The sequence below is a fragment of the Neolamprologus brichardi genome, chromosome 6 (genome assembly GCF_056152115.1).
Source record: "Neolamprologus brichardi isolate AB-2024 chromosome 6, ASM5615211v1, whole genome shotgun sequence".
NCBI classification, from domain to species: domain Eukaryota; kingdom Metazoa; phylum Chordata; class Actinopteri; order Cichliformes; family Cichlidae; genus Neolamprologus; species Neolamprologus brichardi.
In genome coordinates, this window is record NC_142109.1 from 10,461,118 (window position 1) to 10,605,296 (window position 144,179).

The 144,179-nt window shown below is 40.6% G+C and overlaps 4 protein-coding genes across 8 annotated transcripts; 2 read left to right on the top strand and 2 right to left on the bottom strand.

Annotated features, from left to right (window-relative positions):
* Positions 1 to 1,576: 1,576 nt before the first annotated feature.
* On the bottom strand, positions 1,577 to 13,250 carry LOC102784168 (PDZ and LIM domain protein 3-like). The gene is made up of 7 exons (XM_006796125.2): positions 12,922 to 13,250; positions 6,928 to 7,079; positions 6,413 to 6,497; positions 6,133 to 6,320; positions 4,312 to 4,439; positions 3,493 to 3,604; positions 1,577 to 2,013 (listed from the first exon to the last, which is right to left on the bottom strand). Exons 1-7 carry the CDS (start codon positions 13,012 to 13,014, stop codon positions 1,824 to 1,826), a joined length of 948 nt encoding a protein of 315 aa, XP_006796188.1. The 5' UTR covers positions 13,015 to 13,250; the 3' UTR covers positions 1,577 to 1,823.
* Positions 13,251 to 16,356: 3,106 nt separating this feature from the next.
* On the bottom strand, positions 16,357 to 63,818 carry sorbs2a (sorbin and SH3 domain containing 2a). 2 transcript variants are annotated; one of them, XM_087841664.1, is made up of 29 exons: positions 63,149 to 63,818; positions 57,374 to 57,525; positions 47,000 to 47,055; positions 46,199 to 46,288; positions 44,966 to 44,992; positions 44,711 to 44,835; positions 42,672 to 43,088; positions 39,511 to 39,637; positions 38,965 to 39,140; positions 36,688 to 36,754; positions 35,907 to 35,957; positions 35,562 to 35,778; positions 35,308 to 35,422; positions 33,609 to 33,680; positions 30,940 to 30,996; positions 30,072 to 30,121; positions 29,123 to 29,298; positions 26,853 to 28,685; positions 25,369 to 25,445; positions 25,038 to 25,135; positions 24,550 to 24,664; positions 24,311 to 24,439; positions 23,453 to 23,647; positions 21,761 to 22,801; positions 20,506 to 20,967; positions 19,959 to 20,042; positions 19,604 to 19,641; positions 19,318 to 19,424; positions 16,357 to 17,951 (listed from the first exon to the last, which is right to left on the bottom strand). In XM_087841664.1, the coding sequence occupies exons 3-29, from the start codon at positions 47,007 to 47,009 to the stop codon at positions 17,890 to 17,892; spliced, it is 6,018 nt and encodes a 2,005-aa protein (XP_087697790.1). In that variant the 5' UTR covers positions 47,010 to 47,055; positions 57,374 to 57,525; positions 63,149 to 63,818; the 3' UTR covers positions 16,357 to 17,889. The 2 variants fall into 2 exon arrangements, with proteins under 2 accessions (XP_087697790.1, XP_035765932.2); XM_035910039.2 differs by lacking the exons at positions 19,959 to 20,042; positions 20,506 to 20,967; positions 21,761 to 22,801.
* A 1,369-nt stretch (positions 63,819 to 65,187) lies between these two features.
* On the top strand, positions 65,188 to 85,853 carry tlr3 (toll-like receptor 3). 4 transcript variants are annotated; one of them, XM_006796122.3, is made up of 5 exons: positions 65,188 to 65,252; positions 80,355 to 80,822; positions 82,349 to 82,543; positions 82,702 to 84,554; positions 84,926 to 85,853. In XM_006796122.3, exons 1-5 carry the CDS (start codon positions 65,229 to 65,231, stop codon positions 85,155 to 85,157), a joined length of 2,772 nt encoding a protein of 923 aa, XP_006796185.2. In that variant the 5' UTR covers positions 65,188 to 65,228; the 3' UTR covers positions 85,158 to 85,853. The 4 variants fall into 4 exon arrangements, with proteins under 4 accessions (XP_006796185.2, XP_006796186.2, XP_006796187.2 ...); XM_006796123.3 differs by lacking the exon at positions 65,188 to 65,252 and adding an exon at positions 79,103 to 79,454; XM_006796124.3 differs by lacking the exon at positions 65,188 to 65,252 and adding an exon at positions 79,103 to 79,431.
* A 4,158-nt stretch (positions 85,854 to 90,011) lies between these two features.
* On the top strand, positions 90,012 to 97,702 carry cyp4v2a (cytochrome P450, family 4, subfamily V, member 2a). Its single transcript, XM_006796115.2, has 11 exons — positions 90,012 to 90,309; positions 90,412 to 90,524; positions 91,112 to 91,197; positions 91,380 to 91,570; positions 92,104 to 92,173; positions 92,256 to 92,382; positions 92,485 to 92,658; positions 92,864 to 92,966; positions 95,304 to 95,438; positions 95,652 to 95,831; positions 95,932 to 97,702. Exons 1-11 carry the CDS (start codon positions 90,117 to 90,119, stop codon positions 96,108 to 96,110), a joined length of 1,551 nt encoding a protein of 516 aa, XP_006796178.2. The 5' UTR covers positions 90,012 to 90,116; the 3' UTR covers positions 96,111 to 97,702.
* The last annotated feature ends 46,477 nt before the right edge of the window (positions 97,703 to 144,179 follow it).

The following is a 144,179-nucleotide window of genomic DNA, read 5'->3' on the forward strand; positions in this document are numbered from 1 at the left end:
TGTCATAACAGAACAAACAATAATGCTATGGCTCCCCCTGCTGTCTCAACAGGTTCATGTCATATAAACTAAAGTTACTCTCCAATATTTTAAGACAGTTAATCATAGTATTGGTAATATTGAGTATTATTGTTTATTTAACATTGGACTAGATCCAGCACTGCAATAGTTGAGATCATGGAGACTTGTATCATTTCAAGGATTTTATAACACTTAACCGCATGCTGTATTTTTATTTTATGACTCCAATTGTGTGCTACCACAGTTTCAATCTGACATCCTGGAAATTAGAATCGGATGTTGACTGAGGATAAAAATAAAGTTATGTGGTTTTGTGCGTCTGCAATGACAGATTCATCTGCCTGTTTTGCTCTTTTGCAGACTCAGTTGTGTAACTCTCCATTGTTCTTTGAAATGGTGCATAACAAGGTTAGCTACTCATTCACTCAAGAGGAATTGTGCAATATGGTGCACAACAAACAATACAAAGAGGCCAACGAACTAAGGAGTGGCTGTCGTATTGCATATAGGTGATCTCACAGGGTGGTTGCTGCCAGTGTTGATGAGGTTTTCCTCAAAAATTGTAGATTAGAGAGATGAGGCTGCGGTTTTTAATCAAGGCAACCACACACATTCCCAAAAGAACCACAGTAAGTGAAATCACTTTGATGACTTTACAATCTTCGTGACTATATACATGGTACATACTACATAGTATTTGGTAATCCACTTGATTTGGTCATCTCGCCTAATTTTAGCTTTGCTTTTACTTCAAAATACATCCTTGACAAACATAAAAATTTGTTAGCTAGTCTGTAAGGGATGTTGAAATGACACATATAGACTGAGCCACTGAATTCCCCTTTTGTGGTAGCATCCGTGCCAATCCACTGCTTTACAAAACACTCCATGGACTTAGCATGTGAACTTCTAACAGCTAATGTTGTTGTGGCTAACAAATGCTTATAGCCACAAAGCTTATAAACGGCCAACATTTAAAATGTGAAGCAGGTGGATATTTCACACTAATGACGGGCATACAACCATGCCAGAGATTTAATGAGTTTGTACATGTTGAATTTTAACAAATACATTCATCGTTTTAATTTGCTAACATCTGTTAGCTTAAACCACAGGTGTCGAACTCCAGGCCTCGAGGGCTGATGTCCTGCAGGTTTTAGATGTGTCCTCGATCCAACACAGCTGATTCAAATGGTTAAATTATGTCCTCAACATGTCTTGAAGTTCTCCAGAGGCCTGGTAATGAACTAATCATTTGATTCAGGTGTGTTGACCCAGGGTGATATCTAAAACCTGCAGGACACCGGCCCTCGAGGCCTGGAGTCTGACACTCCTTGCTTAAACTATACATAAACAGAGCTGGATCTGTTAGAGCAGGGGTGGGGAACTCCAGGCCTCGACGGCCGGTGTCCTGCAGGTTTTAGATGTCACCCTGGGCCAACACACCTGAATCAAATGTTTATTTCATTACCAGGCCTCTGGAGAACTTCAAGACATGTTGAGGACGTAATTTAGCCACGTTGTTGTTGTTAATAAGGCTACACATGCAGAGACCTTTAACATTATGAGCAGAGGCCTTTATTGGAAAGACAGATTGTGGTTTCGCTGGACTCTCTAAGCAACCAGGTGTTTACATTATTGCCTAGAAAATACATCATATCAGTAAGAGTGAAGAGTGTATTCTTTCTGAAATATTATTACACACAGCACCAAAGTGCAGACGAACACACGAACACGTATGTAAGGAATAGAAGGGCTTCCTAGATTTTATGTGTCTGTGCTCATATAAGGGAGGCAGGGTTCTATACAGAGGGAAATGTTGTGACGAGGTCGTGTCCCTCCGCTGGTCTCATTCTGGCACGAGCGTGGATCTCACAGTACAGCTGTCCCTCCACAAAGAAATAGCCCTTCTGTTTCAGGTTGACATCACAGTCAGAGCACACAAAGCAACCAGGGTGACGATATTTGTCCCGAGCTTTCACCACTGTCCCACTGAAGCATCAAAAACAAACTGATGTCAGGAGCAAAGAATTTACGGCACTTAAAAAGTGGTACAGCTTCACGATAAAGCATAGAACCCAGTTACTGCTGTGCTAACTGTTTATAGGTTAAAAACACTGGTAGATGTACTCTAAACAGGCTCCTAGTGTAAAGACAATAGATGGACACAAATCCAAATAACTGGAACACTTGTTTTCCTGCAGTGCAACCTCAATGCGACTTGTGTTTTTGCAACCAGAAAAGTCGCCCTCTGCTGCCCATTTAAAAACACACAGGTTTAACAGACTTCTCTTTCCTCCAGTCCCAGAAGCTATATCTATCTTTTGATAATGTATTGAGTTTCAAAATGTAAGACATTTGTGTTTCTAGTTGACATTCAGTGGCCACTTTATTAGGTACACCTTGCTCGTACAGGATTGGATCCCTTTTTCCCTTCAGAACTGTCTGAATTCTCTATGGTACAGATTCAACAAGGTTTTAGAAGCATTTCTCAGAGGTTTTGGTCCATCAGACAGGTGCTGCACACCTATATTAGCAATCTCTGATGATGGTGGAGGCCATATGAGTGCAGTGAACTTACTGACACATTCAAGAATCCAGTTTTTGATGGTTTGGCTGTGCGATTTAAATGACGCTGAGCCAGTACTGGTGGGCTGAAAGTGTGCCAAGAACACATCCCCCATACCAGGAGCCTGAATTAGTTATTAATTGCATGTTTATAACAAATTCTGATCCTGCCATCCAAATGTTGAAGCAGAAATTGAGACTCGGGCCAGGCATCATTTCTCCAATCTCCTGTGGTCCAGTTTTGCTGAGCCCATGTAAACTGCAGCTTTAGTTTCCTGTTCTTAGCTAATAGAAGTGGCACCCGGTGTGGTCCTCTGTTGCTCCAATCCATCTGCTTCAAGGTTCGACGTTGCACGGTGACGTATGCTATTCTGCATAACTTGGTTGCATTGAGTTACTGTTGCCTTCGTATTAGCTTAAAGCAGTCTGGCCATTCTTCTCTGACCTTTGACGTCAACGAGGAATTTTCACAGAGAGAACTGGCGCTTGCTCAATATTTTCTCTTTTTTAGACCATTCTCTGTAATCCCTAGAGGTGGTTGTGAGGGGAAAATCCCAGTATGTCAGCAGTTTCTGAACTACTGAGACCAGCCTGTTTGGCACCAACAACCATGCCTCATTCAGAGTCACTTAACTTTCCTTTCATCCCCATTCTGATGCTCAGTTTTCACTTCAGCACTGTGTTACTGCCACTCAGTGCATTATTAGGCTGATTAGATTTTTGCATTAACAATGAGGTGAACAGGTGTACCTAATGAGGTAGCAGGTGAGCGCATATAATTTATGCAGTTTCTGCGATCTTCAAACGATGCTAGAGCCTCTGGGTGTACTGCGCTGGACTGTGCTGTTTCTGCATAGATGGTCTTAATGTAAATCGCAGATGAGTCGTTCTATTTTTACTCACACAATCCCATTCCCACACTTGTCACAGACAGGCAGTTTCTGCAGGTTTCCTGTGGGCGTAGTTGGTTTGGTTGTGGGCGCTTTTACTGTCCTGGTCACAATGGGCCGAGTGCCTGATCACATTAGAAAGAAACCACTCAACACAAAAACCCTGCGTGATCATAACACATACATGAAAAGAAAAACCACCGAGACGGGGACAAAGCGGCATGAATGATCATTCATTTTGGGTTTTTGTTTTTTTGTTTTTTAGCATATTATACATATTCTGCTAACAAAGGAAACACGTGGAAAAGTGCTTTTGTATTAATAATACTCCAAAAATAAGGAGAATGACATGTCTCGGGAACACACTGTGCAGCTTTAATAGGGTGTGATATGAGACATTGTCACAGTATTGCATAAATGATCTACTTACTTTCAGTCCTTTTTGTCCAAGTAAATCACAGTGTAATTTATTGAAAATGTATTAATGCCACAGGTAAGTCATCAACATGTCATTTCAGCTATGACTTTAAGCCAAAGGGTTTTTAGATCAATCCCTGAGCCCTTCTTCCAACCAGGGTTGAAAAAGATGTGAAACCTTCAAATTTGTTCTTTATTTTTCTTACAGGGGGAAAGCTGGAGAAAAAAAAAGGTTTAAAAACTGCAACTTTATGTGAAAAAACAGCATCTCGTGAACTGAAAAGTGTTTGATGACAAAACTACTGCCTGTCAGCGTTACTACGACCAGGTGAAGACTGAAAAATTGGGAAGAATTATGAATGATTTATGAATTGATTTTTTGAGGAAGAGATGCATAATTTAGGAGAGAGCTCACCATCACTGTCAATAAATTCCTGAAGGGCTTTGAAGGAGCCAGACTGCCGAGGCTCCTGGGGATCCTCCTGGTCTTTCTGTAACATCCGGTAAACGTCAGAATCCTCAATGCTGGCTAGAGCTCTGGGACTGAGCAGTGCATCGAGACACACACAGAAAACCCCCATCAAATTCTTCTAACTGCAATACAGGAGTTTTCTTATAATTCTGACAAAAAAAACCCCAATGAAAGTTTCACCCATCACGCTTTAAAGTTGGTGTCTAGTGTGTGCAACAAATGTGCGTAACCAGGTGACGATCACGCAGCATGATGGGTCAGCCTTACAAGGAGAAAATGGATGCGAGACGAAAATAATCACACGGATTTGATTAACGTACAATTTGAGCTGTAATTTAACCATAATTATGGTTTAATAAACAATGATCCCTTCCAGTGTACTGATAATGTGCTGCAGTGCTTGTGTAAATCAGTGCAGAAGTAATGCATGAGTGAGTGGCTTTGGTCGGATGTGATCAGTGTCCTATTCAGAAGTTGTGGTTGAGCCACAAAGAGATTCTTTCCTATATTCCCTAAGACACCGTACATCAAACAAGCTAATGAAATCCATATGACTGCATGGGAAGGCTGAAGGCTAACATGCTGTAGCACATCTGTGTGACTCACTGGACGGGTGATTCTGGAGGTGAGTTATGTAAAACGGGCAAAAACAATTGGTGCAATAGTAGCTCTGTAGGATCTACAGTGGTTATTATTAATTCCTGTTGTTGTATTGCTGGATCCTTATCACTCAAATAAAGAGTTGCCATAAGAGAGGCTCCAGAGGAAAGTAATTAGTTAATCAGTTATTTGGTTAAATATTCTTAGGTTATTTTCAACCATAAACGCCGTGCACACTCTTAAAAGCTTCCCACATACTTAATAGAAGAGTAAACAGCTATTTGCTGTGTATAATTACAGCAATGCAATGATGTCCTTCGCAGACGCAGAAGGCCTTAGTAAAGTGAGACTAAATGCCACAAGGCAAAAACTACTCCAGAGAATCAGCATGTGTACTCATTTCATTTAAGCTCATGTAAGAATTTCCACTTATGTTTGCTGTGGCAAAGTAGACACACAGGGCAAGTGACGCAGAACAGCTTTACATTAGTTGGTTAAGTGGAGTGCACAATGTGTACAAAAGTATTGTGAAACACCTGTTAGGCTTTGGATTCAGGTGCTTTCAGCCACAGGTGTATAAAATAAAGCACCTAGCCATGCCGCCTGCCTTCAAAAACATTTGTGAAAGAATCAGTCGCTCTAAAGAGCTCGCTGAATTCAAGCATAGTAGTGTAATAAGATGCCAGCTGTGCACTTGCAACAAATTAGTACATGGAATTTCTTCCAAAATTAACTGTAAGTGATGTTATTGCAAAGTGGGAGCATTTAGTAACCCGAACTGCAAAGTGGCAAACCCCAAAGTTACAGAGCAGGGTTGCCAAGTGCTGAGGTAGTGCAAAAGTCACCAATGCTCTGCTCACTCAATAGCTGCAAACCTCCAAATCTCCTTGTACATTAACATCAAGCACTGAAACTGTGCGCTGGGAGCTTCATTGCATAAGTTTCCTGTTGGTGTAATGTGTTGGTGGCACAGTGTGGCATGCTGTTGTGCTAACATTTTTCTGTGTGTGTGAACCATTAGGCTTTACACTTACACACCTTTATATTTCTAAACATACCAACACAGTGACTGATAGAAAAGTATTTCTAAGCAACAGGTTTTTAGCACTTAGTTTGTGTAATGTGGTGCTTTTAGAGAAACTAATGATTATTTGCACTGATCACCTCTCAGGCTTGTGCTGGACCAAGCCTCGGATCTGGCCCTCCATAGCATCCTGGATGTTGCCACTGGAGTAGAGGCCTATAGGCGTGTTGTAGGATGTGCTGACTACCTGGCGCTTGTCATCAATGTTCGCTGCTGCCACAAATGGCTGAGCTCTTCTATTGTGAGCTGTGCCAATTGGTTTATATTCCTGGTAGGAGAAGAAGGAAGCAAGGACACTACTGAAGAACAAGATACAAAGATTTAAGGCATCATAGCTACTAAACATACAGTCTCACAGACCTGCTGCTCTGCTTCCAGGTTTATTTTAAATGGGTGAGCTCTCCCGTCCTCCATGACACGTGGAGTCCACAGTCTTGATTCGTTTCTGGAATTTAAAGGCAGATCCTGGTCAGAAGTTCACCACGATGAACTGACTATTAAATGCCCGTTTTTGAAGCTTGTGCGCACATGTGAGTCTAATGCTGGCACATAAAACATCTAAACTGACCTTAGATTTATGTCTTTCCTTAAGTACCACAGGCTACATATTTCTTCCACATTTTTTCCCACAGTTTTTCTTTTTTTGTAGTAGCAGTGGATATTATTATTATAATTAAGGGGTCAACACACAAAATAATTGCAGTAACAATCTGTATTACAGAATGTGGATACATTAGTCATGGATTTATACCTTTATAGTAAAGCGAACACTTGTGAAATAGCTAACACCAAAAAATCCAACTTCAAATTTAACTTGAATCAAAAGCTGAATGATCCAAAAAAAGGTTTGTGAGCATGTGTATACTCCCGCTAACCTTTCAATGGTGAGACAGAGCTGATGAGTGGATTCCTTTATCTTGTTCTGAGCTTCACAATGCAGCATGTTTGTTGCTGGGACTCCCTCAATAGCCAGGATGACATCACCAGGGCACAGGTTGGCAGCAGATGCCTTACTGCCAGGAGTGATCTGGATGGGAGTCAACAAACAAGGCGAGCATCATAGACAAGTGGATAACAAAAAAAAAGGAAAAACAAATATCCATCCATTCTCTTCAGCTTGTCCTTATCAGGGTCGTGGGGTTGCTGGAGCCTATTCCAGCTGGCATAGGGTGAGAGGCAGGGTACTCCATGGACAGGTCGCCAATTTGCCACAGGGTTCACACAGTGACAGATCACCAATTAACCTAACCCCACTGACTGCATGTCTCTGGACTGTGGCAAGAAGTCAGAGTACACGGAGAGAACCCATTCAGTTCACTGAAGGTTAGCCCAAATCCTCACCCTTCCACCACCGTGCTTGACTGTTGGTACAAAGTGTTTGTGCTGCTATGCTGTGTTTGGTTTTTACTGAAAGTAGCGCTTAGCCTTTGTAGAAATAAGAGGCTTTCTCCTAGTAACTCTTCCAAATAAGCCATACAGGACTTTTCTATATATACTGCCATGAACTTCAATATTTGCTGTCCCAACTAAGGCCTGTAGAGTCTAGGATGTAGTTGTTGGTAATTTTAGTGTTTCTCTGAAGATGCATGGCCCAACCTTGGGGTAAGATTACTCCTGTGAGGATTAGCAGCTGCCTTAAATGTTTTTGACTTGTGAATAACGTTTCCCTGTAGAATGATGGACTTTAGAAATTGCCTTATAACCCTCTCCGGATTGATTGGCACCTGAATGCTCCAGCCAAGCAAACTCCCAAAATTTGCTGATGATCAGTTAATCTGGTGAATTTGATCAGTAGCTCATGGCTGCTACTTATCCTCTTAAGCAATATGGGTGTACTTCACAGACACAGTTCATCTGAGGGTGTATTTATACAATTGTAAGTCCAGATAAATTTTCTCAATTTCCCGATATATAAAACCACAGAATTTAAACTGGGTGTGCTTTCATTTTACTGTGGCGGTCAGTAATAATGCAAACAGCTCCATGTAGGACAAAGGATACTTTAACAAGCATATTCTATGGCCTGTTTCAGTTCCTAGACAGTGTTCCCTGGGAACACTAAATGGGGGAAAATCTTTGAGAAACACAACAACAAGTTTTTCAACTTTTCGTCCTACGATTTAACGAAATTTTTATATCAGTTTATTCCTCTCAGTTTCAGTGACAAACCAAAACATGCCCTCGATGAATTCAGGGATGTACGGCTGTAGCTGGTGGGGTCATGGGAAAAGTTTGGGACCAGAAGACCAAGTTATGCAGCGGAAAAGGTTGAAACAGCCTGAATTAGTATCATTATCAATAGAGGGAGTGGAAAATAAGCACGATATTTACGTCTGTATTAAAACTATTTCTTGTTTGTTGTATCATAGTTTGCTAACAATCATAACAAAGTTTTCTTTTCTCAAAAACATAGAAAACTTGGCATGTTTGAGCATTTAAATCCAGCTTCAATAGAGTCCAAATGTAGTTCTTTTCAACAAAACCTTTCATGAACGAGCAAATACATATAATATGCTTAAACTTATACATGCTTACACACAAAGACTTGAGTAAAAAAACAAAACAAAATCCCAACATATTCTGGTGATTTCCACGGTATGGTCAAGATTCATACATGGATTGAAGCTCTAGCTTTATTAAACAGAAACTCTGCCCTTGACTTGGATTCCCTCTGTACATTGCGTTTATACAGTCCAGTACGTCCAGATGTTGCAGTGCTGTGAAAAGTCTGTTCTCCATCACTGGCACGTCATCTTTTAATACAGTACTCAGGGGCTGGGCCCCTTGTTTCTGTTCCCCTGCTTGGATCAAAGCTTTATAACCCCCCCCCCCCCCCCCCCCCCCCCCCCCCCCCACACACACACACACACACACACAAATTCAAAACACAATTCAGACCATTGATGAGCTAAATCTATAAATTCAGCAGCTCGTACACTCTCCACAGTAGCTGCTAACAGAAAGACGTTGCTCTGGTTGGTATGCATGTGTGTAAACTCTCCTGTCATGGAGCCAAAGTAAACACCGAGTGACAGCGTCCAGATGGTAATATGTATTCTGATGGTCAGGAAGTGACTGGAAAAAAAGAGAAAGAACTGCCAGAAAGCCACCAGGGTCACAGAGAGCCTCTCCCGAGGCAACATCAAACAGTACCCAAAATGTCCACTTGCGCCACACAGGGCACGACCTGTGCTCAGTCATATTGCATTACTGGACATTGCAGACTGAGCTACACCGAGATGTTACAGTGAAACTTAAATTAGGTCATCTGCCTATAAATAACAGCGGATAAAAGTGGTGAGGGGATGTCTCATGCTTCCAAAAGAGGGAGCGGTAATTTACAGTGGAGCATTTGTTTGAGAGCGCTGTCAGACTTTGTCTCGCTGCTCTCATGTCTGGATCGAGTAGGTACACAGCCATGCTTTTATTTTTTTTCTTTAATTACATTCTTTTGCTTCCTCGGAGTTCAGCTGTCATGTCAAACGTTTGTCTTTGTTTAAATTACAACCACCTGCCAGCCTTTTCTTTCTGCTTTTCTCCCGTCCTCCCTCTCTCTTCTCTTTTTACCTCCCTTGCTTGCTCTAAAACTATTTTCTTAAGAGTCCAGGATAAAATAGGGGATGCAAGTAGCAAGACTGGGAATGTGGCAGGTTGAAGCTCGTTGTGAAGGAGTACCTCAGCCTCCTTGTCAGCTCCAATCTTCTTCTTTTTTTTTCCAGCCTGTTTGGACCGCTGGACTCTGATAAGCATATACAGTTTTAGTCTTAAAAATTAAGCCAAAGTAATGACATCATGGGAGTAGTTCTCTCACAGAGATCCTGCAGAGACACGTAATGCATGTTAGGCAATTGTTTCCATGTGCTTTACACCCCTCATGGAGACATCGCACAGAGATGCAGATCTTCATGGGTAAATCTAGAGCGGCGCCCACTTTACGGCCCCTGTGCGCTGAAGAAAAAGATGATTATCACTTGTGTTTACTTTCACCAGCTGGGAACACCAACGGCTCATGAAGGGGAGGATGTTCCTAACCAAAAATGGCATTGAACGGAGCGAGTCGAATCACTTGTGCTCTCAAATAAATCTTGTGGGTTCACTGAAGTAGCAGCTTTTTAATCTGCCCTGTAGCCATTTTTTTAATCATATTTTTTGTTTTTGGGTTGTCTCTGTTACAAATGCATTTGAGGATACAGCTTCTCATATTACTGATCTCATATCGTTTCCGCTTCCCCTCTCTCTTCAATCTCAGCCTTCTTTCATCACTGTGCTTATACAGGCCTTTGAGTGTCCACTAACACAACAGGTGTGAGTTTACTGGAAAGAGCTGGTGGTTTGTGAGCTAAAATTGCTTTTGGTCAGTATTTCCTGAGGTCCCTCTCTAAATATAGATCCACATAACCCCATCATACATAACAGGATTACTGATCTTCATCTCTGGCTGACTCTGGGGATTCAGCCCAAGGCAAGTTGTAACACAGATGGAGAAAGCAGTGCTCAATATAAATGCCTGTTAACTGTGTGCATCCTTTGAAATTCTTATGTGTTTTGTTTATTAGGCTTGTGGAGTCTGAATTATTAAAAAGCTAAAAAAAAAAGTTTTGATTTTGACCAATATGGAACAAAAATGCTAAAACCTCCAACTACAAGGGACCATGTAATCCCATTTAGAAATAACCCTCATCAAAGTAACAGAGACTGGTTTTCTTACTCACAGGCTATGCTCAAAAAATATTGGATCACCTACACGTTACACCCACATGAACGTCTGCAGTTGTGCAGTTAGCAGAGCATCTCCTAAGCACCATGTTCAGCCCCGCTCAGCAACTTACGTGGCTGGCATTGCTGTGTTTCCTAAATGCTTCCACTTTGGAATAATGCTTAAAGTTGAAGACATTAAAGTAGTCACCGTATTATGATCAAATTCACTGAGCTGAGCATGGCTGGGCACTTTATTTTATACGCCTGTGAGAATGGAACTGAAAACATCTGAAGTTACACTAAAAGTTGACAGGAAGTCACCATTTTAAAGAGACTACAGCAAAAATGACAGATTTTTCACCCATAAGGAATAAGTTCACATCCCGTTTAGGACATCTGTTTTGAGACTTTGCTTTTGACTGTATGATTAGGTTAGGTTTTGGCAGCAAAAGTTAGCTAGGTCTAAAAAAAAAAGTTAATATAATCCTTTTTAAAATATAAATTACATACTGGAAAGCAACTTCTACCATCTACATCTAATGGCTTCTGTTTTAGATGTTGGAGGGTTTTATTGAAGTTTATTGAACTACTCGGTACTGTTAAAATTTTTGCTAGTGTGTGAAAGAGTGGCAGCGAGGTTTCCTGCCCAAGTATTAGTAAGCTAGGTGCTACACCACTTTTCTGAAGTTGTAGATAGGATTCCATAAATTAATGAAAAAACATTTTATGATAGCTTTGACTGGCGCTTCAGAATAACAGTCTAAGCTTGCTGGTGGCAAAAACAAGCTTTTACATTCACACAGATCATTGCTAAGTGGGATTAGCGTGCTTGATGCTTGTTGGTTTCTTGCTCTATATTAGAAAGTACAAACATTTTGGTCAAAAATTATTTAGTTAAAAAAAAATTTAGGTTCCCCAAATTAGAAGATATAAATAGGTTTGAAAAATACCTGAATTTTCCTTTAAAAATGAGACAATAGGAGCCACTGGTTAGCATAGCCTAGCTTAGCGTTCTAAAGAGAAACAGATAGTTGGACTCTCTAAGTTTACCTGCACTTCCAAAACTTATTTATTAGAATGCTATTTGCACTCTCACACACGCAAACCACAAAAACAATAATATAAAATTTATACAATTAGACTAGAGCCTGGTGACTTCAGGGCAGCAATATAAAGAGTCAGTGCGGTTTGAGATATGAAAGACTATCTGTTATCATATTTGTACTAAACTAACAACAACACCCAGTCACTTATTTACAGTATTTATCTTCTTATCCAGCTTTGGCCTACAAAATACATGAACATATTTAACATATTTTCAGAAACAGAGAATGTGAACTGTCCCATTTAATTTGTTCTAAATTTACAACATCATTATTGGTATCTGTGAGGATTCCCTTGTTAGTACTTTGTGTCAACAGGAAATACCTAATTTCTTCCAGGAAATTATCGTTTTCATCACCGATGACCCCATACAGATAAGAGTTTTTCCATTTTCTTATCTTCCAAGTCCACCTACAGTCAGTCATTCACATGTCCAAATGACTAATCTAGTTGGAATTTTTTTTTTGTATTTGCGAGTTATTTTTGTTTCTTCTCTCATCTTTTATCTCTCTCTGTGCTGTTGAGGATGACGAGCTGCCTGATGCTGTAAGCTGATCCAAAGTTGGTGTACTTTCTTCTCAACAGCTGCACTGTTCTAACAGACATTTCATAATGCTGCGCTCATCACTCCAGCGAGGAGGTTCACACAGGTTTGTCCAAACATTTGTTTAGATCATTGGCTTTAAGTTGGTGATTATTCACACAGGCAGTGGGATTAGAGTATGATTTTGGACATATTTTCCATGCTTCAAAATTTACTCAATGAGACATCCGTGTTTGTGTGTGTGTGTATTCGTGTGTGTGTGCACATATGTTGGATAAGAATTCAAGCTGCTATTTGTATCTAAGCCTCTTGCATTTACTGCGGCACAGGTGCAAGCTTCATACCACACCAGAATGTTTCTAGAATGAATCGTCTGGAAGCACAATCTTTACCCTCAAGCTATTTGAAAAATGCACTGGGAAAAGAAAAAAAATGATTTAAAGAACTACTTAAAAAACTGGCAAACTGATATCACTTTGCTTCTGTTCTTATAATGCAGACATTATGCCACTCACTCACTCACCCTGGAGATGGTCAGGGGCTGGTTGAAGTCCTTTCCTCCTGTCAGACGAAAGCCCCAGGGGGCCGGCCCATCCAGCACCACGTTAAGTGGCATGACCCTTTAAAGTCTCCGTGCTGTTTTGACAGCAGCACAGACAGTAAACTGCACACTGTGGCGATCACAGTTAAAGAGCAGTGGAATATCAAAGTGATGGAGATTTTGAAGTGAGGGGGTCAGGGGGAGGAGGATGGACAGCTCCCGCCCCGTGAGTGAGGTAATTGGTCAGATTTTGGGAACTGACTCTCAAGTCTGTCTGTACTAATTCTGTTTGAGCGTGCCTCGTTGCTTCTTTTACTATTCCTCCTCTCCGAATAGAAGCCAGTGTTTCTCACGAGGATGAGGTAAAACCAAAGCATTGCTTGTTTTACTCATAACCACTTCTGGCTCAGTCACTGCTTACCTAAATGAACTCGTGTCCACACACAGACTGAAGATGTAAACCAGCTTCTGTCAGAAGCCAGCCCCCACTAATGCTTCTCATCCCCGGGCAGCTCGAGGTCTGGCTGGCCTCCTCTTGCTCTGGTTGATGGGTCTTGCTGCTCCTGTCCTTATTTGGTCTGAAGGCAAAGCTTCTCTCTGAGGCCTTGGAGGTCTCACAGGCACATTCCAGTCACTATTGATTTGGAAGGGACCCAGGACTCTCACTCCTAGCCGAGCTTGATAACAATCCAGCTCTGACTTGAAGTTTTTTTTTATTGTGTTTACAGCAGAAACCGGGCTTTGTCTACTCTATTAAACCGAGCCATTTTTCATGTCTTTAAAGACGTCTTCTAGGCCAAAATCTGAATTCGCTCTTTGTGATCTCAGGAATTTATTTTTCAGCCAATACAGAATTTTCTTTGCTCCCCTTTCATATTTGCATAGTACTATTAATAAGTTAAAATAAATAAATAAAAACATCAAATGGTGCATGCCTGTGAGTAAGGCATGCTAATCTGTGTCAACAGTGATAGCCATTTAGCCTGAGCAGGGAGCGGCTTCATCATGTAAATGTGCCATTATGAATCCACACCACAAACTCCGCCATCGGCCTTGAAAACCCTTTCCCGCTTACAGTATTTCAGCGTGGATCAGATTCATGGTTTGTTTCTGTGGTTGCCATGACATGGAAGCACTCGTGTTTCCACATTTCTTTCTCTCTGGACAGAATTAACAGGCCGTAACAGTAAGAGTACAGATCTAGGCATCCATTCTCTGTAACACCAAAACCATATTTAGCACACGTGCAGCGTTCAAGTACATAAGCATATAGGCATTATATGAACTTTATGTTTACCTTGCTTTACCTGAGGAATGGAACAGTTATATACATCATGCAAGTTTAATGCAACATAGATCAGGACTGCTCTACTGGTTCAATGTGTGCTGAAGCTTCAAAATCCACCAATAGCACTGTTGAACGTGACTGAAGCCAGGACTCTGCTTGTTTGCAGTCCCACTGAAAGAGTTCTCCTTATTTATCCTTTATTTATTCTTGTTTTCAAGTCTGCCTAGAGGATCCGTGCATATGGTGGATTGAAGCCAGAGTGTCGTGACAAACTGCAGGGCACACGTTCCCCTCCTGATGGTGAAATTTACGTCGCTTGGACTGAAGCGGACCTTCCACACTCGCAGACACCAACTGCTGTTTCTTTGCTTCTTCGCAAAGAATTTGTGACCTTTTGCAAAAGTTTTGTTTGTAAGAAGAAAGAAATGTCCTTGTAGCTGAGAGCCAAAATACTGAGATGGTTTACTTGAACATGCAGCTGCCTTCTTATTGGCACACGACCGCCTTTTACTGCAGATTGACTCTCTTTTGGAGCCAGTAGAGGAAACCAATCTCTGTCGACTCCTGTATTAAAAGATTGCCTCTGGGGTTGGGGATTCAGTTCAGTGATTTTACGTCACCTGAAGTCAACTGAACTGAAATGGATGTTTGAATTCTTTTTGTGGCACTGACACCACAAAAACCTGCCTGGGTGCAGGTAATGGAATTACGTGCCCTGCTTTGAGTTCCAGTCTACAAAATTTGTGTTTTTAGTCAGCTAGCACTAATTAGCAGGTACTCGTGTCCATCTAAATTGTATATCCTACCTTTAAAGCTAGGGCAGGCAACAATAAAACAATTCAAGTCTGAGAGGGAGCGACGTGCCTCCAGCTACTCTGGGCTCTGTTTTCTGGTTTAAAAAACAAAAGAAAAAGCGTCCGACACAAGATTTCTCCAACCACAGGGCTTTTCACCGGTTATACATTGGTAGTTTCCAGTAGTCGTGTATACGTTGTAGCAGTTTACTGTCACTAGGGGGCAGTGTCCATAACAATCGGTCTGTTGGTCCTTTAGCTTGGTGTCTACTGAGAATAGGGCTGAAGTAATAATAGACAAAGACCTTCTTAGTAGTGAAGTGAAACCAAGTGTTAAAAACGGTTTAAACGGTTGTTCTCTGCAGGTGCTTCCTTTGCTTTTCGTGCTGCTCTTTTGATGTTTTATGTTTTAATGAATGGGGAAAAACCCTTCATGCTGAATTCTGACGTCACTCGCTTTCGTATTCCAGCCCACATTTCTATCAATCAGCTTTCAACCTATGCTTAATGTGAGCACCTAAGAACATCTGTGTAGCTTGTATACCCAGAACTTTTCACTCTGTTCAGTCAAATACCGATGCAAACCGTTTTGCAGTTTTTAAATTCTGCCTGACGTCAAAAGTGAACATTAATTCATTGTTTTAGACTCGCGTGTGTCCTGTGACCTTCTGGTAGGAGAGGATTTATGCTGGCAATTTCTAGATTCCTGCCTATGGCACCTGAGATTTTCATTTCAGGTGGATGACATAATCTTTTTCTGTTGAGCAGAAAGAAAAAAAAATGTTGGAATATTTGATCTACCAGCTGGATTTTATTAGCAATACAGCCCCTTAAAATCATCCAACAAGTCCTACAAGAAATACTCAGGTCCAAGAGTGTGCATTGAGTTCAATAATAACATGAATAACATAAGATTTACACTTTCATACACGTATAAACATATCAGCAATCAAATTCATCTCCTTGCTTCGAATTTGTTCTTACGCTCGTATCAAAGGCAGACAGAGGGCCTAACGTTTAAACACTGAACACTTTGTATGTTCTCTGCACACTTTCATACACTTTCTAAACTACATATGCATAAATTATTCTTTTTGTTTTTGCATCACAGGTTTACATATACATGGCTATTAAATTAGTGAGAGCTGGATTTAAGGCAGCGATCACCAACTCTACTCTGTCTACCTACAGTAAATTCACTTTAAATACCCCACCAACGTAAAAACGACAAACTGGAGCAAAGAAAATCCTACGAGCCCGGCTACACGAGACGTTCTCAGAAGAATGCGGGTTAGCACCACTGATGATGCGAAATGGAAAGAAAGAGGAAACCAATGGATGAGAAAAAGCCGACTTTATAAAGCAAGTGGATGTTGGCCATTTTACAGCTCACATACAAAAACAAAAAAGGCTTACAAAACCACGACACGCTCACACTCGCACACAGTGAACTCACGCCGGCTGAAATGGTGAATGACAGAGAGTGACGTGAAGGACAGTGAATGATAAAATATTTTAAGGTGCTTTTACATCGTTTTGTTGTCAGTGTCCATTCTTTGTGAAGAAAACAAAACAGAGATCAGTTACTGAGAACGACACGCTAAGATGGAAATTGCCAATCCTTTCACAACAGTACACACATGAGTAATGACACACTACCCACTCACTCTGACAACAGCTATAAAAGATCCAACAGCAGTTCCGTGATTTCCAAAGGTTTTCAAAATTCCCGTCCTGTATCTGACTTAAATAAATTCATCATAAAACAACAGTGAGTTCTTTTTAGCCCATTAACCATTGTGTTTTTGTTTTTCTGTAATCACTCAGAACCTGGACTTTGATTAATGATGACCATAAAATAACAATCATTCAAATGTAAGTTAGGTACTGTTAAAATATGCTTTAAAAAAAAACAAAAAAACAATGTGGTGCTCCGTTCTTTCTAAAAATCATCGTATAACACAGTGAGACCAGCCTTCGTCTTCTAATAAATATAATACCTAAAAAAGGTCAGTAACCTTTCTGCATACACTTTCAACACACTCCTCTCCCCCGAAGCCAGGTGCAGTCAAAATGACCTCTGCTGTGTAAAATCTGAAGTGAGGTTAAAAAAATAAACCAAAGAGATCGTTTGTGATCAAGTTCAGTAAAAGTGCTTCAATTCTAACATGAAAATAACTGAACAGCAACAACGTGTTTACTAATCTCGAGCTAAGTCTGTGATAGTGTTTTTCTTCACGTCTGCAGTATTTAAACTTATTGTTCATTTTATTAAATAATATCCCCCAAAGTAAAACAAAAAAACATTGGCTGAACCATCCTTTTACCTGGCATGATGATGCAACACGTTGGCTCCTAATTTGCCAAAACACATCTGGCCTCCTGACACAATACTGCTTTCCTTTAACACTCTCTGCACTAAATCTTTGTGGAGACATCTGTAAATAAACACTGAAGTTAACTAGAAGTGATTTAAATTTTGAGTTACTGGAGAAAAAACGTATTCTTGGTGATCTTAATGTCCTTAAACAACTGAAAAAGAAAGGAAAGCATCACTGCAGATATACTTCCGTTATTGTCAAAAGTCAAAGGTCACTGGGTGCAGCACAAATCTTCGGTTCTCCATAATAGAAAAATAAGGGTAAAAAGATAAGTTTAAAAAATGCGTTATTACTTTATAGAAGTCTTCCATTAAAGATGGCTAGTTAGAGCTAAGTATTTTGTCTGTGTGAAGCTGACAAGCCACACACATACACGCAAACACAAACGTGTGCTGCAGGTCTTTGTTGATGTCCTGCGGGTGCTGTGCTGAGGAGGGGCGATGAATGGGTCATAGAAAGGGGCGGGGTCAGCGGGAGTTTGGAATCATTATAGCTGCTTCACGTAGTTTCCTGGGAAGGTTCCAAACAACTTGCTCCTTCGAGAGGTCCCTTCACAAACACAGAACAATGAAAGGAAACTGTCAGGGCTGAAACACGACTATGGCACAAATGTCAGCTGTAGTCTAGAAATCCACCAACTGTGGAGATTCAGAGCTACACCAACATTTAAGCAGGTTTCATTTTTGAAAAATTGACAAAAACAAAGAAATGACACTTAAACTGTGCTCAGCTGTGAGGGATATGGTTGTTTTGTCTTCTCCCACAGTCAGTGCTGAAGCCACACTGACATCTAGTGGTGTGTCTAGTTTTTCTACATTTTTATGCTTTAGTTTTCCTCTATTTTTTAGAAGGTTTTAGGTTGAGTTTGTCTTTACACCCTGACTTTTTATTAAATTAAGGAGGGGGTAAAAGTTGGTGTTCTCAAATCACATTAATTTCATGGTGTGACACAACAGCACAGAGTGAGACTAAATGAGATTTTCTCTACAATTTCACCATTCGGTCCATTAAAACTGACTAAACCTTTAACTCATACATTAGTATGATTTTTGTGAGTATCTAGAAAATTATATCGAATTATTTGATACTATATCGAATTATTATATATTATATCGATTATTATTATTTGATATTATATCAAATTCCTAATTTAACTGAAAGTAGTTCAGCACTTTATTGGAGTCATTATCAAGTTAAACATTGACTGTATTTATTTTCTGCATTCTTCCTGCTTATTCAGCCAGTGCGCTCATTTGTGCTTCATTTATTATGACAATTATCTACGTCTTGCTGGTAATTCCTTAATTCTTTGTGGCACAGATTGAACAAAGTGCTGTGGAAACATTCCTCAGAGATTTCAATCCACATTGGCACAATGACATCAACAATCTGCATGCTGCAGCAGAAATTGAGACTCCAACCATCATTTTTTTCAATCTTCTGATGTCCAATTTTTCTGAGCCCATGTAAATGGTAGCATCGGTTTCCTGTTTTTAGTTCATAGGAGTGGGTCCCTGTATGGTCTTCTGCCGCTCTTTGTATTCAGAGATGCTCTTCTGCATAACTTGATTGTAATGAGTGGTTATTTTAGTTACTGCTGCCCTCCTGTTAGTTGGAAACAGTCTGGCCATTTTCTATATTTCAGGCTGTTCTGCAGAGATGGTTATAAATCCTGTAAATTTTCATCAGGTCCTCCTGATCATTACTACATGCCTAAATTCATTGAGATGCTGCCACGTGACTGGCTGATTAGATTTTATACATTTATAGAAGAGGCAGGCAAGTGTAACAACATAATTATATCACTTTATACACTTCAGTGATAAACTCACTTTTAGTTCATCATGTGTTTGGCTCAATGCATTTTGTATTTCTATCTCTATTACTTTTGTTAGCTGATGTCTGTTCATCTTACCAACAAACCAGCCATCATCGCACTTCTCCATCACATCAACGACGTCTCCCTCCCGCAGCTCCAGCTCATCCTCATTGCGAGGCATGTAGTTGTACAGCGCCTGGTACCTGGGTTGGAAAAGATTCGATTTTTATTATTTGGCAAGTATTTCTTCACTGTCAAGTACGGCTAATTTAAACTGGATGGGTGCAGTTGTTTCGATTACAGTTAATGCTACACACACACACCCCTTTTAAAGCACAGAGAAAGATGTTAATAGCAGTTCAAAGAAAATCATACTACTTACGGGTCTCCTCCACCGTGGAGTGCATCCTGTACTGACCGCTGAGTTTTAGGGACAAAGAGAGAAACACAAATGATTAACACAAATTTGTGTTCTGCCATTTGTGGAGCTTTTGTTTAGTGTTTGAGGAGAAAAGATTTTAGCAAGTTTTTTGCTCTAAGATACTTTTGATTTTTATCTTCTCACAAAGTGAAATTATAAATCATCATATGACAAAAGAACAAAAAGAAATGAACCAAAAAAAGCATACTGTAGCACGTTATCAGTCATGAATGATATGGTTATTCCCAACATCTCCCTCCTGCACAGAGACAGGAGTGCACTATGAGCATGGTTGAATGAAGACATGCCCCCCTACCCTTCGACCTCTAACGGGTGACAGATAGGACCTCCGGGACAAGATGGGGCTACGAGGGGGTTTACCACCAACAATTGGATCCTGCTTAACAGGCAGAAAGACCAGAAGCAACACACCTATAATCTTTAACAGTAACCAACAGCAACCTTGACTCTGAGCTCCACACACAGACAGAGAGTCTAAAGACATGCTGTGACACATCATCAACATGCTGATGCCAATAAAAAGCCTCCTAATCACAACACAGTACAGTGTTCACAACTCTATTAACAGTTATTCAAGCATGTATTCTGCTGCCCCTAAAATCATCAGCTGGGTACTTACATGTTAACATATAATGAGAATTAGTGCCTGAAACTAACAGTACTGCTTGTATTGCATCTATAAATCTGATTATAAATTGTTATTAATCTCTGATATATATAACTAATCAGTTACTTCTCAATTCACTTCACGTCTTAGTAGTTAGAGAAATACACTATTATGAGAGTTCTTATCATCCTCATCACCAAAAATCAACGGCATACTCGTTACATGCCAGCTTTACCTTCACCTTAGGCGACCTACGTCCTTGATGTGGTACAGTTGGGGCAGTGGGGGGACAGCGCTGAATGGAGGGTGGAGGGGCAATGTTAGCGGGAGGAAGGGAAAAATTTGGCTCTGAGATGGGACATGTCGTGACTGGACTAGAAAGAAAAGGAGAGCTTGAGGGGTGAGAGACAGACCGCTGAGAGGGATCGTCTGGAGGGAAGTGGAGGGGAGGTGGTGAGACAGATGGAGAAACTGGAGGCAGCAGTGACGTTGTGAGCTGAGGAAGGGACGGAGGACGAGGGGAGGCATGGTCACAGGGAGGGACGATACTACGATTGTGCTGCTGTTGTGTGTGGGAGAAAGAGAATGAAGGGCAAGCAGAGGAAAAAGAAGTGGGAAGCAGGGAGGTCACAGGGGGTGGTATGGAGGGGGAGGAGGGACCAGTGTGGGGAAACTGAGTAGGTGGAGACACTTCAGCCTACGGGGTAAAGACACACATGTGAATACTCAAGTGTAATCACGGGATGAGCTGTTCTGTTTGTGATTTACTAAACCCCAGACGGGACATGGAGGAAAGTAAAATATATTAAAAAACAAACAAAAAACCCCCCCCAATCTTGTGATAAGCATCCTGATTAACAAAAATATATCCACTAGTTTCCACTGAGTATGAGATGTTTCCAAAAAATCTTGTGATCAGTGTTGAATGGAAATACGAACAGAAGTCTATAATGCGCCCTAGACTAAGTGATAATAATAATAATAAAAATAATGTATTATTTTTTAAATCAGATCCCAAAAATAATACAGTTTAAAAGAAAAACTGGAAAGAGAACTCAAGTGCCTCTTGAACACTAAATACCCCCCCCCCCCCCCCCCCCCCCCCAAAAAAAAAACAAACAACAACAACAACAAAACAACCCTGGGTGTACTGCACCTACAGGAGTTGCTCGGCCATGGAAACCAATGCCAAGAAGCTCCTGGTGAACAGTTTTTATGCTGATGTTAATGCCAGAAGAGGTTTGGAGCTCTGCAGTTAATGAGTTAATAGTGCTAGCGACTTATACGCACTATGCGCCTCAGCATTTTGCAGCCGCGCAGCAGGAGATGGGAGAAAACAAAACAAAACATAAAAAAAGGACGATGGGACACACTTGCTAATTTTGGCGGGGAATGACATCATACAGTATATCAACTTAATTCCTCAATGTCCCTTCTAAGGCCCTATAGCATTTCCAAACTCAACAGATGTAGTGCACACCATGCTGTACCTGTGGGCTGTGCATCTGATTTAAAACTCTAACATCCTGCTCTTTCTCACTTCTAGCTTCATCGTCTTCTTCAATGAACAACTCAGTGTATTCCTTTGCTTGTACTGACGGTGGTCTATGTGAGTCAAAACGTTGCCCATTCACATTTTTTGACTGCTCTTCCCACGAAACACAAAGGGGCTCCATTGTTACAGGCTTGTGAAGCAGCACTGCTAACTGAAAGCTGCCTGTCGAGTTGCTTGCAGGAGTGACCGCTGGGGGCTTTACGTCCGACTGATGGGATTCTTCCGCTTTTAATGGGAAGAGCCTGCTTTGGGACTTTTTGGTCAGCTTAGCTGCTGAAGAATCTACTGGAGATGATCTCAAAACATCACCATCATCTGTGCTGCTGGAACCATCCAGAAACATGCACAACAGCTCATCATAAGGGTCTTTGACTTGCAGTTTAGTGTCCGGGGTTTCCCTGCTTTTGTTTACTCGTACTGTGGATTTGTGCTCTTGTGCAGGAGGTGTGGCTGATTTTATCGGCTCTGACAAAACCTCAGGCGTAGTAATTCCTAAGTTTGAGTCTTCCTCAGTGATATGTAGTCCTCTGCCACAGTTATATTGAAATGAAGAGTCAGGCAGTGGAGAGGTTAATGAGAAATGGGGGTCTGGAGGAGGAGGAGTAGGGGGTGAGATGGGTGAGACAGCTGTGGTGTGACCTAAACTGAGGTTTGCCTCTTTAAAAGTGGGCGTTCTGGAAAATTCTTTGCAGGTTGCGGTTGCTAGGGATGACAAGGTGAAACTTTTTTGTGGCGGTGCAGATGAGAGTGCTTTGGGCTCTTGAGCCTTTAGGAGAGATGCAAGGTCAGAGGGGAGAGGAGGCGGTGAGGGCGGCAGAGGGGTGTTCGTGAGGGAGCGAGCTTGAGTGGATGCTGACGGCTCCACTGTGAGGGACAGCCACTCGGTGGTGATGGCTTGCAGGTCAAGGCTTCTCAAAGAGGGGTGAGGGGAGGGGGGTTTGTGGGTGGTGGGTGGTGGAGGTGGATGATAGAAAGGCTCCATGAAAATAAAGCAAAAAAAGAAGGAACAGTGGGTGATTTATGAAACTAGAACAGAGACATGCTGTGTGTTTTTATGTATGTTTTGACTCATCAAGGTAGAACAGAAGACTTACTTATTATAATTAAAGTATTCACTAATTACTAGACTACCGTTACACCAGAGGGAAGTTTTGGATCTTTATTTTCTTTTTATTTGGGGTACAAGTTGATAACCAACAGCTTTTTTTAAGATGAAGAAATACCCCCCAAAATCACATCTTAATGAATTTATGAAGCCCCTGAAAGAGATGCATTATTTGCATTATTGCACTGTCGTACAGTCAAGTAAAGCTTATTTATAGAGCGCATTTGAAAATAAACAGTGTCCTCTGTAATCAACTTTGACTGTACATACATCCCATACAACTGTGAGGAAAACTGCATAAAACAGGAAAGAGACTAGCTTCACACAAACACGTGATTTTAAACAGTAACAATGTAAAATAAACAATAATTAGGCTCTGATTACTTATAATTTTGATAAAATAAATAATAAAAGCCAAGTCCAAGTATAACTTAATCAATATCTTCAAGGCACAAATCTGATCTGAAGCTGCTCTATTGTTTTTTGTGGCTTGACGAGTAAGCAGGCTCTAGACTCTCTTACCTTGACGGGTGTGGAGCTTGGTGTCCTGTTGCTGGGGTAACCATGTGGATCTATGTGATGGGCGGAGCTTTTGGATGGAGATCGCTTGATAAGGTCAACGTAGGACACAGGAAAGATCCCCTGTTTGGTTGTGTCTGGGATCTTCCCCTCATACCAATTCTGATCCACCTGCCTTATCACAATCACTCTCTCACCCTGCACACATCAGACACACCAACAACACAAAAACAAGGCACTTAACTGCAAATCAGGAACGGTGGAATGAACGGGACCCCCACAGCAGGTCCTCTCACACTTTTTTCCCCATGTAATTTTACATCATTTTGTCCCACTCTTCTTAACAGCGTTGCTTCAGTTCTTTGTCATCAATTTATGCGCATATCATTATGCACTTTCTTGCTTTTGACTCGATCATTGTAACACATCAATTCTTTTCTTTTTCAGCCTTTATGTTATAAATTTGCTGCTGTGCTTGAGATCATTGTCCTGTTGCATGGCTCAGTTTTGGCCTAGCGTTAGTTGGTGGACAGATGGCCTCAAATCTGATATGAATAGAGGAATTTATACGATATGTCTGCTTTATGTACCACACAGCCAAAACGTCTGATTCAATAGAGGTGTTCACACTTGCTGATGATCAATTAATCAACTGCATTTGATTAGAAGTCCCTGGCTGCTACTTACAGTCATAATTCCTATGGAACAGAGAATACTGGGAATTTAGTTCTTCAGAGGACTGCATTTTTTTTTACTACAATTTAGTAACATCTTTACCTTTAGATATAACTGTGAAACTCAGCACTTCAAATATTTAAATCAATGACAAAAACATTATAAACATGCTTTAAGTTGAAATACCTTTCTCAGTGACAGCTCCACGTTAGTATCAGCGTTAAAGTTGTAGCGGGCCACTGCCTCTCCAATCTCTCTGACATGTGCTGGAGGAGGAGGACGGATTGGCTGCTGCTTCTCTGAAGACGGCATCTTCTGTAAATGTGTGAAAAATGGTGTAAACCTGTATGCGTGTCATGTTGGAGGAGATGCATATTCAAATACAACCAAGCCATATTCAGACCAGAAATCAGCAGCCGACTTACCTCTACATATGCTATAGGGAATATTCCCACTCGCCCACGGTGCTCTCCTTCATACCAGTTGTTATCTATCTGCCTGATGATGTTCACTGCATCACCCTTTTTAAATGTCAGCTCCCTGTAACACAGTTTTATGAGTGAAGGGCCTCTGCATGCATCTTTCATCCACTGCATAGCAGCTGAACAAGACACGGCGACTTCTGCAGCACGAGCATCGGTGACAGAATGTCAGCCAGGAAAGCAAAATAATATAAATAATAAGAGCAAAATAATAAGAGACAGCAATGCAGAAAGCGGCTTTATTCATGCATACATCTAAAAGAAAACCCCCATCAGAGTATGGTGGTAAGGCGTTATACTGGTATACATAAAAGCAATATTACAACTACAAAATGTAAATAAAGGACATTGAGTTTGCGGACGTGCAGTTAGATGTCTGCGTTCTTACACTCGGCTCTCTCACGCGTGCACTCTAAGCTTGTTGTACTCACTTGCTCGTTTGTGCCTTAAAATCATAAATGGCTCTTGCAGGTTGTTTCTGATGGAGGAGAGAGAACAGAATAAGTTGTGTCATCTGTTTATGGGAGACCTAAAAGAGTGGAGTGAGAGAAAGAAAGCCCACAAGCATTACCAGGTATATAAAACACGTATGTAACATAATTATTTTGAATTTTTAAGAATAAATATAAATATCAATGTGCTACAGAACTGGGAAATTAAAGACAAAGACGTTACCCATTTGAGCACATTGATTACATGTTATTTGAGAGAAATGCACTGTGTATAAATGTGTTAAGTGCACCACCAGTTCCAATGTTGTACCTCTCTGTCAGGAGTGGGTCTTCTGTTCTGGGGTGTGTGGCGTCCATCCAGGGTGGAACTCCTGGAGATGTCATGGTCTGTGATTAGCAGAGACACATGAAAAGGTTCACTGAGTTACAAAGGGAACATGCCACATCACCTACAATACAAAGTGTGATCTGGGAAACAGTGATGATGCCACTCAAACAGGTAAATGAGGGAATGAAAGCTTGGGTCATAAACAGGTGTGTTTTATTTGTTTTTCATAGGAGAAAACAAGGTGATTGGACAACAGCACAAATAGACACATGCGATGCTACAAAATACCCGGAAAACAAAATGAAACACGGGGAATACAGAGCAAAAAAATATGACAGACAACAAAAACGTAGGATCAAAAGGATTACGGGAAAGAAAATGACCTGGTAATAATGCGATAACTATAAATAAATGTTCAAAACAGACAAATGATACAAGTAAAAAAAAAATGCATTAAAAAAAAGGAACATTCACAACAATTTACCCCAAACATCAACCTTGTCTCTTAGAAGTTATATTTCTTTACAAATAAACTGAAATAACAAATACAGTTTGTAGGAAACTGTAACCAGATTATTATTTCTTACTCTAAACATGAAAGTAGATTTTTTGAACACATTCACTGACAACACATTTAAAACAAAAGTGTTTGATCAATATCCACCTGAAGTAACTACACATCCTGTTCTGTTTTGTGATTTGAGACACAAAACAAGCTTTATCACTGCCTAAACCCAACTATAAATTCAAGTCTACACGGAAACCCCGGCTTCTGGTGAGAGAATTCAATTATTTGTATAGCCAAACTCCAAAATCCAGTTAATGACTTGTTCATTAGGAGCCTAAAAGTAAGGTGTAAAGAAATATTACATCTTTGAGACAGGATTACAGAGCAATATACTGTAAATTCTCAAATATCTGTCTGTCACTCCTGTTTCAAACCCTTTTCATCAGTGCTAAAACAGACTTATTATACTTGGACCATGTCATTTGTATCCCTCACTGTACTTTTGTACTATTTCACTGTAATAGTTCAGCTTCTCCACTGTTTTCTTCATCTGTTCATTGAGGATCTGCCAATAAAACTCGACATTCTGTGCAGTGTTTCAAATTAAAGCAGAAGCACTGTCCTCTTATTTTACTAAAAAAAAAATAGCAGGAAGCTTCACTCACATTAACTTAACAAAATAAACAAATATCCAGATTTGTCTTGAGAATTTACAGTAAATGGGTCTTAATCAATGCCATACAATTAAACAGAAAAGCATGGTAATGGAAGTGTCGGCAGATCAATGAGGAGAACTGGGCAAACTGAAAGAGACACTGAGATAAATGTAAGTGGATGCATATGTGCCTTCGTGTATTTATGCTTGTATGCATGCATGTATTTGTTGTGAAACACACTCATGTTAAGTGACTGCCAAGTGTAGTGTGTATCTGAGGTGTTACATGTGTGTTATTTCCACCTGAGTAACAGAGACCATTTCCATTGCCCTGCTCCACTCCATAATCATTGTTGTTTGAGGTCTCCAACTGTCGTCCATAACAGGCACTGATTGGTGACTGTATCCGTGGTGACTGTAACCGTGGTGTTGAGGGCTCTCCTCTATATGAGGCATACCCAGTGGGGCTACTGTCTGGGTACAACGATGCAGAGGAGTGACCGCCGTGCCAACACCCCCTCCTTCCCCGCAACGAGGAGCTGCGTTCTGGCACATTTGGCAGCAGTTCTGCCAAGATTCTTCTCAGGATGCTATCATCAGGTGCCCGAGGGTTTCTGTGGCCTCTCTCTGCTTGAATGTGCTCATATATGTCTCTCAAAGCTGCATCTAGCGCTTCGTAAATTGCCTGTTTAGACTTGGGTCTGCTACCTCGACCTCCGCCCCCACTGCATCTTCTAGAGGTAGGTGGTGAGCCCTTTTTCCTGCGGAAAGGCACTGGACTGACCAGGAAGGCCAGCTTGGACATCGATTGCTGGGATTGTGAGCTCTGGTTTTGGGAATGGCTGCTGCGGGTCTGCTGTGAAGGTCTCTGGTGCTCCTGTCGCGCGCGTTCCCGCTCATGACGTATCATGGTTGTGAAACGGGTATATGAAGCCGGGCAGCGGCCTTTGCAGGTGCTGATGAGATGGCGGTGTTGGTAGCCTTGGCTCTGGCTAAGACTCTGGTGACCAGGATGATGGTGGTGATGGTGGTGGTGGTGACGGAGGTGGTGGTGATGGTGGTGGAGGGTGGAAGAGCCGTATAGGCTCTCAGAGGAGGTTAGTGAGCAATGGTCAAAGTCACTCTCACTGCAAAATGACGAGCCTTCAACCTGAATGAAGTCACTGAGGTCAGAGGCAACAGCGTCTTGTTCACTGTCAGAATAGTCTGGGTTGGCTTGGGGGCCTTGGAGAACAGGAGGAGCGGGGAAGGACCGTCCACGCCCAAGGTCTGGTCCAACACGAGGCTGTCCCTCAGGGGGGCTACGAGGTCGGTGTAAGTGATCCATGGTTTGAGGTACTGTTCCACTGTTTCCATTGTTGTCTTCTTCCAGTAAAGACTCTATTGAAAAACGGCGTTTTGGATAACTGGGTGTGACACCACCACCACTGCTAGCTCGAGATGATGAGCCACCTGGTGTGGTGGTGCCTGAAGGCACCTCGCCATCACCCAAGTTAGGCATGGATTTGGATTTCTGAATAAGACGCTCATATTCAGAAATGCGGTTTGGCACCATATCACGTGGCACTTCCACACCCCAGGAGGGTGTCCAAGGAGAGAGGCGATGCCGAAGCAGATGAGGCTGACGCTCTAGATCCAGGATGCGAGCACGGACCGACCGGATAACTTCAGATGGAATTAGCTGAGCTCTGTCGATCTGGTGCATCTTTCGATAGAGCTGGAGAAAGCCCGGCGAGTCGTGTGCTCGTCGTCGATGGAGACGGGGTAATGAACGAGTAGATGATGATACTGTGGAGATATTTCCATCGCATACCAGTGACCCAGCACTCTCTGAGCGGGTAGCATTTCGTCCACCCGAGCTAGAACGCCCATCGTTGAGTAGGTCATCACAACTGCGTGACTTTAGCTTGGCAGGAGAAGATGGCGCTTCCTCTGCACTGCTCCACGTCTCAGCATTCTGGTGTTTTGTCTGCCAGCTGTTCTTACAACAGACAGACTGTTTGGAGGAAGAGCTGCCATCTTGGCTGCCATCCTCATTTGAATTGAGAGGCTCAGATGGGACTGGGGGAACAAAGGGCTGCTGATAAGGACCTGGAGAGGTCAAACTGTTTGAATACATGCTGCATGCGTCCCCACCTTTTAGATGTCCAATAGAGAGCAGCGTGGTGAGAGAGAAGAAGGAGGAAAGCAAGTTAAGAAATAATACCCAGCAAAATAGTAGAAGAGCTGGGGAGAGGGAGAATAAACAGGAGAGAAGAATGGATGGAAAAAACAGATGACTTGATGTTCTTTTTTTTTTCCTTCAGACTTCCACCAATCAGTGAACTTTAAGGTTTATACCAGAAAGGCATCATATTGCAAAAATCCCAACAAAATCATATAAACACAGTTCACATGCATGTGTTGGGAAAAGAAGGGAAAACAAACACAACCTGACCTAGGGTGAACCTTTGGTGGCTAAACAGTAATGGTAACTTTCTTCTGGCTTTGCCAAACAGCAAAATACAATTTTTTTTCTCTTTTCATGAAAAACCCAGAAGTGAAAGAAGCTGCATCTGTGAAAGCGTGGCTACCTTTGGCTCTGGAGGGTGAGGATGGTGAGGAACGAATGACGGGTTTCTTTAGGCTGCTGCTGGGTCTGTAGGCATCCACTGGTTTAGGGGAAGTTGCAGCTCGGCTCTGAGATGGAGCATTCACTTGGGAGCTTGACGGCTCAGACTTCCTTCTCTTCCTGTAGTCACTGGCAGCACTACAGTAAAGAATGGGCCAAATAGTCAGTGAATCCAGTTTGCAGAAGGCGAATACAGACACTATAAATCTCCTGTGGGAGCACTGTTTATTTACCAAAGTCATGAGTGGTTGAATTGACAACAGGCAAAAATAAAATAAATTAAAAGTAACCCAGTAGTTTTAAGAAATAACCTCTTTTGTAAGAAATGATGCTACTGACAAAAGGAGATGTTGAATTTACATAGAATACTTGAAAACCTTGAATACATTTCCAGTATATCTAAGATCATCATACAAAGTACCAGATTATACTTAAATCCAAAAACAAAACAAAGGGAATAAAGTTTTAAATGTTAAAATCCAAGGGGGCTTTCTATTCAGGACAGTTAAATAAATGACCCGGCCTATTCATCACATCCCCGCTCTGCCCTCTCTCTTCACAGAGTATAATGCATCCGAATAAGCAGGCCATTGATGAAAGGGAGTGGGATGAGGGGAGGAACGGGGGTTGAGCATCAATAGGTTTGCTGGGTTCATTTATTCTGGCTCAGCTCGTGGAAAAAAAAAAAAGAGGCAAAGCGCCCTACCATCAGTGACAAAAGCAAAATTAAGACTTCACAAGTCATCATTGACTGGACACGCACGGGATGTTTGTGCGAGCGACAATGTGAGAAAGACCTTAGTTTTTCTACTGAGCTGAATCACAACAAGGACAGCTGCTGGTGAAAGGATGGGGGAGGGGGAAGAGGGGATGAGGGTGATGCAGAGGAAAATAAAAGAAGCAGCAGTTACCTTGCAGGTCTCTCTGGAGCCTTGTCAGCAGGAGTGATGTGGAGGGATGTCTGGAATAGGGCAGACAACAAAAGAGAAAAGTGAGCCCTGCAGGAACAAAGACTTGAGGCAGAGCAGCTTACAATACACAGCCTGCATGCGGTTGTTGCTGTGCCACACTCAAAACACTCCCCCAGCGTAAGGCGCAATGGATGCTGGTTCCACGTGGCACACCTGACCGAGAAGAGGCCCTGCTGGTGCACACATACCGAAGACAAATTTCTGGTCTCTGTCGTGCTGCTCTGAAGGATGATGGAAAAGGTGATGCACTGAAGGGTGTTATGGAGGTTCAGCTCAGGGGGGCAAATGTTACCCTGCAAAAACTGGCATGGATCAGCTGGAATGGGTCTTAGTGGTATAGAGTGTTCAACGCTGATGACAAAAGTAGGGAAATCAACAGCATCGATTGCAATCACATTTATACTGGGATAAATGTGTGATTACCCTATGATGACTTGGGTAGGTGCTAGTCCTCGACCCCCATGATCATGAAGTAGACTGAATTGGATTGAGAAAAATGATGGATGGACACTTATGTCTGAAGCATCTATTGGTTTTCTAAAGTTTTGAGCTCATACTGTAATGTTACCAAAGGTAATAAAAAAGAATGACATGAACCAGCACTTCAAAGCTTCAAATGTTCAACAGCCTTCACAAAACAACCCACTCAAATTTTAGTAAATGGCTAGCATTTTAATTTAAACTCACAGTACATTCATTTTTAGCAGTCGTATCTTAAATATGTCTTAGCAATCGAGATCCTGATTGCTGTGACGGGTTAGAAATGGTACAATTAACACTACTGGAACACTTGTGAATGTGAGATTACCTCAATGCGCTGGCGAGCGGAGATGTCTGGATTATAATCCAGCCGTTTTTTAGGAGGCTTGAGCCCCAAGCAGCAGCAGTGAGCAGGAAGGGGAGGAGAAGAGGAGGAGGAATAAGAAGGTGAAGATGGAGGAGGTGAAGGAGGAGAAGCGGTGGTGACATCATGGGGGGGAAACAAAAAAAAACAACATGTGGAGAGAGTGACACCTGTTAGAGAACCTGAGTAACCACAGACAACCACAGCACATGTGATTTGCTTGTATCAGACACGTGTGCACTTACTCCAACACACTGACACACACCTACATATATCTATTCATCACACACGTTTTTTGATGTGCACTTTCTAATGTATTCCATTTATTCGTTTTTTCCCTTAAACTGCAGCTTGTCGATGCTAAAACAACGCAGGCCTACTACACCAGCCTATAAACCACACCAACACACGCAACTGTGCCTATTTACCACACACACATGCAGAGTGTAAGAACAAGCTGTAAGCAAAAAGCAAAGTGAAGCACAAGCTGCGACATTGTGTTTATTTGAGAGTGCAAGGACTTGCACAATCAAATGCTGTGACTTATCGCCTCAATCGAAAACTGAACACAGTGTGTGGTTCTGACCGTGGCTGTATCAGTCAGATAAAATGTCTACACTCTAAGGGCTTATTGAGTGATGTGAAACAGTGAAAACATTGCAGGTAGAAATCTCACAAAACAGCTAAACATGACTGTGAGAAGACAGAAAGTCATGCCAGATCTGAATGTGAAATTTTCACCTGAACATTTCGAATAAGCCCAGCAAGTCAACACCTGATGTCATGCGCTGGCATGGACAGAGGCATGTCCATGTGACACTTTGTAAATCAGACAGGTTGTGGTTAATTTGATCCCACATTTATGACTAGAGGCTATCTCTGCCTCAAGTCACTATGACATTATTACCACTTACATCCATCAGAGGGCACTAAAGCATTTAGCTTCAAAGTATGCAGAGAATTCCCTCATAGTACTGCAAGGGTCGAATGAATAAACAGGGTATGTAAAGGCAGATTGACAAATAAATACTGGCATGTACAGTACTACGCAAAAGTCTTGAGCCATTCTTATTCTTTATGTGTTCTTCACCACAGTCTGAACTCTCTCAGGCAGCTTTCTTGGCATTTCTTTAAGTAGACTTCAGCAATAGTTTGCCAGGCTCCAGTTCTTTTTTCAGTGTTTCTTCCTTTTGTTTTGTACTCTGTCAAGATGATACCACAAGGCTTCATTAATATTAATGTCCCGGCTCTGGGAAGGCCAATACATAACTGATAGTGTTTTACTTCCTAGGTATGCTTTTGCAGCACTGGCATTGTTTTTGAGGTCATTATCATGCTGAAAAATGAAGCCACCAGACGCTTTCTCCCAATACCACTGGCTGAAATGCCCCAAACCATGACAGTGCCTCCACTGTGTTTTATAGATGGCTGCAGACACTGTTGTACCTCTCTCTAGACCTCCTCTGTACATACTGATTACAATTTGTGAACAAAAAGTTTCAAATTCAGATTCATGACTATAAAGCCTGCTGCCAATCAGCTGAAGGATTAGCTGCATCTCTCAGATCTTGTCAGGTCTTTACTGATTTTTTCCTACTTCTCGAGGACATGACTTTTAGCTGTAACCATTTTTTATGCCTTCTTAGGTCATTTCTTGTTTTGTCCCCAACTTGTCCAGTTTCCTAGAAATTTTTAAAACTCACACTGCACACCAAGTTTTACAACAATAGTATGTTATGTTATGCCTGTCAATTATTTTCATGGATTTAGCTAAAGAAATGGGAACAAATGATGTGTTTTTCGTGACAGGCTGCTAGTAACAAAGTGCCTAAAGGTAATATTTAAAACTGCTTCTTTGCCAAGTTGTCATATGTGTAGAGACAACACTGATTCATTCCTTGACTTAAGAGCCCGTTTCATGCTTGAATGATTCATAGGTCTGCGTTGTGAGGCTTAGCTAACAAAAACACATTCTTCTGAAAATGGTGATGCAGAATGACTGGAATGAAAAAGCAGATTGAAAAAGCAGCCAATGTCCAAAGAAAAACTTCAGAAAGCCCAGAGAACTAAAGAAATTACAAGAAAGTCTGGCTTCTTAGATGCTAAATATGAAGAATTGAGAAGTGGCTAAAGACTTTCGCAAAGTACTGTATGATAGATACTGAACAAAATTACAAAAATTATTTAAGAAAGAGTTTAGAGCAAAAAGTAAATATCAGTAGTAATATCAGTAATCTTTTTTATTAATGTTTTGACTGTTCACGACCTCAAGTTATCTCAAACGTTTGGAGGCCACTGCCTTTAAACCATTTCCTGCTTATTTTTGAACAAGATGCAGAAATGAACCAACTGAAATAAAAGTGTCCAGGTTCACATGGGAGCATTTTAGTGCCTGCTAGTCAAAGAACCAAAAACCCCAGCAGCATAGAGATATACCGCAGTTTGTCACAAAGGTGTTTTGGGGGTAAGGAAGGGGGCACCAAACAAGCACCAAACAAGTATCACATGCCCAAACAACTAGCCCCACCCAGTCTAATAGCACAGACATAAAAAAAGTCCTGGGTGGAGTGGAGATAGTGGGTGTATGCCTATGAGAGAGTTGTGTTTAAAGGAGTAGCTAGGCCCTGACTTACCGGCCGCTCAAACTCCAGCTCGGAAAAGAACTTATACCAAGGCTCGTTCTCTAAATCTATGTCATCATAGGTCTGGGAAAGCATGACAGTGACAGAGAGAGGAAGTAGAAGAAAGACAGGAGAAAGGAAGTGTGGAAAGAAGTCACACACAAAGAGAGACATGGTCCTCGTGGTTAGGAATGGGCACAGGTGGCAAAGGGAGATGGGCACAGGATGAACCAGGATGAAGGCTTGCCCATGGAAACAAAAGTGTTGCAGCAGAGCCCATTTACAGCTCAAGTGGTCAGTCAGTCTAGAGCAACAAACTGCCACAATCCAAAAAGGGCTCAGGCTAAACATGTAAATAATAACTGTAGCTGACTACGCTTTTGTGCTGCTGTATGCATTTATACAGTCTATAAACATCAAGCACAAACAGCACCATGAACCACTCAGAAGTGAATGTTTTTGAATGAAAAAAGACAACATTTAGATGTTTTTCATGTTTTAAAATGATGTCCATATTAATGTTTTAGTTGCCTTAGTTTTGTTGTATGTCTCGATGCCTTTTAAGACACATTTAAATAAAAGGTCAGCTTGTTTGATTTGTTTCCATTTACTGTTACTTGAACTGTAGAGATGGCATTGTGTGTTTTACCACGCTGTCTGCTCTTTCTAACCCCAATCCCACATAAAATGGAGTTTTCATGCCAAATGACAAACTGCCAGGAGATGTTTTGTAGGTGTTGTAGTGCTACATCTCTGGCTTAAAAGAAAATTCAGCTTTCAGATGGATGAGTCACCCTGGAAAAAAAACAAAAAAACCCCAGAAGCCTGGAGCAGAGACTGCCAATCACACAAATGCATTAGAGACACTTGCACACACACATCTAAAGAACAAGAGTAACAAAAAAACATTTTTTGCCTCTTAAAGGCCATAATTACCCAAACGGGTGCGTCATCAACATACAGGTTGTTTTAGGGGGGACACTTTTTTACTTTGGTTAATGGAGAAAAAAAATTATACCGAGCAGCACATTAGACAGCGTGGGTCCTTCTACAGCTTTCTCCTTTATTACCTCTACCTATCAGGAACTGACTCATGCATTATTGCCCTGGGAGCACTCTCAGCAGTCATCACATTAAACATCTGCGAAACATCCACAAAACCTTTATTCCTTTTTTTTTTTTTTTGCAAAGACAACTCATCTGTAACACATTATCCATTATTCCTAATCTCAAATACAATTTTTTTTTCAGTTCCGCCTGTCAACACAGTCAGTTTTTGCATTTTTTTCCTGCTATGTGCTTTGTCCTTCACCCCACACAAACATTAACACTGAGTACTGTCGCTAGCGGATGTAAGCACTGGAAGCTTTTAACGCCCACATTGTCTCTGACAGAAGGAGAGCCATGTGAAAGCCAACAATATAATGACATACTAATGTCTGTCTACCAGACTAGCAAGTTTCAACAAAAAAAAAAAAAAAAAAGGCGCTCTTGCTTGTGACTATTTTTTCACTCTAAAAACAGCCTGAGCAGTGACTGAATTATTTAATCTTCTATCAAACGATACCAAGAAATACTGTGAGGAAATCACTTGATGTGTCGCCGTTCTCACACGATGCCAGGGTGAAGATAAACAGGGAGGCATGTTTCTGCATATTTTAAGAGGGGTGAGAATTTCAGTATTTTAAAAAAAAAAAAGAAAATTACTCACTGGTCTTTCATGCTCCAAGATAGAGGACTTCCCAGGCTCGTACTCAAAAATACTCTTGGGTTCTGCGCGGTACTTTCGCGTGTCCACTTTTCGGTCTGGAGGACCCCATTCATTGCTGGTGTGAGAGAAACAAACACATGCTTTTTCAGAAAAAACGCTCGAGATAACTGACATTAAAATAAAGATTATTAAAAATATTATAGCATATCAATATATCATCAATATTAGTTAATATTGAGAAAGTTTGCACTTACGCGTCTGTCAAGTCCCTCTCGCGATCACTGTCTCTCGCCCTCAGTTGGAGAAGGGATGGCATGGGTGGAGGTGGTGGGGGTACAGGGGATGGTGAAAGCTCCCGAGGTCCAAGATGCCCTTCATTGTTATCCGAGGGGCTCTTGGACAGAGGCCTGTAGGTATGTGTCCGAGGGGCAGGGTGGGCCATGGTGGTGCTGGATGACAGGCTGTAGTTATCTGGCAAGGACAGGAGGAGGAGAGAGTGGAGGCAGAAGCAATGAGGCCAGTAAGCCAGAAAGGAAGGTTGGGAAGAAATTATTGATTTTTAGGAAATACAACTTGTGTTACACAGGAGCAGGTCTCACCATTGTTTACGAGAGCATATGAAGCATTGTATGTGTCGGAATAGTCGTCATCTGTAGAGGAAATGTACAAAACAGTTGATTGGGAACACGTGTAAGCACACTTTGTTGTACACAGGGTACAAGTTTGTCCTCAAAGATAGCACTTTTAACCAGCCTGGAAATGAACAGTTACACAAGTAATTTTCTTTTCAGCTACAAGTATATTAAAAGCACCAAAGCAACATGATCCACTTTCCCAGAACTCTTTCTGAACTTTAAAGATGAAAGATGACTGAAATTCTGACTAAAACGAATCAAGGTTGCAGGATGGGGAAAGCATACTACTGTTTGTGCTTCCAGTAAAATCACAAAAATAAAATGCATCAAGACCATAATGAGCCTTTGGATGAGTTCTCAGCGCACACACCCATGAAATAGTCTGTGTATTTGAGAGTGCATGAGTTTTTTGTGTGTGCTCTTGTAGCAGAAGGCTGAGCAGTTTAGAACAAACAAGCCTTGTACTGATTCTGTGATTCTGTCAAGCCCACAAAATTAGAGCAGATTTCCCAGGATGGCTCTGTGTCTATTAGAGGTTTCTCTCCATTCCTCCTCGCAATCTAACGAGCTCTGGGATCATCTGGGTCTTTTGGTTTAATGAGAACTGGCATGCAAACACACACACACACACAAAATATGCACACGCATACAAACAGCATGCATACATGACCAATTCTGCATGAAATGTCTAATAATCTTCACATGAGTTGCACATCATTTCAGCACGCTACAGCAGAGGCCTTACCTGCTTTGTGAACTTTGTGAATCTGTTTGAACATAGTTTTGTACCAGTCTTTGGGCCTATCCACTGTCTGCAGACAAAGAAATAACCATAAAGAGTTATGTGCCGTTAAATGTAACACAAATGTGAAGGCTGAATTTAGAAACTATAAACGGACTCACAACATGTTATTGGACATTCTAGAGCTGAAAAAACACAGTAAGCCTTTTGAAGCATTTATACTTCACACAGGGATAATATAAATAATTGAACTAATATAAACAGACTAATACTAATATAAATATAACTAATATAAAGAATAAAACCAAGACTGCGTCTTATACAAGAGAAATATTTATGTTTGCCAATAAGGTTATTCTGTCATGGCCGCTTGTGTGTTGTTGTTTTCTGTTGATTAAACAAACAAACCCGTTAAATTAAGTAAGCACTAATTATGAAACCCTGGCCAACGTTTAGTTGGTGCATCCTTACATCTAATATCAGGCTAGTGTCTGACCACTGGCTAAAGTTGCTTTATTCACACAACTCCTGCTCTGTATGGCTGCTTTTCACATATAGTGTGTTTGTAACTTGTATAACTGTTTTCATTTGACATTTGTTAATGTTTTAAAAGGTTAAGATAGTCTTTTGTTTAGACAGCTTCAGAATATCAGTTTGCCAGAAATTTTGATAATAAGTCTCACCAAGAACTTACACTGAATATTCATATGAAAAGAAACACAAGAGCTGTGAAAAAACAGATTTTTAGAATATTTGGTGATGATAGTGTTTAAATATGTGGATAATATGTGGAACCTCTGTTTGTGTCTGTGTATTCCTCAGAGACCTTTAGGACATTTTTTGGTTATATCAGCTATTATATCGTCATTTTTGCAAGCAAACAAAATGGCTGAAATTACTAATTTTTAGCATTTTGTGCCAATAACACCTTATAAAAGCATCTTATAGGTTTAATTTCATGAGAATAACATTCAACATGTATACACAAAACTCAAATTATGCATGGTACATTATTATTACATGACATCATTACTTAGCAATGGGCTAAAATGATCCGTTATTAGCATATGGCCTGTATCTACCACTCCTTTTTTACGCTTTTCTCAGTGTGATTAAGTGTCAACAGGACAAACGATACTGTAGCATGGGCAACTACTTTTGTAATATTCTAAAATCAGACACTTGCTGCAGCCCTTAGTAGGGCTGTGGGGTCCTTCTTTATAACTATGACTTTGAGATCTTAAAATGAGCAATTGAAAAAACAAAAAACATGATGTTTATGTAAGGTCAAAATATTTAAATGCAGTAGTTTAAATAGCCACAAATGATACACTATCACTTACCTGAATGACTACTATGTCAGTTTGTTTTGGTATGACTATCGGTGTGTATGTTCAAGTCAAGCTGCCTCAGCAGGTTCAGTTTTGAACCACAAAGGTGTCAAATCCTTGTTGGTACAAAACCAAAGTGGGGGCTCTGCTTGCTGTGGCTGGAGAATCAGGGAGAGACCCTGGTATGTGTGCCTTTGTGTAAACAGTATAGATCTAACAGACACTTAAAAAAAGACCCATCAAATGGCAGAGAGACTTAATCCTCTCTTTATTCAGTAGCACTAAACAATGTGCCTGGATTCCGGTCAGAGAGGAGGCAGTTTGGCTCCACAGAGAAAGAGTGTGTGACTGTGCACGCAGCACTGGCACAGCCAAGAGACGCGCCAATTACCACTTCACTCTCCACGGTTACCAAACAGAGTGGCCACAAAAATGTTTGCCCGCTTAAAACAAGGAGCATCTGTTTTTCTTCTCTCCTGCTTTCGTCTCTTTTCAACTCTTTTCGTTTATTGCTCGTCTCTTATTCTCCCCATTTCTCTTTCTCTCATTTTGTAGCTCAGCGTGCATTCCTTTAAATGCTGCTCTTCAACCAACCGATAACTGAGTGAAGTGTTAATACACGGAAAGCCTTAACAGAGATAATATACAGGGACACGCTCCTTGACAAGTAATCAGCAAGGACCTTGTAGTACCAAAGCAAAGACCTTGTTTGAGCTCATCTTCATGACTAGCACACAGAAGGAAGCGAAACTGAGATAGTGAGAGTGGGAGAGAATCTTTGAACATGGGGTCAAAAGCTGCTGACAGCTTCAAGTAATTCCTTGCTTAAAAAAACCTGTTCACACAAGAAGGCAGGAGAAAATGGCTTCAAAGAAACTTTACTACAGCATCTACAAGAGGAGGTCTACTGGAAAGCAATATGTTGAGCTCCCTGTACGAGTTCTCTCACCGTGCGGATGGCGATAGGAATGCCTGACTCATCAACTGGGCCGATGCCTTCGTAGTGGGGGGCTTTAATGACCGACACCTTCTTTTCTTCTTCTGAGAAACGGGCAATGGGCACAGTGCTGCTGATGCTGGTGTGCCCTGACACCACAGACTCTCTGGTGACTGTTTCACTGCCCTCTGGATCCGAGAAAGAAGCAGAGAAAGAGGAGACAGATGTGTTAGTAATACAGGTCCTCCACAAGCTCCAGTTAAATGTTTGTAATGGATAGACTGCAACAGATATAGATTATATATGAATCCTGAGACATAGATACATACACCTTACTTAGCATCTTAATGTTTACAGTTACACTGTAAAGATCCTTTTACATTTACAATGATGTAAGAAATGATGTAACGTTTGCTCCTCTGTGAGATGTTTCAGTTCAATTATCTGACTGATTTTAGGGTCTATTTTCTGCATGTGCTTGTGTAGTCTTAAGTCTTAAGTCTAATGTCTTTCAATCTTTTTAGGCATGTCATATATCATCACAGATCAGTGACTCACCTGAACTCCTGCTCTGTCTCTGAAGCCCCGTGTGGAGTGAGACAGGAGGTGGAGGATATGATGGGGGAGACAGCGGCCTATGTGGATGGCTAGTACTTCCATTCATTGCGTGAGAAAGAACCTGGCCCTAGGAGTGACCCAAAACCCAGAAACAGGGAGTGTAAGAAAATCACCAACAGCAGACAAAACCTACACTACTTACGGTTGTAAAGCTCTATAACATTGGCTTAACATAATATATATATTTTTAAAAAATTGTGGAAACAAAAGGATTAGCCGCCAGGTAACACTTCATGATAACCATTGCTAAGGATGGATACTAGTGGACTAAAAATCATAAGAGTTGGGAACCTGGACAGTGACGTCTGTGTCGGTGTGTAGTTTTATTGTCACTTGCTGTTTACATTTGTTGTAGGCCCTCAAAATACTGCATATGTTTATGAAAAGATTGTGGTTTGGGTAAATATTCAAGGAACCAATATACGACCAAGGCTAAAGGACACCTTGTGCATACATGTGAGACACCTGCACAGTTGAATAAACAGCAGTATTTAATCCCCCAGGAGTGAGAACAGGCAGGTTAATCATTACCGAAATGCTAATGCGGTTTTGCAATAAACACATAACAGAAGTTTATAAAATGTTGCTTGTGTTGGTGACATCATAATGTAACAGCTACTAAATCTAAGTTATAACTTCATTAACACTAAAACAAATCATCGTTTGTTTATAGTAAATTAACCACTTAGTAAAGATTAATTAACAATCAATTTGTGGTTTATTAGCAATGGCTATTACAAAGTCTTACCATCCAACATTAGTATTCACATTGTTCCAATCAGAGCGGGTAAAAGAACCAGTTCTGATTAAGAGTGGATGGACATGTGAACATACAGTGAACGTGATTCACAGTAAGTTGTGAATCTGAAGTGACTAAAACATAAAGACAGTTAGTGGGGGGAAGGGTCACTCACTGAAACATGTCACAGTGTACATAAAATACATGAAAAAAGAAAAAAAACAAAAAACAAAAGACTAAAACAGAGACAGTAAGCCCATTCACATTCACACATCTCATTAATTAGTTAACAAACATCTGACATAAACAAGATAGTGGACATGATATCTTTACAATGGGATGCTCTTCCCATTCAATATGCCACAGGAAGAAGTTACATTAACTGAAAAAGAATAAAAAGACTGTACAGTGCTGTGAAAACCATTTACCCCCTTCCTGATTTCATAGTTTTGTTTTTTCCCCCAAATTTCTCCCTCTTAAATGATTCAGCTCATAAAACAATTTTTGACATTAGAAAAAGATAACCCACGTAAAAGCAATGCAGTTTTTAAATGATGATTTAATTTACTAAGAGGAAAAAAATGGCATCCATGGGAGAGTTCCAACGAGCAAATCACTGCTGACCGAAAAGAACAGAGCGACTGTCTCACATTTACCAGAAAACATCTTGATGATCCCCAAGACTTGGATACAAAAGACAACCAACAAACCAAACCAAACCAAACCAAAAGGCAAAGTCTGGACTTTAATCTCATTGAGACTTTCTGGCATGACATTATACAGGTTGTTCATGCTGGAAACCCCGCAAAGCTGAAATAATTCTTCAAAGAGTGGGACAACATTCCTTCATAGCGATCTGACACAGATCATTGACAGTTATACTTGCTGCTGTGGGTGGCATAGTTATATTTTCTGAAACGTGTGAGAACTAAGCAAAGATCTATGAACTCATGAAGGGCGAATACTTTTTCACAGCACTGCATTTCAGTTTTAAAGTTTGCCTGTTCACACCAAAGATTCATGGTGAAACAAGAGGGATGTACTACAGAGCCAGAGCACCATCATCTTCGACTCAGCTAACCCAAAGAAAGAGTGACTAAAAAACAAATTGCTTTTTTAAGTGTGCTTGGCTTACAATGCTATTATGTTGTCATATGAGTAGTATAAAATTATGTAAAAAACAAAAACACACACACACACACACACACACACACTTATTATTATTTTTATACATAGGTTCAAGTGAGATTGCTTGCCTGTAGTACCCTAAGCTACTTACACAGAGAATACTAATTAAAGCTACTTATTAGAATATGATTTTTTAATATCCTGAATAAAGAAAGGCCAATATGATATTTTAGTCATAGTGGTCATATAGCAGAAAGATAAAGTATTATTTATATAGCGCCAATGTGCCTCAATGTGTTTCATACTGTAAGGTAGGGACCCTACAATAATAGAGAAAACCCCAATATCAGACAACCCCCCTATGACCAAAAACTTTGTAACAGTGGGAAGGAAAAACTCCCTTTTAACAGGAAGAAACAACAAAAATGACTAATTAACTTCTCATGGTAACATTGTATATCTCATTGAAAAAAAGGTTTGAAGGATTCTGTATTTAGAATACTTTTGCAAACACTTGTTATCCACATAGCGATTAGCAGTGTAGTTACATACATTTGCAAAGCACTGCATGCTTTCCCCAAAGGCAAAAATTAGATTAAAATACTAAGAAACAAGTTTACCAAAGTGAAATCTACTGCTTTCAATATCATACTTGCATAACTGCAAACACAGCATACACATGTATGTTCTCCTAGCATAACATAGAGAAACAATAAAGCAGAATATGTCTATTCGCAGTGTAATATAATGAGCTGAATGGTCACATAATTACAGTCCAAACACATGCTGCAGTGCTAACAAAAGAAAAATAAAAACAGCAGGAGTTCAGTCTTTTTAGACGCTAATAACCCATAGCTAATGGCTTCCAGCAGAGTACTTCACCTTCACCTTAGAAAAATCACTTCATTGCATCATGAATTTTTGATATGAACTGGCCTTAAGAAACAGTGTAATAGCACACAATGGCAAAAACGACAAAAGAAGGAGAAATATAGACACGCATAGACATGTTTGAATGAGTACAGACAGTAACATAATAAGGGAACGAAGAGGGCTGGATTTAATTTCAGTATCTGACAGGCAGGGTGTAGCTAACAGTTAGTGAAAGTTAAAAATTGGTAGTGATCACACACTTTGTAGAGTTCTGATTCAGCCATCAAAATGAGTGCAGGGAGCGTGGGAACCAACTGTTCTTGGTAATGATGTATGTTATAGAGGTGACTTGGATAATTACATTAGTGAAAGTGGCTGCTGCAGCAGTGGAGGCCACAGAGGTTGTTAGCACATCATCACGGCCAGCAGTGGGCGTGTAGGTAGAGACATGGCTCAGAGTGGGCGATGGCGTGGGTGAGGCGACAGGCGAGTCCAGGCTACAGATCTGCAGCTCGTCGAGCAGACCGACCGTGGATGTCGAGTAGTGGCTGAGAGCTGACACGGTAACGGGGGAAGCCGAGGGCGAGGCACAGCTCACACTGCTGACTGCGCCGTGGCTTGGCCCGCTGGCCGCACCAGCTGTGCCACCAGCTCCACTTGGGACATACGGAGTGGGTGATAGTGCCTTGGGCATTAGACCTGACAGGTAGTCAAGTGACTCTGAGCTGTGGTAGCGATAGGGGGAGTGCCGTGCTGTGGGGTCAGGCGAGGGAGGCCCCTGAGGTTGAAATAAAAGGTAATTCATTGGAAAAGGAGGAAAGGAAGAGAGTGCTTAGTGATATAATTTATTAGACATGGTGTCAAAAGGGATGTGTAAAAATAACATGTGACAACAGGTGAATTACTGTTGTGAAACCACACTGTGTCATAAAGCTGCAGCACCCTCTTCTGAATGCATTAATGCTGGAAACTGAAGATGTTTTGTTAGTTCACACTTTACAGAAAAAGCACCAGATTACATGGTAATTAACTGTGGTGTACAACATATTATACACTTGGTTAAAATGCAGTACAAGTTCACACAAATGTAGAATCACTGTTTGGTTCAGTGGAAGGTATTATCAAGAACAAGAACGAACTAAAGGGCAACACACACAAGTAGAAGACATGCATTAAAACCCCTACGGTATATCTGCTTTAACAGAATGCCTCAGTCAGACTCAACATATAAGAAAAGAAGCTAGTTTAGAATTTGGGCCATCACTGTAATAGTAGCTTGACTACTTCTGTTATTTCTGGGGACCTACTGCAACCAAGTGACATGATGCAGTTGGTGTGTTACCCTTTAATCAGTCTTGATGTCACCAAGACATAAACCCAGTGTCTGGATTAAAGTGACCTTGAAATGAACACAACTGTGTATTTTGCTCTGCTGTACCGGTCTGTAGTCAGTTATGTACCAACAGTTTTGCAGGAGAGGGCCTTGGTGGAATTGCAGGAGGAGGCTTCGTCATCTCCAACTGGGATGGAGCTGGAGCTGCCATTTGATCTGAGACCTTGAGTTCCACTTTGGAGTTTGTCTTAGATGAAGCAGGATTTTTTTTATTCTCTTTGTCCAAGCGGACAGAAATCGAAGCTGTCTGTGTCACGGGTTGAGATAGGATGGGACTTCTTTGTGGAGGTGAGGAAGTGGGTGGAGGGGACCCTGTGGTTTGGGTCTTATGTTTGGGATCAACACAAGAATTGAGGTGTGCAGGAGGGTCAGGGATGGTGACAGGGGTTAGTGTAAGGGAAGACACCTTACGTTCTTTTGTATTAGCATTGCTTGTGTCATTCGAGACAACAGACTCATTCAGCTGGTGGACTGTGTCTGCACTGGTTTCTGAGTATGAGTAGGATGATGTGCTTCTTACAGTGTAGGACTCTTTCAAGACTGCTTGCTCATTTTTAGTGATTGTTAGCATTCCAGGACTCAAATCATTAGGCAGGCCAATAAGGGAACTGTAATTTTGAGGATTAGTGCCTGCAGGCGAGAAGTGAAAACTCTCTTTTCTGGGGGGTGGCAATGGCAATGGACTGATATCCTTGTTAGCCAATTAGAAAGTGGCAACCAATGTAAGTTCAAACAGCAAAAAAGAAAAACAAAACAGAAAAAAAATCATCAGCACAAAGCATGAGATCAGAAAGTTTAAAATACTTGTTTCAGAATACAGCAACAATATATGTATATTATCCAAATTCCTAATGACGTTAAAAATAACTTTTTTCCCCACTCAGACACTCAAAAGCCAGCAGAAGCACATCACGTCATGAAATTACACTTGTAATTAAATTTTAAATAGCAACAACAGAGAAATAAATGCATGAGTGTCTGTCAGTGTACTGTGAATGATGTTTCACCTGTGAGGGGGACTTTTTGTCCTGCAGATTGGGTCTGACGCTGCGAAAGCCTTTGGCAGCAAGCGATGAGCTGCTAGCATCTCCGTTTTTAAGGCCGTCTGTTGCGCTGTGTGACCGCCAAGAATCTGAAGATAAATTTAGTAATTTTACCATTACTCTAATGTTTTCTGACCAAGTTTGCTGGGATCATGTGGGATGTTTTACAGCAGTGTTAGGATTGTCCACCAGAAATCACCAAAAGCATCAGGCACTTACCCAAGTCCGATGAGTGAGAATCACTCCCTGGGGAAAAAAAGGACACAGCAATAATAAGCAACATGGCTGAGTGTTCCTTACATTCATCTCTGTAACAAACTCCAATATACACCTACTGTGCAAACATTTTTAAAAAGCTCTTAAACATCAAGATACAATTCACACCTAATTACCAAGAACTGCTTCTACTGCATTTTTAACAGCTAATGATTTCCCCCCTGAATGCTACAACGTGTCTGTGGGTTTCCTCTTGAGGTTGCTTTCCTGTCAGCTTAAAGGATAGAGACAGAAAACTCATTCTTGAAGCAATTTTCACGCTTCACGCTGTAACAGGAGCATCATCTAAAGCAAACGGTAAAATCCACTATGAGCCACTTCAAGAAAGGCAAGTTGGAGCTTTAGGAAAATATGTGAGATAACCTAAAAATGTCTTTGAGTGAACTTAAAATTATCTAAAAGGAAGAAATCAAGAAATCAAGACTCTATAGAGACAGTTATCAAACTGTAATATCAAAATCTATGCCAAAATGATTTTTTCTGCATTTCAAACTCCTGGCATAAAAAGATATCAGCATTTGCTTCAGTGACTGAACTTGCTTCCTATGACTAAAAATACAATCAAATAACTGTAATCTAATTTAACACTGAACTCACAAACAATAGTACTCTGTGGTGAATCTAGTGTAACATTTCATTAACGATGCCATTTTCTGTACACACGGGATCTGAAGATAATTTAGCTTAGGTCAAGGAAACAGTGTAATGCCTAACCAAAAAAAGAAACATATATAAAAAAAAAACCCTTTAAAAACATTAAGGTAATATACACATAGACAGGGAGAAGACATTGTGGGATGTGAGAACATAATATCACTTTTACAAAGAAGAAGCAAAAGAATAACAGCACGTAGATACAAATATGTTGAATGAGTGAAGGAAGCAAAAGAAGGAAATGAACAAAAGGAAATGAAAGAATTACACAATGAACCGATTAGGAAAAAATAGCATCCCATAATCCAAACATTGCTTAAGCATACTGAGGCAGCCACAGCCTATTTCAAAGTATTTCAAATATGTTCAAGCCATAACAGGATTTTCAACAACAACAAGCCACTTAGATGTACCTCATGTCCTTGACCGATAGTTTGGCTCAGCCAACACTTGCAGCGGCCTTTTATTTGAGTTATTTTGGGAAATAGTTATGTTCATTTGTATGTCTGTGAGTGTTAGTACCTGTGGCTAGATTTGGTGAGCTCTGGACCCTCTTCATGGGAGAGAGCATGAGTGACAAGGCCACACATTTGCGAGCATATCCTCCGCTATCTGAGAAATCACAGCCAGGCAGATGATCATAGAAGCAAAAGCTGAAACATACATGCACATGCTTGTGCGCATACTGCCATAAACAAATGCATTCAGCCGGGAAGATAATAATTACAGTAATAATATTGCAAACAAAGGAAGATTTGGAGGCAAAGCACATGCATTTCAAGTAACTGATTTTTACTGGCACTCAATAGAAAATTAGGAAAAAGCTGTGCAAACACAAGAACTGCAAAAGTGAACAAATCAAAGTCAATATGTTTTACTGCACTAGCTTCCACTAATCTAAATATTTACAAGAGATAAAGTGAGACATTAGTTGTTTTTAAATCAACGTGATTCTGAATTGGGTTATTACCAAAAAATAAATTTAAAAAATCCCAAACTAATGATTTTATGATCATGACATGATGACAGGCAGAAATGTAAAACATGCTCTTTCTTGTTATATTTCTCCCATTTTTCTCATAGATGAATCAATTTTACACTTATAACCTGAAGTCTTATATAAGACACTGTTTTGTAGTAAAAGTTTCATGTATGCTCATCTGACATTAGCGAGTACACCGTCATGGCTGATAAACCCACATGACAAAATTATTTTAACTTTTCCAAACAAAAGCAAGACATGGATTGGACAGGTGGATGGGGGACTTCCCAACGATCCTGTAAACGCTGCACTCTGTACTTGTTTTTGGATATATACTGTACCTGTATTCATATTGAAGAGCACTTCTTACTGATCGACAGCAGGGGCACACACTTTCCTAAAAGACAAAACAAAACACAAAGTATTTTAGAAAGAGATTTAAACTGTTTGAATAGAGTTTCAAATCCAAGACCTCAAACGGATCTTCTTGAGGGTAAAACCTCAAAAGCAGATTTTGGAGATGCCGGTGTTAAAACACAAAACTGTAGCGAGGTACCTGCTTTACTGCAACCAAGCATATGACTGTGATTAGTTTTTAGTGTGCTCACTAATTTGGCTTTGTTTCCATTCTGAGAAATGATGGCAGGCTGGGTGCATAATAGGATTTTGTAAACATGGAATACATCATTTTTCACTGGGAAACAGCAATAAATGATTTCTAAAAACACTATATAAACTATATAAAAAAAGATATCATATTTACACAGCTACATAACCGTAGCCATTTAAAAAAAATTAAACTATTGGATATACGAGTGACAGGAAAAGGACACAAATCAAAGGCAAACACTCATTACAACTGACAAGCAAACAGCACACCTGTTTTACAAAGAAACAAGACTCACATCGCTAACACTGCCTAATTCTGTTTAACTCTGTTTTTTTTATCTTTCTATTTTAAGAGCTGAGGAGAGAAATGCACAGATGTTTGGGCTATATGCCCCATAGCTGTATGTTGCCAGTTTGTTAAATAGGATGAAACAGATTATATTCACCGACAAAACACATGTATCACCAGACATTTGTTTCAACACTGTGACAGCTTAGGGCCTCTTTGCACGCATGTGAAGTCCTGATAATTACAGCTGTCATTTACTGGTGCTTATTTGGGGGATGGTATGCAATTGTATTCTGACATACATGTGTAAACTGCCTTAGCAGTTGTCCCCAGTAATGAGTGGCGCGAGGTGGATGACCCAGCATTTTAGTACATACTGTATTAGACCATACTCACAACTCCAGTCTTAACAAGGAGATAAATACAAAATAGTTTTAATGACAGACTAAGTTTGAAGTAACTAAGAAACATTTATTGCTGCTAACTATACAAGTAACTACAGCACCAGCCTCTCAGAACCATTTCATTTACAACTAAGTAGGTTATGTACACATAACAAACAAAAGACAAAAAACATGCAGCTACAACCATTAACTTCTAATACAAAACATAGTGAAACACATCTACCATCACAGGGACTTTATTTTCCTGTCAGCAGATTCTATTTGATTGCTTGTAATGGTTTTAAGAAATGCACAAGGTGTGATGAAACTGTCTTGGGCCCCAGTCACACAGAGTTAAAACTCATTCGGGGCTAAAGACCATCAGGAAACTACCCGCCATGAGGGAAAAATGTATAATCCCTGATCGGTTAGGAGACAGTTGCTAGCATCTGCTGTGAAATCAATTGACACAGGTGTAGAGACTGGAGACCCCTGGCAACCACTAGTCACTAGGGAAAAGTGTGTTGTGGGAGCCTGTTGACAGTCGATTTGGTTGCAGGGGTATACAGTGCTGCATGACAAACCTTCTTGTGATTGCTTTGGTTTCCAATTGAAGACACAGAATCAAATAGTAACAAACTACTAAGCAAAGCTAAGCAATAGTAAAACTAAGAAGTGTGATGCAAACGGGGGATGGAGACTACTTTCCTTCATAGTAAATGTTTTGAAATGTGTTGGTTGCAGCAGTTATGAACAACTTTTACTATGAAGGCAAACATTCTTTGTTTCCAGATTGTGTTGGACTTTGAAAAGATGAGTGGCATCTGTGCAACAACCTCTTTTTGACTGATTTTATCAGGCATCAGCTAGATGCCTCCAGCCAACACTGGGGGAATAGACTACAGCAACCACAGGTTGCCAGGGGGTTGCCAAATGGCCCAAGCCAGTGTGACTGATTTGGCCAGTCACCCAATAAAGGTTGTCCTTTTAGATCACCCTTTTGGCCTGATAATGCTCCTCATTTGATTGCAAGGAGCATCATCGTTGATGAGAACAGCGATGCAGAAGCAGTTTTCAGCTGCATCATCTCCTCGACCCCCAAGGCTGAGACCGTCAGCTGTACTATAACTGTGTTTTCCCTAACCCTAACCCTAACCCTGCAACTTCAACCACTTTCCAAAATTCAAAATTCAGCTGAAGGGTAGTCACTTTGACAATGGGGGAGATTCAGCATGCACTGCAGAGGCACAAGTGCAAAGGGATAAAATGTAGCAGTTACACAGTGAGCTCAAAATGCTCGAGAGGTGTGTAACAAGTTGAGGTGGGCCAAATATAAATCAGGTAAGGGTTTTTATTTTGCCCACAGATCTTTATTATCATAACTTATAGATATTTTGCCCTGGCTTTGAGATTTTGAGTGCTGAATCTTTCATCACTTACAGTTACACAATTGTGGTGGGGCGTGGTCTGCGGTGCCGTGCGGACGCACCTGCACGGCATCCGCAATCACGCCCGCTGTGTTAAAACACGGGGACTCAGGGGTTGGTGAGGGGTTGTGGTGGTGAAATATCAAATAAAGATGGCTCAAAACATGGATCTGTGGTCCCGTCGTGCCTTAATTCCACCACAACAATATTATTTTTACTATACTTCTGCTCAGCCCTGTGTCCATCTGCTTCAGAGCAGGGTAGACCCACAGTAAAGCAGTTATATAAGCAAACTCACCCTGAGATGGAATGAAACAAGAGTACATTAAATAGATAAATTAAATTACAAGAGGTATCCTGCTTATCACCCAATAAGAGATGGGATCAGCATGTTTTTCATCATGAAGTAACATTTACTGACAAATTCTTTTTTAATCTTCTTGACATAACCTTCAAGCACCATGTCTTTGATTAGTTTATCCATATTCACTGCTTTATTCTTCCAAACACAGCTAATTTTGGTTGGCAAATAAAATCCTAATATTTGTGGGAGTGCATGAAAACAACATGGGATACTTTCTGTCCCTCAAGACCTAATCCTCACCCTCATACCCTGTGTCCTCATAAATCTTGCTCTCAGAAACAAACACACACACACACACACACACACACACACACACACACACACACACACACACACACACACACACACACACACACACACACACACACACACACACACACACACACACACACACACACACACACACACACACACACACACACACACACACACACACACACACACACGCAGGCACCCAGGGGTAAATCATGGGTCTGGCGTCGCAGGCTGTCGGCGTCCAAATGATGGTCAGATTATAAACAGCATCATGTTTCTTTGGGACAGATCAGCGGCGACACAGCAGCTGTGGCCGTGGTGTAATATTAAGGCTACACACTGGAAGTAAAACACTCTGGGCTCAACACCTCAGTTCAACTCTGCCTGCTTGTCAATATAGACCTTTTTAAAGCTTTTAAATACAATCTAGCAACCCCGTCTAAAGCCTGGGATAGACCATTAGTAGATTTTTAGCATGTGCCTCACTCTATTTGAAAGAAAGTTTCCAAAATAATCCTGCAAATGCTCCTCTAAAATGCTTACTGTGTTGCTTGAAAAGGAAGCCTGGAAATAAATGCAGACAGACCAAACATCTGATACTCTGTCAGCTCTCAAAATCTTAAATAAATACTCAATAATAAAGAAGAGGACTTGAGATGTTTTCGATTCTTGTACTACTTTTTAAAGGCTGAAGCATGTTGGTATGTTAAGTTTCTTTCGAGACATTTTTTTTTTTTACTTTGCCGTGGTTTTTCCACCGACTGTAATTTAGACATTGGTTGGCCACTCTGGAGACCAGTGTGTATATAATTACTGAGTGTAATAGCTGTGGGACAGCAAATATACAACTCAGAGCTAGAAGCTGCAGAAAGCTGTGATGTCCAGTATCGGGGCCATCAAGTCTCATTAGTCTGTCATGTAGCCCTCTGAGACCTACCTGGTTTACATTATTGGACTAATAGGGCTTAAACTTTATATAGACAAGAGACTGTTACTGTAAGAGGAAGTATGTTGTTTTGTGCCAGTACTAGAAAAACATTTTTGTTAATCTGAGCTTCTCACCATGAGCCGTTTTGTTAAATTTTCCTTCCCTTCATCACATGGTAAGCTAAACAGGAAGACTTTTAATATTGTTGACTTGATCAATCACGTGTTGACACAAATGTCCTTCTGAAAACAACTGATAAGTTTGAGTACATGTACGGGAAATTCCATGTGTAATCTGAGCGCTGTTTTAATTATCTCATAAAATCCAAGCGGAGACAGCACAACAAAGCTGGACCACCAAAGACCGGAAGGAACAAGTGTCTTTGGCAGTATTAACAAAAACAAACAACAGTCACTTAGCTAGGATGCTGTGAAAAATAAAGATATGCCCTCAAAAAGCGTTTGTCAGGATACCGTTAGTCACTGACTGCTTTGACATAAACAAAACAAGAGTCTTAAGAATAAACATGCCACCATCTTTTAGGGGGAGTACTTAAAGAGTTGAGAGAAGCACTTTTCAATATCATGTGCCTGCTAAACAGACCTTATTACGATGGTGTTTTCTTATAAGCTATAACTGCATTGAAAAAAAATTATTATAAACACAATACTTTGCTGTTCAAGATTATACAGAACAGTGTGTATGGGGGAAAAAAAATCACCAGGTGAGAGTGAATGGTCATTAGAGATGAGGTGACATCAGCCTCAAAGGTCCTGGTACTGAAGTGGTCACTCACTAAGATGCACTCACAGATTAAAATTTGTAGCAAATCTGTTAAAAGTGTTGCATATGACCCTGATGGTCCCACTGGAGGAACATCTGAGACCAAAACAAACAGTTGCACTGACCACACCTTTGTGTTTCATATACAACCAGAAACTCGTGTGCACACAGTCCTGCAAAACACGAAACCAGCCTGCTTCAGTGGCAGCTTTAATTACATTTACATCAACATAAAGAACATAGTTAAACCAATGTAAACTCTGGCTGACTGAAACTGTACCAACTCTTTAAACGATCAATTGGTCTTCAGGAAAAAATATGTAAATCAATGCACTAAGACCACTGTATATGATAGCTTTATTGGACTATGAGTAATCAATACATTTAATAGGTAGCATTTGCATTATATTAAATCTCTGTATTTTACACAGAACTGAGAACAACAGACTCAGAGCTGCCCGGATTCATCATCCGTATGATGTCAGAAAAACAGAACAGCTATATATCAACTTTATGTCCAGCTTGGTTTGGCTGTTGCTGCTTACTTGAAGGTGAGGATGGGCATGCCTCTCCATATAAAGTGACTTTGATATTTTGGGCCTCTGTTTTGACAAAATATAACCGCAGCAAGACTTCTTGTCTGTTTACAGTTGAGATTTGTGCACATAAGTTGCGTAAATCAAACAAACCAATTTTATTGTTACTCTTTATTTTCTGGGGAGACCAGCTGATGTGCCCGACTGCACTCTAAGGGTGGGGAAAAATGTTTGATACAACACAGCGTTGAAATATTTTGCATGGCAATATTGTATCAATACAGGGGCACCAAATATCAAAAACTATAAATGATAACTCATCCCGATATGAGCAAACTTATATTAAATCAGTTCACCTGAAAAAACAAAAAACAAACAAAACAAACAAAAAAACAAAAACAAACACTGGACACACTTAGCTTGACAAAATTACCCTTTTAATTTAGAACAAGTTAACGGCGCAGTCACACAAGTAAAAATATGACAGCGGCCTCCGTACGTCACCAAAAGTCAGAGGCAGCCTGGTGATTGTATTGAATTTTCCCCACGTTCTGCCACATAACCTGTGGTGACTACCCAGAACTTGAGGGCGTTGTACACTCACAACCACTCTGATCTGATTTTAATGCAAAAATAATAGACGTGAGACAAGTTTGTCAATATCTTTCTTATCCAATAAGATACTGACAAAGTATAACTTTCTGGACACAATTTGCAGTTGAAAAAGGTGATGAATCACAGTTTATGTTATTGCAATACTCAGCATATTGAAAAATGTTAAAACAGCTTTATCAATGTTCAAAATGCTTGTTACAAGCTTCAGTGAGAAAACAAACAAACAAAATACTGCAGCAGAAATATTAATGGACACGAGCTGGAATGTGTGCTCTGCGTATTACCTGTAGGGATGCTACACAGTCAGCATCAGTAACAGCCAAGCGAGTGCATTTGACGCTGATACAACAACAGCAAACAGAGAAATCTGGAAAACCTATCTAGGAGGAATCAGAGAAAACAAACTCCTTTTTTAAACAGGGAAACAGAAGGTCCCGGGAGATTCAACATAAATCTCAGTCAAGACATGACGAGACTGAAACCAAACAGACGGGGACAACAACCCCCCCAAAAAAGGCAGGATTTCGCATTGCTTCATTCCTTAATTACTGAAACTGAGCCAAATGTTTTGCTTTTTTTTCCTTCAGTGTTGCATTTTTGTGGTAAAAATGTGGGGAGTGTGGGATTGTGGTAAAAGAAACGAAAGAATCAAAATAGTAAAAAGAATTGCCCACTGTGCTTTAAATGGATACTGTAGCCACGTTAGCCCAACAAATGTTAATAAAAGTAAACATTGAAATAGTTTATAAGCCTTTTAATAAAGCTGCAGAGGAAGCTTTAAGAGCTTGTATCCTTTTCCTTTTTCAAATAATGAAGAACATAAAAAAAACAAGTTTTTGTCTATGCTTAATTTAAAACTCCAAGTATCTTGGCATCATTTAGCCACACATAGAAATGTCCTAATAAAGTAATGAAAAATAACCTCCCATAATGTTGGCAACAAAGTCAGATTTAAATATTACATTCAGAAAGCAATGAGTAATCCATGTCACGGTGATTTTAAGCACTTTAACACAGAGGCATGTGTCAAAATCTCTGCTGAGCAGCGGTGTTAAAAATCCTTTAATGGCCACATCACAATGATTCCTGGTAATATGCCGGTCATTTCCCATTCATATGATTGAGGTGCTATTGTTTCAGCATGCTGCCTTTCCTACATACAGAAACTTCTGACCTGCATTTCACTTTAGAAAAGCGGATTACTCGAACCATGAAACAGTTTAGGCCCCACACTCCAGCCTGTTAGAAGTATGTTAAATACCCGTCCATACCACTAAATCTGAATAAACGGTCTTTAATGATTCCTTTAAAAAAACGAAACCTTTCTAAAGTACAAAACGAACAGCTTCAATCCTCAAGCAGAACACAGTTTAAGCCTCTCACAAAAGCACTAAAGTATTTGTTGTTAGATGCAGGAATGTTTTGTCGGTGCCGTGTTACTGTTCTACCAGCACATTACTGCCAGTAGTTGAACAACAACCACTTGCAACAAAGTCTCTGTTATCAGCCTTGTTTGCTCAACCTTGCCACTCATTAGTGGACCCCCCTCCCCTCTGGCTGTAAGAATGGACAGGGGAGGTCAACACACTGACCCTGCGTGCCCACTCACTGCCCATACGGCAAACAACAGAGAGTGTGTTCTCCAGATTGCATCACAACGACGCTAACGAGCACAGCCATTGGCCCGAGAGCACTAATGCAATTATGTAACACAATCTCTGGTACTTTGAGTCGGGGATATGGGAGAAAAAGAATGAATTGGATGTGACACTTGGTGGGTTTGTTATCTCAGTCTTCCTATACAGAACTTATGATGTGCTCTGTGTGTAAGGAGAGAGCAATTTAAAAATAAAAAAAAGGTACATAGAAATCTAATAAAACCAAGAGATGAAGAGAAAACCTTCCTATTGTGTTGTGTTTAGTGAAGCAAGTGCAAAATAAATGGCATCCTACTGAAAATGGAAAATTATATTAGTTGCATTATGTAAGCTCTGTGCCAAAAGCCGTCCGAGGACACATCTGAGCAGCCCCGCTCAACAATACATTTAGAGCTGCCACAGTTTCATGCCGGCTCCTTAAGAATAAGCACAACACACACACACATAGAGATCTAACAAAAGCTTGAAAACTATTATTCAGACTGCAGCCGACACAACAAGCTAATATAGGCAGAGCTACGAGAAGATAATAGAGTGAGCAAATGAGAGGACAGTGTGACATTAGGCTAAATGTCGAAGCAATTTCAAAGATGAAGCTTGAGCGTTTCCTGACTTGTCATTTTGACGTAATGTAATAGTCAAGCTCCAGCTTTCTGAGTGAAGGAAGAACAACTGTTTTTCAGCTTGGAATCTGAAACATTTTGAGTTTAAAATATGATGTTTGAACTACAAATACCATCAGCCGATGAAAACTATTCATTACAACTTGGTGTGGACTTCATAAAAGCAATATTTTCCTTTGTGTTCGCAGAGGATGCAGAAATTCGTTTTTCCACATGCTACGAGTAAACACGCCCATCTCGAGGGCGACAAAGTGTGACGAGGTAAAGAAATGTATCCTGATGATATGCAAACACGTCAGAGAGATGACAACAAAAAGAAATTCAAATTACAATATCTAAAACAAAGTGTTTACGTCTAAGACTTTGTTAAGACAAACAGTTCAAAAATATATTTTTTGATTTGAGACAGGAGGTACGCTGAAGCGGCAGGGCTATCTGTTGTGGCCAAGATTAAATTCCCCATACATAGTCTGGATTCCCCAGGTACCAGTGTTAAGTGTCGAGCATGAAGATAAGAGGAACTTGATTAGAAGAGGCGCTATATTTAATGCCATTAGCCGTGACCTTTTAACCTCGAAGCTGGTCAAGAACATTAGAGAAAACTCGTGCAGCTTTAAAATTATTATCAATTCAACATTTGGCATTTCTACTTAAAACTGACAGTTTATCCATGAAAATATTCACAAACTCAAAGTTCCTGATTATTTCAGGGCTTCAACAATGTGTAAATAAACATCTTCCTTCTTCATTAAGAACACTGCTTACTTTGAGGCTTACTGGTGCCAACTGTAAGAAGTGACAGCACACAGCAAGTATCCATTTATATGTTTATGTATTAAGTATTTCTACACAGACATCAGAGTTTTAAATGTCAAACAGAATGAAAAATAAGTTTTTCCTATTTCCAGGATTCTAGATATTTGCATGAGAGCCTCAAATAAGAGTCTTGCATTTGCTTTGATTCAGTAAAATAAAAAGAAAAAAAATTCAGCTTTAGAACAAACAACCAGTAATCAGGAATGCGGAAAAGAAGGGCTGAAACAACAGCCCGGGTAAGCTCATAATCATAACTACCACAAAATATTCCATCCTTAATTTTAAACACAGATACTGCAGAAAAAAAATCCCTGATTTCATGCCAGATTCATTTAATTTTTCTAATAACATCAGCTTCATAGAACTGCCACTCCACATGACACGCATCTAACCAAGCAAATGCCATCAGCTGAAGAAGAAAACTATTCATTACAATGTAGCGTGGACTTTATAAAAGCAACAAAAAGATTTATCTAACCAAAAAACCTGACCTCTGCAATCAGTTTCAATGAGGCTGGAATGACGCATATGAAAGAAAAAAAAAAAAGAGGTTGCCCTGTGACGTTTGCAGGGAACGCACAAAGTGACTGTGTATGTGAGATCCGGAAGAAAACAAATCCAGCCGACCGTGATACAAACCGAGGCTGGGAACCACCCCTTACTGTGTACCCAAGGGGTCAAGGTGACATTCCACAACACCTCTGAGATTGGCCTAATGGAGGAATTGGTGCATGGCTTTTGTTGAATAGGAAAGAAGAAACCATGAAAAAAGGCTGTAACAAGAGACTGAAGTATGTAAAAGGGCCTGAAGAGGGAAAGGATTCTGGGGCAAAAGTTAAGAGGTTACAGGGTTCTTATAAATATATTTACAAACAAACAAATACACAAAAATCTGATAAAGTCATGCTCAGGAAGTTAACGCTCACAACTGTAATCTAAGCTTTTTTTGTGATCCTATTTCTTCGGTGACCGCGGTCAGAACCGCTGTTTTTATTTGACACCATTTCCTCTGTCCACTGTCACAAAAGACAAAAATTCTACTCTTGGGCTATAATTTTTGGTTTTGGCAGCACAGATAAATACTATTCCTTTTGGGTGTTTGGGCTGTAAAAGCTATTCGGATCTCTTTTAATTTAAGTCTTTTTAAAGCATCTGTGTTCATAACAAGTAAATATAGACACATGACAACCGAGTAGACAGCGCTGCGATATCTGCGTGCCTTGAAGAGGGTCTTTGAAGAAAACAGTATAAGATATACTGAATAGCACGGATTAGGACAGGTTAAATCCAAAATATCCACACTCAGATTTAAATTTGTTTTAATAAAAATGGTTTTCCTGTGAACGCCAGCGAAACGCAATCCTGCCCTACTGCAGACAACAGAGTGCAGGTGCAACGGTCCATCAAGCAAAGTAAATGTAACTCTTACCGTCATAAACCCAAAAGACTGGAGAAGTGCTAAGAAGAGTCACGTATGGCGTTGTGACTTAAAGTCCCCCCGTGCCTCCCACTTTCTCTCCTCTGCTCAGGACAAGTATCTCCTCCCGCTCAAGCTTTAGTCCCAAGATCCCCGTTCAATGCCTGGGAAGCACAGAGACAACAGACCGAGGAGAAAGTTAAGAGACGGAGTCGAAGAGTGGGAGTGACAGGGAAAGAGAGTTGCCTGTTTGGGTGAAGCAGTGATCAGATACGGTTATTTTCAGACTCTGGCATGCTTGTCTTTGAGACTGGAAAGTAACCCCCCGGTGTGGATGGGTGGGGGATAAGTGACAGGCCTGAGTATCTCTATTTTGCCACACACACGTTTGCATGCATGCCACGCAGTATAAGCGCACGCATGCCCATGAAGACAAACTACTTCTAAGCACACGTTCACACAATTCATACATTCCAAAGGAGTCGGAGAGTGATTCTACCGTATGCTACACAGGGTAGATACACCTTTCAGATGTTAGGCTCGCCTGAGGTGTGAGAAGGGTGTAAGAGAACCTTAATGTACTCATCTCCTCCTAACAGGTTTTATGTCACAGTGGCCAGAGTTGTCAGTTTGTGGCTATGTAAAGTGGCAGCATCCACACAGAAACTGACAGGAGTCTTAAATCCTTCTCACATGAGATTTTCTTTCTTTCCTTTTTTGTTGTGGTCAGCTTGACTTTGTGTCTAGAATGCTCCCTCGGAGATGTGAAAATCCAGCCACATAGACATGACATGCAATTGCACTTTTTCTTTTCTCTTTTTAAATCCATGTAAATACATCTTGTACTGTCAACGTCATACCAGGCTCTAAATATACAAATTATATGACCACTCACCTGTACCATTAATAATCTTTCCCGCGCCGTAATCCATATGGGACTGTATATTTGGAAAATGACCACACACATGCACACAGAGGCCGAATATACACAGGAGAGAGGTCAGCCAGAAGCCCCTCTAGACCCCAGACTCCCTGCTATTCCTAGAATGATGATGTAACTACTGCTATTAGCATGTCATATTTAGAGCCTGGATACCTAAAACCAGCCAGGCAGCTACTGTGTAACATGCTATTTGGACAACATCCAACGCATCCACTTAAAACAAGTTTTCAACAATAAACAGAAGAGGCGCAAGAATCCGCAACTTACAAATTAAAGTGCGGTAAAGGCTCGGGCAGAGCCAAGGTGCCACTACAAAAGAAATTAATTAGCTTCCATAAACCAAATCCTGAGATATGACAAAAACAGATGAGATTCATACTACAAACCTTCCACCAAACAGTGGGGGGGGATCTCTTTAGTTTGCTGTTATTATAAATGTATTTATCTTACTCTACAGTAGCTGAGCAGCAACTATTTTAGTATAAGGCCATAAATTAGAAAAAAAAAGCTTCATAGGCTCTGCCAAACCTGTTGCCAACTTTTAAATCAAACATGGACAGAGCTAAGTCTTGATCAACACTCTCTGTGCCTGCTGTCATCATGCAGATGATGAAGTGGTAATGTAAAAATCCTGTCTACATGGGCACGAATGGATCCAGTGACGAGTAGCGCTCCTCCAACTATGTCTCCCAAACACCTAGGCTTCAGACTTTGGGGTTCCCAAAAGCCCCACAGCAGCGATCAGTGTGTCAACAAACATAATCAAACAGCAGTTGCCCCCCCAGGAACATCTCATCATGTGGGAAGGATCACTGAGGTATGGTGAAAAGCTGACAACTGGCAGGTGCTAATGATGCAACCTTGAGGCCAAAATCAGGGCAGTACCAGGGGACCAATAAAGTTCTATCATAAGTGCTATCAACTATAGACTTAATCTTGTAACCCGGCATGACAAACTCAAGCAGCAGGATCTGCATCACACATCAAAGCAAACAGATTTTTGACCACATTCCTTACTTGAGATCGTATTTTGGCTCTACTAGGTGTGTCCTACTGAGTGCTGCATGTGGAAGAATGATTTATAAAGACAATTTAAAGCAAACGGACAGAGCAGCAGCTTAGTAATGATCTTATTAAAGTACCAAAGCAAACTATTTTTATAGTGACTGACACAAACTCACACTCAAACGCACCGACACTTTGACCTATGAGCCACTCTGGACTACAGTAGCCGTGTCGACATGCTCTCACCCGTACAGTTTCAACACCTAATTCATTATCAGCTTCTCCAAGGCCCTGCCATTCCCAGTTAAGTAAGTGGTAGGATATAAAAAGCAGAAGAGCTGCGCATGTAGTAAGTGTCACTTACTGGAAAACACTTAAATCTGAAGATCAAAAAAGGAAAAGCATATTCACAAAGCAGCGTGCTCTTTAATAGAGATATAATAGTTTAATAATATGTTTTTCTACAAACTTTTTTTTACATGTATTACATAACTGCCGTTGTGAGCTCCTTCAGTATAAAGCATACATTCAGATCTGCACATTTTTGAGTGGCCAAGTACTGTACTGGTTGGCCCTCTCAAAGATGATTCTAGATTTGAACCAGCTGGTCTGATGGGGGCATTTGCGTGATGAGTTTGCACAGTCTCCCTGTCCCCGTTTGGGGTTTTGTTCAGGTTGCTCCAGCTTCCTTTCACAATTCAAAGACACAAATACTAGGTTGGTAGATAATTCTAAAATTGTCATATGTATGAGCGTGCATGTTTGCCTCATGTGGTAGCCCTGTCTATGACGGTATAGTGACTTGCTGAGGGTGTGCCCTACTTTTTGCCCTTTGTCAGTGGGGATAGGCCTCAGCCCCTAATGATATAGGGATACAAGGGGCTTAATCTGATGTATGACAAGCTGGATGTGACCACAGCAAGTAACTGTGCAGTTGCACGGGCTTTTGGTCCACTTTTCTAGATTTACCATAATTTGAAAGCACCCCTGCAGGACTTGAATAACATGAAGTGTAACAGAGGTATAGAAGGCCCACTCAGTGTACTCAGAGGCTTAGTGTTTCTGCTGTTTAACAAAGCTGGCTGTGTATTACTTTCTGTGTTTAGCCTTTATATTTAGAAACCTGTGGTTGTTCTTACAACCACTGAAATAGATTAAAAGGCCTCATGACTGAAATAGGATTGACGTGTAAGGATTAAATTAGGGAAGGATCTTGGCTGGAAATACAGGTGAAGATATACTTGTCAACTTGCAGTGTAAGTTTTTAGACTTTTAATTTTCCAGATACAGTATAATTTGAACATCCCTAGCGGTGTATAGATGCAGAGGTTTTTCACAAAGCCAGAAAAAAGTGTTCAAGTCCATTTTATAAGATCAGATATTGCCATTTTGACACATTTGATTATTACACATCACATACATATGCACAAGTTTGCCACTAAGCAAACCATATTGGGTGGGATTAAGGTCCCTGTATGGTCATCCGCAGGTGCAACAGAGGCTGACTGACCTGCGTCTGTGTGCTGTCGCTGTGTACTGTCTCCAGGGGGCAGTGTAAAAAATATGTGGAACAACCGGTAATGTGGGCTCTTGTTTGCACTCTTGTTAGTCATTTTGGTTTGGCCACTGTCAAGTCATGATCTACTAGAACGTCTCTACAATGGAGTAGGACTGATAAAGAATCAAAACTGTCCATCACAGCGATTGTTTGTGTTTCCTATCCATGCTTCTTTGATCTCTGTTTTTTTTTCGCTTTTCTTTGTCTTTGTGGTAACAACTACATTGCACACCACAATCAGCATTTGGCCTCGGCAGCAGCTTTTTGGGGCCGTCTCTGTTGCACAGCCAGATAACTAAGCAAAATTATTCCAATGCAGGACTGTATCAAGTCGTTTTTTTGTGCTACAATGTGTTGCTTATTTGTCAGAATAAAGTATCTCTGGTTCAGTAACAAAGAATGACTGATTACTGTGCAAAAAATAAGATTTCTTTAGAAAAAAGTGGCTCAGCAGATGAGATTAAAAAAAAAAAAAGTCATCATCATGACACTTTATGATGCACGCCACAGAACATTGTTAGGGGGTTCTGGGAGCAGGCGCACACCACTTTTCAAACACCACTTGAGCCATGACATCAGACTCTGGAGAAGGGCACAGTGAGGGGGAGATAAAGGAGGAAGCAGAGCAGAGGATACAATGAGAAAAGAGAGGGCACCAAAACAAAGAATAGACATGGGAAAATTAAAAATGAGTGTGAGAGAATGATAGAGTGAAATAAAGGCGACTGTGATAGTAACCCCCTCTGCTACATTCTGTACTTTCAGAAGAAAATGTATCACATTCGCCTATTCCCTGACGACCTGCCTTGATCCTCTTTCTTTCTCTCTCCCTCTTGGACACACATGCACCACACAGCTTCTCTCCCAGTAACTCTAAACTAGCAGGTGCAACTGAGTTAGCAACAGAGACACTTAGTTTTGGGCTCTCTGGCCATTAATCAAATCAAAAATGCTATGATTGCTCATTATGAGTGTATATTTAAGTCCCTGTTATTGGTCCTCTGCGAAACAGTCAGTAGCCAACTGTTGCTCGTCACACTGCATCCTGCCCGCTGCTTCCTCATCAGAGACAGAAGAGTGCAGTCACAGAAATACAAGAAAGACAACATCAGAAACACCGGCCAGTATGGCCTAAGGCACACACACACACACACACAGCAAAAGACACTCACAAGGCAGGTAGAAAGGTAGGCCTCACTGGGAGTGGTATGCGGTTCCCGGAGTGATAGTGTTACAGTCTGTGCATCCTGGACACATCCCCATTTTCCCTGCTCATCCAGCATTCATATGCATCTTACGGATACTATCCGTTGCCCCTCATTACATCATCCGTTTAACCAAGTTAGAAGACTTGACAGAAAAAGCTGTGTTGTCTGTTTTATTTTTGTTTGCTTGTTTTGAACTGGGACAGCAATGGCTTTGAGGAAGTCAGACAGCAAGGCAGCAGATGAGTTTTTCCATCTGCATAGAGACTGACTGATAAAGCTTTAATGGCAGGTGAATGTGAACTCAGGAAGCAGGAATAAGGAAAAACTGCAACTCAGTGATGACTGTAGGGTGGCCCTGCGCAGAAGCATTGCTCTACATATTACACAAGATGAAATGAAAGAATTGCAGGGTAACAGTGTTACTATTATCATCATAAAACCAAACTCAATAAGTTATATGTTCTTCGTCCAGTTAGAAAATAAATATCTTCTATAAGCTTATATCCTTTTTTCTTACACATACGGGAAACTATTGCACCAATGCACAAGTGCAAGCTAACAATGGAGATTATCCTAAGCGTTTAAGATCTAGGTTAAACGTGGATATTTCAGTTCATGTTTACAACTATCAGGAGGCTGCATGTTCTTCCCACACTGCTCTCATAATGTCGGTCCTTACGGTTTTAGAAATATTCTTTGTAAAGCTTAAAAGCTTGTGGTTTCGCCATTTATCATCCTCCCAGTCCCAACCGCATCTTCCTCTAATGCACTGGAGACACCAGTCCACTGGAATGCACTTTAAATGGAAACCGAGTCGACCCGACCGCATCCCGGATAAGCTAATTCATTTTCTCGAGTTTCGTCAATTACAACTGTAGGGTCATTACTGCTTGTAAGGCAGTTAAAACAACCCAAATAGCATTGTTTACCAGCTCTAACACCACGAAATTAAGCCGAGGGTCAGATCTAGTGCTGCTGCTGCTGGTGCAGCTGCTAAAAGCGACGCGGAGGGAGAGATAAATATATAGCCCCCCCTGTGTTTTCTAAACAACAAACTGGTAGTGTGTACTTACCTTAACACAGCTGCCACCTCACCGGACAAATTCCCGAAACATGTCTAATAAAATGTCTTTTCCATATAAAACGAGTGAAGTCCTCGGACAGGCGCAGAAGTGACACACACCGTGAAGCTACGGCGGCTTCTGGAGCTACTGTGTGATGAAACCGTACACCTGTTTTCAACGCGCATGGATGTTGTGCCAACCTTGACTGAAGGCTACTCCCTCTCTCCCGGGGGGTCACTGGGCCTCGGACAGCAATGCGGTGAAAATAACCTGTCCCCTCTCCTTAAGACACTCCAAGGAGAAGGCGGCACAATTAAGTTACCGCCTGCCTTTCTTTCTCGACTACATGCGCGAGCCGCGCCGCAGTCCCGACCCTAGCGACTCTGGAGAAGAGAAGCGGCGTCAGTCCAGAAATGGACCGGCTCTGCCTCCGTTTCCGTTTTTCGTTATTAGTGAATGATGTCTTGGCTTCGTTCGCAAAATGGCCTCTGTTATTTTCATTCAGCAACAGTCTACCGCGAGCTTCTCATTGGGTCTGCGTGTAGCCATGGCAACGCCCGCGGTTCAATCAGTGTTTGCAGAGGACACACACAGCACACGGGAGGCCTGTGTACGGCTCACCAACAGGAAAGTGTCACTTTGCCTTCTATCTGCAGCAGAAACACACAATAGACTGACCTCAGATATGAGGCGGGGTGCTGACGGTTTGTTTTATAGGTTAGACCATGACAATAACACAGGCTAAGGCTTGAAGCCTAAATAGGAAATGATTCATAGATGTTTGCTAGGAATAACTTTGAAGCTGTGTTAAGATTTATATCTATGCTGTCCTGGTAGCATTTTGTCTTTCACCATGCTTGTAGGTTTAAATGAGTTCTTTTAGCTACCATGTCCCTACCGTGAGCTGTAGGTATTTGCTTCTAGACACATTTGTTTCTACTTTTTATTATTATCATTTGGCAGCGAAATCTTTTAATTATCAGGAAATACTCTGCTGTGATAGTGTGGGTTTATTTGAGTGCTGACCATAAACTGTATATAAAAGATGCACATGTCCACTATGACATCACCTGGTCATAAGTTTGACATTTTGGCATGCACCATCTAGGTTTTTTGATGATCATATTTGGATATTAGTTTTGAGCTCTGTGTCATCAGCTAATGCTAGCTACCTGTTTTGCGGTTTGGAAAAGGCCTTGGAGGGGACTGGCGTCGGCTCTTGGGATGGGCAGATACACGCAAATAAATTGAAAAAGAGAGGGAGGGTGAGTAACAAAAATGAGAACAAACTCGTAGCTTGTAGTGCAGGGGCGTCGTATATAGACAGAGAAGCAGAAGGGGAGTGTACGAGGTGTGGTCCTGCATTTGAAATTTAGATCAATTATCTAAGGTGAGATCTAGCAGAAAGCCAGCAGCTACAGATGCTCAAAGTGGCTACACTCTTCATGCATGACTTTAGGCCATAAAACAATTAAAACAGGTCAGTTTTAATTGTTTTATACGCTCACTGGCTAATGACTTGTCAGTCACATAATATAATCCTCCTCTCTGACACCAGACTTTACAAAATGGACTTAAGTTATTTTTTTTCATTATGCCCCAAAACACGCAACACAAGTCTGTTTTTACAGAGGTAAAGGGAGAGTGCTGTTATCTCATAGATTTCTGTAGGATCTGAAGCCTTTTATGCAACTACAGGTGTCACCCCCTGGTGGCTGTTAGAAAAGAATGCATATTTAGGGCACTGCTGCATTGGGTTCACTTTGGAAGCTAAGTGCATTTCCCCCAGCCCCATCCGAACACACCCAGCTATTAAATAATATATAAACTTGATCTACTATAGGCCTTTATAGCCAACAGAAGATATTCTTTATGCACATTTAATAATTTGTCTTTAATGTGTGTCCAATAATAAATATCTATCTATCTATCTATCTATCTATCTATCTATCTATCTATCTATCTATCTATCTATCTATCTATCTATCTATCTATCTATCTATCTATCTATTTATCTAGTTTAATACCTCTTTGTTGTGGCTGGTCTGTTTATCTATTTAGGTCTCAGTGGAACAGAGACAGACTGCAGATGTGGTGTAACTCTACAGTGAAAGTAAGCAGCTTTTGCTCATAAATTCTTAAAAACCTTTTGAGGGCCATTAGAGATGGTCTAGCGAGTTGATACAGAATCACACACAAAGCCAAAAATTTGAGTTGTTGTAATTTTCTAGTAATATGGAAATTATTGAAAACATTATATGCAGGGTTTTCATCTTTAGATGATGACAAATTTATGTTTAAACTATGTCTGGATTTGATTTTCAAGTGAGTTTCTTTACTATACTGCACATTTCTGATCCATTTTCACTGTTTAATGCTTCAGTAAGAGTGATTATTATTTGTGTCATCTTATAACGTCAGTCACATTAACAGCATTTCATCAGCAGCGTTAAAGCTGAGGTGTTATGTTGCCGTTAACACATCCATAAAGAGCCATTTCTTCTGTCAGCTTTAAAGCTGTACGAATTTAGAGCATTATTGATGGCTGACCTTTGTGAGGTGTCAGCAAGACCACATCTGTTAGTGTGTATGTGTGCATATGTGTTTCTGTGAGCGTGCGTGTGTGCAGGCATCTGCTTGGTCTTTTATCACCAGCACTCATGTGCTGCAAAAGCAGCCCTTACTGTCTGTTACTGTGGTCAAGAGGGTTCCTTTTTATAGGTGATATGTTATCTGCTGGCATAGTATCAGGCATGCATTCTTACAGGGCCAAGGAAGACGATGATGATACATTGTGTCTGGTATGCAGAGATCCACAGGAGGTACAGGTATAGACATACTGAGGGAGGAGGCTATGGACTTTGAAGATTCAAGTAATAGAAATGAAATAACTAGGCTAGAATGCCCACCTGGTGGTAGGTTTCAGAGAGTCTGTGTAAATTGTAGCCTCAGTTTCCTGTTCTTAGCTGACATGTGTTGGTGCTTTTAGGGTCAATGTGCTGTGTGCTCTGAGATGCTGTTCTGCATACCTTAGTAGTAACAAGTTGTTATTTTGACACAATGTAGCCATTCTCATCTGAACCTCTGGGATCAACAAAAGCATTTTTTTCCCAGCTCGGTGGATTTCTTTTTGCTCTTTCTCAGACCACTATCTATAAACCATAGAGATGGTTGTGTGAGAAAATCCCAGCAGATCAGCAGTTTCCGACGTAAGCCAGTAGCTTAACCAACCACACCACATTTAAAGTCACTTAAATCACCTTTCTTTAAAGCTTTGAGCTTCAACAGAACATCTTGACATGCTTAAACGGACTGAATTACTGCCATATGATTGGCTTTTTTGATATTTGGAGATGAACAGATGCACTCAAACAAAGTGGTCAATGAATATAATTGCAAGAATCCTTACCAGTCTTCACTGACATTCAAGAATCATCCTCAGTGCAGGCGGCTCTCATAGTGCATCATTCATTTAGTAAAGTCTTAAATGCACTCCAAATACTGACATTAAATACAAGACACACTGAAACTGTCCACAGCCAGGAGACAACACACTGCACGTCACACAGAGTATCCCTGTACCTAACCTTTAAACAACTGCAACTGTTTCATTTTCTCATGATTACAGCTACATCATTCTGTAGAACTCATTCTACATAAAATACATAAAAGTTCCCACATGACACCCTCATAATCTACTGATGTTTTTATATAAATAAATTTATATAAATAAATATATAGCCCTAACATACAGTGTATACTAAAAGCACCCTCGCAGTCTCTCTCAGAATAGCCCACGAGACAAAGGACAGCAGGGTGGCACACTGTTCTTGCGAGAAAATGACTCTTTTATCTGAACAGTGGCACTCTGTCACATCTTTCAGCCATTGCTATCCAAAGAGATCCACATTTGGAACAGCTGATACTGAGGTCCACTCGTCTGGCCAGTGTTAAAGAAGTGGTACAGAATGAGTGCATGGCGTATGAGTACAGGAGGACATTGTCTGGGAATGACATCATGCTACTTTCACTTCTATTCCTGACTTACTTTGATGTCTAAGAGCTGAGCAGGTGAAATGCCAAAGCAGATCTGTAAGAGGGCGATGATGTTGAAGTCTACGTCCTCTCTCTGTTTAGCAGAGTCATTAAAGACAGCTCAAGTATTAAAGTAAATCTTTGACCCCCTAACTTCTATTTGCTCTTATTTATTTTACCCAGCATGACTGCAGTTAGTCAGATATCTTAATCAAGCTAGCTGTGTTTTAGTTGTGTTTTACTTGGTCAAGAGTCAGTTTCCACCTTACACAGATAGAATAAAAAGGGGGAAAAAAATCTTTCCACCTCCCATCAATCATCCAGTGGATGGTGTAATTTACCGTGAACCCAGCACTTTGGCTTCTGCCCTGCTCCTGTGCTGTAATCAGTCAGAAAGAGTGAACATTGCCCAGTGTGAAAGCCAGTGTCACTCATGACTCTTCAGTTTGAATAAAGTATTGTTCTTCCAATGCTTTGACAGATGTTAAGGAAACGCTGATGCAGCAGAAAAAAAATGGTGCATGAGAGAAGTTCAGGAATACCAGAGAATTGAAATATAATAGCAATATAAAGGACCGTGAAGAGCTCAGAGGACAAGAGGGGAACCAGAGGTTGATACCATAATAACAGAATTATACTTGATAGCATGTTGCTGCATGCAGAAATGTAATTGAATTCAGTTATTCTGCAGACGTGAAATGCTGAGCATAACCCACGCACACTGTCATGTTTATTATATTTTGAATTAATTAAACAGATTACGCATTTCAGCCTTTTTCCTCGGCCATAAATTCTCACCTAGGCTCACTTGGAGGCAGATTCTCAGACTCTTATTGCCATTTGGATGATAAAATCAATCATGGCTCACTTTTTGTAGCATACTGCTACAAAACCGCTGCTGACTCGGTTTTTGATATTTTGCAATTACTAGTAATCCAATAGTGCTGAAGAAGTTTGGCACAGTCAGACTGGAGGCAGAGGGAAAAGAGGCAGGACTAAATTAATTTTCTGCAAGATTTCCCATGCACGTGTTTTCAGTTTTGTAATAGAGCTCACAAATGAATTTGCTGACTCAGTGGCTTTAATAATCTATGTGTAGCTGTTTGGAAATGCTCCTGGCAGTGTCTTTGGTCTGCTTGCGGTGCTTGTGAAGTCTTCAAAAAGTCCACTAATCAATATGTCCTATAACAACAAAGGATAAAATGACTGTGTATTGTGTAAATTGCCAAAGCTACAAATTATTAGACCTGACTCTGCAGTACTATTGAGCTTTTTAGGCTAATTTCACTAATTGTTTTGATGGTACTGTCCCCAGGTTCCACTCTCATAAACTCATCTTACAGGGAACTGTTTTCATTAAAGTAAATGAATAGAATAAAACAATGGACTGGACTTAACTTAAAACACAGAAGCCAAAGCAATCTCTATTTCTGAAGAAGCTGAGGTCTTTTAATATTTGTTGGATGATGCTCAGCATGCTTTGAGTCTGTGGTGTCCACAGGCAGCAGACTGAGGGTAGGGGGCATCAACAAACTGCTGCTGGCCCAGTAGGATCGTGGCTGTAGAGCTTGACTCTCTGATGTCAGTGTCAGAAAGGAGGATGCTGTCTAAGTTAAGCACAGTTTTGGATGCTTTACACCCTTTCCGTGGCGTGTTGAACAGTCACAGCAGCATTTGCAGGAAAAGACTCCTTCCACCACAATGCAAAACAGAATGCCACAGGAAGCCGTTCATTATGGCCATCAAACTCTACAACACCTGACATCCTGGACTATTTTTTCACTTGCCATTTTTTTGGATACGCTACCTTCCCGGCACTACAATTCACAGAGACAAAGTTAGGTACTAGCTGTGTTTCCTTAAACTATGATTTAGCAGCTATTGAGCAATCAGAGGCAAACAGAGGGTGTAGCTATATAATGAACACTGTAATTACCACAGCAGGGCACAAGGATGCGTTTAAGATAACTACTAACTTCTGTCTATATCATTCCCTCTTCTAATTTGTGTGACGCTACATAGGGGCATCAAACTTACAGCTGACATACAGAGATAACCTTTTAAAATGGGGAATAGCATGCTTTCTACAAGGAAATAGCCAAATATTGGACATGTTAGGCAATGTCATCAAGATATTAAAGATCTTATGTCTCTTTCACTCTGAATGCTGGTAAGTTTCTCATATTGTCATAAATGTTTAAGGCAAATTAAAGTTCAGCTTTCACCCAATTTGAATAACCAAATTATCCTCACCCTTTAACCCATCATTATGGAAATCATTAAGTCCTCATAGGCCTATCTCTTTTTTTAGCCATGATAATACATGAATAGGCTCTTTAGCACAGTTCTATTTAGTGAATCAGTGTTAGTCTGTAATTTAGCAGGTCTGCTGTGGTCCAGACTGAAATATCTGACTAAATATTGAACAGATGAGCCATTAGGTTTGGAAGACCTTTCCATGGTGTCCAGAGGATGAACTGCAATGATACTGGTGACACTCCTGGAAGGGTAGCAATAAAGTGAATCATTATGTGTGTTTTGTCCAGTGCCTTCATTTATGATAGGCCTGCAAAAATGAATGGCATTCCATCAGTGTCAGATTAATACACACACTTAATACTTAGTAATCACATGCATGTGTAATTGTTGTCTTGTCAGTGTTATGAAGACTGCAACACCATTAAATCTGATCTAACCCTGATACTGAAACACACAATCTTACATTTGAAACCTTTGGAACCACATCCACCTCTCTCCTTTTCCTTATCAGGGCATTAAAGGACGGCAGACTATCTTGTGCTCCTTACGCAACATAGCTACCTCTTCATGTTTCCCACGTGCGTCTTCTAAGCGTAATTGCTGACAGACTCTCTGGAACACATTTCTAATACACCTCTCTACTCTTCACTGTGGGTAAGCCAGGCCTCTCCTGTGTGACTGCTGAGTGGATTGATAAGTGGTGCTGCGAAATGTGGCCGGTTGCTGATGCAAGCTTTGTGTATACGCCAGTTGGCAGAGCCGAAGCAGAAATGAGAACCAACAAATACAAAAGCAAACTTGATAGATGTGCAGCTGGGTGGGGGACCCTGACAAAAAAGAAGATAATGGACTATTATCAAGTGCAGTGAGAGAGTATGGAGAAGTAGAAAGTATGAAAAGTGACTGATAGTTAGAGGTGCTAGTCAAGTTGGGATGCCAGCTGGCTCATAGTTAGCCATTCCTCGCACATCTAAGTGTTTAGTGAGGATAGACACCCCTTCTCAGCTCAGAGCCTGAGTGTTTGGAGAGTCTTTGGTTGATTTTGTAAATGATTAGCTTACATTGTAATCAAAAGGCCAAGGATGGGGTCTTATTATAGTTCAATTTAAGAAATATTCAATATTTGATAAGTTAACACAACATCTCTACTACTAACTACTGACGGCGTAAACATTTCAAGTGTTTGCAAACTCTTTTAGCAACCTCTTTTATTTTGCCATGTAAAATAGCAGAGACGATAGCATCACGCTGTTGCTGCACATTTGTCTGCCGCACATCCACAATTGTACTGAGATCTGGTGACTTGCATGATCAACAAACCAGTTTGAGATGATATGACAGTGACATGACGATGCAGCCAGCAGGGAATGGGTGCATTGTGGTCACAAAGCGATAGACATGGTCAGTGTCAATAGAAAATTGTACTGAGTAGTCAGTATAAGCTTTTAGTGATATAAGTTTATTGATGATAGAATACTGCATGATGACCTTTTCTTTGTTGTTGTAAGAAGTTGAACAAGCAGTTCTGACCTTGCACACACACACACACATACACACACACACAATCACATACGCACATGCTCATGTCACTGAACGAATGTTTTCATTTCTCTTGTATAAATAAAGAACGCAGACGGTGACAGAGCACAAGTCTCTGTCTGAGTCTGAGTGTCTCTTACGTGTACGAGCGCTCTGTCACTTGTCCTCGTGAGTAAAGACAACTGCAGTGTTTGTGTTTTCTAACTCAAGTGTCTCAGCTGAAGAATTGCGGGGTGATTTAAAGAAATCCCCTGTCAGTCAGCAACAATACTTAAGTAGGCTGCGGGATTTAAACAACTCGCATTTATTATGCTTGCGATTATTTGGCCCCCGCCCCTCTGCTTCCTTTAAGGTGTGTTCATGAACAAGTTGGAGCCCAAAGTGTGCCAAGAAGATATCTCCTACTTCATTACACTACAATTAGTTGCCTGAATTGTTGATACAAGGCAGGATTGATCCGTGTCTTTATGTTGTGTATGCAGAATTTGATCATCATCAGCCCAGGCACCATTTTTCCCATATTCTATTGTTCAATTTTCATGAACCTGTGTAAATTATGACCTCGGTTTCCTGTGTGGTCTTCTGCTGCTGTAGATGCTCTTCTGCATACCTTGTTTGTAACTTGTGTTTATTTAAGCTACTGTTGCCTTCATTAGCTTGAAAAACTCAAGCCATTCTCCTCTGACCTCTGAGGAGCTTGCTAACTGGATCATTTAACTTTAAAATGTATAATATTCTGTAGAAGTATAATCTCAAAACATCAACTGTTGATCATGCAAGTGAGCTCGCTGTACTCAAATGTACTGTCACCAGATCTCAGTACAATCGTGGATGTGTGGCAGACAAATGTGCAGCAATAATGTGATGCTATTGGGCCAACATGGACCAAACTCTCTGAGAAAAAAGAGAAAAAGAAAAAAAGAGGTCGCTAACAGAGTATAGAAATACTTAGACATGATCTCAACTCTAAAGCAGTGTTTACACCATCAATAGTTAGTAGTAGAGATGCTGTGTTAACTTAGCAAATACTGAATATTTCTTTTCAAAGCTTTTTTGCAGTTGTAATGAGACCCCATCCTTGGTCTCTGAGTTCAATGTAAGCTAATTATTTACAAATTCAGCAAGCAATGAGAGTGTAGCAGTGAACCATTATGCCAAAAGTCTACAGTCTAAGCCTACAGTATGATGGAACAATTGCACTGCTTTTTTTTTTTTTTGCAATTTAGAGCTACTAATCCTGATTGAACATTTTAATCATAAATTTATTAAACCATTTTCACATTCTAACAGTGAGTAATTACTGTAATGCTCCTGACCAGCATTGGAAATGCTACCTGGGGATAGCAGAATCAGCAGTAACACCAGCTCTTCCCTTCATTTCCTTGCTAATGATCCTGTTAGTGGAAAGCAGTTATGAAAAAAATCTGTCCTTGATTTATGGGAAGAGCTGTAAATCCTCCTCATAGATTTTCAGCTTCTTCTCAAGCCTGTAATTAAGTAATGGCTCGATTAATCCTGGGGGGGAGCAGGGATATTTATTAGAAGCCAACAGGAGGAGATTAATACAGGTCAAACACATGATGGTGCTGGTAGACAAGTGTGCAGTCACAATCACGACAACGCACAGTTTGCAGTGGGATTTGAAAACTAGGCGACCAAACAAAATGTCTAAGTTCATTCAGAGACCAACAAGGATGTGCAAACAGTAGCAAAAGGGCAAAGTGTTTTGTGTATGAAAAAAACAGTGCTTACTTTTAGTTTGCCTAAAAAGGGAGAACTGCAGACAGAATTGTCAGCAAATATTGACTATCTCGTTCATCAAAATACTTTTGCTCTCAATTTTCAGTGTCCTTCGTTCTGGTTCTGTTGCATTAGGAGTAAAGCAGTCTGTCCATTTTTTTTTCCGGTGTGAGGAATGTGACCCCTGAAACTCCCTTTTCCTTCTTTGGTAACATTGCTGCTCTGCTACATCAAAAGAGACCTAAATCGCTAAATCAGTTTTGACCACATGACCCAGAAAAATATTTGTGTGTTTAGCCCAAAGGGGATGAACTTCACACAGCAGTGAATGAAAGTATTTTATTTAATTTATCAGCTGAAAATAAGACATGTAGTAATTACTGCGTTGAGCCTAAATCGTTTTTTTCCCGTTGTTTTTCTGTTTTCGGACAATCTTCCCTGTTGGACATTAGTTATATTGTAATTACACATTAATTACATGAAAAATACTAAAGGAGGATCTGCAGGTGGCTGCACTTTACTGTGCTCTTACATTAGAATTAAAAAGACTGAAAAAAATGTATTCTAAATATAATGCCCTATTTTTAACATAAAAGCAAACCACTGACTCTCAGCACTCACTCAGTCTGCTTGGCTCTTTAAATCAAGGCATTTAGTCCCATCTGCTAACCATAACAGGCAGGCTGGGTTGTTAAGACTGCCAAAGCTTAAGGTGTCGGAACAAAGCTGTGGCTGCCTCCTTTACTTTAAGGCTGGCGCTAGAAATGTGTAATCTCTCTTTGAAAAGGCCACATGTCCGACAGCATTTATCACACAGAGAAAGCTCAGGTCTCAGCTCTTCACAGAAAGGCTCGCAACCTTGGAAAACTTGGGTCGTGGGTCAGCTCGGGCACTGTTTGTGCTGTAGGCAAAAATAAAAATGTTTGCTGTAGATCGCGTCACATGCTTTCTCAGGTCAGCCTGAAAAAGCTGCACACTATCTGTAAGTCTGCTTAGAAGGAAAGCCACAGCCAATTTCTAATTCCTTAAAGCTGCTCTAATTTTTTATTTTATTGTAACACAGAGTGATAAAGATGTGAAATTATCACATGACTGCCAGTTTACCTTCTCAACTACAGCCCTAAGACAAGTTCTACAAAATGTGTTTAACTACTGTTTCGACCTACAGGTGTTCAGTACGTGGACAAACAAACCTCGGATGCTGACTCACTGCCCAGACAGCAGTGACTGCTGTTTGGTCTAAATGTGGCCCACATCTGCAGTTTTCTATCCGCCACTGAGAGAGATGACTCACTTTGACAGAAGTTCCACCTTAAATGAGCCAGATGGAAGGTGTATTGCAAATTTTAGGCCACGCATAAAATAACAGAACATTTTCTAACACTGTAACTGAGGATAAGAACGAAAATCAGTAGAGATTAATTCAAACGTGAAAGAAAGAAAATTAGAAAAAGGAAAAGATTTCTAAAAACAAGAAGCTGATTTCAGGTCCTTCAGATCCATGCATGCATATGTCTGGCATTTTATTCAAACTGTGCCTCTTACACACTGAATATCACTGAGCTGCACTGCACACCGCAAAGAGTTAAGAGTATGGTAGTAGATCCATGCTGCTGATTCCAATTCAGTATTGATGTCCTGTCACCCCCGGGGACTACTTCTAGTGAGAACAGACCCGAGTCAGCACTTAGTGAGCACTAGCCACTGATGAGAAACACTCACATGCAGTAATTATTTTGTTTATTCCTCAACAGCACTCTTTTTAGTCAAAATAAGGACAAAACTGTTAAAAATCGGAGTTTCCATGTGCTTGCAAAAATTATCTGGCCACATCTCTGTCGTCTGACATCGGCTGCTCGTTTTCCTGCACTGAAGACAAAACAGCCGTTTCTGAGCAGGGTGACACATCATGCAGTCATCCGTGCTGAGCAGCTTTATTTTTTGGGTAACAGCATGCTGAATGCATATATTTGCACATTTTTGCTCACTAGCTTCTCAGCAGATGGCATAAATATGTGCATATATTTTGCTTGTGATTATTTGCCCCCCCCCCCCGCGCTTCCTTTAAGGTGTGTTCCTGAACAAGCTGTATGTCATGGGGCTGACAGCAGAGCTGGGAGTCTGACCTCCAAACATCATTGGTCAGCAAACTGGGGAGGGGGGGATATGCTGCAGTGTCTTTTTTTTTTCTGCAGAGGGAACATGCTACAACATTGCTTCTACCGCCTGCACATCTCCTTGTATGTGCATTAGCCGTTCCCTTCTTCCCCATTCCTCTCAGCAAAAAATCTCTTCATTCCAGTTTTCCACTTCACCTATTGTGAGAATTTATCCCATCGCTGCTATAAATGTCAGGCTAACAAAGACTTAAAGTAACACTGCTTGTCTTTTTTAAGTCCACACATGTCCACCAAACAATGGCAGTGTGCTGCTATAAGACTGCAACTCCCTATAACTACGCACACAATCATATTCTTGGAGCAAATAAATGGATGCATGTCCAAAGCACAGGTGTCACTCAGTCAGTGTGTAGTGAGGGTTTGGACACGCTGATGATGAAGATTTATTTGCGAGTTAAAGCTGTTGACATAATTACATAGCACAGGTTAACAACCGCTACAGCGAAGAGCCAAGAGGGCAAACTCACCTTTTGTGTTAGGGCATTCCAACACTCCGGAGACTCAATCTATAAATGAGGGAAAGGAGATTAACCCAAGCCGCACACATACTCCCACTGATGGAGCTGTTGCCTCCCACCAATTATCCCTTTTGCATGAGTGCATTCAATCACACGCACTGGCCGCAATCTGGCAACAGTAAGTGAAATAAGTACAGTAATGCCTGTCACTGTCCACAGGTAAGTAGGGGTGCTTCTCCTTATTCTTAATCCCTCATTCCAGCGCTAAGTTGTTCCTCTTGGTCAGAATCAGATGGTTACCTGATGGTTACTTTTCTTCTCTTCGCGAGCTGTTCAAGGTGCATCTCATGAGTTAGTTGGTGTTATGGCAGAGGCTCGTGTTCTCATCACAGCCCTTTCCACTCCATGCGCCTTTGATCTCACTTCATTTGATTGCCCCTATTCCTGCCCACCCCCCACCCCCCCTGCTGAATCCTTTCAATCTATTCTTCCTGCTTTTATTTATTGCATTACTAGCTTGACCTCCACCAGCACCACCACAGTGCTGACCATGCCAGCTGTCTTCAGTTTTTACAGGTCTTCAGCAATCCAGGAGTTGGCACAAAGCCCTGTAAGCTGCCTCAGCTTAAGCGGTGGGGTAAACCAATCAGTGGCCTCAGGTCTTTTCCAGGAAGTACCTGCTCTGCAGCCCAATAATCTGAGGGGGGGATGAAGGAGAAAAGGGAGGTGACAGAATTGTGTGTTTACATATGTTCGGGTCTGACTACAGAGAGAAGAAGGCTTTTCTTTTTCCAAACTGAAGCAATGTAATGTTTCCTCCTTTTCATGCAACACAGCTGTCCTCATCTATAGCACTAATCCAGTTACTAGACAGAGTAAACATGCTGTGTTAAAATGTTGCTGCAGGGTCAGTGACCCTCCTTCATCCATCTCTGCATAATTAATCGATTAGCAGTGTGCAGGAGAGATGGAAAATGCAAAAGACAGGAAAAACGCTGATGCAGTCTGTGGAGTTTAAGAGATTTAAGATGTTAATCGCACGTTGCCATCTCCCCATTTAAAATATAGTACTTATGTATGTAGTTCTATGATACTATAAATCCAGAAAGTGCACAGCTGCAGCTCTCTGAGGCTAAATGTTAACACGCTGACAGTGAAAATTCTTAAGATTGGTCCATTTTTTCCTCTTTTTTTTCAGACCACAGTTAAAAAGCTAAATGATGGCTGAAAATACAGGAATTTCTTTTTTTTAAAGTTCAGTGAAAACGATTTCAGTAGCACTTCATTGCAGGTTTGAACTATGGCAGTGTTATATGGCAAAAGATGGGACATGCAACCCCTGCAGTATGATAATTGATGTTAAGATAATGAAAATGCTTTGGCTCAACTGGCACTTGTATCTTTATGCTTCCATAAAAAAAAATAAAGGTTTTTATCTCAAGTGAAATTCAGTTTAAAGAATAATTGTCAGTCTAACATTATTTTAATTTAATTTTTTTAATGTAACTTACACCAGCTGTAAGTAATTTCTGATTTTCTATCACTGCTGACCTTTTAAAGGCCTGCCAGGGTGATTACCTTCAAATTTATAGGTATTTGGACTGCTTCGGTAATGCACTTAGCTGCAGCCTACAGCTGCAATGATAGTGACTTATACTTTAAAATGAAATTACCTGCACTGTACATCTCTGGTGGAAGTCATACATCTTTAACTCCCTGCATTAAATAATTATGGCGAACTGTCTGAGATTACTCGGATGAATTTGAACTAAAATAAATATAATCAGTGTCATGGGTTGCAAGAGTCAGGAGTGAAATAACATTGATGTTTCATTTATGTCCATAGTGTAGACGTTCTGAACTGTGTTCTGGGTCCCTACCAAAAGGTCTTCTTATTATTCTATTTTCTAATAGAATAATAAGAAGAAAAGTTTATGTGGGGTCAGATAATATATTCAATTAAAGCACCCTGCAAAACAGAAACAAATCCATAGATTTTTAGCATATTATCCAGTATGTGTAACGCAATCTCCAACACAAAGATGCATACAAACTGTATAATACGGGCTCATTGACATTTGTTGTGTCATTCTGTTGAAAGACCTGTCACTATAAATATGTGCTTTACCCTGAAAGAGGACTCATAGCGCCCACCAACAAACAGCACAGCATTACTTAAGCTCATGGTTTAATAGCAGTGTTTTACTGCCCTCCAGTGGTTACTAACACCAAGTTCAGATTTACAATAACAAGATTTCACTTCTCTGTCGTTCTGAATAAGGATATATCAGGTCATGTAATGAGATGTTAGATTGTACGCTGCAGTGTTCCTGCATGCCTCGGAACAATCAGCGAGAACTTGATACTCTGTGAATAAATGTAATAAAATTAAAGCAGAGAGAGAAACTGTAAAGTGTGCTTTCTGTACATTTGTTCAGGGTGTACTCTTAAATATAACTTAACAAAAACAGTCTTAAATGACTGTGTTTATGCCTCTAAACAACACAGTTTGACCAAAGTGCTGTACATAGTAAAAAAGTAAAAAGCAGAACAAACACACACAAAGAATCACACAAAAACCCAGTCACAGTTAAGTAAAAATGCATTTTCCGATGGGTTTTAAAAATGTCAAGTGTTGGAGAGATTCTAATATGAAGAGACAGACTGTTCCAAAGTTTGGGCACAGCATTTGCAAAGGCCCTAGCTTGTTTCTAGGGACAACTACAAGCAACTTATTAGCTGACCTGAGAGTTCTATTTGGAGTATTTTTAGTTAAAAGGTCTGAGAGCTATGACGGAGCTAACCCGTCATAGCTAATTTAGAGACTTAAAAACAAGCAAGAAAATCTTAAAATCGATTCTACAACGTACTGGAAGCCAGTATAAACGAGCCAAGACTGGACAGATATATTCATGTTTACGAGTGCCAGTCAAGAATCAGGCAGCTGCATTCTGAATTAGCTGAAGATGAGAGAGCAGAGCCTGGCTGATACCAAAATAAAGAATATTACACGTATGAATGACCACAAGGGAGGCCATGTAGGAAAAGCTTTAAAACACAGTTAAAAGTTCAAAATTAAGTCCTACAGATTTTCCTACAGAAAGTTATGCAGTGGGTTGGATTGGACTCTTAGCAGAGCCAATTCTGGCACCCAGGCCTTGTGTTTGTGACCGATCGAAACCTCATCAGGGTAAGGGAAACCATATCCCACAGGTGTGCGGTTCACTTGCTATAACAAGTGCTTAGCTATAAGATGCTACTCCTCTTAAAAGAGAAACAGAAGGGTTTTTTTGGATAGTAAAAACCTCATATTTATTCTGGTCCTGTCACTATAATAAGTGTGTGTTTTAGAGTACCACATAAGAACTTTGGGCTACCTAAATGACATCTGACTAGTTTCATATCCTAAAAAAAAAACTAACAAACTAACTAACTAAATAAATATAATGTAAAGTAATTTTTTTTTCGTTTTAATAACTTATAACATAATAAATATAATTAACTATTAATTTAAAGGATGCCTAAAATTAAAAAAAAAAAAAAAAGAAATAACTACAGCTGTCTGTTGTTACCTGCACATATTTACGACACTTTTCCTACACATCAGTGTATTTGCTCAGGCGCATCTCAGTCGCTGTTTAACTCACCGCAGATGTTAAACATGTTTAAAAAAAAGGTTCCCGGTTTAATATATGAAACCACCGACAACTGTTTCAGAAGGCACGAACATAATAGACTGGGTGTAAACTGACTCAACCTGTTTACACCACGCCTTCCTGAATCCTGTCTACGGTCTACACGCAAGTCCAAAAAATTATGTTCGGAAACTAGAGACGTTAAATCAAGTGTCTCTGGAGTGTAGGATATGATGCATATAAATTTTATGCAAACTTAATATCTCAATATCTGTGGCTATCCGCCTGCGTGAAATGGTTAGCTCTCCAGTGGATACCCACCACCGAAGAAGAAGCGAAACCACAGTTTCGTTTCCTCATAAGCGCCGCTGTGGCTGTGTGCATTCAGCGATAGAAACCGTGCAGCTGCAAGGGGGAATCTTCTGTCTGGACTCTGACTGTCGAAGGTATTGTGCAATGTCCACATCTGGTAAGAAATCTGTATGGACTGCATTCAAAATATTCGTGTGCTTGTAAGGTCAGCGTGGGAGCGCTGTAGTCACCCTGTAATTACGAGGGCGGATATTTGTGAAAGCTTTCAAAGTTACAGAACTGCGCAAAGGGCTGGATCCACCGCTCATCTCTTTATATTTTGATAGGAAATACGAAAAAGTTGCCGCGACTTATTGAAACATGAACGGAAATACAGTGGAAAAGGTAAAAACAACGAGCTCGACAGTGAATATTTGGTATGATCACCTTCACTTTAAACATAGCCTGAGCTCTCTTAGGCAGCTTTCTTCTAATATCTTTAGGTAGTCTTCAGGAAAGGTTCTCCAGGCTTCTTGGAGGATATTCAGAGCTCTTCTTTGGATGTTGACTGCCTTTTGTTCTGTTCTCTGTCGAGATGATCCCACCCTGTTTCAGTAATATTGAGGTCTGGGCTCAGTGGAGGCCAATCCATGACTCGTGATCTTTTATTGTTTATTTTTTCATTCAGGTTTATCCAGCCTGTACTGCAGGCAAAGTCTAGCAAACTACTGCCCAAGAATGTTTGGCTCCTTGGAAGCAAACTACTTGTATAAAGAAGTGAGGGATGGTCCAAGACTTTTGCACGACAATGTTTACTAGTTCTACAGTGTAGTGTCACAATTGAAATCGTTGGTACATTGTTTTTTTCCCAGTATACCAAATATTATATTTTTATATAAACAAATTGTGTAGAGTTATAATTGTTATTAATATAGAGGAAAGTAAAAAAAAAAAAAAAAGTAAGAAAAACATGTCTCAGTTCCACCCAGCCCCACAGAGGGCTTCTCAGCCTTTTCTTTAGTCTTACCATCCCAGCAACAAATTTGAATGCAAATCCACCCTTCTTTCTTCGTTAAAGGTCTTTGAAATGATGTGCGCCCATCGTGCCCGTCTCCTGTCATGGATCCTCGTCGCGTGTTGTGTTTTGACGGGACCGTACTGTTGCGATGCTTCTGAGAAGAAGACCTCCTGCTATGTGGAAGACGGCCGAGCTGACTGCAGTCGCCTCCGCCTCAGTGCGATCCCTTCAGACCTTCCCAGGAACATCACCAGCCTGGATGTGTCCCACAACATACTGAGAGGGATTACCCCGCTGTCACTAAGCCTGTACCCGGGCCTCCTGCACCTCGACGCCGGTTACAACAGCATCACCAAGGTGGACGCGAGTTTGTGCCAAACACTGCCTCTGCTGCAGACGTTGAACCTGGAACACAATCAGGTGCATTTGCTGAAGACTGGAGATATGAGCCACTGCACCAGACTGACATCGTTGAACTTGGCTAGTAATAGACTAAAGCTGCAGGGAGAACCCTTCTCGTCACTGCAGGTACGGATGTGTCGGATCACTTAGATGGCTAATTATTGTTTGACTCAATTATATTTCAAGGCAAAAACTGTACGTTTGCTCCTCATTATTAATATGACAGCTCTGTTTCAGTAAGTTTTCTTTTTATCATACAAATCATCAGTGATCAGTGTTTTGGGGATTTAGGTTAGATTAGGTTATGGATTTAGGTTATACAGCCTGCTGCCCAAAGCTTGCTGCCATTTGTTTTATATCTACAGATGTGTTGGTATCCAAACAAATTAAATTTGGGGTAAAGAGTATGTGTGTGTGAGGAAATGTGGAACTTCCTACTTCCTCTGAGAGAGATATTGAAATTTTGCCACATATAGCTTCAAAAATCAAGCCCCACAAATGTAAACGGAACAGGTTTGTGTATAAATTTCAGTTCGATTTTCCGAACTTCCTATGATTAGCAGGAAGTGAAAGTTCCTGCGTTTTTTTTCCAGTCTTATTTGATGGCCTTCTTAAATACACGTATATACATCAACCTTTTCTAAACTAACTGTTACAGCAGTTGTTAGCTGTTGTTTCATCACGGATTCTGTCTTCCAATCATCTTTTCAGCTGGGATGGATCTGTTGCTCAGCACATTTCTTCCAAGCCACATATTTCATATGCGTGACTCACCCCCACCCCAACAAAGTCTGGCAGTCTTTTTCCGCTTGCTTCAGCCAGTCTTCATTGTAGCCGTATTTCCTTTTTTTAATAGTTGTTTCCATTAAATTACAAAATCTGCACCACTTATATCTTTGTGGTGACTTGTAGTTCTCTCAGTTTTGCATGCATCTGCAACAAAAGACGCGGACATGGTAACCTGCACTTGATGTTTCCTGGTTTCTTCACAGCCACTAGATAAAAAAAGCCAGACTTTTTGACAAAAAAAGCATCCGCCCTGCAGTGTTAACTTTGGAAAACTAGAGCCAGTGAAAAATGTGGGACGCTTTCTTTATGATTGGAACAATGGTGGTGTTGGGGGGGTTATCCCCCCGTACAGTGCAGTCAGTCCCTAGAGAGTGGGAAACCTGATCAGCCTATGAGAGTGCTGCAGATATTCTCATGCATTAATGCTAACCCACACTTCTGTGCAAAAATTTGCACAATGTCAGAAGAACCCTTTGGAGTTCCTCTGCCATTCTTTAATTTGTACTTAATGGAAATAAAGGCAAGTAAGAACAGTTAAAACCTAATAACTATGGACTGTCCTGCAAAAGTAATACACATGAGTAATGTAAATTCCACCTACCACCAAAAATAAAATAAAATAAAACAATAATAACAATAATAATAAAAAAAAAAACAAAGCGCCGAGGAATTTAATATGAAATGGATGGATGGTGCATATGTGAGCTGTCTTTGTAGAGAGATGGAGCAAACTATCCTGTGACCTGAGAGAAGTGCTGCTTATGAAATTTTGTCTGACATATGCTGTGGAGCAATTGTTTGCCTCTTGTTTACAGCATTAAATAACCCTTCTTCTTGTCTCCCTCTTCTTTAATAATCCACAGAACCTAACCTTTCTAGATGTTTCCAAAAACAAACTGCAGTCACCCAAGCTCGGCTCCCAGCCTCAGCTGCCCAGCCTGGTGAACTTCAGCCTGGCATTCAATGACTTCACCACTCTGAAGAAAGATGACTTTTCATTTCTTGACCATTCATCCTCTCTGCAAGTTCTCAACCTGTCATCTGTGTTTTTAAAAACAGTAAGAAACTTGTTTAATCCAGAAATGGGAAATGAAATTCCATCAAAATCGGAACTGGCAGTAGAAAGTAGAGTTACTGTAGCACATTCCTTTCAGTTGTCTGTTTTGTTTCCTTTTTCCGTCTCACTAAAAAAATGTCTGTGATTGTTTGTTTGCAGTTGGAGCCCGGCTGCTTTCAGCACATTTCAGGCCTGCGCACTTTAATCATGGATGGGGGCAACTTGGGAACTCTGATGGTTTCCAAACTATGTTCAGAGTTGTCTGGGACAGCCATCGATGCTCTCTTTCTTCGGAAAATGAGTCTGGTCATGGTCACAAACAAAACCTTTACAGGACTGCAGAAGACAAATCTAACCTTCTTGGATCTGTCCAGTAATGGCATGGGTAAAATTGAAGACGGCTCATTTCAGTGGCTATCTAAACTTCAGACTCTAAATTTGTCGCACAATAACATCAAGCACCTAACCAACGGGACATTTCAGGGGCTCAATAGATTGAAAAAACTGGCACTTACAGAAGCACTGGTGAAAGGTCGTACCGCTTCCCCAGTTATCGATGATTTTGCTTTCCAGCCATTAGGCATGCTAGAGAGTTTGATGTTACAGAGGACTGCAATCCGGGAAATCGGAGAGCACACCTTTGCAGGCTTAAAAAGTCTTAAAAAACTTGACATAAGCTGGATTAGCTGTCCGTCACTCCGAAACATCACCAACAAGACCTTAGCATCTCTTGCAGATTCACCAGTCAGATGGCTAAATCTCATAAATACAAATATAGCGCAGATCAATCCCGGAAGCTTCTCTGTTTTGCGAAACCTCACCGTTCTTCTTCTAGATTACAACCATATCAAGCAAACTTTGACAGGCAGAGAATTCGAAGGCCTAGATCAGGTTCAGGAGATTCACATGAGCAATAACTTCCAGTCAATTGACCTAAGCTCCAGTTCCTTTGTTAATGTGCCCAACCTTAGAGTCCTGACTTTGGGGAGAAGTCTTAAAGCTTTAGCCCTAAACCTAGATCACTCTCCATTCAAACCCCTGACCAACCTCTCTGTCTTGGATCTCAGCAACAACAATGTTGCTAACATCAAAGACAATCTGCTAGAGGAGCTTGTAAACCTAAAGGTGTTGAAACTCCAGCACAACAACTTGGCCCGACTGTGGAAGAGTGCCAACCTTGGTGGGCCGGTGTTGTTTCTCAAAGATGCGCAGAGGTTGGAATCCTTACAGATGGATTATAATGGACTGGATGAGATCCCACTGAAGGCTTTGAAAGGTTTGACTCACCTCAAGGAGCTAAGCCTTAGCAACAATCTCATAAATAATCTCAAGGACTCTGTTTTCGATGACCTGAAGTCGCTGCAGGTATTACGTTTTGAGAAGAACTTGATCACAAGCGTGAGACCTGAAGTATTTCGTACTCCCATGAGCAACCTCACCCAGCTTATCATGGGCAGAAATCCATTCGACTGCACATGCGAGAGCATCCTGTGGTTCGTGACGTGGTTGAATACCACAAATACGACGAGTGTGCCAAATGTCAGGGACGAGTATGTGTGCAACACTCCACGAGCTTACTTTAACCACTCCATCATGGATTTCGACCCCCTTTCTTGCAAAGACATGACCCCATTTCAGACTCTTTACATAGTGAGCAGCACAGCCGTCATCTTGCTAATTGTAACCGCACTCACGGTGCGGTTTCATGACTGGAGGATCCACTTTTACTGGAACATAATGATCAATCGCACATTAGGATTCAGTGATGCCAAAGTTGACGAAAGCAGGGAATATGAGTACGACGCTTATGTCATACATGCGGAGGAAGACTCCAGTTGGGTGGAGAGGAGGTTGGTCCCTTTAGAGAATGAAAAGTGCCAGTTTTGTTTAGACGATCGAGATTCAGTCGCTGGCATGTTACAGGTGGAATCCATTGTGACAAATATGAAAAAGTCCAGAAAAATCATGTTTGTCGTCACCGAAAGTCTCCTCAAAGATCCCTGGTGTAGACGGTAAATAAAACATACACTAGATTATGCTTTATTGTGACTTTATGTATCAAGTGAAAGCTAAGTACAAGAAAAAAATGGTGATGTGTAAGTCAGTTTTATCAAATTGTCCTTCCTTTGATTTAAAATCAGTACACTTACTCTTTTCATATAGTGTTTTTAAAGCAATAGTAGTTCATTTCAAGCAATATGTAGAACTTGTCCCTATTCACCTGTAGATTTAAGGTCTCCGAATTGATTGTTTTTTACATGTTCACACACTAACTCTATAATTTTGAGATCAAACAGTCATTTATTTATTGCAAAAGTTGCAAAATTATCTTAGTTGGATAATATTGTTTAATATAACAATGTCTTCTCTTTCTTGTCACCAGATTTAAAGTCTATCATGCACTTCAACAAGTCGTCGAAGAAAGCAGGGACTCAGTCATCCTGGTCTTTCTTCAGGATGTGCACGACCACAAGTTGTTTCACTCACTCTTCCTCCGCAGAGGAATGTTACGTTCACGTTGCATTCTGGACTGGCCTGTCCATAAGGAAAGGATACCAGCATTTCACCAGAAGCTTCTCATTGCGCTCGGCTTGACTAATCGGCTGAAGGACTGACTGTTTATCCTTGATAATCATGACAGATTTCATTCTTCATTCCTTCCACAATAAAGACAGGATTTGAAGACCTCAAGTCTATTCTTAATGATGAGTTTCACAACTCAGTGTATATCAGTAATGATGTATACAGTGAGAGACCGCATTCACTTAATTTTAATGCACACTCAGTAATTTTATTCTACAAGCAGCTTAAAATATGACAGAAATCATTCCGTTTGGAAAAGAGCCTCAGGGGTTATTCGTCGTAAGCTTTAAAGGGTAAAAGAATTAACATTAACTAGTGTTTGTATGTTACTTCCAATTTCTGATTGTGTTGCCTTTTGTATAAACATTGCACTTAGTGGCGGTCCTAGCCTGTTTGGCGCCCCGGGCGAACACTCCCTCTGCCCCCCACCACTCACACACACATATAAACCATATTAAGGATTATACATTAACATAAAACTGTTGTCAGAACCATACTGAATTTTGTCAGAGAAACACACACATATGAAGAGAGAGGAAGTATGCATTGTATGCAAACGGCTACCAAACAGCCATCATAATTCGTCATACAATGAGAACAGGACAAATCAACAATTGACAATGACTAATTAATATCAAAATCTGTAACATAATGTATTGTTTGGAGTTTAGTCTGTTACTGTTACTATTTGTACCATTTCTTTTTGGAGCAACTGTAATCCACATTATTTCCTTATGGATTAATAAAGTATTCTGATTCTGACTGATTGTTTCACGATGACCTGCCATTATCCAATGACACATTTGCTTACCTGTATCTTTTGCTCGTTTCTCCTCCTTTTCTATTTTTTCTAAAATGAGCACCTGATGGCTTTGAACTTTTCTTGTCCATCTTACATTGTTTTTTTTTCTTTTTCTTTTTTTCTTTTATTAGTTATTTGTATTCTAAGTTATTGTAATCAGGCCAGACTGGACTCGGGGACGGGAAAGAAAAACAAGAAGAAAAGTTCAGAAGAAAGTTAACAGAAGGAGAGGGAAAGAAAAGGGAGAAAAGAGATAGAGAGAAAAGACAATGAAAATTTGCTTCATCACCTTTTTTTCCCCCCTCTTTTCCTGGATCACCTGTTGATAAAAAAAGCAAACAAGCAGAAGAAGACTAGAGCAATAGAATAAACAACATCACGATGATCTATGGGAATATAACAGTAAATACTAAATGTTAAACATTATTGTGCAGCACGTAAGATCGACAGCGCACAGTGTGCTTTAAGGTAGGAGCCAAAAAGGTGTAGTTTGTGTATGTGAGCACCCGTGTGTACACCTGTGAGCATGAACGCGCTTGTTTTTAAAAAGTTCCTACATGTTACATCTGTTAGAGGGTGTCATGGCTACTGGACGGACTCATGTGCAGACAGTTCTTTCTTTGAGAACAAAAGGAGATTATTTATTTACAACAGAGATCACCTCAGTGCTATATATATGTACAGTGAGTTGGGAGGGGGGGGGGGGGGGTCCACACACACTTCCTCTTCCACACAGTCACCGCCACAGCTCCTCCGCACACACACACTCCTCTTCAGCCGCACTCGCTCCGAAACTCCACACCCGGGCAGGTCCCGTTCCAGCGGTGAGCTGCTCTGTGCCACTGCCTTAAATATCAGCTGGGGAAATCAGCCAGATCAGCAGCAGGTGGAGACAATCACACAGGTGCGTGGGCCAAGAGCGAGAGCCCGTAACGAGCTCCACCCAGGCAGAGAGGAGGAGGAGAGAAAAAGAAAACAAAAACAAAAAACAACAACAAAACCTGTAGCCAGCATGAGCCAGCCAGAGAGACACGGGGACCGTGACAGTGGGTGTGGGGAGCCACAGCCCTGTCCACCAGGGCATGAAGCAGGTATGGAGGAGATCAAAGCTCCAGATATCCGGAGGCCCTCAGACCACAAGAGACCAAGGAAGACCAACAGAGGAGCAGCCGCGCCACTATCCCAGAAAGAGCTGAGGAGAGTCCCAGATGAGGGGTCACTCAGCAGCCGCAGAGCATAAGCCAGGGGGGTTGCAGTGACGTGCCCGGGAGCTCCGCTGGCAGCCATCTGCGCCAGAGTGACCGAGCCCCAGGCCCAGAGGCCGGGGGCACCCCACCCCCGAATTGGCCCGAGCAAGCCCCAGGCTCCAGGCACCGATAAGCAGCCACCAAGGAGTGAGCCGGTGTGTACCTGGACGCCCATCCCCGGACACAAAGACCCACCAACGCCCGATATCTGAGGGCATCTGCCACTGGCAGGGGAAGTGGTGGGGGGAGATAGGCCTCCATACCTTGGAGGGCCTGAGATGTCCCCAGAGAGGTGGCGTCTGATACCCAACCTGACATATGGACACAGACAAACAGGCACACACAGATACAAACATCCATTCCCACCCTCATGCTGTCATATGCAATTACTCAGCACTCACCCAACGTGGAGACAGACATAAAGAGACACTGTACACACAATCACACTCCCCAAGCGTACTCTAAGCCCCGGGTCTAGGTACCCTTGCCCCATCTTACATTGGTTTTAATTTTGCACTCCAGTATGAACACAAATCCCCCAACTCGAGGATCGCCACAACATAACCTAATAGACCTACACCTTAGTTCACAGATTCACTTTGTCTAGGGTTTATTTCTGGGATTTCACACAACCCAGGATTCAAATCATGAATACATAATGGGCTTGGATTTACAACATTATGAATGAAATGTGCTCTATTTGGAACCAGCCGCCCCCCTCCCCTTTCGAGACTTTAAATTATCAAACTGTAAATTATAAATTTTAAATTGTTATTGATCCCTTTACCCCGAGTCCTAAAGTGTATATTCATTTTCTTACTCTTCTTATATTTATTGTTTGTTTACTTGCACTGCTGTAAGTGGAGCCTCGTCGTCTCGTCTCTCTATATACTGGACTGGATGTAGCGGAGATGACAATAAAGTTTACTTTGACTTCAGCAGCAAGCAGGCGCACCGAGGGCTCTCACGCTCACTTTTTGCGTATAGAAAAAACATCGGTGCAAATTATAAGTCTGTATTATGATGTCTGGTGTTTTCGTGTTTGTTGGTTTGTTTTTATTTTGCGAGCTGGGCATTAGATGCTGCTCCAGCCACCAGTGAATCCCCCGCCGCCCCGCCCTCTCCTCATTGTGCCGCAAGCAGCAGGCGCCCTTACTCCCAGCAAATGGGCGATAGAAAACCGATCGGTGCGTATGCCATTCCCAATATGCGCTGGCTACGAGCAATTTTTTATTTTTATTTTTTTTGCCGATGCCCGTGATGCCGCCGCCCACCACGATGCCTCACCGGGCAACCGCCCGTGTCGTCCGTATCAAAAAACGCTACTTATTGCACGACACTGACTGCAAGAGTTGTATTTTTGCATAATAAATGCAATAAAACCGCATAAATATTTTAAATAAAAATATTAAACGTTTTATTAATAATATGGAACTCGTGGGATTCACACATTTATTGCTTGCTCATTCGTCACATCCTCCTTTATTGTTGTTTCCAGTCTGGTCCTATTTTATATTGTATGCCAATGCAGAGGGTAATATGGAAAAAACAAACAAAAAAGAAGAAGTTGACATCTGACATCTAGTGGCTAAAGCTCAGTATTACATTTTGTACTAAGGAGTCAAAAGCAAGCCACGACGTTGTTCTAATTTAAGGTATATTTCCAGCGACTCAGGCAGTGTTTATAAGGTGCACTGTCTTTACCTAGTTTTTTTTTTTTTTTTTTTTTTTTTTTTTTTTTACCAGCGGAAATGTTTTACCGTAAAAACTACCAAAATTATTTTTACCTTATTATCAGTCAATATTTAAATGGCATGCTTATTTTCCAACAAATACATTTTTCAAAACATTCTTAAGGCTGAACAAATTGTCTTAAGGATGTTCGTTTTTAAAAGTGATTTTAAAAAAGCACAGACAGACATTTTTACAGTCTTTGTAGATTACAATGTCCGGAAACAAATCACATTCCCACAGAGGTTCAGGCTTTCTTGGGAGGGTTTATCTACGAATTCATCACTTAGACACATGATATTATTAAAAGATTCAGAGAAGTCTCTGCACGAGTCAAAGCCACTACTAAATTAGCAAAATCTCCAGTTTAAATCGACTGAGGAAAAGTTAAAAACTCTCCTGTCGTAAAATCTGTGATTTTAAAATCCTTTTTGGAAACCTCGGGCACCACCTTGTCAAAACAGAGACCTTCCTTCCATCAGCTCACAGTTCAAAAGCCAGCATCAGGGAAGATATGAGTGCTTATTAATGTTGATGGGAAGAATACATTGTTCATCTATTAAGTTTGCATTAACATTAAGGAGACTGTCAGACCACATATTTTAAAGCAGGGCTCTCTAGTAAAGGAGTGTGGGTGCTTACAGTAGCTGTGTGGCCTGGGCAGCAGAAATCCTGGCTCAAACAGGAATGAGATATTACAGGCTCACTCCTTCCATTGCTAAAGGTAATTAGCGTGCAAAGCTGAAGAGCTATGATGACATAAAAAGAAAAAAAAAAAAAACACCATAAGGCAATCACAGATAAGACTGTCACTTATTAACCAGGCAGGTAGGACACGAACTGTTAATGTGGATAAATACACGGAGATAATAAATCGGACAAAGTTCTTGATCACGCAGTAAATAATTAACACGGGTTATGTAATTCGTGCCAGCAGAGAGCACGTTTTTCATATTTTAAAATGTACATTTACCTGTCATCCCATGCTATAAATGTCAATTTAATAAACTTTCTATGAAGTCCCCCACACATCCTCCTCTCCTCCTGGGCAATAGATGGCAATGTAAGACCAGGGCCCCCTTTACCCACTACAGGACAGTCGAGGCGAGGAGGAGTAAAAGGCAGGGCAAAAACATGTCACAGAGCTTTTAAGGACAGCCTGGAACCGACATTTCAGCGCACACAGGCTGAGCACACACACGGCACGAAAAATGGCAGTTTTAATTGGCAGTTACAGCACAACTTTACTCGGGGTTAGCGTCTTTGTTGGTATTCTTACCTACTTAACCTACAAGCTGCTGAGCGATTACCTGCACAAATGGTTTGAGATGAAGCCGATCCCTGAGCTGGGAACCACTTACCCCTTCATCGGGAATGCTCTGCAGTTCAAAAACAATGCGGGCGGTAAGGAAGCAAGCAACGTGATCATTTAAAGTACTCAAAGTGATGAAGCACATTGAGTTTCTCGTGATTTTTGTACCCAACATCTTTATTTTTCTCTTTAAGACTTCTTTCGTCAAATTCAGGATTTTACCTGGGAGTTCCGAGATAAGCCGCTGTTTAAACTCTGGGTCGGGCCGGTCCCCTTTGTGGTTCTGTATCATGCTGAGACGGTTGAGGTAAGCGGACTGACTCCTATCCAAAATACAGAGTGGATGCAGCACGTCTTATACTGTAAATATGCCTGTGATGAGTAAGCCTATGGACAATTTCCATCCCTGTTCAGCGAAGCAGGTAAACAAACCACACATGTCACTGAAGTGGAAGCTGCACTGTCGTTACAGATGGATTGGATGAGATCCCGTTGAAGTCTTTGAGATCAGCTAAGCAGTCTGTGATGACATCTTAGGATGTCTTTGCACTTTTATACAGTGCAGGATACAAAATTCCTGCCGCCCACCACTCAAACATTAAGCTGAAGTCAGTTCTCTCCTCTTAGCACAAATTCCTCATGTTCCTTAAAGAGGTTACAATCTGTCCCACCTAAACTGTATGTGTAACTTGTTGTCATTATACATCTAGATAAGATAATGGACTAATGTGGATGCTTGCAGGGTCAGTCTGAGCGAATAATTTCTTTCCCCCTGTGACGACAGGGACTGTTGGAACATAGCATGCTCGATTGTGCACTAAAGATTTCTTTAAGCAAACAACTTTTTGCCTCAAATATTACTCATGACATGTTTCTGTCTACTTTTTCTTTAAGCCGGTTCTGGCTAACAGCATTCACATGGAGAAAGCTTTTGCATACAAGTTTCTGCATCCGTGGCTGGGAACTGGTCTGCTTACTAGGTATAACTGTGGCATAGCAAACATCCCATCTGTCCATCAGGAAAGATCAAAAGATTTAGATAGTTCATATATCAAAACCTGAGCTAAGACTAAGCACAAAACAAAAAGAAGCTCCTATCTACAGTATTATTATTGCAAATGAAATAATATAAAATGCATAACGCCTTCTTACCTTTGATCAGCACTGGGACCAAGTGGCGTCAGCGGAGGAAGATGCTGACGCCCACCTTTCACTTCTCCATCCTGGAGGACTTCTTGGAAGTGATGAACGAGCAGGCCGAGATTCTGGTGGAGAAGTTGGAAAACCATGCAGGGAAGGGTCCATTCAACTGCTTCAGTCTCATCACCCTCTGTGCTCTCGACATTATCTGCGGTAAGCAGAATGTGCAAATCTGGGACAACTTAAAGGAAAACCCTGCGTTAAAGTGATACGCATCCAGAACGGAGCAGATGCAGCATGGCATGGTTTCTCCTTCCAAAACATATTCTCTCATTAGAATTGGTAATGGTAGGGATTAGCAGTGAGACCATTCATCCACTCATGCAGTCTAATTGGGTTGAAATGATGAGTGGGTCTCGGTCGCATTTTTTGAGCCATTATGTCATTCTGGAAGAGACGAGTCCAGTCGTCAAATGATGACGGTGATCTCCCAGAACAACTCTAGATAAATTTTTCTCTATAAGGTGGAAGGTGAATCCAATCCAGTGAAAAATCTGCAACGACATAACGGAGACACCAGATCCCTTTACTGTAGGGTTTGAACTGTAAAGGTTTTTCCTTTCATTTGTCGACCCTTTGAGTTGGATAAACTTTTGACCCTTGTTGTGCTTAACAAATGCAGGTATACAAAATAAATAATTAGAAAAAGGGCGTTTTATATTTATATACCCTTAATTTCTTGACAGAAACTGCAATGGGAAAGAAAATTTATGCACAGAGTAACTCTGATTCGGAGTATGTTAGGAGCGTGTACAGGTGAGTTACTGCTTTTATCATTCTAATGCAAATTATAGTAGAAGAAAAAGATCTAATCTGCTGTCTTTCTCTTTATTCTCAGAATGAGCGACATTGTCAGTCGCAGACAGCGGTCACCTTGGTTATGGCCTGACTTCATTTACACTTACTTTAGTGAAGGCCGCGACCACGACAAAACACTCGAGGTCCTCCACTCCTTTACATACAAAGTGAGTAACGGAGCCGGACGCTTTTCCACGTTGCGCGATCATGCAGAAATCATGAAATTGTTCAGAAGAAGCATCTCTTCTTCTCTTCCCATTTATTTTCAGGTGATCCATGAAAGAGCTGAGAACACGTCCTGCAACGAGTCAGACAGCGAAAACGACCAAGGCAAGAGGAAACGACGGGCATTTCTGGACATGCTCCTGAGCACCACCTATGAAGACGGCAGCAAGATGAGCCATGAGGACATCCAGGAGGAAGTGGACACCTTTATGTTTCGGGTTGGTGGTTAAGCAATAAAAAGGAATACTTAAGGCTGCGCTTATTAATACATTTATATTACCCAAAAAAAACTGCACTGTGTGCCAATAAAGGATTTACTTTCTGAGATAATGATGTGAGCCTCTTCTGGGAGAATAATCCACATATCCTGTTTCAATAAAGGGTCTTTAAAAAAAGTCTCTAATTAACTCTCTTTATTTGCAGGGCCATGATACTACAGCCGCCGCTATGAATTGGGCTCTCCACCTGCTCGGCTCGCACCCTGAGGTGCACAAGAAAGTTCAACAAGAGCTACAGGAGGTGTTCGGTAATAATAACAGGCTCTACCACTTTAATGGTGTTGTTTTGTTCCTGCCTGAGGGCTTTTTGACTCATCTTTGTTCAAACTCATTTGTTCTTTGTAAGGCACGGGGAGCTTTTTCAGGGATAAGAGCTGTGATCATACCTGCCCGAATACACAGACAAAAAGTGCAGCATAATAACTGTCTTTACCGATGGCCTTGTAACCATAGGCAACCAGGCTAATTTGTCCACAAGTAGAGAAGGATAATTTTGCCATATGGTCATCACTTATATTTCCAATGTAAACCCTATGCTACAGCCACACCTGGGGTAGCAGTGATTGGAGACCGTGGCATGACTTTTGTAGCCGTGTGCAGTGAACTTGTAACCTTTTTGTCTTTGAAATGGTTGCTTTGAAGACGGGGACCAGGGTCAGTTGCTGTCTTCAGATTGACTGTGGTGCATTAAGATGGTGATAAAACAGCAATAACATGGAGTCAGTCTGCTATCACTGTGATTGTGATTGAATGGGGGCAAGTTAGCGATAACTTTCAATCTGTTTATGATAGTACAGCAATTTACTGCAGTGAATCACCCAAATGTACATACACAGAAATTAATATTAAACAGAAACTGACATCAACCACTTATATTCAGATTACAGAAAGAACTGCATAGATCTAAAAAAGAATTTAAAAATAGAATAGAATAATCCTTTAATTGTCCCACAAGGGGAAATTTGGTTGTAACAGCAGCCAAAAAGACACATATACAAACAAACAGTACACAGGACACGGAACAAAAACATACACAAGTTTTCTTACATATTTACATTAAGGACAATGGTTACTATATACAGAGAGTACTGTGCAGTTATTAAATTAAATGAAAATAACTAAAGATAAGAGGCAAACCAGGTTGTAGTGCGAATCGGTTAATTAACTTATTGCAGTTACAGCGCAGATGTAAACATCTATGTTTGTTGGGAGCAGTTCTGATTGTACAGTCTGACAGCTGCAGGGAGGAAGGACCTGCGGAAACGCTCCATCATGCATCTAGGATGCAGCAGTCTGTCACTGAAGGAGCTCTGCAGTTCAGCAACATTTACATGCATGGGGTGGGAGACTCTGTCCATCAGAGATGTTATTTTGGCCAGAGTCCTTCTGTCTCCCACCACGGTCCAGGGTGCATCCCAGAACAGAGCTGGCCTTCCTAATGAGTTTGTCCATCCTCTTCCTCTCAGCTGCTGATACTGCTGCTCCAACATACAACACTGTAAAAAATGACAGATGCCACCACAGAGTCATAGAAGGTCTTTAAAAGCGCTCCCTGTACTCCAAATGACCTCAGCCGCCTCAGCAGGTAGAGTCTGCTCTGACCCTTCCTGTAAAGAGCATCAGTGTTGTGGCTCCAGTCCAGTTTATTATTCAGGTGAACACCCAGGTACCTATAAGAGTCCACTATCTCAATGTCCACTCCCTGGATGTTCACCGGTGTCAGTGTGGTGGGTCTGCGCCTCCGGAAGTCCACCACCAACTCCTTGGTTTTCCCGGCGTTGATCAGCAGGTGGTTCTGCTGACACCAGTCAACAAAGTCAAGAGTCCATTGTCTGTACTCTGAGTCGTCCTCACCTGCGATGAGGCCGACTATGGCTGAGTCGTCAGAGAACTTCTGTAGGTGGCAGCGTGGGGAGGGAAAAATTCCAATTTAACTACCGACATAGATGCAGCTTTTTATATAGGACTATAACAAGAACACAAACAACTGGTATCCAGTTGAGTGAAATCACCGATTGCAAAGAGTTGCATCGTAGATGAGTTGCACTGACTGATCCAGATTGATTGCAATGTCCTCATGATCTGTCTGCATTTATAAATTTGGCCACAAATGTCTGCAAACATTCACCAGCCCATATGGGCTGATTCGGATCAGTTATTTGGAGACAGGTCAACTCCCAGGTCGACTGTGCAATGACTTGGAATCAAAAGTGGTTGTTCTGAGATAGCTGGCCACTGCAAGTACGTGCAATTGGTTGTTAAAAGTGCAAAAAGTTACCAAAATCCTTGTAACCCCACCATATTTGCAAAGAGGTTACTATCCTATTTTTATTCTGTTGTGTCTGAGCTATTAGATTACCTTACCACACCTGGTTATATAATTCATTTGTTATGTTAATGATTGTTGATTTATATTTATACAAGGTTGATAACAATTATTGCTCTATAGAGAGTTACAGATCTTGAGTGCTGTCCTATTTACAGGTGAATTTTAGGATACTGTACTGTTGCACTTTTACCTACTGAGGAAGGTTAAGTATCACTGTATCTCTAAACTGTGCTGTGGTGCTGTTTAATGTTCAAAGGTACATCTTCCCGGCCCACCAGCACTGACGACCTGAAGAAGCTCAAGTACCTGGAGTGTGTGATCAAGGAAGCTCTGAGGCTGTTTCCCTCTGTGCCTTTCTTTGCTCGTAGCCTCGGTGAAGACTGCTATATCAGTGAGTTAAAGATTAGATCGTTGGCACCTGAAACAAATGGCTCATTGATCCCAAACACACGATGGTGCTGATATCTCTTCACAAAAAGGGAAGCCAGTCTTCCTCTGTTGTCGTGGCCACGTAACAGATGCATCTGAGTAATCGGTTTTGCCTGTTTTTGGTGTCATGAGTACTTATCTCAGCTGAAGTTGAGTTTTTTCTTCGTACTTTTAGACGGTTTCAAGGTTTCTAAAGGCGCAAACGCGATCATAATCACCTACTCTCTTCACCGTGATCCACGGTACTTCCCCGAGCCCGAAGAGTTCAGGCCTGAGCGTTTTCTGCCGGAGAATTCGGTGGGAAGGCCTGCCTATGCATACGTCCCCTTCTCAGCTGGACTCCGCAACTGTATAGGTAAGGACTTTAAATTTATAGTCTCCATACGCGCTTCGCTGCGTGAGGTTTCCAAATAGGTGCGTCACGTCTTCGTTTGTTTTACTGTCATTTTCTTTAGGCCAGCGTTTCGCACTCATGGAAGAAAAGGTGGTGCTGGCGACTATTTTGCGGAACTTCACAGTCGAAGCCTGTCAGAAACGCGAAGACCTCCGCCCGGTTGGAGAGCTCATCCTACGACCAGAGAAGGGCATCGTGATCAAATTAGAAAAGACGACGCCTCAAACGTCATCAAACTAACACCTGATGCAGCTTCCTGGGGAATTTTCTCTGCATGGTTTTTATCTAATGACACATAACAAAGTGACATTTTTAAAAAATATTTTAGTAATTTTAGGAAATTCCTATTTTCATAATGATAAATATTCATAAATACAGATGACAAAGGAATCCTGAAATGCTGTTTGCTGTGTTGTGTGTAGACACAGCACTGGTCCATCTTTGAGCTGAATGATTCACAGGTCAGTGTGAGGAGGCTTAAAAAATCCTTGAAAGCAAAATATAAAGAAAGAGTTTTCCAAACTACTATTTCTATAAGATTTAAAGTATAGATTTACACCATATTGTGAGTTACATTAATAAAAATGAACCGACGAGTTCAAAACACGCGACTGATTAATTGTGGAAAATGAGATAAACAGCTACTTAACTGGAGTCAGTCACAGATAATTATTTTCTAGGTTACACCCATTTTACGAAAAAAAAAAAAGAAAGCATTCATCTTGATTCCCAGCTGGGATAGGCTCCAGCCGCCCTGCACCCTGAATTGGATAAGTGTACGAGAATGGACGGTGTCACAGTCTGGCGGTGGCAGACTGTATTAATTGTGAAGAGTGGACCCAAAACGCAGACCCCAAGGAACCGGGAAAAAAACTTGAATGTTAACAAAAAGAGAGCCATTTAATATGGCTGGTAAAAAAGGTACAAACAAAGGGCAAGGCAAAGTGAAGTAAAACTAACATTAACCTAAACTGGGAGAACTAAACAAACAACAAGAAAAACCTAGACATGAAACTTGGAAGCATGGCATGGGAAACACGGCGTAGACAACAGACGACCTGACAATGACACACTGAGAACAGAGGACTTAAATACACAGGAGGTAATTAGGGGAAGTGGGAACACATGGAGGAACAGCTGACTGACATGAGCCTAATGACAGGACAAGGGAAATGACACAATGAACAAAGAACACACGACTCCTTCAAAATAAAACAGGAAACATGAGACAGACGTGATAATACAAACTTGATAACATAAGACACGCAGCATGAAACACATAAAGGGCAAAGGGAAGACTAAAACACAGGGGTAGAAGACACAAGGGGGATCTAAATAAACAAATGAGCTCAGATAACCTAATGAACTAAAAAATAAACCATAAACATCAAAATAAACTAAAACTCAAAACGCTGGGTCAACAGACCCAGGAACGTGACAGACGGATGGATGATTCACATCCACTATGCACTCTGCAAGAGTTTATACCCATGTATGACACATTTCTGTTATTTTGTATGTGGCTGTGTAACGCAGATAAACAGTATGGAGGATTAAAAATGGAACTTATGTACATGCACACACATATATGTATATATATTTTGTTGTATCAGCTTGTAATGAAGTCCTGAATCACACTTTAAGATATTAATTACACTTACAGTACAAACAAGATCTGTCTTTTGACTGTGCAGTGTTTCCAGTGCTATAGTAATTTTCAACCTTTAGCCATTGTGTTTTCTGTGGATTGACCCCCTTTAAAAAAAAATAGTTGCTGTCTTTATGTGTACCTTTCATTTTCTTTACTTACCAAAAACCTACTATTCTTTCTCCAATAAAAAGTGTTGCTTAAACTGTGTTTTTCTGGGATCATTTCAAAGAGTCATTGAGAGATGTCATATGAGAGATGCACATATGAAACAGTCAATTTCCACATAATTCATCAGCTCACAAGCCACATTCGTGGAGCCAAGTCTGTAGCCTCGAGTCAAGCTGAGGCTGTAGACTGCATGGAAACGGCTGACACAGCCACCGTCATGTAAGCGTGGACTGTGGAACTGAGATACTCTGTTTGATCATAGTTCTACTCGATCACAAGGCTGGCCTACTCCAAAGTATACCCTTGTGTATTGTTCTTGTGGACACTGATGTGACCATAAATGTACAAAATGAAGATCATATTGAATTCATAACGAGTCCATAAACCTAATCAGGAAAGTGTTTGCTGTGGTCAAAGAGAAAGTTAGCCTTGGGTCATTTTCTTATAGACTGCTATAAAACTAGACGATCCCCCCCCCCCCTCTTGTTGGTTATTGGTCAGGTTTAAGGTACTTCTGGGCTAAATCCATCTTTTGTTTAGCGTTGTTGGTTCTGTCATTCCAGCTCTGAGCACACATCTAAAAACTTGTCCTTAAAACTTTTTCCTAAAACTTCTAAAACTCTCCTCAGTGTACTTTCAGGCTCACGACCATCAAGACCAAAACTCACTAAATCAGAATTGAGGTCAAAAAGGCTCCTCTGTAAGAATAGGTAATCACAGCATGATACAGTTACAAATGACCCCATTCATTATGTCATCGAATGATTTAGCAGGTGCGCCTGCAAGGGTCATTGCCTAACACCCAAATGACTTGACTGATGATGAATAGCATCTTCTTTCCCAATGCTATTTTTTGAATTATTGAGCACATCTCTAATCAATGAGCAGAGCTGAGGTGCCCGAGCTCTAAATGAAGCAGGAAGAGTTCATTTATCTGAGGATCTCTAATAAATGGCTGAGATAGAGGAGCTTTATGTGGGGCTCGAGTATAGATGGATTATGAGAGATGACTTTTCAGGACACCTTTATAACAATAACACATACATTTACTCAAACTGAGCTCATAATATGCAATAAATTAAAGTATCAAAACACTTTAATAAAACTATAAATAGAAAAGTATGTGCTACATCATCATACAGTGTGATGTTGTTGAAGTTTGAAACCACATTGGCTGTAAAGACTGTCAAGATCAATTTAATCTTACAGTAGCCTCGAGCAGCTGTTCACTTTATTGGGCATTTCTGTATAAAACAAAGTCATTTTGGTATGATAGAAGACCTGGAAAGGGTGCAGAAGACTGACCCCATTAATCTGCTGAAGTAACCTCATCATGTACACCCTGGCTGCTTTTATTTTACAGCACACTGCAGTTACGTAATAATTTCAACAACATTTCAGATTCTCGCTCTAAAATCTTTGTGGTTTTTTCTCTGTGAACAACTTTTTTTTCCTGCTCTGCAGCTGTAATACTAACTCGGAGTTAGCCAAAGTTCAAATGTTTCTAAAGTGTGCAAAGGCAGGTTTGCTGAAGAGGGACAACAGACAGTTCAAAGTACATGTGCAGCTGCCAAAATAGCACAGGTTCATAACTGGGCCGTGCATGGGGTTGCAAGATGAATTTGAGTGGTTGTGAGAGGATTCACAAGACATAAAGAAACAAAATATGGCTAATTTGTAGTTTTTTTTCTGAGTTTTTGTCAGTCTTTTAAATATTGTTTCAGTTTGAGTTGCTGGTTAAACTGCAGACAGCTCACAGACAGAAAGGCCAGGAGTTTTTTTGTTGTTGTTGTAATACCGAGGTTGGAAGTCTGACAGCACCCTCCCACGTAACACTGAAAAGGCTTTTGGAGTGAATTGCAGTTACTTTGAATACTTTACAGGCAGAAACTGAAACAATCCAACCCTGTCATCAGACCTGTTAAACTGTGGACCCCAGAGTCTGAGAGCATCCTGCAAGCTGGGGTGTGTTTCAAACTGCAGCCACTATGGAGAACTGCTCCGTCAACATACAGGACTACGCCGAATATGTGACTGGGTACATCAGCACCTGTGTTGACAATATTGTGCCCACCACACAAGTCAGAATGTTCCCCAACCAGAAGCCCTGGATCAACAGTCAGGTACGACACATGCTGCGTACTCGGTCGCTCGCATTTAGATCAGGCACTGAGATGGAGTACAAAGCTGCGAAGTATGGGTTGAGGTGCAATGAAAAACTCTGTGAACAAACAATAAAAACAACATAAAAGACTCCTATCACATTTCAATGTCAGCAAGCTTTATCCGAGATGTGCGCGTGCCTCATGGGGCTCTCTGACGAAATGAAATGAAACCAGAGGAGAAATGTGAAGACAGATTTTTTTCTCCCCTTTTCCTTTAAAATTCAGGTTTTGCTGAACGTGTTATGAATTCCTGCTACTTGACAGAGAAACACATCTGTACTGTATACTCCGAGATCAGAGAGACCACACTGCTCACGAATACAGTGCAGTTCAAACTAACGCCCAGAGAGTGGCAGTAGTGTATGGTTTTTCTAGAGTGCAAAACAAAGACAAGGAGGAGTTGGTTCTGTGTGTGTGTGTGTGTGTGTGTGTCAGACAGAGCGAGAGAGAGACCAACACACACAGCAGACTGTATCTACATGTTTTTCTGTATCACTGCCCAGCAGCTTCATGTCGATGTGACTGACAGCTGTCTTCAGCACGTGTGCAGCCTGTGAGTTTCAGATTCTCTGCATCTTTATATTTGAATGACACGTTATAAATGTATGCAATGTTCCTTTAACAATCCTTAATTAGCACCATGTGTCCAAACTTAGCAACAGCCAACAGTGAAAGCCAGATGCAGAAAGACAATGGAGGGAAAAAAAGCAAAATTCCGAATCATATTTAAATTAAAAACTCAAATGACATTGATTTACATATGACAAGATCAATCTGAGTGTGGGATGAGCAGTGTCCCCCAAAGCTGCCAAATGGCTGTCGTGTTTGCAAATGGCACAAGGCATCGTAATCTCTCAGCAGTCTCTCGTCTCCTTGATGTGGCAGACCTGTACTGACCTGCTTAAAAATCCTCGGGATTTTCTCAAGTTTAGAGTAAAGCAATACAGAGTGACCTGCTGTCCAAATAAGGTTTCATTTTTCCACTTCCTACTCACAATATGCAGTCACAGTAATATCATGAACAAACAGGCACTCTAGCAGGCTTAGATCACATATGTTTGCCAGGTGGTGCATTGCTGGTTAGGCTTCTGCTACATTTGTGCCAGCTCCCTTATTTTTTGTCATGTTCTGTGATCCTTATAAGGTATCGTTTCGCACAGAACAAACAGCCAGAAATGAAATTTAAAGGTAAAATAGAGATTTAAAGGATCAAGCTTACAGCTATATACTTCCATCAAGAGACCAAAGGCGTATTAACTGCAGCTGAAAAAAGTTCCAACATGTGCACGTTTCATTTTATTTTTTCTCTCTTGTGTTATTTTATTTCTTGATGGGAAATTCCTCATCCTTTAAAAAAAATCATTAATTCTTTTCCACAAGAAACCTAACTTGACCTCACAGGAAGAAATTGGATTGGATCTGAGTGCCACAGACAGACTTTAAATGAAAAAGTAATACAAGGGCAGTTTCAGAAAAATGATAAAACTTAGAATGATGCTGGTGTAGTCTAAAGGAAAATCTGAACTAACCAGTTACCACTAATAAAGGCATTAAAAGCCATATCATTGAACGTTGAAAGAAAAACAGAAACACAGTCAATGTGCATAATCTGACATTGGCAATGCATAAAAGATAAAATTTAAATATCTGAATTCCTGGTGATGGTATGCACCTGATCTACTGAAGCACAGACGTCTGGTTATACACAATGAATCCTTGTATTATTAGGATTTTAAATGCTTTCTTGTATGTTACCAATAAATCATTCATATGAGCCACAGACTACCAATTTAACCTTCAAGTATTTCATGCTAATTAAAGGACCCATTAAAAACAATGGAGTACTGTTGAGTGAAGCTTCACTCACTCCAGCACCAGTGTTGGGTTCCAAGGTTGTAGGGAGATAAAGCTGTTTGTATCTAATCTTAAATTTAGCAGATATTCACTATACTAACTGTGTAAATGGAAAATCTGACTGACAAAAGGTGGGTTGGCTAAAGCATGACGTTTTTTCTTGTCGATTTTGGCTCTGTTGGGGGTAACCAACATATTTAGCTTGCACTACATTGCTAAAAGTATTCGCTCTTCTATCTGCACACTCAGTGGCTTGGATGCAGCTGCTCAGTCATTCCATCAAGCTCTCTATGCACTGTTCTTGATCCCAATTGCTTCCACTTTGTTATAAAATCACTAACAGCTGACTATGGAATATTTAGCAGCGACAAAATTTCACAACTTGCATTTGTTGCACAGGAGGCGTCCTGTAACAGTACCAGTGCTCCTGAGAGCAAATAATTCTTTCACAAACGTATGTAGAAACAGTCAGTTTTGATGTGGGGGAGTAGTGTCTCTACTCTGAGACAGAGAAGCTAATTTATGCAGTTCTTTCAGTCACTACCCAAAGTAGAGGAGTTTAAACATTTGCCAGTTGAGAACCATGGCCTCATTCTCATTCCCACTGCTTCACACTCAGCTGCTCATCTCTTGATGAAGAGATGAGCAGAACAAACACACCGAGCCAAGAGAACCACATCATCTGCAAATCTATGAATCAAATCTTTGACGAAGAACAGCCCAGGTGGAGACCAGCATCCACCATTGTGCCAAGAAATACAGCTAAAAACAAACCACAAGCAGTACAAACATGTGCCTCATGCTATGTTCAGGGCATGCTAATATGTGACAATGATGATGAGTACTTACTTTAATCAAGAATCTATAGCAAATGTTAACTGTTAACTTAACGTTAACTTCACCCCTACTTCACACCTAGTAGGGGTGAAGTGAACTCTGGGCTTTACAGTCCAGAAGCTTGTCCAGGGCACGAGTCAGTCATCTTTGGTAGATCTGGTGCATCTCCAACATTCTGATAACTTTAAATCATGGGAGTTCCCCTTCCAGATCATAATAATGATGATTACTTAATTTCACTAGCTGGGACCACATCCTCTGAACGATGAGCGGAGAGGGATGAGGGAGTATGAACTGGTGCTGCGGTTTGGAGAAGGCTTCGAAGGGGAGTGGCGACGGCTCCCGGGCCGGGCAGAACCCCGTGTACTAATGAGAGGTGAATGAAGGAAGGGAGGAGGAGAGACGAGGAGAAGAGAGGGAGAGAAAAGGGGGGAAGGGTGGGGCATGGAAATGAGAACAGCGGGTATTGGAGAAGGGGGCATTTATAGTCTGAGGCCCAAAGGGGCGTGAAGGAGGAGTGGTCCTGCTCCTGAAATTCAGATGATAACGCCACTTAATTTAGGATCTATGGCAATTATTAACTGATGAAATAATTGTATTTCTTAAAACTGCAATGGAAGAATTGGATCGTTTTGACTGGGGTCTTCTGAGACCCTACAACATTTTTATTTTTTAAGAAAAAGCACTAATCAAAACAGAAATGTGACACGACATCACTAGGAACAAACTGATTGAAGGTATTTCCATCTTTCATGTAGTAGTCCAGAGTTATTAAACTAAGGGTTCATGTCACTAGTAAAAGCAAAAAGTATTCTACCTACTGAGTTCCTTTGCTTTTATCCCTAACTATGCTCAGGACAATAGAAAAAGTTATAGTTAGGATGGTGAAGTATTCACATCTGCAATATCTTGCAGATCTCGCTGGCACACAAAGTCTGACCAGTGATGATGAGGACAGGATGTGACAGCATCCCTAGATCTGACCGAGCGCCATTCTGGAACAACATGACACACTGCAATTTCTATTGGTTGCTTTCAGTCACTCTTCCACACACACACATGCCTGCACAAATCCACACATACACCACACCAGCACTTTCTTCTCAATCATCCTTGATTCCGCCAATTCTCACATCAAACAAATGCCCGCATTAGACAGTGAGTAATAATAAGCAATAAATAAGGATTGTGTTGTACAGCGAGGAAAGATGCAGGGGGACGTGAAGGGAGAAAAAGCTGAAAAGGAATCAAGTGAAATCTGATTGATGGGAAAGCAAATAAGATATCAGACTGAGTAAAAGCGACAGATTGGCTCTCTAGAAGAAGGACAAACTGAAAATGGGGATCAGTGATAAGCAATAATCAGACAGCTCAGAAAATATACCAAAACTATCAGCCAAGGATATCAGTGTCGCATTCTTCCATGTTAAAATAAACCCCAGTGCCCGCTAACTCACCGTTTGCGCAGAAATGTGAGGAGTAGGTAGCCATCAACTTTGAGGTGCACCGGTGCACAATGCTCAAGGCACCACAGCCACGCATTCTTCACTTCCTTTGAAGTACACCAGTACTTAATCTCGCTGCTAAATTGTTTGAAATGTGGGTCATGGCTCCAATTTTACTACAGTGGGGGTAAGACTTAAAAGCCATCCACAGCTCAGTATATCAGTCCCTTTTGTACCTTGACTCCAAAATAATCTCTCTATATTCATTTCTCATTAATCACAAGAGTTTCTGGACATGCTCATGATTAAGTTTCAATTATAGGAAGCTCAGGGTAAACAAAGGTGTTGGATTGGGGTCAAAACAATTTGCAGAAACTGCTGATGAGAAGTCCAAAGAAGGATTAGACGTAAATGGATGTTTGAGCAACTGAATGTTAACTATCTAGACTTTTACCTGTTCTTCTTCTTCTAATTCTGCATATCTGTGTGTTAGACTGTGCTTTTGAAAGAAGTGACTTTCTAAAAACCATTATTGGTCATTATTATTATTATTATCATTTAAGCTTGCTGAGTTTTTATTATTCATCAAGGAATTAATCCTTTTGCACTCCACAGCTTTTCCCCCCACAGCACATATTCTCTCACATGATCTGACAACGCTCCAAAGGACTTCATGCCAGGAATGTTTGGTTTTGTCAGGCTTCAAATCTCCCTACAAATAGTGAGTGGGGTTGAGATCAGGTGGCTGTGGAGGAAATTCTATAACCGCTTTGGCCTTCAAGTAGTTCATGCAAAGCTTTGAAGTGTGTTTGGAGTCGGTTTCCCTACCAACAGTGCAGTATGTCTCTGAAAAATGAAATGCTATTTCACCATGGCCAGTGTGGAGCTAATTCAGTAAAGGTAACCAACACCAGTGAGGGTAAAACACCCCCCAGACCTGAATATTCCCCCCGCCATGTTTCACTGTAGTTTTGATACGCTCAGGTATCATTCTTAGTTATGTTCTTCCCCTCTCATTCGCCCTTCTTCTTCTGTTGCTGCCAGAATTCCTTATTCCTTCCCAATAACTAGACTGGGACCTTTTCCCTGGCCATCCACTGTGAAATGTATTTGTTGAGGTCAGTTCATGGTTTTCACAGACGTGTGAGGTGACTTTGAATGTAGATTCCATTCACAACCTTGCTCCAGGTCTGCTATAGTAGATCTGTTGCATTGCCCCTCTCATTTATCAAAGAAAAACACAAAACATCCACGGGGCTCCTGTGGACGTTCTTTTGGAAGTCTGACCAAGAAATTATAGCATCTCATTACAGATGCAGAGAGGTGTGCCAGGTGCTAAGAAAAAGCCCACAACTGTATTTTGTTGACACCCTATCTCAAGCACAGTGGTTGATATTTAAAAGTCAAAGTTGCTTGGCACCAACTACTTTAATTACAACTCTTTAACAAATGAATTACAAAAATGTGGATTAAGGCCAAATTTTCTCAGTTCTCTATGTGTTCTTGGTGACTGTGCAGTCGGCCTGCTTGGAGTGTAATCGCACTATGTGCTTAATATTTTTAGCATGCAGAGACGTGTGCATGGAGTCAAAGAGAAAGCAAAAATAACCCCTTACAGTTCCTTGCAGACATGTAAATATGAAAGCTTGTGTTCAAGAATTGCTTTATTCTACCATTTATTCTACTAATACTATATATTTTACTTCTAACAATAAAGAGGAAGTTACTCAGCTTGTGAGGCACTGTTTCTCATGTAGCTCTGTTTATGGTCAAGCCCTTTGCTTTGTTATTTGAGAGACTGTCTTGAGATTATTCTTTGTGTATTCTTTGTGAGTTTTAATTTGAGTTTTTATCCTGATGCTCAGTTAATACAAGAAGGGATCCAACTCTACTTTTGGATGGTGAACTCTTGGGTCATCGTGGCTCAAGAGTTGGGAGTTTGCCTTGTAATCGGAAGGTTGCCGGTTCGAGCCCCGGCTTGGACAGTCTCGGTCGTTGTGTCCTTGGGCAAGACACTTCACCCGTTGCCTACTGGTGGTGGGCCCTGTGGCGCCAGTGTCCAGCAGCCTCGCCTCTGTCAGTGAGCCCCAGGGTGGCTGTGGCTACAATGTAGCTTGCCATCACCAGTGTGTGAATGGGTGGATGATAGGTTGTGTAAAGCGCCATGCCATCTCTGAATCTCAGAAATGTTCATTATCATTAAAACATATGTATTTTCCATATTCATTGTAATGTTAAACACGTTCTAAGCTGGTTTTTCATTTATAAAAAGATGATCACGGTTGTGTTGAAATTGTTACAACAAAAGCTCAGTTGTGCTATTATCAGTCAAGTCATCAATTTGGCTCAAGCTGAGCACAGAAGAGGATAAACACTGATAAGTGACCTCTCTGCAGGTTCTCTCTAATCCAGTGGAAAAGAAAAGTGTTTTTTTTTTTTTTTGTTTGTTGTTGTTGTTGTTTTTTTTTACACCTTATCAAGTTCTCCAAGACTGGTTTCGTCACGAGCTCCTGAGGTTTTTCCAGCAGGACACACGCACACACACAAAAAAGAGGAACGAATGGCATGAAGTGCAAGCAGATGGATGGTGTGGCTTTGAAAATTGCTCCACACCAAAGCAGCATGCGATTACCATTTTCAGAGTGAAGGAGTGTGCGGAGAAGCAAAGCAGCAGAATTATTAGCAGAGCCTAAAATGCACAAGAGGACCGAGGCTAAAGCGCCACAAAGGTTAAAGCAGGACTTAATCCTTATCGGCTTTAGCTCCATATATGCTGAAGACTTTTAGTGACCATTCAACTATCAACTACCCCCTCTCTTCAACACACTCTTGTCCAAAATGTAAACACATTCTCCAAAGATGGAAATTAAAAATTTTGCTTCAGGGTCCTTTTTAACCAGTGGCTTTGTTTCCTTGCTAAGCAATTTGTTTTCCTTTCATTAAAGCTCAAATTAGAATAACTGCTGTCACGCTTGACTTCTTGTCCTCCAGCTCCTTCACTGTCTGCTGAACTTTCTTATTTGTGGCCTGTGCTGGACCTTGGAAAAAAATATTCGGCTCCATTTGAACATTGAGAAATTACCCCAGTATAATTTGATATTAATAAATTCATCTAAGTTCACTTTTGCATTTATTTGAACTGTCAGTTTGGAAAGGAAAACTTAACAGTACATCATGGAGAGGCTGGTGAGTGACGTGTGACGCAGCAACAAAAGACAGCAGAGAAATATTTAGTCTGGGAGTCAAATTCGGCCAGATGAGCTCTGTTTATTTTGATTGATTCAGATTTGTGTATAATTGTCACTCATGCTTAATTTGCTGGACTAAATCAGACCATCTGCTTGGCTTATAGAAGATGAGATCATGCATCAGCTTATCCTATATTTTAAATCAAAACAGTTTAAGGGTACTTTCAGTTACCTACATTAACTACAGTTAAATATGCCTGAGATGATAATGAGTAGAGGTATCTGGCTCCTCATCTGCACGTGAAATTATATTCCACCTAAATAAATACATACGCTGTTTTACCTCGTGTCCATCTCGATTTCTCATCCTAGTTCTCTTGCTCCAACCACCTAACCATAAAAGGCGATACTTTCCAGCGCTTCACAAATCAAAGTCAGGCAATCGCTTCTATTGCACATTAACAGCTACAATGACAAGGTCATGTTGTGATTATCAAGCATTTATCTCTGCTAACCGTCAGTTGTTAGTCCTTTGGTAAATAACTGCGTAATGGAGATTACTGCTGAATTGACTCTCTGGAGAAAGCACTCTGAAAAAAACAGAAAAAGAAAAAAAAGAAAGAAATTGCTTTCATTGTTCACCTTTCTGAATAAATAAAGGCTCTAATAAAAATATTCATTACCTTGATTCAGCTGAACATAATTGCATTCACCTGGCAGAAAACTGCTACAGCGGTTATTATACAAAATAGACATAATTAGGTAAAAAGAGACCCCTGTTATCTAATCAGAAATGGGACTTTTTTGTTGGAGCTTGTCACAGATATAACGGCTCACACAAGATATTAATAAAGTCACAATTAAAGGAAGGCATGTCCAAATAATTTTTTCACATAGTTTTTTTAAAAAAAAAGCCGAATTAACTGGTTATTTGACAATGCTGTAGTGTGACTTTTTAAGATGCCACAGTTAAAAAAATAAAAAACAACCTGCCAGTGTTTAATGTAGCCACCAGTAAACGCCCGCAACCTAAATGAGGAAGATGCCAAGGCTTTGTCTCTATGACCTTTTCCCTTGTTCTGGAGTTGTCCTCGCTTTGATGTGGCCATTTGTAAAGACATAACAGTGATGAATTAGCTCAGTCCTGTATAGGATGCCACTGACCGGGTGTAAAGTGCCTTGCACAAGGCCTAAAGTTGTTGCTTGTGTCATATATAGAGAATCAAAACTCTCATTTTACTGAATATATTATATTTTATATATACATGTTATTCAGTTTTTTATGCCTAATAACCCATCATCAGAAAGCGACAGTACTATTTCTGAAAATATCAGTACTGCGCAAATGCACTAAAATTTCTTTAAGAGTTTTGGTTAAAAAAAAACCAAAAGCAAGTACATGATGTACCTGTTGCCTGGAGGATTATTGTAAAGATTTCAAGTAATAAAAATGTTTAATATGTTTTTGCTTTGGGATTTTTGAGTGTTTACTGATTGCAAAATGTTCACTTTTATTCCTTTGAAGTATTTTAAGTTTTCATAAAGTTATTATCATTGTGTGGACCTTATGGTAAATGGTAAATGGCCTGTATTTATATAGTGCTTTACTAGTCCCTAAGGACCCCAAAGCGCTTTACATATCCAGTCATCCACCCATTCACACACCCATTCACACACTGGTGATGGCAAGCTACATTGAGGTATGAGGTATCTTTGACATTAATCAAATTTAGTTCTGACTACATGGACAGTGATGAATGTATATGAAGCCATATTAGTCTCATTCATCCCCATTAATGCTTTGCAGTCTTGATTTTTTTCCCCTATAGGCTATACTTATCTTCCTTTGCACAGCTCACACTGCAGAGGGTATATTGGGTCAGGGTATATTTTCAAATTTCAGCTTACCCTTCCATATGAAACATATTTGTATCAGATTTTTCATAGTGATTTGTAATCTCTTTACATTGATAGCTAGACGCTGCAGTCAGGAGTCATGCGGCTTTTAAGCAAAAAAACATCTGTTTGTGGTGATGGGTTTTCAGTTTTATGATCCTTGCAGTTTTGAATGACTACATCGCATGAGCTCATGGACATGGATCTGACTGATGTCTCCCAGTTATAAATATGTACAGAACAAAAGATTATGTGAAAATGGGCTTTCAAACATAATAACTGAGATTATCCTGCTGACTCCTTTGACGTCACAACTTCTAACCTTTCAGGAACTTGCACAATCCAATGTGACACCAATCAAACCATCAGTGGAGACAGGCACGCACACTAAGATTATCTTGCCTTGCTGATAGATAGCTTTGACTCTCAGCCTCCACTATTGTAAAAATGCACAGCCCAGGATGCTTTACACCTCCTGTAGATAATAAAAGTTTGTGCTGTGTACCTTAATCTTAGCAATTTAAATGGTAAAAAAAAAGCAGTGGAATAAATTCTGTTAAATATTACATTGAGTATCTTGTAAAATTAATGCTTACTTCCTGAAAATTGTAGTTAGTTTCTCATATACAGTCATCAGCCACTTCATTAGGTACACCTGTTCAACTGCTCAATAATGGAAATATCTAATCACTTGGCAGGAGCTCAGGTTTTAGATAATATACTGAAGTTCAAAGTAAGCATCAGAATGGGGAAGAAAAAGAAAGAAACTCCTGTCAACCAAGAACGAGAAACAGTTGGTAAAATTCAAATGGGCTTATGAAAACTTGACAATAAATGATTGGAAAAATGTTCTGTGGTCTGAAGACCGTAGATCAGATGTTCCACTGAAATATTCTGGTAGTAGGCTTAGAATTGGGCATAAACAACAAATGTGGATGCCTTTTTCATGTAACATGAATGGATAGGACATAAATTGGGGGCTTGTCCGAGATAAAAATCAAACTCACTGGAAAGGAAAATCCTCTTGTGACAAGGGACATGGAGTTTTAATTTCAAGGTTCAAATGCTAAAAAAGCCAGACATTAAACAACAATGAAAAACATAACCAACCAAATTCTGAATTAATATATAACCAACCATGATGCATATTGCATGGTTCCCTAGCAACACATTTTCTTTACACTCATACATGTGAAGGCTGCTATAATGTGAGCAAGAGCTAGTCAGATATGCTAGACTAGACTGTAGTCAGATAAAAGATGAGTAATTACTGCAGGGTGAACAGGTCACAGATGGGTCATAGAGGTGAATGAGGAACGAGTGAAGAACTGGGATGAGCCGGTTCCAAAGGAGCACTAATCTGAGAAAGTAGAGTGAAATTCAGGGCAGAACGCTTGAGGAGCAGAGCTGAGGTGGTAAGGGGCTGCAGACTGAGGCGGAGCAGTGTGGATGATGGAATAAGAAAGAGGGAGCATTCCAGTGCTGGATGGTGTGATAAACTGCAACTGTAGTATTTATGCAGTAATTCTTATCAGAGCTGCAGGGGTGCTGGAGCCTATGGCAACTACCACAGGGCGAAAGGTGGGGTACATCCTGGACAGGTCGCCAGTCTCATGCAGGGCTAACACAGAGAAAAAAAAACAACCATTCACACTCACATTCACACCTATGGGCAAGTTAGAATCACAAATTAACCTAAAGGGCACATGTTTGGACCTTGGGAGGAAGCTGGAGTACCTGGAGAGAATCCACGCAAACATGGGGAGAATATGCAAATTCCACAGAGAAAGGCCCTGCCCTGATGGTGGACTTGAGGGAGTCTATGTAAATAAAACTATATTGGGGTGTAGTTTAGGGTTATGCCAACAATCCATAAAATTTGGCTTACATTAACCACGGTCTTCAAGGTCTCCAATTTACTGATTTATTGGTCATAAATTGACAAAAAGCCTTGTCTATTGTCAATTTGTAGAAAGTACTTCATTAAAAAGGTCAAATGTCATGATACTTTTGAGCTTTGGTTTTACCTTCAAGGTCAATAGCTTGATCTGATAATAATGCCATAAAGAACTAATTAAAACTAAGTTTGCTACCTTCATTGTTGATATTAATAAGATTTAGGCATAAAAGGAATGATAGATAAAAATGTAAAAAAAAACAAACTAATGTGCATTACAGTAGCAGGTTAGAACCATTTAAATACATAATATGTACAATGTTCTTGAATAAGTATATTTTATTCTGGAAAACAAAAAAAAACTTGTTTAAATAGGTCAGCTCATATGCACTTTATATTCTGTGCTGTCTTATGGACAGGACAAGATACTGACCTTCTTGATGTGACCTGCATTGATCACTTCAGGGTTCACTGCATGATTCACAGATTTATTGCATGAGAAGTCAAGCCCGAAGTTATGATGAAGCAGACACTACTGAGCATGTTCTCACATTCCAATAGAGACCGCAGGGAAATCCATGTGATACGCATTTCGACAGTCAGTCAGAGTGTTTGTGCTTCAAGGTCGACCACTCATCCCGTACTGAGAACACATCACAACATTTATGTTTCACACACAGAATTAAAACCTAGCATCTGCCAGACACAGATGTTCCCATTCAATCTTAATGTAAGAAAATCTATTTATGAAGCTCCTCAACTACTGTTATTTACCTCTGAAGTGAGTTCTTGAGAAGCAACCTATTCCAAATGGCGAATAAGACAGCTGGCTGCTATCATCTGTGTACTTTGAGGAAGTGAGATTTTGGAGTGCCAAAAAATTAGGAGCACAACTGTTTGGCCTGCCAGTTCTCCTGCACCTACTAAACAAATAAACAACTTGAAGGTTACAAAGTGCACTGACATCCTGCTCAGGTGCTGAGATTATGGATCTGTGACGGTCTTTGTTTAAGGGTGTGTAGGGTTGGGGTTAGGGGGGGGTCAAACACCCCTTATTCCTTCATGATTTGAAAGGAAAATGGGAATAGGTGCAGTGATTTGTTAAAATATGAGGAAGCATTTATTGAAATACTGTATAATATATGGCAAAACAAATACTTGAAAGTCAATATTTGGTATGACCATCTTTATTCTTCAGCACACGCTGAACTGTCTTAGACAAGCTTTCTTCTAATTTCTTTAAGAAAACTTCAGGAAAACTTCTCCAGGCTTCTTGAAGGACATTCAAAGCTCTTCTTTGGATGTTGGCTGGTTCTCAGTCAAGATGACCTCATACTGCTTCTGTATTGTTGGAGACTGGGGAGGCCAATCCATGACTGATATTGTTCCTTTTAGTGTGTATTTTTTAATCCAGGTATGCTTTCACTGCATTGGCAGTGTGTTTGAAATTACTGTTTTGTGGAAAAGATGAAGTTGCTGCCAATTAGATCCTTTCCAGATGGTATTTCAGGGCAGATCCCAAACGGGTGCTATAAATCTCTGGTGCTGGTAATCCTTCTCCTGACTCCCTTCATACATACTAAGAGAAATTTAAAGGAAAAATTTTAGATATGGATTCATTATAAGATCTGTTGGTGATTATTTTCAGTCTTCCTTAAGAATGGCTTCTCAGCAGCCACACTTCCACTGAGACTGTTTATCCACTCAGTTTATTTGATGTAGAGAGTTTTTTAATCCTTGTTGTGTTTTCGGTAGATTCAGCTAAAGCTTCGGGAGCAAGTGTTTTTGCAAGAAGCTGCCAGTCACAAAGTGCCTGAAAATACAATTTAAAATGTTTTCTTTTTTAACTTTTAAACAAAGTGCAGACAAGCATAAACATTGAAGCATTTTGATTCAATTCAATTCAATTCAGTTTTATTTATATAGCACCAAATCAGAACAACAGTTGCCTTAAGTTGCCTAATATTGTAAGGTAAAGACCTGAGAAACCCCATCAGACATTTCCCTATGAGCAAGCACTTTGGCGACAGTTGGAAGGAAAAACTCCCTTTTTAAAAATTTTTTTGTGTGTGTCCCGTTTGGATCTTTAGCCATCAGAATTGTTGTCTGAAGGCCAAGAAAGATGCCAAGTGGATTTACTTTACCAATTGGATCATCATGGCCTTACCATATTGGTCCATTTGATTGACCTTTATTATAATTATGTATTTATTTTATTTGATTTTCGGTTGTTACAGACAGGACAGACATGACTGGGGGATAGGACAGGGAGAAAGAATGAAAGAAAGAGAGGGAGAGAAAGAAAAATAGAGGGGAGAAGAGATGGTGAGAAAGGGGGGAAGAAAAAAACAAACAAACAAACAAAGCACTTGGATCACCTGTATGAAGATAAGAAAAAACAGAAGAGAAAACAAACAAAAAAGAGCAACATAATAAATACAACACCATCACAATAAACTAGCTAACAGTAGATAACAGTAGATACTAAATATTACATGTTATTGTGCAGTACGCAAGATCGACAGCGCACAATGTGCTTTGAGGTAGCAGCCAAGAAAGGTGTAGTTTGCGTCTGTGTACACCTGTGTGTACACCTGTGTGGATCAGCACGCTTGTATTCTAAAGGTTTCTCCATGTAACGATCTGCTAGGGAGTGTGGGGAGCCATAGCCTCGTCCCCCAGGGCATGAAGCAGGTATGGAGGAGATCCAGGCCCCAGACATCCAGAGGTCCCAGAATACGAGGACCCAAGGAGGACCACCAAAAGGGGGGGAACCGTGCCACCCTCCTGGGAAGAGCTGAGGAGAGCCCCAAACGAGAGGTCACCCAGCAGCCACGAAGCAGAGGCCAGAGGGGGTTGCAGTGATGTGCCCGTGGGCTCTGCAAAAACTCCCTTTTAACAGGAAGAACCCTCATGCAGAGCCATGCTCAGGGAGGGGCAGCGATCTGCCACAACCAATGTCCAATTAGAGACCTTCAGAAAGTTTGGAGAACTGTTGCTTAAGGCTGCTTTAAAAATGACAAGAAAGTCTGACTCATTGGAAGCAAAATAAAATGAAATGGGGGGTGACTCAGGACTTTTGCACAGTACTCTATTATATATTCTTCTGAAGTCTACAGGTGAGCCAAATTAATACTCAAAGTTTCTCTTGAATTGCCAAACAGTTTTTTACTGACATCCCTGTCAGTCTGAATGCTGCTTCTTTTCCATCCCGTTTTGTAATTGATGCTTGCAAGCCCCGGCGCTTTCATCTTAAGATACAGCATCTGTGGAAAGGGGAGAGCATTTTGTTTCAGCCTTGTCATCACATTCTCGCACACACGGTGAAAACCGAGAAGCATTCAAAAGCTTCCATTTTGTCAGCAGAAACGCACACATGCAACCCTCCAACAACACAAATCAGAATCATCATCCTTCCGATGTTGGTTGCGCAAAGCTGCCTGCGTGAGGTTTTCCTGCAGCAGAAAGGACAAGTGCTTCATAAAATTGAGAGGCATGTGCGCGTTTATGCAGGTGACACAGCGGCTGACATTTCATTAATACAGGATGTCAGGCTAAAAAATGCCCTGCTCTACTCTACACATCTGACTGGGCAGCTGTTACACACAGATCCCAGGTTTATACCATGAAATTGTTGGCAATAAAGCAGCTGTTCTCCCTGGTGTTATTGTCTCTTCTGTTAGAGCTTTTTTTTTTTTTTTTTTTTAAATATCATGTTTAAAATGACATTTCAGTGTTTAAATGTTCATAGCAGATAAAGCTGCAGAAGCGAAGGCTTTAGCAGCTCAAATAAATCTGGTCCTCTTCCCTGTTGACCAGTTTACAGGGTTACTTCATCCTTTTCCCCCTTACACCATTATTGGAATCATTCCATTCAGAAAATTTTGGCTGATCAAAAACCTGATGATCACAAGTAACAGATATCTAGCAAAGCAGGAGCACTTAACATGACAGGAAGAATAGGATTGGAAATGGCAGGCACCAACCCTGGTCGGAGACTTGCACGGAATGATTTGCATACTGAATCAAAACACATTTACTGGCCTCAGAGAAAGGAGTGCAATGATCAAGGGCTTCAACAAAGCTATAGTAGTGTAAAGCAGAGGTGTGGACTCGAGTCATTATTTTTATGACTTTAGACTTGACTTGAAAAAATGTTCTAAGACTTGTGACTTGACTTGGACTTTTACACCAGTGACCTGGGACTTGAATTGGACTTGAACCGGTTTACTTGAAAAGACTTGATATTTCACCCCAAATCTAAAATTTAACACATATATTATATAGAAAGCGTGCACCATTAATTCAGTTCATTCATTCATTTATTCCAACCACACTCCGTACGTATGTGTGGGTGAGCTGTAGCACAGCCAATCCAATTAACCTGATTTTTTTAAGAAGAAAAAAAAAACGCTCAAAAATGCTGCAAGGAGTTATTTTTTTCAGGTACATAAACTATGAAGTAGTCAACAAAAAAACGAAATGTAATATGCAAAACATGCAAGAAGAGAATCATAGACAGAGATAGAACAACTTCCAACTTTGTCCGACAGTTGAAGTTGCATAAAGAACGGTAGGTGGTGCTTCTCTTTTGCTACGATGAGATAGCTGACTTCATCTAATTTTGTGATGTCAACTAACTTTAATGTGTATGATATTTCTGACATGCTATTTTAAAGCCGGTCCTACAAGCGCATCCAAGAATAACATGCAGCTTATCTCAGAATTGTCGGTGAAAATTATTCTTGGAGCTAAGTTGTCACGGGAGTGGAACAGACTCAGGCGCAGACGGAGGTAGCACGGTTCAACGACACTTATTTAATCACACTGGTGCGCTATATACACGTGAAGGGGTGGGGGAAAACACCAGGGTCCTGGGGATCAACAGGCTGGGGAGACACACTTCTTCACACTCGCTCTGCTCCTCGTCCAAACAGTCTCCACACAAGCAGCTCACTCTCACTCACAGGGTCCAGGGGTCACAGAAGGGCTGATCCAGGTAACCTATTAACACAGACGAGGGTAAGTCGAAGGCAAACACGGGAACAGTAGAACTGCAAGAAGCCAGGCAATACTAACGAGAGTTACTCAATATTCCAGCGACCAATAGCTCAGAGCCCCAGCCTTAAGAGCCAGAGAACTGCAATCGCTTGAGATCAGCTGCAGGTGCGTGGCCAAGGGCAGGAGCCCAATCAGAGCTCCGCCCAGGCAGACAGGTAGGAGAGAGAGAGCGCGAGAGAAAAACAACAACACTTGTGGCCACACTGGGCTGGAGGCACAGGGACCATGACATAAGTTTAATTGAGCTGCATTTTATAGAGGTGCAATTTCACAATTTGTGTATATTTTCACTATTTTGTCATGTGTTGAGAAAAACAGAGATTTAAAAATCACATGGTCTAATATTTACATTTAGCATATAACTGCAACATTCTTTTTTCTTTCTTTTTTTTTAAAGACTCGAAAGGACTTGAAATTCAAAGTTTCAGACTTGTGACTTTACTCGGACTTTTAAACCAGTGACTTGACTCTGACTTGCCTGACATTATTTGAGACTTGACTTGTGACTTGAGGATAAAGACTTGTGACTTACTTAAGACTTGCAAAACAATGACTTGGTCCCACCTCTGATGTAAAGCTTATTTTCATTTTCTCAGTCATAGTAGGCGTAGAGGCAAGTTGGTGAGCCTTTTCATCATGTTCCATTTTCAAACCCATGCCCTGTTAATCGCTTACATTACAAGCAAGGCATTCACGGTTCATTTACCAGCCTTTTACTGCAGCTAGATCACATTTATCAACAACATCGTTTTGTAATAAAATATACTAATTAAACAATTCAAATTAAAGACATAAAAAGTAAGTATTGTTAAATGTAAATGCAACAACATTTTTAATGTCATTGTTGATGTTTATGATTCGAATAACCTAACCCTTTGACTATTTCTTCAAATGGTAGCATCCGGCTAATTTATTTTCATTATAAAATGTACAAAATGGGTAAATTAGCTTCCTGTTCTTAAAGATTAAACTAGTGCTGTCAGCGTTAATCTCGTTAAAATGACATTAATGCCATAACGCGGCAAATCTCCGTTAACGAGTTAATGTGGATCGGCCCTTGCGAGGGACTAACGCATTAACGAGCTAACTGAGTTAACGAGATTAACGCTGACAGCACTGGATTAAACCAATGCTTTTTAGTGCCCATTCATTCTGGTGTCCAGCAGGGGGCGACTCCTCTGATTGCGAAGGAACATTCAGTCATCTAAAAATCTGCAGGAAACCAAGTCTTTGATTCTCCTCTATTTATCTATGACCACAGTAAGCACTTTCAACCTAAGGTTCTAGTTTCAAGTCTTACTGAGTACAACATGATATTAATCATCTAAATTCCAGGCCAATGAGAGAGAAACAGGTTATCTTTGCAACTGCAATCGATTAAAATATGTCTGCATTTTTCACTGCAAAGGAATCAAATACAGGAAGTCTTCGGGTCAAAAAAGACAAAAAGAAGAAAAACCTAGAAAAGACACATGTTAGTACGATGAGCTCGATCTACATTAATGATGTGGATCCGGGTGCATCATATCGCCAAAATAGCTTTTCACAGCATCCGCATTTATGATACGACTGCAATTTCACCTCTGGGAATGTGATTTTGCAGAAATCAGAACTACATAAGATTGTCCACAACCTAATGAATACCACAAATATAACCGCAGTCAGAATGGAAGTTGGTATGAGTGCACTTTTCGCATCATGTAAAAATCACCAAGCGTTTGCATGAATTTCCATCAGTGCAGCAGGGACTGCATAGACGGTTATAAAAATACAACAGGCAACCGAAAACGAGGCAGTCAAAAAATGTTTGACTCAACATCTTTTTTTTTTTTCATTTCAAAAGGTAAAATTAAAAGAGTCACATTAAAAAAGTGAAATGTCATTCCTAAAGTTTCCACTAACTTATTTAGCCTGAGCATGTTTTTACAGGCAATAAATCAAATGTTAAAAACTTTGAGTTCCTTCTTTACCAACCGTAGCTCAAAATCAGGTGAAACTTGTCCTGTTTTCCTGATCCCACACATCTGCAGTTCAACAAAGTCTTTGACTACTTTATAAAAGTACCAAAGTGAACCACACAAACCCCTCAAGTTCTTCAGATGCCCTCCCTTTGCCGGTCAGGGCCCTCTTTCCCAAAACATTTGAAATGTGAGATGATCTGAGCTGATTGTCTTAGATCATTTTAGGCTTAAGATGCTACTGGGAAGCAGAGACCAGGTCATCCTATTGTTTCTTCAACCACTGGGGAGCAGTGGTATAATGAGTCGGTAATTGCAGTCACTATATAAATGTCACAGTCGCGTCTGGGATTTATACACACACTTAAACAAGGGTAACTGTGTAACGGAGTGGAACTAGCAGGAGCACATTCATTGAGCTTTTTCACGAGCCAAGTGAAGAGGATAAGCTCGTGCCACTCTGTCTGATATGATGCTTGACACGGGTTATTAAGATGGGAATACATTGACCCTCAGAATCAGCTGCTTCCCACTCATCTCACCTTTTCAGTTAAAAGGCAGTTAATGCAGAAGGTGTGACTCCTAATTAGATTTAGTTTTATAGTATTATGGAAATGGTGGCTTAAAATCTGTTCCAGCGCTATGAAATCTAATTAAAATAAAAAGGGAGAGAGAGGAAGGGAGAGAGAGCACCAAGTACCAGGCCGGCATCATCACGGTACCTATTTCACTTTAATTCAAGGCGAGGCTTCATTGGATGGCCTTCCAGCTGGAATAATCATGCTAATTATAATAATTAATGTAATAATAATTATCCAAAATTTAGAGATTAGTCAACTACAAGGGTACATATTTGTCTGTTTCGGATGGAATAGTGCATTATTGTTCTCTGCAATCTGATAACAGTTTGTCCTGAAATAACACTGGTCAACATGCATTTTTGGTACTGGGATTCTTTCACCTGTACTTGAACCAATTTCATTTTCCGACTCCAAATCTGAAAGCTGTTTTCGTCTAGCTAACCTCATTTTCTTTTGAGCTAAACTGACAGAAATATGCTTTAATGCATCTCTGATACCGTCTTCTGGTTTGTTTTCGAAATAAACACAATTTATTTTGGTGGGAAATAGTTAAAATTATACGTATTTTATTGATATATTTGTACTCTGGGAAATTAATTGCCACACAGGACACAGTGACAGAGAGTGTTGCAGTACTTTAATTACATACAGAGAAGATAAAAAAAAAAGCAAAAAACAAAAACAACAACAAACGTAAAAAATACCTGCGGCATATACTGATCACTACCATCAGTATATGAACTTTGAAAAATTTGGACGGGGTTACCACTGTTCTCTGCAACGCTGCCACCTTGTGGTGAAAGTTTGTAACATCTTGTGAATGTACCTTCCAACTACAAATTAATAACGTGTCACATTCAAAAAACAGCAAAGAACGTGTTCAGTGGCACTGTAACATCCCAAGAGAAAACTTATTTAGTCCAGATGGAAAACTCCGTTATTAAGGTAAAGGTTTTTAGCACTCGGCTACATATTCACATTCAAAAGTGCAAAAACATCAGTGATGCGTATCTCAAAAACCTGACGCCCAAGCTTAAATGGAAAACATATAAAAACACTAGATGCAGGGATAAAAGTTACCAGTTGCAAGAAAAACTCTACTTTTTGTACATTGGCGTAATTAATCTACAGGAGTCTGCGAAAATACCAAAGTTAACCAACTGCCATTAGGTGTGGCCGTGTTTACATAAAATAAAAATTTTAATGGAAGCAATTCTAAGAAGCATACATTTTTCTACTTTTGCCTTTACTTTGTTTGTAAAGCTGTGAAAGTGGCATTCAGGAAATAAGAGAGAGTCTGTACAGGTCTCAGCTATTCCAACTAAACAGTGCAAACTATACAAGTGAATCCCTCTCTTGCTCTCACGCTAATATTGCCAACTTTAGTCATGTTTAGAGCACCCTACATACATACATACAGCATGCTATTAATTTTTGTAAATTATTTTCCCATTTAGAGTCAGCAAGGAGGATAAAGCAGGGTGTTGTAGGGATAATTTGTGAACCAGGAGCTTTCTTCCTGTTAAAAGGGAGTTTTTCCTTCCCACTGTCGACAAAGTGCTTTCTCATAGGCGGCCATATGATTTTGGGGTTTCTCTCTGTATTTATTATTGTAGGGTCTACCTTACACTATGAAGCACCTTGAGGTGACTGTTTTTGTAATTTGGCGCTATATGAATAAAATAGAATAGAATTGAATTGATTAACGCTACTGTGTTTGTAGTGTTGGTGTAAATTGGAACAGATTTAATAGAACTGCCTAACAAATAATACATCTCATTGTGATTAATTGTACCCTAATCCTCTAAAAATGGCCACAGATGGCTTCAATACACGAGCGATGTGGCATCGAGAATGTCAGTGCTTTTACTTACCAATTCTAGAAATTCGTGTGTGATTTAACACACACGAACTTTAGATGAGCATTTAGTTCATCTAAAGTTCATCTTTTATATACAGTCTATTGCCAGAAAAACTAGTTGCAAATTCAAAGTTGGAAAATAACTGCATGCACCACGCTCCATGTTTGGTACCTTTATCAGTCTCTCCCTAATGTTGTCAGTCCAGCTTTACTTGCTTCTGTTGCTGTCAGCTGGCACCAGCAGACACTGTCAGCACCATAACCTGTCAGCACAGCAATGGCGGGAACACACAAAGTGGTTGTCAGATTCGTCTATAAAATGAACTGGGGTAAAAAAGAAAAAAGAAAAAAAGAAAAGCGTTTATGATTCAACCATCATAGAGTGAACATGACAGGAGAGAGGAGAAGAGAACAGCCGAAGAGATGAGAGGAGATGAGATGAGCAGTGTGACAGACAGATGAGCTATCAAAAGAGCTGCTGGAGGAGTGAAGAAGGGGAGAGTTTCAGACAGAAAGATAAGACACAGAGTTAACGTAGTTTGTCACAGTTTCAAAGGAGTTTTTGTCACACAATAAAAAGCAGGCGCTGCGAGTGTAGGGGTGATCAGGTTTCAAAACTAAACAAAGCACCGGGAACAATATAGGAAATGTACATGCGCTATCTGCGTCGAAGCTCCTGCTTGTTTTGCGGGATTTTCCTTCTGCTAAAAATAAAATTAATTAAATGAGAACTTAGATTGTATTCGTATTGTGTTTTTGACGGGATGTTATGTAAGCCAGCCTATGCACTTGGAAGGTTTCTGAAAAATAACTCAAATTTGGTGCAATGATTGCAAATGATGTATGCATTGCATGTTTTTGCGAGTGTGGCGGAAAGGACTGTGAGCCTGTAAAGGAATCACCACAACATGTGCTTGTATATAAGTACACGAGGTCAGCCTTAACAGGTAGGTGGTATGTAAACTGGCATTAATTATTTACATTATTTATTTCAAGCGTTGCCACCAACTAATGATGTTCTTACTCATCTAGTGGCTGCAGTTTATTTATTCCTTAATAATGTATTCTTGGGAACGTCAGAAAATAATGTGAAACTGAACGAGTTCTAGGGCTGACACAGAATATTGTACGTAACATTGTTAACACTGTGTTGCACTGTGATAGCATTCCTCTGGTACAAATGTGCACTGAAGTGAAGCAGTCTCTCTGTAAACCACCCCCACAGAAGCAGCAATGATGCTGAATGTGTGCAACGAGCAATGTTAGAATGAGAGGCCTAGGTGAAGGGCTAATAATCATCTACTTACATGGCAAACCGTATATGAGGTCAATTAATGATGAATCTTTGCACCTTCTTGGGGATGTCCTTTTCCCTCACGAGAGCTCAATATTCGAATTACTAACTGTGGGGACTTTTTTTCCCTTGTGTCTGTAGTTCAAATAATTTTATCATAAAATCCACACCCACTTTTTAAAAGCCAGTTGTCTTTAAGTATTTTCTCATAGAAGACTATGGTTTAATTGGACTTAACTGCATAACATTGCAGTTTGATATTTGGTGTTTGGTGTGCTTGATCACTGCCTTTACTCTCTTAGCTAGGTATTATCATATTTAAACTAGTTTCCATCCATCCATCCTCCCTTCTCTTATCCATTTCTGGGTTGCAGAAAGAACTGGAGTATATTGCAGTTGCTGTAGGTTCCCCTAGAGGGGCCGCAGAGCCATTGCAAGGGGGGGAGGGGGGGGCGTATGAAAAAAAAAAAAAAAAGAATGCTTGGACACTGCTAGCATAATGGACAGGGTTTTTTTTGACGGGGCTCCCACACAAACGCCAAGCAGGAGATGAAGCATCGCCAAATATGTTTCCAAACCAACTTCCTTCCAAACCAAAGACTAGAAAATATGGTGAAGCATATCTTCCCTTTGGCTTCACCTGCACAAGTGCCGAGGTAGGTCTCCCTGCATAATTGGTTTTCCCTGCATCGGGAGCACGCGCTGGGCCGTTCAAATCACGGACAAACAGTATCCCACATTCTTGATTTTTAGTTCACAAACACTTCTTGTAATGACTAACTGCTCCTGACATTTTGGAGATGTTAGCTCTTTATACAGTAAAGTTACAGCAGGATACAAATAATATCAGGCTGATCCTGCCAAGATTTGTTCCCTCGGTTCAAATCACGGACAAACAGTATCCCACAGTTGTTTATGTTTTTAAACCCATTTTGCACAGAGAGGCATTTTTTGCAAAAATGTATTGATAGCAATGTTGAATATTATTACACAGGAAAAAAAACAACTATGCCTCTGCCTTTCTAAATGGAGGAACAGTAACTGCATGTGTAAGCGTGTAAAACCTGAAGATAGAGACAAAATACTGTTAATCTTACTATCTGCCATTCTGCAATTCATCTCATGTAAATATCGTGGAGCACAGCGTGACGTGAAAAAAGGCACATACCTTTGACATTGCGTGATGAACTATGTATTCCTCGCCCACATGCAAACGCAAAAAAGGAGTTTTAAAAAAATCTCCGTTTTCGGTGATTACAAACGCCGTTTACGTGCAGAGGTGAGGCCCAAACGCATAGAAACAGCTGCGTTTTCAAAAATACCCGTGTAGGTGTGGACGTAGTGTGAAAGAGTTAGTAGTGTATTTTATTACTACCTGTAATTTATTGCAGTTTACTTGTATTTATTTATTTAATTGTTTACTAAATGTTTGAGGTGTGAAATAATGGAGTTTGAAAACAAGACATGGGTGTGTGTGGTTGGAGGATGTGTTTGTGGGGCGTAAACATTTTTCTTGTAAAACAAAGGGGGCCCTAGCAAACGTTTGGGAACCACTGCCATAGGGGAAGAGGGAGTGTACATCCTGAACTGGTTGCTGGTGGATGCTTGACTTTAATTGTGTCCAAGTATTTAGGGGCTTGCTTTTATAATATTTAGTAGCTACACAGTCAGACCACAGATAAAGAGCTTTAAAGTAATCTACAAATCACACACACAGACGATGGCAGGGAAGATGGCAGTGAATAGTGCAACTCTGGAGATGTAAATGAGCCTAACAGTAAGAACTTGGTTTAATGAACCAAAGACAAGCTATAGGGTCAATACAGTATGCACATAGAGCACAGTGTAAAAGACAGAATTAATATTCAGCAGCCATATGATGGAATTCTGTAACCTTAACTGTCATATAGTGAAAGGTAACTTGTGAACCTGGAACATATGTGAAACATAGCTGCACAGATACTGCTGCATATATACATGTCATTAACAGTAATGAGGTTGACAGCAGATGTGCAGTGCCACACGGGAAAATCTCTCTTCCTCAGCTTTCTGTCCACCGTTACTGCCTTTTAATAGTTTGCCAGTTTGCTGCTGGTCTGCCTGCACGAGTACCAGCAGATTAATTTATTTACTGCTTCTTCTCCTCTGAACACCCGTCAGCGCTTTGGCGTCTCGTGACTTGTTACCATCGTAAAAACAAGTCATAGCTGCCGTCACTTTTTCCTCAGTGACTCACGCTACCTGCCACAGGAAAATCCTCCGTGTGTCCCAGCTCTTATCCTCTCGCGCTGTCTAAACTGGTCATCTAAGCTCCACGGGGAGATGCGCTGCGAGGTGTGATCAATAGGTCACACTTGAGAGAGGCTTTCCCTGTTTCTCTGCTATCTTCTTGATACGGATTGACTTAAAACAGACAAATACCCTTGTTCTGAAGGTTTTTTTCTCCTTTCTAGTGCCACATCTGTCTCGATCTGTTCTCTCCGGTGTCCCTGTCCCAGTTTCCACCCCACCACCCCTCCTCAGTTTTTATTGCATTTCATTTCTCAGCTTGTTTTTAAGTGACAAGCCAAGACTGAAAGGAGCTTACAAGCATTATACTGAAGCTGCTCTTTGGGCTTTCTCTCGCTTTTTTAAAAACTCAGTTAGAAACAAAAAAAACTTTCCAAAGATAAACAAGAGTCGGTAATTGAAAGACATCTCTGTAAAAATCAATATCAAGGCCAACAGAAAGAAGGAACTAAACCACACAACTGTTGTAGCTTTGGTTTTATATATATGATATATTTGTTGCTGTTTTTAAGAATTTCAGCTTTACCTTTACTTTACTCTAGAGCTACAGTCCATTGCTCTTATTAAGACTTTTGGGTAACAAAGCCAGCAGTAGAACACATTTCTATTCTTTTTCATCCAAAGAAAAAAAAAAGAGATCTAAGTGACCTGAAATTAGATCAAAACAGTCAAATCAGTCAGAAAAAAGGGCAAAGACCTGTCAAATTAACAAGATGCTATGCATCTAGAAAGGTATGTGAAAAATTTCATTTCATTCCATTTACTCGCTGACACTGTGTGGGAAGATGTAACGCAGCTTGTGCTTGCCAAGTTGGACTGGTACACATGGCAACAAGCAAAGAACAGTGGGAGCATCACAGGAAACATATCTTAGAAGCAGAGATTGCAGAGGGAAGAAACAGAAACCATGCTGGGGGAAATTTGTAGAGGGTGTTTAATGTGTTTATAGAGTGACACATATACAGTATATAGGTTACGGCTGAAACGAGGTGGCAGAGCAATGGCTAGACTGTTATGAAACCTTCTGGAAATTATCAGGAGAAAGAGAAATAAAAGTTCAGTGAAGAGAGTGAGACAGTTCGAGGATTCCCTCGATAATAAAGAGCAATATCACTTTGTTATAACTCGAGGACGTGACGAGCTAAAAACACTCACAGCAATCAGCATCTCATAGGAGGTTCTTCATGTTGTATGGTAATATAACTTTAATAATTTTGGATATATCGGTAGACTATTTCTACATACTGAGTTCTGATAAAGTTGGGATGCTGTGTAAAATGTCAACAAAAACAGCATGCAGTGGTTTGCAGATCTCATAAACCCGAATCATATTTCCAATAGAACAGGAAAAGGTTTTTGATGAAAAATATTATGTTTTGAATTTGGTGGTTTCAACACATCTCAAAAGTATCTATAAGTATAAAAATATAAGAGATACTAAAAAGGAACAGCTGGAAGCTGGAGGAACATTTTGCAGCTAATTAGGTTAAATGGCAACAGTTTAGTAACTTAACTGGATACAAAAAGAGCGTCTTATAGAGGCAGAGATTCAGCAGTCTGCAAAAATAAATAAACTATAGATAGAAAATGTGGAATAATTTGCAGATATGGTGGAATAATGTTCCTAAGTGGAAAATTATGAATATCTCATCATCCACAGTGCATAATGTCACCAAAAGACTGTGAGTTTCTGAAGAAATGTGCGTAGGACAAAGCTGAAAATAATCATTGGATACCCTTAATCTTAATTAAAAATGTCATGATTCTGTGATGGAAATCATTTCAAATGGACTGAGGCAAAGTGGAAAACTGTCCTCTGGTCAGATGAATTTGAGATTCTTTTTAGGAAACACGGACGCCGTGTCCTCTGGAAAGACCATCCAGCTTGTTCTCTGCACTCTGTTCAATCTCTGATGGTATGGAGGTGGATTAGTGCCTATGTAATTGGCAGCTGACACATCTGGAAAGGCAGCATCAGTGGTGAAAGGTATATACGGGCTTCAGAGCACCATGCAAACCCATCCAGACAAGACGATGTAAGTAAGTAAGGCGATGCTAAAGCCCACACTATATCTATTACTACAGCGTGATTGTAGTAAACATGACCCTAACATGTGTTGCTCAGGGCCATGTTTAGAAAACATTTACTATGTTTTCTGTTCTATTGTGAGTAAAATATGGGTTTCTGAGATTTGCAAATGATTGTATTTTGCACAGCACTCAACATTTCTGAAAATGGCTTTGTAAATGAAAATAAAGAAAAGAACAATGGTTACCTATACTGCACTCAACAGCCCACTCCGATGTAGCACGCCTATAATTAGGATTAGTGTAGACAAACGGGTTCTGTCTGAAACTCTTCGAGATGTAGACGCGTTCACCTCCAGCTTGCGGTAACTCAGGGAACAACCTGCTGCACATTCATGAGCTGCACAGCCTTTGTTTCAGAAGCAATCATTCTTTGAACTGCACTGTCATTTCCCTCAGGAGACCTGATTTCAACATGAAAACACCGGGAGAGGAAGTGGTTCCCACGCCTCGGCCTTTCAATCACTAATCCTAATCAGACAGCTCTAGATGGTAGGAGTATTGTGTGAGCATGCATATGGGTGTGTGTGCATGTGTACACGCGTGTAGGAGGAGGATGGTCAACAAAATGCTAACCCGGATTATGTTTCCTCAATCAAGTGATGAGGGGGCTTAAACACTGACAGCTCCTCATCTCATTTAGGTGTACTTTATTTCAGGCTTCCTCTGAGCTGTGAGAGCTGAGAGTGGAAATCAAACACGCTCTGTCTGAAAAGATCTTTTAGAGATGCAAATTCCACCGTGCGTTCAAATCGAAAATATCCCAACAAAAATTCCTGCCAAACTTAAAAAGAAAGTCTGAATAAAACTTGAATCCATGTCAAGAAAATAAAGCCAAGATGAGAAAACTCACAACACTTCTGAGTGTCGGATTTCTGAAATCCATGTTTTATTCACACTTTAGAAAGAATTTATCTGTTCAGATACTCTAACATGTGGTGCCATTTTCACCATCTATAATTGTGGTCGATAGGTGAATAACAAGGACCCTCTTTGGCACTCAACCCAAAGACTTTGTGGCGATGCGCAATCCTGACACCTCGGCTTGTTTCATGCTTTAGGCTTTGGTCTGTTTGGTGAAGTGGAAATATGGTGAAGAGGCAGGATTAATGAATGTTTTGTGCAGAGTAGAAAAAGGAACAGTGTAGCGGAGAAATCTTACTCAGTAATGGTGTGTTCACACCGAACACGATGGACGCGAACAAAAACGCCCCAAACGCCCCTAATTTGACGCGTGCACATTCGCGCCTCAACGCGTGTCCAAGAAAAATCCATCGCGCGTCAAAACGCGCGTGAACCGGAAATGTGGGAGGAATGTGGGAGGAAGTTGTGCCAGACCGTATCTTTGCAAGATGGCAGCTGTCGAGCTAGCGCTTGAAGAGAGAGTCTCCCTTCTCTATGTACTGTGGAGAGCAGAGCAGCGGCGTAAAAGACGTCCTCGCCGTACCTGGGTCCATCAGGTCCTCCAGAGGCGTGAGCAGTTTGGTGAGTTTCGCCATTTGCTCCAGGAGCTGCGCCTGGATAACGGCCGATTCCAGCGATATCACCATCTTTCACTCGGCCAGTTTGAGGACCTGCTTTCCCGCGTCAATCCCAGAATCGCCCGCCTAGACACCAATTACAGGCGCTCAATCCCACCTGCGGAGCGCCTGTCCATCTGCCTGAGGTTAGTAAAAGTATTTAATACGGTAGTCCTTTATTGATACCTGTGCTAATATATGCTAAACCATCCATTTATACACTGCTAACATGGATGTGCTATGCTAACAGTGAATGCTCTCGGTGTTTACTAATAGCAAACTGTGGTACGGAGACGGCTGTTTATAATATTTCTAGTGATACTCAGAAGGTCTCATCAAGTCCTGATTTAATTCGATTTATGCTGTTATCAGTGTTTGCAATGATAGCATGGCTGTGGTGTCATATCAATGTATGCGCTCGGTGTTTGCTGACATCAAACTGTAGCATTAGGACCACTGAGTTAACCTTTGTAGTGATACTCACTCCTTTTTATTTAGACCTGGTTTAATTCTGGGATAGTTGAATATTTGTATATAATCACCGCAGACTGTTTTAGATTATATCTAATATATATCATGTAATTATCCTTATAATTACAAAATGTTTTATGTAAGATATATGTTTTGTAATTTGGAATTTTGGAATTTCAATAATGTATTTTGTAACTGCAGTACACATAATACTCATTTTAAACAGTTTTGTCCAGGTTCCTTGCCAGCAAACAACTCCTCCAGAGAGGCTGTCCTGGTGAGGGAGAAATTCATGGCTCACTTCTCGGCGGAGGGAGCTGTGTCTTGGCAACCAAAGGAGTAGCCTGTTTGAAGTCCGAGTGATTTCCCCACAACGGCTCTTTTAAGAGCCACCCACAAACCTCTAAAGAGTGTTCCTGTCTTTTTAAATTTTTCTTAATAAATGGAGCTCTACTCCAAAATAAACTAACCTCTTTTTACTCTCTTAAGTAACTTGTCTTCACTATGTTCCTATATACAGTGTGGTGCAAAAGTTTGGGCAACCTTATTAATAGTCATTATTTTCCTGTATGAATGGCTGTTACAATGAAAAATGTCACTTACATATATCATATAGGAGACACACACATTGATATACACTAAATATTTATTTCATTTCTCTTTTTTTGTGTCGCCAATTTATGCACCTGCTTGATTTAGTTTAAACAGTTATTGCACACTTTCTGTAAATCCAGTGAACTGCATTTCACTTCTCAAATATCACTGTGTGTGTCTCCTATATGATATATTTAACTGACAATTTTTATTGTGACAACCAATGATTTGTACAGGAAAATAATTACTTTTCACAATGTTGCCCAAACGTTTGCATCCCACTGTATTAGTATGTTTTGTCATTAGTATAATATGAAATAAATTCTACTTGTGTCAAGTCGGGTGCCAATATTTACTGTGTAGTAGAACAGAGACATTTGTCATTATAAATGTTTATTTGAAAAAATATATAAATTCAGTAACAAAAACATTAAACATAAATATATGAAATTTAACTATTTACAGAGAGACAGGAATAAAAAGGACCCAGCTTGGAGTGGAAGAGCCTCAGGGAGAAGGAGGAGAAAAATAAGAACATTGTTTCTGCCCTGGAGAGCCTGCTGCCTCATCAGAAAACTACTGATCATTAGGGTCCAATGTTTCCAAATTTAACACAGCTGTGCTGTTTTCAAAAGCTAATTTATAAATTTGAAATTTCACGAATTCTCGTGTCTGAGGCGGCATGCTCTCCATAACAGGAACAAGGCCGAGGATGAAATGTTCTGTTGGAGACGGGCGTGGCCTCTTTAGGGACTCCAGGATGGCCAGCTCCACCGCCGATGGACGGTCCTGGGACCCGTCCCTCGCCCGCCTTCAAGCTGTCCTCCTCTGTGGGCCTGTAAAACACAGCACAAAACAACACAAAGTAATGAGAAGGCTGCTACTAGATTTTCATTTTCAAAATTGAAAAAAACAGGATATAAACAGATTGGTTGTAGATATTTAGTAAAGGTGATCACAAGGGAATTCAAGCAAGTAAAAAGCTATCAGTGCTTGATGTTCATACCTGTGGGTTCAGCAGCAGGAGCTGAGGGACCAGGGACTGGGGAGCCAGGAGAAGAGACAGGGGAGGACTCTGCTGCATGATTACTTGACTCTATCAAGACAATATTAAATGTTAACAGGTTGAAGATAATAGTCATAGAGAATATTATATTATTATATACTTATATATACTTATTATATACAGTGGTCTCTCATTTATTGCAGCACATGAACAGTAGTCACAGTTCTCACAAGTTAATTCTCAAAGTGCAAACCTTTGTCGATTTTAAAACGTAAAAGTATTATGCCGCGCTTTTTCTCCGTCTGCGGCGCCACTTTTGTGCGCCTTTTTTGCTCCCGGTGCAGGTGTCTATTTCCGAATGAGGGTCATAGTTATGAGTGTTTTTGTGCTGTTTTTTTCTATTGGACGTGATGGTTATCAAAACCAAACATGATAAGTTTGGCAAGCGCAGGAGACACGACACGGAGGAGATTTGTCATTTGGGCTGCAGAATGCAATGCGCATCGTTGAAAGCTGTACGGTGCAATAAAAAAAAATCAGCGAAAAGGCGAGGCAGTGACGGATGAACAGCGGGACTACTGTATACTGTTTATTAATAAACAAAATATATTCCTGTATGACAACACGCATAAATTAACTGCCTACATTAATTCATTGTAAACATACCTTCTGACTGACACTCCCCTGCTGTCCCTGGTCCTCGGGGGAGAAGTTCTCCACGGTCCGCACCATATTACCACTTGTCTCCCGCGGGGTGAGGAAGGGGTCCAGAAACCCCATGACCGCGAAGAACTTCCATCTTCTCCCCGATCCTGCTGCAGACCCACTCCTCTTCTCCTTCTCTGTCTTCTTCTCCTTATTATAAGTGTCCCTGAGGCTCTTCCACTTTCTCCTGCAGATGTCCTCTGAATAAACGCATTATCTTGTTAGCGGAAAGGTATTTGTACATCAGTGGGAAAATAGCGGGACAGTAGGCGGGCTTGCTAGCTTTTGCGCGGCTTCATCGGGTCAGTCTGAAAATTAAAAAGAAGAAGGAATGAACTTACCAGGTTGCCCGATCTCCTCACTTATGTGTCTCCAAGCTAGGTCCTTTTTATTCCTGTCTCGGTAGAAGTAGTAGCTAGCATCATATAGCTCTGGGTGATTAGCCACAGCACTGATGAGCTTTTCCTCCATACTGAATGAAGAATGAAGGGCTTTGGCTGGATCTGCCCCTTTGTATCGAGCTAATTTTAAGACATGCCGAGTAACAGGTCATTTAAACACCCGAAGACAGATGTCAGTATTGCCATTTATTTATTGTCCTTTGCACACCGAGATTTCTCCATATCATCTATTTATAATCTATTTATATCTATTTATAATATAATCTTATAATATATTCTATTTTTAACAGTCAGGTTGAAGACCTGTTTCCACTTAACCAAATTAGCAGTTTCTTCTCAGTGCCTTTTAATTTTCCAACCTTTGTTCCCCCTATCCCAACATGTTTGACAAAGGTTGCTGCCATCTTTTTTAAATGGAGATAATATATTTTTCTTATAATGGTCTTCAATCATATGTTTAAACAGAGAAATGTTTTCTGTGTGAATAAAGTATGTATCTGAGTTTAGATCAGCAAAGATTCTATTTTATTTGTATTTCCATTTTTTTTCTGAACTTTCTGAACTTATCTTCTTCTGAACTGGGTTTCTAAAGGGATAATAAAGAAATAACAAAGAACAGATTTGATGCTGATCACTCTTCAGAGAGTAAATAGTATTTTATGCGGCAAACACAACTTCAAAACCATCTCTTTTTTGTTTTTGCTTTTATTTTTACCAGATGTTTACGGGTTTTATGTAAAGCAGCCGAACAAAAAAGCTCTTATAACTACCTGAAGTTTGCACACTGATCACTGTGTTGCTCCCCAAAGTCAAGCACTACTGGATGTTAGCCACCTGCTCGCCACATTACCATTTCATTTCATATTCTGGCGGCAAGAGTTGTAGACTTTGTAGACTAGAAAGAAAAGTACTGAGCAGAGCGGCGCTCCTCTCCACGGAGTCAAGTTGACAGGATTTATTTATTTATTTCGCCCGAGACAAGCTGTAACCATAGCAGCAGAAACTTTACAGCGAGAGGCAACAGGACAGTAGATCCTTGAAGTTAACTATCGATTGAGCAGTCCAAGCTCGCTGCCTTCAGTGCCGACATAAGAAGCGGAAAAGACAAGTGTGTGTGAAAATTATTTGTGCGTTTAAAGGGCAGTGCAACAAAAAATGCTCGACTAACTTGCTGAGAGAAAAAGTAACGAAGGATACAAAATAAGGATTGATTTCGATGTGTAGAGAGTAAATTAAGGGTCCTGACCATTTCGTGTCAGGTACAGCTGATGGATGTTTAACAATGACACTGATTTCCTGTACTTGAAAGGTCAGTTTGAGCTAACAGCAGTCACTGATAGAACAGATAGCTGGAAAAGGAGCATGCACACTAACACATCAGGGAGAAGATTCTGGCTCAGACGACCGAGAAGGACTAATTTATAATATTATGCAACGTATGCTTCTTTACTCTAAAACAGGCAGGTAACTCAAAGGACGCCGTGCTTGTGAGTGAACATCCTTTCTGTCATTGCAAAGACAGTTGGGTTTCCATGCATGCATTGTGCCCTTTTAGCATTCTACTTATGCAAAGGTCGAGCAGTCGAGGTCTCATTTTCATACAGTCACACCTCTGGCAATGTCAATCAGACACATGTGAACGGGAGCATTGAGACGAAAAGTAGGAATGGGGGCACAGGACAAGACTAAGTCTTTCCATGCTTAATGGTCTGATTAATAATAAACCCCCTGCCTAATTATGAAATGGTAAAAACTAATGAGATTTTTGACACCAGTTTTCTAATGAGCGTATTAGCAATTCCACTCTTTGTCTCTGCCACACAAATGATATCATCTGCATATGTCACGTTCCTTGAAGCTCGCAGAACACATGAATATGTGACTTTTGCACATGCCGTTCCTGCTGCTAACAAGTGTTTCGTTGGAGGAAATGACACCAGCGATCCTGTAGGTATCCCTGGGCAACTCACTTATAATATTTGCTCCAAGACTGCACATTGACACGCAGACCTTTTAATTAAAAAAAAAGGAATCATGTTCGCATATATCTTTTGCATGATATAGTTTTAACCTGGTGTTGCAGAGTGTTATCAATCCCAACGGATTTGTGGATGGCATGGTGAACTGTGTTCACAGACAGTGATGTCTGGAAGTGTTCCTGAGCCCATGCAGGGATCTTCATGATGCCTGTTTCTAATGCAGGGCTCAAAGATCAAAGGTATCCAGTAATGATTTTTCTGCTTTGTTTCTTGTGCACAAAGATTCAGATTCTTCATCTTTTGGTGGTCTTCTGTACTATAGATGACGAGATATTCAAAGTCACAGTTTTATGTTGAGGAACAATATTCTGAAATGATTCAACAATTTGTAGATGCAGTTTTTTACTTTGCTGATGAACCTCTGTCCGTCTTTAATTCTTGAAAGAAACTCTGGCTCGCCACGATAATCTTTTTGTACCCAATCACGTTAACGACCTGTTTCCAGTTAACCTAATTACCTGCAAAATGTTCCTTTCCATGTAGTTGCTCAGTCTCAACATTTTTGAGATGTGTCGCCGCCAACTTCAGACTTCAACTTCAAAATGACTGAATACTTTTCTTAAACTGAGATCTGTCTCAAGCCAGTAAAGGAAGAGTAAAAAGATGATTTTGTAATGCGGTGAAGAGGTGAAGCCAAAAACAGACTCTTGTTAATATTCAATTTTTATCCTTTTGTCATAAAATCCCACATAAAAAGAAAATTAGCAATGAAGTCATTCTATTAAGCACTGTCTGGAGAGCCACAGTAGAGATCATTTAAGATTATTAAGTGTCACTGACCTCCAGTGTTATTCTAAAATTACGAAAAACTATATATTTAAGAAAATCTGCTTACTGTACCTTTACAATTCTTCTCACATATAAAATCTTAAATAATCAAGCCCCATCATGTCTCATGATACCTTATTTTTCTAGCAAAGTACTCTTAAACCATTCTACTTCTGGAGTTTCTAGAAGTAGAATGTCATCTTTCAGCTTTCAGGCCCCTCTATCCTGAATTTGGGAGCCACACATTCTCCCTGCTTTTAAGATAATGCTTAGGGCTGGATCAGCTGACTCTGAACCATTACTTTGTTTTGGTGGAGTCTGTTGGGCTGCTGGGGGGCGGGGCTTCCAATGATGCACCGAGCATTTCTTTTTCACTCATATCTTTTCACTATATGTGTTTTCTCTCTAGTCTCTTTTCTCAATTCCTCCACCACAGTCGGTCATGATGGATAGTTGCCCGTCCCTGACAGTGGTTCTGCTGGAGGTTTCTTCCTGTTCAAAGGGAGTTTTGTCTTGCCGCTATCACCAAGTGCTTGCTCAAAGTGGGGTTATGTGATTGTTGAGGTTCTTTTTAATATTGTAGGGTCTTTACCTCACATTACACCGTCCCCTGAGGAAATTGTGGTGAATTGGCGCTATAAAAATCAAATTGAACCTAAATGATTTGAGTGTTAGTTCATATTGTTTCTCAGAGTTTGTCTTCTCTGAACCCCTCCAAGCCAAATACAGATTACCCTTGAGAATCTCATGCCTGATTTCCTGCGTGGTAACTCTCCATACTGAGGCCTTGGTGTGTAGGAATGGGGGAAAAGGGTGATTGCGTGTGGACTCGGCATCAGAGCAGAGGCGCGTGATATCATGTTTAGACAGGTGGAATTCAACTGTTGGAATTATTAGGCTGGGCCCTTAAGCTCAAATGCAACGACTGATCCAGTGACCTCTACAATGTGGTATGCACACAGACAGAAGAATTTAACCGATGATCACCTGTCTGCACAGTTTCATTTTTCAATGGAGAGCTTATTTTCACAAGTGCAGGTATGAATTTAGGTAAACACGCTAAAGGTTTTAGATGTTAGTCACTGGATTTGAAGTTTGAGGCTCCAAAACAGTAAGATTAAAATAGTTCATGTAGATTCAGAAAAGAATAACTGATGTACTTGAACCAAAATGCTGGTATGGGAGTTAAACTTGTTTTGTTTATTATGACCTTTAGTTATTATTATGCCCTGTTTCACACAGAAAAAGATACTGCTGCTCTGCTTAGCTCACTGCATGTGGCACCAACTGTTATAGATTAGTCAGATCTGTATCATTTCTAGGAGTTGAACTTCAGATATTATGCATTAAGGGAAAAATATTTGAACTCGACAACGCTTATAATCTAAAACATGTCAAAATTGGAATTCTGTGTCTGTGTGTGATTAAGTGATGAACAGCAGGCTATATAGAGCAGCACAAGCACTGGAAGAGTAGCAGATGTTCCACCACATTATCTGCTTGTACGCTCGGATATCAGCAGAGGTCCATTCATGCTCAGGCAGTTATTTCTTTCATTTGAAACAAGTAACAGCTTGAATCCTACTAGACTTAGATTACGGTCATCAAAGTGACATTTATTCTCCATAAGAAATATCTGTCTAAAAACAAAGATGACTAGACAAAACAGTAATATCTTTTTTTTTTTTTTTTTTTTAGAAAATTGACAGGGAAGAGATATATGGCATGTGGATGTGAAGAAACAGCTTTAGCTTCCTGTAGCTTTGTTAGTGATACAAAGAAAGTCGTTTTGGCTTTCTACAAGTATTGGGGTATTAATTATTGCTTCCAGTCACTGAAAGTCAAAATATAATTGTATAATTGCTCAATTCACTTAACCCCTCTCCCCCAAACCCCACCAATAAAGATGGCTATGACCTTTTATATTTAATGAAGTCCTCTAGTGTATAAACACAACAAAACAACTAAAAAGAAAACTGCCTGCATTATTGTTTCTTCTTGGTTTTAGCATACTAATCTTGTTATTTCTTAAAGAAACACGATAGAAGTTTGGCTAAATTTGTTGTTAGAAGAGAATAATTAAAGGAAAATAATAAAATGCTAAATGCTAAAGCTGGATTTTAGAAATAAGTGCTTAAAGTTTTGAAGAAATGTATAGCATAGCATGTATATCTTCTGTCACTATCTAACGTTGCATCATCTGGTTGGTTGGTTGTGGTTAATAGACACACACTAGTTTATGTTAATTAACTAGTGGCAGAACCAGTAACTCTCCTCAGGCTCCCCTCCACAGTGCTTTGCAAACTCCAACATTATGGCTAACAGCTAGAGCTAGCCAAACAGTCATCAGCCAATTACTGCTAAAGAGTCAGACAGAGAAAGTGGACAGTATATCCTTGACTTCTTACCATAAAACATATTGTTGCAGGACAAATGTGATGCCTTTAAACTGATGTTTTATTTTAATGTCCTTATTATGCACTAAGTAATCGGTTTTGTCACTAGTTAGCTAACACAAACGAATGTAAGTCCATTAGCTGCAACCACCCAACCAACCCGTTGATGAACTAACAGAAGATGGCGCTACACATGTTCTCAAACCTCAAACTGTAAGCACTTATTTCTTATATCCAGCTACACATACAGTGTTACATCTATGTCAGTTTTTGAAAGCAGGGCTCAATCATGTAAATTAGCCTTAATATGTGAGTGTTTCATGTGCTCTTTAAGTATAAATGTTGCAAAAGACCACAGTATAGATGCAAAGTAAACACTTTGCAAAAAACTCTAAAACAACATCCAAATGTGCTGAATTATATTTTATTTGTACAAAATATGTCACCCCCTGTGATAAATGCACAAAGATGAGATGGAAATCTGACTCTGTCCCTCCTGTGAACAAATATGTAATCCCTTCTGCACACAGAGGTGCAGGATGCGAGTGAGTAACATCTTGCTGGAATACATAATCTGCAGTGTTAGCTCATTAGCAAGAAGAAACTGCTGTGCTGAGATGCAGGGGCGCAGCGGTAGATGGCACAGGCTGATGAAGAGTGAAAGGTGAACATTTTACTGAAGTGGATGAGGCAGTGAGCAACGTTCAGCTGTGCCGTTTATTAGTCAATTTATCTAATTACTTACAATCAGAGCTTATATTGCTGGTCTTCGTGTTGCCAAGATGAACACTGCAGGCACTGGAGTGAGGAAACTGTAACTTCACTAATGGAGAGCGACAGTAAGCTTTCCTTAAGATTCCTCTAAAACTTTAAAGACGGTAGTGTGCTCCAGCAACCCTATGGTTACAGCAGCGTAACTGTGAGCAGTGTGGCATTTCCTCCCTTTCAGCACCCAGCGCCGACCTCTCCATCTTCTAAAAGGCAGCAGCTCTTCTTGTAGCCAGGCAACATAAAACTCCAAACTCTCAGCCGTTTTGTCTTTGCCTGGCATTTTGCTAAACATCATGCATGTCATGAACGCATCTGCAGGGTAAAGCAAGGAAAGAAAGTTACCGAACTGCCCCGAAATGCAGCAAAGAGATACGAGGCATAAAAGGCTTTTTGTTATAACACCTCTGCCTGCTCTAAGAGAGGGCAAGACCACCTACAAAAAAAATAAGTGCAAATTTAGCTAACATCATCTATCTACACATTTTAATGGGGAAAAAAAGGGATGAGTGTGTGCAATGCATTCAGCATTCATGTCTGTCTTTTACCCTATTACTCTTTTAAATGCAGTGCAAGTAAGTAAATCTTCTCGGCTGCAGCATGGCGATACTGCCAGTCGCCACATCAATCTTTCTCAATTCACTCCTCACCGAGCTGCACTTGTTGTGACATCTGTTTCCTGCCTCATTAAGTGAGTTACGAGTGACTGTCTGTCACGGCGCTTTTAGTGTTTCTTAACAAACATATTAGATGCCATGCTTTTTATGTTCACACTGAAACTGTTACACGAGTGTACGTGCTAGAAGTTCAAAATAAGAATTTCAGTACTATGACCTTCAGTTAATAGTTTGGTTAATAGTTTGTTTGATCGTTTTGTACTTTTTTCATGTGACCTTCTCAGTCTATTTTAGGGCCACTGACCAAAAGTTTAAAGCGATTTCTCATCTTAATACCTGACTGGCAGTTCCCTCATCATACTGATGGTCTGTTTTAAGAGGGCTTGACCCGTGCCACATCAGTTTGCCAGCTTCAGAGAAATGACACAGTCATGTGCCTCTCGTGACATCTGAAAGGCCTCGTCTTGGTCATCCGCCAGTAGGCCTGATCAAAAAAGGCCTTGCCCATTCTGAGGAACATTCAGGGAGATTTCGATCATTTTGAAAGTGAAACATGGTTTTTGTTTATCATTTCAGCTCCGTGATTATGATGACAATCAAACTGTTCGTAAGCCTTTTTTTCTGAGTAACACCTAAGGTTAGTTTTCACCTTTTTCTTCTCTTATCTAAATGTCTCAGTCAGACAGCAAGAGTCCATTCTCAAGATGATACAGCAGCACTTTAAAACTCTCTGACATGGGAAACCAATAAAACACTCCTGTAGTGGAGATGCCAGATTTTTTATGGGACTTAATTCACAATAGAATGGCCCTCCTAATATCACCCGTCCTCGGGATGATATATGAATGTGACATCAAGGGAGTGGAAGACCAACTTCATGATGATAAGCTGTTAAACAATGCTGCTTAGTAGTAAAAACCTACTAATCAGAGAGAAGATATACATGTATGTAAAACATACAAAATCCAAATTTTGCATATATATAAATGCTTTCAACTACAAGCATCACTAAAACCTGGCATAATTATGATGTAGTGAGTCTGCTATTAGTCTGCAGCTGGTCTAGTTGACTGTTTCTGATAATAAAGCAATTAACTGTGAGAAATTATCTCACAGATCTGTTGCTGTCTACATTGAAATTCACATTTAACAGAAATTCACATTCAGTTATTAAGTTTTTGCACTCAGCAGTCTTCCTTAACCAATATATAACCACAATAAAACCAGCTGGCAGCGAATGGAGCCCCCTCGAGTTGTGCTCACTCATTCAGACCAATTGGAACATTTTGGCAATCTGTCTGCAATAACTAGATAGCAATTATTTGCAAACCTTTGATAATCTCTCTGGAATGATTGCAGCTGTTTGCAGAAAGGTTGCCTCCTATCAGATAAGATGAGCCCTCTTGCCCGTTGTAATTCGAGAGCATTGTAATTTATGTAATAAAATATAGATATTTGGCGGCCCTATATCGATGCAAGATCACCAAACAAAATATTTTCTACAGCATGCTGTATTGATATTTCCCTCCCCTAATATTTTGATGTACTCGTCACAATATAAAAATAAAATCTGAAATAATATAAACTTTAGAAACATTTCAGATGCTATCAGGTAACCATTGTTACTATTCTTTGAAAATTGCCACCTTTGCCACCAATAATAAATTGTGTTTATTTAAAATGGAGACATTGTTTTAGATTCTGGTATAATGTACCATTAATTTTCTCTTTTATTGTGCTGAGCTTTTTCAATGATGTTTTCATTAATTGCACAAGAAGCTAATGATTATCTCTCTATATATGTATATATTACCGCTTCGTTGCTAGAGAACAGAACAATCTTTTTCACTGGATTATCTACAGCCTTCTATAATATGGCTGAAAGGAGTTAGTGGAGGTGTGAATGTACTGATTTCTGCATCAGGTTTAAGTTAACAGATTAAGATAGCAGAAAAGTTGTCATGTGTGTCATATCGTGAGGTCCAAAAGAAACAATTTTTGTAAAATAATTGGAAAATTGCAGCACAGTGGCGTGGTGGTTAGCACTGTTGCCTCACATCAAGAAGGTCCTGGTACTCTGGCTTCCTCCCACAGTCCAAAGGCATGCAGTTAGTAGGGTTAGGTTAATTGGAAACTTTAAATTGCCTGTAGGTGTGAATGTGAGTGCGAATGGTTGTCTGTGTCTATGTGTTAGCCCTGTGACACACTGGCAACCTGTCCAGGGTTTACCCTGCCTCTGACACAGCGGGGATAGGCCTGACCCTGACCCTGAAAAGGATTATAATAAGCAGAAGAGAATGGATAGATGAACTGGAAAATTGACTGAGAAGCAGTTTCATGGTCAGCTAAAAACTGAAAACAGATCTAGAATTGATTCCCAGTGTTGAAATAATTGCACTTGGAAAACCCTCAATGTGAAGTCCAAAGGGTTGTTGATGCCATCATTAGGCTGAAAAACCAAAATAAATGGTGGAAGCAATACTATTGCATGGATATTTATTGGTGCCAATGAAACCAGCGCTTATTGATATGTGATTGTTGATACAAACCTGATGAACTGTGAAGAGCTGCACTCTCTGCTCAATTTCAGCCAAATACTGCAAAACTCATCAGACAGTGCTTCACAGTGCAGATGGACAATGACCCAAAGCAGTGATTAAATACAAAACCAAAGCACATGTAAGCAGCAATTTAAGGCAGCTGCAGTAAAAGCCTAGCAGAGTATCTAAAGGGACGAAACACAGCATTTGTCCATGGGTTTGAGACTTGGCAGTCACTGACTGCAAAAGATTTTGACTGAGGTTTTAAAAACAAATGTTTACAGCAGGAGTGGGCAATTCCAGGCCTCGAGGGCCGGTGTCCCTGCAGGTTTTAGATGTGTCCTTGAACCAACACAGCTGATTTAAATGGCTAAATTAGCTCCTCAACATGTCCTGAAGTTCTCCAGAGGCCTGGTAACAAATTAATCATGTGATTCAGGTGTGTTGACCCAAGGTGAGATCTAAAACCTGCAGGACACCGGCCCTCGAGGCCCTGAAACCCCTGGTTTACAGCCACGCTAGTTTGTCCAATGACTTTAGAGTCTGTGAAAATGGAAGACTGTTTTTATAAAACTTTATAAAACTTAAATTAAAGCTGAAAGTCTTTAATGCCAGTTGCATCTTGATTCTTGGTGTTGGCGCACAGAGGCAAAATTAATTTATTAATTATTTAACTACAACTATATTTATACTTTGCGGTTCATATTTAGAGTGATAGATTATTTCACCTTCTCTCTACACCTTTCCAAGTTTCCTCTAAGGAGTAGCCGGCCTGGATACCCTTCCCAACCTATGTAATATTTAGATGGGAGACTTCCCTCAGGAGAAAAGTGCTTTTAGAAAAGAGAAAAGTGGTCTGTTTGTCTGGAACCAGCTGAAAATGTATGTTCCCTGTGCAACGCAGAGCTAATTATAACCATCTTGTACTGTTTTACTATCAGTTTTATATAATATTTACATCACTGCTTTATGACAGTCAGCTTAGTTGGAAATGCTGGCAGGAATGTCTCCAAGTTCACATGGATTATAGATCCAGCACGGGGCGATCGTGGCTCAAGAGTTGGGAGTTCGCCTTGTAATTGGAAGGTTGCCGGTTTGAGCCCCGGCTCGGACAGTCTCGGTCGTTGTGTCCTTGGGCAAGACACTTCACCTGTTGCCTACTGGTGGTGGTCAGAGGGCCCGGTGGCGCCAGTGTCCGGCAGCCTCGCCTCTGTCAGTGCGCCCCAGGGTGGCTGTGGCTACAATGTAGCTTACCATCACCAGTGTGTGAATGTGTGTGTGAATGGGTGGATGACTGGATATGTAAAGCGCTTTGGGGTCCTTAGGGACTAGTAAAGCGCTATATAAATACAGGCCATTTACCATTTACCATCCAGCAGCACAAACTTTTATGAAGTAGTTACTCCACTCTGGAGGCTTGACTCACCTTCTGTTTGTGTCAAATTCTCTTGTTGGCTGTGTCTTGCTAAAGTAGCTGCTTTGCGTTCCTTTTAGTTACGTGAGTATTTCATTCAAAGTTACCACAGTCAAATTTTCACATAAAGCTATAATTGCACACATTTTTTTCTTTTTTTTTCTGACCACATGTTGCATTTTTATAATTGAAATCTGTTGCTTTGTGTTAAAACTGTCATGTCAGGCACTAGGTGGGAGGACTCTGAGGCTGGGCTCACAAAACAGTTCAAGAGTTTATTTAAAGCAGATGTTTTCAGGTGAACACACAGACAGGTGAGGGGAACACTGAGGAGGGGTAAGAGCCCAGACACAAGGGAATCGACACGATCCAATGCTCTCTCCTTCACTCCAGACACGACAGAACAGGGAATCCAACACCACCTGCACACAGAGAGGGCAACAACACTGAGAGGATGCAACAGGGGAAACTTGCGAATCAAAGAGCCAGGTTTTCGCTACCAAGATAGATCAACTTTAGTCTTCCTGCTCATTAAGTAGGAGCTACAGATTGCTTATCTCCCACAGGTGGGGAACCAGCCGCAGGTAAGTTGGGTGGAGACTCAGGAGGCCCACCTTGGCTTGACCCGGAACTCAAGCAGAGAGAAAGAGTGAGAGTATGAGAGAGAGTCCACTGGAGCCCGGGTCCTGACAAAAACAGTTTCAATGCATTATAGCACAAGGTTAAACGGTCCAGAAAGGACTACTTTAACACAAAGTTATCGGCAGTAAATATATTATTTTTCTTATTTTAATTCCATTTATATGAGTTAAAGGGAAGGGTCTGTACATCATATGTGTGTGTGTGTATATATATATATATATACAGTATATATATATATATATATATATATATATACATACATGTATTAGGGGTGCAACAATATATAAAACTCACGGTTTGGTTCGATACTTTGGTGTCACGGTTCGATATTTTTTCGATACAAAAAAATGTTCATGCCTTTTTAATTTATCATTTATTAAAATTATAAATATATATTTTAACTCAAAAGTACAGTTTTTAAATTTAATGTTGCTGAAACAACAAAATAAAAAAAATAAATCTATCTGATTGAGAAATCACTCATCTTTGGAAAAGAGAGTTTATTACAAAGAAATGGCTCTTTCCAAAATAAAAGCTATACTATACGCTTCTTCTGGGGTATATTCTCAGCAGCATATTAAACATATCAGGTCCCCATAAGGAGAATCATGTGCTAACGGCTGTCTAAATGACTCGGGTAAAGTTTGTAGCATGCGTGCTTGTTGTTTTTGTCTGCTTCCACTTGTCTTTGCACTAGGATGATGTCAGCGTAAATGTGCAGTCATATTCGTTGTGTTCCCACTAGTGCTGTCAGCGTTAATCTCGTTGAAATGACGCTATGCCAAAGTGCTTCACAGAACGAGTTAGAGCAATAATAAATACAAATACAAAACACAAATAAAATATACTAACAGGCGGGTGACATAGCTAACCATTAATACACCAGGCATAGTAGGCACAACCCGAAAGGCTGAAGGTTAAAACATTATAAATATTAATAAAGCGAAAAAGATAACTTACAGTACACCAAAAATGCGGGCTCTAGGAGGCGGGGAAAGCAAGGCTAAACAAATAAGTTTAACATTGAATTGAATCAGCCCGAATAGCTAGAGGGAGGTTTATCCAGAGGTAGGGTGCGACCTCTGGTCTTGAGCCGAGATCTAGGTCGCACCAGGAGCATTTGGCCTGCTGATCTAAGCGCTCTCCCAGGGGAGAAACTGAACCTCCCCCACCTGAATGAGGGTGGGGGAGGTTCAGTTTCGGGTAGCGTTGAGGCAGTTGCCATTTTGCAATGACCTTAGCTTCTGTCTTGCTAGCTTGCGCTGCGCTCAGTGGATCTGCACTAGACAGTGCAGCCTAGGCGTAGTAGTTGAACGCAGATCCACTGAGCGCTCAATACAAACAGCATCGTCAGAAGAAAAGTTGATCAAATAAATAAGAAATGTTGTATTGTTCGATACATATGCATACCAAACCGAAAGGCACTGTATCGAACGGTTCAATATCGATACGAGTATCGTTGCACCCCTAACACACACACACACGCACACACACACACACACACACACACACACACATATATGTGTGTGTGTGTGTGTATATATATATATATATATATATATTCTTCTGTTGCACAAAACTGTATAAAGAGAATTATTACCTGTTTATACTGTTGAAATCTCCCAATTCTTTGAATCTTTGGGCTGAAGGAAGGACAATACTCGGTGTATAAATGCTCAATCAACAATCCTTTATTTCCATACAATTTTCACACAATGAGCATAAAAACCATCCGGATAGGGAGAGATGCATGAGAGGGTCACAGCAAGTCTCAAAATGGTGGTGTGTTACACAGCTTTTTATACTTTCTACTGGCCCCCACCTGGTCGTAAACCTAAACATTTACAGTCCCTTATCTGTCATGGTGCCTAAGTTATGACCTCGGGCTCCCTGTCTTTCTACCTCCTACAAGGGTGGGGGCACAGAATGTGGTCTGTTTCTTCTTGTTATCGGCACAAGGTCTTTTGCACACAACATTCTCAGAAAATGATTTAAGCAGTCTGACATGACAAGAAAACAGTGTAAAACATTCACAGCAGATAAATGGTGGCGCCCACCTGTCTAACAGAACCCAAAGGATGGTCACATTCTTTTAATCCCCAAAGATATACTTGAACATTTGTCTAACCTACTACCAAAATGTACTGGAACATTTGTCTATCATACTACAAAAATATACTGCGAAGAGGGTCATG

Coding starts and splice junctions, on each gene's coding strand:
- tlr3 (XM_006796122.3), top strand. CDS start 65,229: ATGTGGTGTAACTCTACAGTGAAA. Junction 65,253..80,354: donor GGTGTAACTCTACAGTGAAA/GTAAGCAGCTTT, acceptor TCTTCGTTAAAG/GTCTTTGAAATGATGTGCGC. Junction 82,544..82,701: donor CATCTGTGTTTTTAAAAACA/GTAAGAAACTTG, acceptor GTTTGTTTGCAG/TTGGAGCCCGGCTGCTTTCA.
- LOC102784168 (XM_006796125.2), bottom strand. CDS start 13,014: ATGCCACTTAACGTGGTGCTGGATGGGCCGGCCCCCTGGGGCTTTCGT. Junction 6,498..6,927: donor CTCTGTCTCACCATTGAAAG/GTTAGCGGGAGT, acceptor TTTAAATTCCAG/AAACGAATCAAGACTGTGGA. Junction 2,014..3,492: donor AAGTGTGGGAATGGGATTGT/GTGAGTAAAAAT, acceptor TTGATGCTTCAG/TGGGACAGTGGTGAAAGCTC.
- cyp4v2a (XM_006796115.2), top strand. CDS start 90,117: ATGGCAGTTTTAATTGGCAGTTACAGCACAACTTTACTCGGGGTTAGC. Junction 91,198..91,379: donor GGAACTGGTCTGCTTACTAG/GTATAACTGTGG, acceptor ACCTTTGATCAG/CACTGGGACCAAGTGGCGTC. Junction 92,659..92,863: donor TGGACACCTTTATGTTTCGG/GTTGGTGGTTAA, acceptor CTTTATTTGCAG/GGCCATGATACTACAGCCGC.
- sorbs2a (XM_087841664.1), bottom strand. Junction 35,958..36,687: donor TCACAAAGTTCACAAAGCAG/GTAAGGCCTCTG, acceptor TTTCCTCTACAG/ATGACGACTATTCCGACACA. Junction 20,043..20,505: donor GTAGGTCGCCTAAGGTGAAG/GTAAAGCTGGCA, acceptor CTGCCTGTTAAG/CAGGATCCAATTGTTGGTGG.